At 47.2% G+C, this 144179-nt stretch overlaps 3 protein-coding genes across 3 annotated transcripts in view; 1 reads left to right on the forward strand and 2 right to left on the reverse strand.

Annotated features, from left to right (window-relative positions):
* The window catches only part of ARL6IP5 (ADP ribosylation factor like GTPase 6 interacting protein 5), a 10089-nt gene extending 7698 nt beyond the window's left edge, over positions 1-2391 (forward strand). Inside the window, exons 2-3 of the mRNA XM_058812726.1 lie at positions 111-328; positions 647-2391. Of these exons, the coding sequence (XP_058668709.1) occupies positions 111-328; positions 647-819 (391 nt within the window). The 3' untranslated portion in view covers positions 820-2391. The remainder of the gene's footprint in view (positions 1-110; positions 329-646) is intronic.
* A 1956-nt stretch (positions 2392-4347) lies between these two features.
* On the reverse strand, positions 4348-10663 carry LMOD3 (leiomodin 3). Its single transcript, XM_058813007.1, has 3 exons — positions 10252-10663; positions 7027-8424; positions 4348-4898 (listed from the first exon to the last, which is right to left on the reverse strand). The coding sequence occupies exons 1-3, from the start codon at positions 10546-10548 to the stop codon at positions 4872-4874; spliced, it is 1722 nt and encodes a 573-aa protein (XP_058668990.1). The 5' UTR covers positions 10549-10663; the 3' UTR covers positions 4348-4871.
* Positions 10664-20266: 9603 nt separating this feature from the next.
* On the reverse strand, positions 20267-90395 carry FRMD4B (FERM domain containing 4B). The gene is made up of 23 exons (XM_058812842.1): positions 90231-90395; positions 79958-80023; positions 79177-79271; positions 77253-77345; positions 74122-74206; positions 62039-62095; positions 61100-61122; positions 47645-47728; positions 46396-46461; positions 45280-45337; positions 44299-44385; positions 34472-34548; positions 33949-34087; positions 33315-33456; positions 33052-33185; positions 32837-32956; positions 31381-31609; positions 28733-28789; positions 27147-27294; positions 25546-25671; positions 23652-24457; positions 22953-23085; positions 20267-21973 (listed from the first exon to the last, which is right to left on the reverse strand). Exons 2-23 carry the CDS (start codon positions 80021-80023, stop codon positions 21853-21855), a joined length of 2946 nt encoding a protein of 981 aa, XP_058668825.1. The 5' UTR covers positions 90231-90395; the 3' UTR covers positions 20267-21852.
* Positions 90396-144179: the final 53784 nt, after the last annotated feature.

Consider the following 144179-nt stretch of genomic DNA (forward strand, 5'->3'; position numbering starts at 1 on the left):
GCTTTACCTCCCTGGCAACATTACCACTGAGCAGGCTGATCCTCTATGGACACACAAGTCATGAAGGTGCTGAAACTGAACTCTTTGGTTGTTGTTCCTCTTCTGTCCAGGTTTCTGAGTCCCCTGAACATGCTCATTGGTGGCACTGTGGTGGTGCTGGTGTTCCTGGGCTTTGTGTGGATGTCACATAACAAGGATGTGCTCCGCAAGCTGAAGAAGCAGTACCCAACCACGTTTGTCCTGGCCATCATGCTGTCTAGCTACTTCCTGATCTCCTACCTGGGAGATGTCATGGTGTTCATGTTTGGGATCACGCTTCCTCTCCTCTGTGAGTATTTGTTCTCTTCCCTGGGGGGCTGGAGATGTGTGACTTGAGCTTTCTCAACCAAGTCTGCAGAGTCTAAGTCAGCTGTTAACTTTGCTATCTGTGTTTAAGTGGTCCCAAAGCAGAACTGGGGGAGGGGACACAAAGCAGCACAAGCCATCTTTGATGTTATTATTAAATGGATACCTGTGGTTACTTCAGCAGTCATTGATACATCATCATCTTCCAGTGATGTCACAGTGCTGGGACATGTCTTAATTGCTGCAAGAACTATTCATTCCTTGGGCATTAGCAATTAATGAGGGTGTTTTTGTCATGCAGTGATGTTTGTCCATGCTTCCCTGAGGCTCAGGAACATACAGAACAAGCTGCAGAACAAGATGGAGGGGATAGGCTTGAAGAAGACCCCGATGGGCTTCATTCTGGATGCTCTAGAACAGCAAGAGGATAGTATCAACAAACTGGCTGACTACATATCTAAAGTGAAGGAGTAAGCAGCTGCAACGTGGCATTTCTGCCTGTTGCAGGAGTGTAGTTGCTATTTACTATTGTTCAAGCTTGCTTTCAGTTTATGTACAAAACAGGAAATGCATGTGGTACAGGTTAATAGTTGCAGGATACAGGTATTCCAAGGTCTTCAGGGCTCCTCTAAGAACATACAAACAGCAACTTCTTTTCTATTGTATAGCAAAATGTTCTGGTGTTTACACAAATACATACTAACTTAACCATGTTTGCTTGTCTCTTCTTCTGGGGGTAGAGGAGGAAGAGGTAGAAACCTATGGAATGCAGTCTCTCAAACTGACTTGTAGCAAATTGGTCTATTAAAGCAACATCCCTTTGATCTCAGTTCTAAAATATTGCAGTTTAGCCAGGTCATGCTGGGTAGCACCTTTGAGGCTGGTGATGCTCAGATGAGCTGGAATGTATTGCAGGCAGGTATCTCTTGCATCCTCCAAATCCCTCCCTCGGGTGCTCTGAATTACAGAGGCCACATTACCTTAATCCAGCTTAACTGGATGTGGTAAAACTCTGCAGTGCTTGTACAGTCTGGGTTCCTGTCCTCACCTCACAGCCCTCCTTTAGCAGCCCTGAAAAAATCCAAATAGCTGTAAGCATGAAGAATATACACGGCACTGCCTGCCAGTCCCAGTAACATTTACCTTCAGGCTCTCCAAAATCCTCATCCATAGAGCTGCTCCCCTCTGTAGGAGAGCCAAACTTCCCTGTGTACCAGCTAAACCCTGGCCAAGCATGGGAGAAAAAGAGATAGGTTGGATGAGCTGAGTTCCTACCCCATGGATGTTTTTAAATACTGCTACTTTAGGACTTACCTGCTTTAGTCTGCACAAGCTGTTTGTAGATGGAGGTGTATGTGTGTTCTTGAGCGTGGGTCATCTTTTTCTTTCTTCTCACCCAGAATGCAAAGATACAGGTCAAACATGCATCTGTTGACTCTGTACTTCCAACGCTCCTCAAAGGAATAAACTGGATTTCAGGTTTACAAGTACAAGCAATAAATGTCAAGATAAAATTTTTGAAAACCCATTCAAATTCATGAAGATATTTGCCTGTTAAAACTCCTGATGTTGAAAGCAGTGTGGGGGATTCTTTTATATATACACAATTTAACTGCCAGCTCTGATGGAATCATCTTGATAACAGGAGCTTACCAACAACAGGGGGGGAAAGTTGTCCAGGTGAGACTCCATTTCAAATATTCTTGGCTTTCTCTTTTCTAACCAAGTAATTAATTTAACAAAAAAGCAAGGATGCTTGAAGTTGAAGCTTTTATGTAACTTGCCATGCTGTTTTCATAGTGAACTGTGTAGAACTCTGAACATGTCATTCCATTTAAGTGTTAAGGTGATCAGTATTTATCAAAAATGTCTGTATATTCCAGCTGAAGAGTCGATGGCCTGTTCCTCACTTGTAGCGCATGGTCTTTGTTTTCAAAAACTGTTTCCACACCTAAAGAACATAGTAGCCTATGACTTCATCATTACAGTAGCATTTTAAAAACTGCACAGTTATGAAGAAAAATAAATTCTAATGGTTGGAAACTCGACCTTGTGCCTGTGTCTGTGGCTGGGGTGGTGGGAGATCTGCTGTCACCCCGTGGCTCATGCCACAAGCCCGTGCTGGGGATTAAGCTGCTGGCTCTGTGCTCTGTGTCAGCTTTTTGAGCCCAGGGGACCTCTGAGCTGAAATATTCCAGCCTTGCTCTTGCATCCTTAAGACAGCTGCTCTACAGAGGTGGAATACTTACTGTATTTCTTCATGCAGCTTTGGTCTCTTACATAACTCCACTCTACTTAACTGGGATTTCAATTCCTGTTAATTACCTGAGAGGGATTTTTGCCTCTAGGATTACTGAGAGCTGTGCCCAGAGCAGTACTGGTACCAGCTCTGCTGCAGTCAAGCTAATGGTGTGATGTCTGTGTGTGCCTCCCTCCTGCTGTGATCACTGAGAGGCTGCTCAGTGGGAGAACGTGGATCAGAGCAGAGTTTCACAGCTCATGCTCTATCCACCCTGGAAACTCATGTTTGGCAGCTTCTGGGTGTAGCAGTAATTGGTACCTGGCAGCTTCAACTGGAGATTGTAAAGCACTATATTACAGCTTTCCTGGGCAGTTACCTGGTGCATTTGTCACCTGCTGCTGTGCTCTGTGCAAAGCCTTGGTTGGAAGTACCAAGCTTCTTCCTTTCCTGCTCTTCACCTTTACAAAAAGAAAGGGCTGCAATGAAAATTTCTCTCTCTTTCTCTCCTTCCTTTCTTTCTTCCTTCCTTTCTTTCTTCCTTCCTTTCTTTCTTCCTTCCTTTCTTTCTTTCTTTCTTTCTTTCTTTCTTTCTTTCTTTCTTTCTTTCTTTCTTTCTTTCTTTCTTTCTTTCTTTCTTTCTTTCTTTCTTTCTTTCTTTCTTTCTTTCTTTCTTTCTCTCTTTCTCTCTTTCTCTCTTTCTCTCTTTCTCTCTTTCTCTCTTTCTCTCTTTCTCTCTCTTTCTCTCTCTTTCTCTCTCTTTCTCTCTCTTTCTTTCTTTCTTTCTTTTCTTTCTCTTCCCTGCTATATGATGCTTTAAAGCTATTTGCTCTCTCTTGGGCAATACAGAAATCAGCTTTCCCAAGTTTACAAGCAGAAGCAGAGCTGAGAAGGAGCTTTACAGGTCTGGAAGGTGGAGATTGGAAAGAGACCTGGTGATAGGTACCAAAAGGAGAAGAACAAGTAAAAATTTGAACAAGTGACAGCAGAGACTACCTTGGATTTAAGAGGTCTTGGACATTGCTGATACTACGGGACTATTAAAATAAAAGGGGGAGCAGGGAAGGACTGGGATTTAGCTGCCAGGGGAAGGTTGCTAAGAGTTACCACTCAGAGATGAACTCACCTGAAGGAAATCCTGCCAGGAGCTACAAAGCTGTGCCTTTGGATCAAGCAGCCCCAGGAAGGTAGATTTTAGCACAGGGAAAGCCTTTGTTCTTTCCCTGTGCCTTTTAGCTTTAGAAAACAAAATAGCCCCTAAAACAATTGGTCTCTTTCACAAGAATGTGACTTACCTGTAGCTGCTGTACAAGAAAGGCAGCAGAAGAACTTAATGTGATCATAAAGAGGGAGGAAAAAAAAATATCACAAAAATATTAAGGAAAAATTGAGTTGTGTATATACAGGTTTTACCCCTTCAAATCCAGCCCTGCCAGGATGTGACACACTATTCACACATCATACTAGGAGGAATTAGGTGTTTCTTAAACCCCTGGAATAGTGGTGAGGCTCATCCTCCTGCCACAAACAGTGTGGAGAGAGACCTAAAATGGCATTTCAGTGCTCTCCAAGGTGGCTGCAATTAAGGATTACAGTAAGACCATGGTGAATCACAGGGAATGAACATCACAGTTCTCAAAGCAGAGCATGGCATCATCTTTTAAATGCTGATCAGGTAAATATCCACTAGACATTGTTCTGAAATAGAGGGAGCTTGGAAGGTGTTTGTTGTACCAGAGCAATTGTTCTGTGAGTGCTTTTTAGCAATGGAAGTGCTGCACACTTCTTACAGAGAGAGCTTTATTTCATTTCTGTTTCCTTAGCCTAAAAAATGAAGCTGTATACATAGAAACCAAATACATTTCTCATGGACAAGAGAGTAATAAAGTAGCATGTGTGTGAAAAGAAAGATAAGATAAAGCACAGCGTGTTCCTGCAGAATCTGGCAGCAGAAGGACAACGTGGAAGCAAAATAGTTTGCTGACAAACTAGAAAGACAAGGTTATTGATGCCTCTGAGAAAATACTCCCACAACAATCTGAAGCCTCAGATCCACTTGGCAGACAGAAGGCAGCAGGATTGTTTGATACCTGATGGAAACACTTAGCAGTGACTTTTCCCATGCCAGCCGTTTTCAGCACACTCACACAAGTGTGTATCACAGGCTTTGTTCCCAAAGAGTTGAATACACCACCTGGCTTCTGCAGAAAACATCTGCTGAAACAGTTGTAAGCAAAATTTGAGTAGTCCTTATTCCAAGTTGTTTTCTTCAGGTCAGTCTGGTCTCTCACTCCAGCTGCTTTGGCAACGGCACCTGGACAAGGACAAGAAGTATTAGGAGGAGGAAATTTCTCAGCCTTATTTACCAGGCCAGTTTAGTCCAATACAAACCCCCAGAAACTAAAATATAACAGCTGGGAACTCTAGGAGCTCTAATTGGGAGCTCTCTTTTGTTTAGAATGCCCCAATTGATGTTTGCAATGCTTAAGGTCCAGGAAATCAGTTTGAAGGCCTTGAGTCTCACCACAGAGAGAACAAACACTCAACTCAGCTCAAGCAGCAAAACTCTATCTTAGAAATGAAGCTGAGGGAATTGAGGCAAAAAGGAATTACCAAGATCATGGAGGATGGGGAGAAAACACTCTAATGCCCCAAATCCAAGCCAAGTGGTCTGATGACAGAGGCCAAAAAAGAATCAACCCAAAAATCCCCAAACACTCCACCAAAACAAACCACCCCAAGCCCCCAGTATGTGTCCATAGTTTGATCTTTCCATGGGCTGGGATAGCAATTGTTATCTGGCATATTTAGGATGCACCATGAATTGATCTCTCTATCTTTATCCCCACAGCTGTCATGGATAAAATCCTCCTGATCATTTTGGGGGAATGGCTGGGGTTCAGTACCACCCCTGGCACATGGCAGCACCCAGGTTTCTCAACCATTGCTGTGTAAAACAAGGGCTGTGCCTGTCAGAGAATGAGCTCCATGGTCCCCCAGCCTCCTGAGAGCTGGGCAGGCAGCAGCTCCCACGGCCATGAAGGACCAGCCTGCTGTCACCAGCACAATCTGTGAGCTGTCCTCAAGCAGGTCATCTTGTCTGGGATGTGGAACCAAAATGCAAACCCTAGACTGGCCCAGAAAGGCCAGAAATGCCCTGGGGAGAGGCCTTGGCTGCAGCCAAGTTGGAGTGGCCAGCAGAAACTCAGAACCCCAAACCTTGCCTACAGGACAGAATGTTCAGGGTAATCCTGGACCAGAATCTGAGGTCACTGCAGAACCTGCACCTGCCAAAATTATCAGGACAGACTGCTCTGTCTGGAATTACTGAGGAAATAATTATTTCTTTGTAGGTATAAATGGAAGAAAAATTAGGACCGCTATATTAAAATGTCAATATTGAAAGAAATTATAATTACAAAATACTTGACTATTTTTAACTACAAGGGATTTTCTGTCCTCTTCCTCAAGCCTTGGCAGCACAAAGAGGCATCAAGCTACAAATACATCAGCCAGCTTTTAAGATTTCTTGAATCAATGCAAGGGAATGTAACAGGTCAGGAGAACAAGAGCTTAAATCTGGTGGCCAGCATTTTGAGAAGAAGCCCATGAATTTGGTACCCAAGTGAGACCATACCCAAGAGGCAGTTTTCAGTTTTGGACTGGCATTCTAAAGTCAGGATGATCTTGATATCACTTGAGTTGACTACTGAGCCAATTTTCAGAGGTGAAGTTTTACTAGAAAACAAATATAAAATCCCCTACAGTACCACTACTTTCTTCCCACAACCTTGTTCCATCTTCCCTGCTGGTGGACCTAATTTCTTTTTTCCTGTTAGCACTAGAATTTTGTGATTTATCTACATAAGGACAGACAGAAGAATGAGCAGCAAAGGATCAGTAAAATAATATACTCCTTGTTACTGGGTGAGGCAGGCAGGAGCAGGGCTGCAGAGTGAGTCCAGGCTGGATTTCAGTGTGTGCCAAGTGCTCTCTTGTGTAAAGTGAGAGCTAAGGAAAAACAAAGCTATTGAAGAGAGAAACATGGGGTTTGTGGGGGACTGATGTGAAAAATAATGCCTGTTGTACTCCTGAAATAACAGTCCCATAATACCATGGGTCTGTCATAACTAATACACTATTAGGAGCATAGAAAAGTTGAGTTTCTGTGGGTTTGTTCACCTCCTTAGTGAATTTCCTTTCTTTTACCCTGTGGACGCAGCCAGGGATGCACAAGGCTGAGTTCCCTGCACAAGCCATACCTCAGTGCTGCTGTGAAACAACCACCTGCACACCAGGAGTGGCAGCCTGACACAAAAAGGTGACAATGCCACGTGCAGGTGCATTTGCCAGCCCTGCCAAAGCCCAGCATTTCCAGCCAGGTCTCAGAGCACAGCAGGTGAGTGCCTTTTCCCCCCTCGGAGGCACCACTCTGCACGTACCGGCCTGAGATAGGCGACGTTGCTCTGGCGGATGTCGTTGAGGAGCTGATCTCTGGGGGTTATTTCCACCAGGGGAGGAGGTCTTCTCCTGGGAACTGGTTTGAGTGTTTTGATGACGTCCTTGAGGTTGGTTTTCTCAGCAGGCTCCACGTACTCTGGCACGGGGGGTTTGCGCTGGGTCTTCTTCAGCTTCACCACTTTGAAGCTGATGGGCTTCTCCCTGCACGGCTGCTCGGGTGCTGGTGGCCTCGTGTTTTCCTGCCTTTTGTTCAGTGACACAGCTGCAGGGACGGGGGGTTTGGGGGCTTGTGGGGGCTCCTGCATCCTCAGTTGGGACAGCGGTACCCCCAGCATCTCCCACATCCCAGGAGGCAACCCAAGTCCATTCTCCAGCATGGCTATCAACTCCTTCTGCTCCTTCATCTGCTGCTGCCTTTGCCCCTCCTGCCTCTTTTGCCTCTGCTTGTCCAGGTTCCTGCTGAGCAGGTTGGTCACCACCATCCTGGGCCCCGGCAGCTCGAAGTGATAGCCCATTTTGAGGAGGGTGTTGTTGGCTTTCAGCAGCCTGGCAATCTCCATCTCTGCCTGGTGGCCCAGCAGGCCGCGCTGGTTGTGGAAGCGGAGCTCGGTCAGCGTCTCGTTGTACTGCAGGCAGCGCATGATGGCCACGATGCCCTTGCCAGAGATGAAGTTGGAGTCAATGTTCAGGGTGGTGATGCTCCTGTTCTCCCTCAGCATGTTGGCCAGCGCGAACGCCACGTTGTCGTCAGCCCCCACGTTGGCCAGGCTGAACGTTTTTATGTTCTTGTTCTTTTTCATGGCGTTGACAAAATCGATCAGCATTTCCTTGGGGACGTTTTCTATGTTGTTCAGGTTGAGCTCCTTCACGTCTGGATTGTTTTTTCGGACTTTCTCCAAACTGTCTTCTAAATTGGTTTGATTTCCTGAGGGCCTGGCACTTATCTTCATGAAGCTGGTATCCAGCGCTAACTTCTGGGGGATGTTCAATTTCGATATTTTCTTTTCATTTTCCTTGGGCTTGTCTTTGATTTCTCCTGGTTCTGTAACTGGCTTCTGGCTTATCTGGTTGATGTGACTGTTCTCATTGGTGTAATTCTCCTTTGTTTCCAATTCAGTCTCATTTTCTTCTTCCTCTTCTTCTTCTTCCTCATCATCATCTTCCTCTTCTTCCTCCTCCTCTGCGTCTTCTTTCTCATCCTCCTCCACCACTCTCTCCTTATCACTTCTATCTGTCTTTGAGTCCCCAGGTTGTGTTCTTGACTCGGACACGTGCTCATTTTGGTAATGTCTCTCTTTTCCCTCTGTTCCTGGCATCCTCCCTCCAGCCACCTCTCCACCGCTGCCGGCCTCTCCTTCCATCTCCTCCGCAGCACTTCTCTGAGGACGACAAAACCTCACAGCTGAAATAGTTGCAAAACATCTTTGCTACAATAACTTTCTGCTCAAATAAACATAGAGCAGCTGGATTTAGATCCCTCTATGCCCATACAATAGAGAATAATCCTTAAAAGTGTCACTGCTGGAAATTCAGGCCGCACCAGCTTGCTTGGGAACACTGGAACAACTTGTTCCTAAAGAAGCTGCAAACCAGTTTCTCATCTTTGCCTACTAAATTAAGTCCTAACAATTAAATCCTGAACATATTTAATGATATGTTAAGATAGTCTTTGAACCCTTCTGGGGGTTGAGAGTTTCTGATCCAAAGTCTCTTTTTGGATTTAGTGTAATCTTTATAATTTCTTTGACAAGAAAGATTCCTTTGTATGCCACAAAGCACTGGACATCGGTGTGACCCCCTGATGGTTTGCTCAGCCCAAGGAGGAGTGAAGAGGGCACATTGTGACCACTGTGGAATCATCAGAATCATCGGCACAAGGGACAACAGGGCCACCTGCCCTGGCAGTCCCAGAGCATCACACCTAAGGCAGCACCTCACTGAAGACAAAACATTAGCTCAGTTTGGAGTCCAGAGATAAGAATGCAGCCCCTGCACAAAGCAGCTGCAGGGCAGTGAGGCTTCTGCCATCCAAATAAATTAGCTGCAAACATCTACCAATTCTAGAGACACTCCTTGCTGAGATTTTTCTTTGTCAAGCATCTTTTTGCAAGTGGTTCCTCCATCACAGAGAAATGCTAATAAAGCACTAATAAAATCAAGCTATTTCCCTGAGATTTTCTCTCTTCAGGCAGGACAGTGCCATGGCTTGGGCTGAGCCCAAAGTCAGACAAAATGGTCCCAGTCACTTCTGCCCTTGGGGCTGTGGTGGTGAATGGGTTTGGGATGGGGATTGATGGACCAGCTGTGAATGCAGCAGCCAGGTCCACACCCAGGTTTCAGATTTAACCTCTGAAGTGTTTACAAAATTGTTTCTTTGAGCATAAGAGTGCAGGAGAAAAAATCCCACAGATTTCCCCTGGTCTCCAAAGGCAGCCCATGAAACCTGCCTTGGGAAGTCTGGGATGTGCCACACTGGTGAGCATTAGCAAACCGCTGATATTTAAAACAAAAATAAAATAAATCAGTCACCTCAAATTCACTTCCAGTGAACTTCACATTCAAGTATGGATGTGTTTCATCTGGCCAAGTTTCAATTCTATTAACCTATTTTTAAGTGTAGCCCTCATCCTGAAAGATATCTAAGTATGACCTTAACTTCATTTAAAAGTCATGGGGATAGTCAAATAAATTTAAGCATTGTATTGAGTATGGTTGAACTAGTTCAAGAGTTTGCATGCTTGGTTGTTAATGTTTCACCCTGTTAAAATACAGTGGTTTGGGATTTTTCTCCAGTACATAATTAAATTCTGTCAATTAATAATTTAATTTGTATGATTAATATAATCTTCCACGGAAAAGCAACATGGTGTTCTTCCATATGCAAAATCAAACTAATTAGAGTTACATCCTCCAAAACTGATCTTGTGACAGTTTCTCAGTGATTTGCTTTACTCTAATCAGAATTAGGATTTTTTTTTCTGTTAAAAAGCTTAAGTAAATATTTGGGAAAAACAATTAAAAAATTACTAACCCTGACATCAGTCCAAGCTGGATTCTATCACTGATGAGGCTTTCAGGATTAATCTACATTCGTTTGTACTCTGCCTTACGTAAGGGACAGAAGCAGAGGCAGGTTAAGGTATTAAAGCTACAAAACAGATCCCACTGCTGATGCATAATAAATATTTGTGATTTCTGCTTGTTACCTCAGAGGGCAGGAGGGTGACAGGAACTCTCTCATCCTCGAGCATGCGTCTGGATGCCTTCTGCCAGTACAGGTAATCGACCAGGGACCTGTGGTCGAAGCTGCCCGTGGGGGGTTTCTCTGTCTGATCCCTCTGTATCATTCCAGTCGGGATTTCAGGGTCTGGGGCCATGACTTCCATCTCACTCTGCAGCTCCTTCAGCTCCTCAGGGGACAGGTTAGCCAGGATTTCATCTTCATCAATGTCCTCGGGACGCACATCTTCGTCGGAGTTCTGGCCAAGTTCAGACATGTTCATTCTCCCCTCCTTCCTCTAACACTTTTTAAACCTAAAGAGAAAGATAAATTTCAAAGGATTTTCTTTTTTATCCCCCTCACTAGCAGTAGTTATCTGGTTAAAATGAGCAGTTCATGTTTTGGTCCTGAGCTGTGGCAGCTCCTGGGCTCAGTGTGGGACACAGCCCGTGCAGCTGAGTCTATATTAAGCTGCGCTTGGCTGGATAAAGAGAATTTATAGCGATGCTCCATTTTCAGCAACCTGTCAGCTGTGCAAACCCTTCTGACATTTCAGTGCAGCTGGTGCGTCCCCCACGGAGGGAGGCAGGAGACAGACATGTTCCAGAGGATTCCTGGGACACTGCACTGCTCAGGGCGGAATCACCAGAGCAGGATGAAGGGACATCAGCGGCACCTGTGAGATGTGCAGGTGAAATCTGGCCTCTGGGAAGAATCAGCAAGGTTTCTGTGTCCATAACATCTCCAATCTATCTCAAAAGGACCGGAGACCACAGGCCCTGCACTGCCTTAGGCCAGGTCTAAGCCCTGGCTGTCACAGGGGGTTTGGTGAGAGTGCAGCCACCCTCAGCTGGTGACCTCTCCCAGAACTCACATCCTGGTCTGGGGAAACTCCTCCAAGGTGGAAAAAGGAGGGTAGAGCTGGTACAACATGCCCCTTGTGCCTGGGGACAGAGGTCCATGCAAGGACAGGCACCAAACCCTTGGAGCAGGCTGAGTGCTCCCAGGGCAGCGTTTCCCATGGCACATCCCCGCTCCCAGCCAGGGGCAATGCCACTGCCTGCTTCTCAACTGGCCTGGCCTGGCCCTGCCATGAACATCATTTGCACCATCAACTCTTCTTGGCTGACAGCTCATCTCCAGATCATCCTTCTCCTACTTTTTTACCTTTTTTTTTTTCAGAATTAATATGCAGCCACAAAGATTTACTGTTATATTTGTAGACCTGATGTAGCACCCTAAAATCCTTTTTTTCTTAGGTGTCCATTTCATCCAAGTGCCTCCTTCTTTCTTCAGAATACTTTATAGACAGCTAAATTCCCACAGCAAACCTCCAGCATCACCATGTGCATGGTTTCTTTGTAAGAGTAGAGTAGCAAGGGTGGTTCATTTTGCTACTCACAGTTTGGGCCATTCATTGGATTAGGAAGATTTCTTATAATTTCAAATTTTCTTTGCAGGGGTATGAAATCAAATCCTCACCTTGCAAATGCAGCTTCCACAGGAGCAAAACCATGGGGGAGAGGCTCTGAAACCATGCCCTGCCAATTTTTAAACCATATTTCTCATCACAGTCTCAGCCATGCTCTGCTGGAGTCTGCCAGCAGCAAAATAGGCTCTGCATGATGATGGTGTCTCTTTGCTGTGTTTTGTAACATGAAACATGGAGCTCTAAGCCCTGTTCACCTATATTAAAAGTCCATTATCCAAAGGTCCTCATTTCATTCATGCTGTTACACAGCAGGGAAGAGGGCAAAATTTTGGGAACTGCATAAGTGGCAAAGGAAAAGATAATAAATGTTTCTCACTTAAACAAGCCAAGAATGCAATGGCTCCATTTGCCCCTTTAGTATTTCAGGGACGTCCTTATCCTTGTTTTATTTTATGCAGTGGCAAGCACAACAACAGACCCACACATCAATCTATCTGCTCCAGCAGCTCTAACCCCCAGTGATTGCTGCCCATAGTAGAACCCATAAATGGTTTCCTGGTGTTCTCAAATAAATCAGTGCTCCTCAGCAGCCTGCATGCTGCTCCCCCAAACCATGCAGTTTGGGCCCCAGAAGGTGTCTGTTCAGTGCTTGCTGCTCACTTGCTGATTTCTTGCCTGTAAATAAAGCCCCATGCCACCTGCTTGGGTTTCCATGATCTTCAGCCAGGCCATCTTGGGCCATGGTCTTATCAGATCATCCAAGTTAAGCAGGGTCAAACCCATGAATTCCTCTTGAGAAGGAAAACAGGGGTACTGAGAACACTATCAGGTGTTTGGAAACCACTTTTTCTCTTAAGCAGAAATATATCACTTGTCAATACCACCATTAGGAAACTCTAGACTGGGAATGATGCCTTCCCCATCAGATGCAGAGCAAGGGGCTGCCTGGTGACACCTCTCCTGGTGACATGGGTGCTAATCCTACAGATTTCCAAGGTGGGTATCATATTTTGCCTACTTTAGGTCTCTCCTCCATAAATTATGTTTCCAGGATGTACTTCCTTTCTTAACACACTGCTTAGTGTTTTGGTGTTCTGGTAACAGCACATTAGAGGAACAAACAACACCCTGGAGGTGAGGACACGCTCACAGTGGGTCTAAAACACTTTTCCAAGTCTAAACTCCCATCTCCTTCCCAAAAACATTTGTTGGTGCTCCCCTCGGAGCTTTCCAAAACAATCACACATTTCTCAACCTTCATTAAGACAGGAAAGCCACTTCCACTGGTGACACTTGCTATTTCCACACCAATTTGACACTTGTTCAGGAATCCCTGGACTAACAAACTGCTGCACTGCTACCAGAGGGCAGAGCTGTGCTGAGCCAGAGCTGCACTCAAAGCCCCAGCAGAAGACAAGAGAAGGAAAACAGGGGTGCTGAGAACATTATCAGGTGTTTGAAAACCACTTGTGATTGTGCAACAATCACAGAGCAATTCCTACAGGTAATAGCAGCTCAAAACTCACACTAAGCACGTACCCAACAAGCATTAAACAAAAGCACTTCAGACAAAGGATGAGGTCTGCCCTGGGTAATGAACCATTCTTCCTCACTGCTCACCGTTTGTAAGGCGGTACTCACATATGGATGAATTCTGGAATGAAACCAGCAGCCTCTGCTGCAGGATTGCTTCACATCATTGATTTTTTCCCTCATTTAAACATTCTCTTCAAAAATTTCAACCTATCCCTCATGAGAGCCAAAAAGTTGTTCTTATCTTGAATATCAGCAAGGCCTGATTGCTGTGTCACCCCTTGACAGGAGACAGCCCATGTTTCAAGTGCCTAAAACTGTTCTATTTTTAAGGTAATTGATGCTTGCCACATGCTGTGGCCAAATATTGGAGAGCAATTTCTATAATGTTGGCTTTCATTTTTTTTTTTTGTTATAAATCCCCCCACATTCACTCCCCTCTATTACCAATCCATGGCATTTCCAAGTGCCCCTGGAAGGAGTCAGGAATGTGCCCATGTAACATAACCTTGCAATACCTTTGATAAACTCTTAGGCTGATGGGAGAGTCTAAAATTGACAATCAGTAGCATACAGCAAGCATGCCCAGCAATGCAGTGTAACCCAATACAGGGATTATAAAGGGTCACATGGTGGGGTCTGAACAATAACAACCACTGAGCAATGGGAGCAGTCATAGAGAGACACCCTGTGGGAAAAAAAATCACCCACCACACCTCCAAACTCTTCCAGATATAAATATATCAGATTAAGTTTGCGGCTTAAATAGAGTAAGGACACCTGACTTTGGAGGTATTTGCCCAAGTTGTTTGACAGGGAGCTGCAAAGGCAAACCCTGTGAGAAGCAGCAGGCACAGCAGGCTGGGTCAGGGCAGGAGGGGGCAGAGGGATGGGGATCTGAGCCCTCCACTGCTGCCCCAGCTCAACCAACCCCATGTCACTGTGCTGAGATCCCTCATCATCTCCCATGATCTGTCCCATCATCACTGTGTGGATGCCTTGTGATTTCCTCTGCCTCTAGAGAAACAAGCAGAGCTGCATCTCCTGTTTCAGTGGGACCTGGATGCTTCTAATTTGCCTCCCCCCCAAAAAAAAAAGAGCTTGGTGATTTATTTATTTATTTGAGTTTCCATTTTTAGAGAAATCTGAGAGCAGCTACAGTACCTGTGCAGTAGGAAACAACCTCTGTCATCATCCACCTTCTTGATTACAGCAAAAGAAAACATCAACAAGTGTAGGGAGAAAAGGGGAGCATGGAGAAGGCTTTGGTCATGACAGAAATCAAGGACAGAACATTTCAGCCTGGGACAGGGCACTGACCACCCACAGTGGCCTGCCCAAAGCAATCCTGTAGGGAAATGCATTGGTAAGTCACACGTGTATGCCTAGGTTTGTATCAAAAAGGGTTAAATAATCAGCAAATGGATTTCTAAATAATTTCAACTCTTTAAAGCCATTAAAAAATATCAAAATCCCCCTGGTTTTGGGGTAGCAGACAGCCCCACATATGACTGTTGACCCTGAGATTTTGCTGGTGGGGGTCTGGAGATGACACAAAAGGCAACCGAGCTGCTCCTGGCAGTCTGGGCTGACCCAGGACAAACCTTTGCCCCATTCAGAGCCAAAACCTGTCCCAAATCTGACCCCCAAAGACTGACTTTCTGTGCTTGCTTGCCACTGAACAGCACCACACCTCCCCTGCCATCTCCCTGATCTTTTTTACTGACCACAGTCTGAAGAGGCTGGAGTACAGCCAGGGGGGCTGCTCTGCACCATGTCCTGTTACACAGAGCACTTCTGTGGCTACAGGAGAGAGTTTCTGCTCCCAGATATCACTCATAGCACAAACATGGGCAAAATGCTGAAACGCTGAGCACTGGTTTCTGCTCACTTGCTGTTCTCCTTTCCCAGCTTGTTATTTATGTGACCTTGGTGAAGCTCTTGTAAATACCTGAATGTTTTCATCCCTGGATAGTGGTTTGTTACCTCCTCTTCCCAAAGCACAGTGCTACCAGCTGCCAAAAGGAGGAGAAAACCAGCCTGTGGTGAATAAAACCAGGTCTGTGAGAGACCATGAGTAATTTTGTTATTTTATGGGGAGCAGGCAATTCATGGTGTTTGTTACCTGACCACGACTTCAGGGACTGAGCTATGGCTCTACCTGGGGCTTCTCACCCATGGGCAAACCCAGAAGGTGCCCTGAGCTGGCCCAGAGTGGCTTTGCCTGCTTTGGGACAGAGCTGAGGCTGTTATGGGGACACTGAGCCCTGCACAGGGAGTGCCTGGGGCAGCACTGGCTCCTGTGTGATGGGCACAGCTGGGCTGGGCACGAGGCACACACGGCGCTGAACCTCACACTGCCCATGGGCACCGCACAGGGCATTCACCCAAATGTTTACTGCTATTAACACAGGGCTTGCCATTCCAAATCTTTGTGCAAAACAGGCTCAGAGATTCACATTGGCATCAGAAACGCGAGCTCAGACCTTGAGACAAGATATTAATCTCCCTGAGAAGTGTGTGAGAACCTGTCTGTGACAGCATGTGCAATTCAGCAATTATTTACTGCTTACTCTACCTTTATTCTCACAATTTATCTGCGCTCTGGGTTTGCAGGGCAAAAAAATACCACAAAAACCCAAAACCTAGGAATTACAAAAGCCTCATGCTAAAAGCAGTGGCTAGAATTAAATGTTAAAATATACCCTCTCTTTTAGGCCAAATCTCTATTTTCACTCTCAGTGTTGCCTGGCAGCACTATTAAATCAGAACTGCAATAATACAATGTTAAGGATTCTTCACAAGCAACAACAAAACCTTTGCAAGGAGCAATCACCTCCACATTTATATGAAACACTGAATTCAGCATAAGCAGATCAGATGAGAAACAGAGTCATCTGTTACAGACACGTTTTCATAAAAATATTTTCTTTAGGATTTTCCTTTCTGGGAAGCTGAGGCTTCAGAAAAAGAATGCAAACAATGGTTATCTGCTGCTGTGGAATGCAACAGGTGCATCTGTGATTGGCCCATGTTGGATGTGTGTAATTAATGGCCAATCAAAGACCGAGCTCTCTCTGGGACAGAGTTGGAGAGAGCTCCTTTGTTTTTCCTTCTTTTCTATTCTTAGCTTAGCTAGCCTTCTGAGAACTTTTCCTTCGATTTCTTTTAGTATAGTTATAATGTAGTATATATATCATAAAATAATAAATCAAGCCTTCTGAACATGAGGTCAACATTCTCGCCTCTCTTCATCCTGCAACCCTTGTGACCACCGCCACAATCATCCTAGGAAACAATGTCACCCTTCACTCTGAAATAGGGTGTATCTTTCTTTTACAGCATCCAAACCTATCACAGCCCCACACCTCGTGTCCTCCTGCCACCAAAACGTGCCCACAGGCAGGGATGCTGCAAAGGCCACGTGGGCACCTCGTCCTGCACGCACGGGGCACGTCCTGCCCTAACCTCAGGCTGCAGCAGGTGCAAGGATTTCTTCTAGAGTTACTCCAGCTGAGCCCTGGCTGGCTGCAAACTCCATCTGCAGCTCTTTGGTGGCACTCTAATGATGAAACAGAAGCTGAGACTCCTCCCTGCTGTGCTGAACAGGGCAGGAGGTGCCCAGGGAGGCAGAGCACATCCCTCTGCAGCCAAGCACCTGCTGAAGGATTTATGGTGGTGCCCTTCATCACAGGGGACAGGCAGGGATAACTAAGGTGGATGGATGGCAAGGAGCTGCTGCTTCTCAGGAGTCTTGCTTCTGTGTCATTGGAACCCTGACCTTTGTGCCGTGTGTCCTCCTGGGCCACCAGCACTGATCACAACTCACACTGCCCCTTTTCCAAGCAGGAAATGTCACCTCAGACTTCATGTGCTCCAGCAGAGCACAGGATAAAAAACTTTGATGGTAAATCCTGCCCTGGGAGAGACTTCACTGAGAGAGATTTCACTACTCAGTAGGTGAGTGTGACAGGGGTCACAGGGGTTTTCAGGATGAGGGAAGAGATGGAGATCTGATTCCCTATTTCAGAAGGCTTGATTTATTATTTTATTACATAATATATTACATTAAAACTATACTAAAAAGAATAGAAGGAAAAGTTTCATCTCAGAAAGCTAGCTAAGCTAAGAATAGAAAAGAATAAATAATAAAGGTTTGTGTCTCGGACAGAGAGTCCAAGCTAACTGGGCTGTGGTTGGCCATTAATTGTAAACATCTAAGCTGGGCCAATCACAGATGCACCTGTTGCATTCCACAGCAGCAGATAATCAATGTTTACATTTTGTTGCTGAAGCTTCTCAGCCGGAAAAATCCTACTGAAAGGATTTTCATGAAAAGATGTCTGTGACAGGTGAGTCCCTGCTGTAGCTGACACTGTCAGTTTTAAACCTTAAAAATGTATTAAATACGACAGAAAAGTACAAAGGAGATGGAAGAACAGTGTAGAATGCAGAAACTTTCCTAGGAGTAGTGTGAACATATCCAGACAGTGTCAGGCAAGCACTGGGAACTTCTCCCCAGGCTCAAGAGCTCTCCTGCAATGATCCCAAAGCCCAGAAGATGGAGCAAACCTTCAGTGTTTACAGGATTTCCTACACACGTTTTGGGACGGGCTGGGTCATGGTGGAGGCCTCTCACCCACCCAGGAGTTACAAACATTGCTGCTGCATTCTTCACTCTTCAGCTGAGCAAGTCCAAGATCATAAAGGAGAAGTCAGCAGAAACCTGCAAGAGTCACATACTGACTTTGGCCAAAAAGCTTCACATAAGTATAGTCAGGTGAATTTTAAAGATTAGTGGTGTTAAAAGATTTTTCTGTGTTGGAGCAGGGGCTCCTGGCTCAGCCCCATCCCTCCTGGTCCCTGCACTGGAGGAATGTCCAGCACCAGCCTCCCACAGGGCTCTGGTAACTCCCATCAGTGCTTGTCCTCCCTTATCTCAGTGGTTTTGTTCAAAACAGCAGAGAAGAAGCAGACAGTAATTAAAAATATCAGGCATGGCTTGTTTTAGCTCAGTGCCCAAATTCCTTTTTAAGGATTCCTGGCAAGGACTGGGTCTTCTTTTTAACTCAAAGCACTCCAAACCACTCCACTACACACAGATTTCAGTGGGGTTTTATTTCCCCTCCACACTCCCATCAGCAGCATCTACCTTCTGAAGAGAAAGATGTTTGTAAAATCAAACCCTGTGGTTTGGTGTTTTACCTTGTTCACCTCTTGGCTTTGTTCTGATATTACCAAATAACAATTTCCAGATATTTCTTCATACTGGAAGGGTGAGGGAGGATTCTAGAGGAGCACAAGAGGCAGGACTGCTCCTCTCTCCATCTCTGCTGTCAGGCACTAGATGTCCTCAGTTATCCTGGAGAGGCAGGCTGTGGTTAAACAGCTACACAGAGATGAGATAGGAATTCAAACAAAGCACGGGCAATTTGTATTTCAGCTGTGAACAAATAAGATCATGATTACAAGTATGTCTTTATGACCTCCTCAGCTGCAGTTGTTTCTGTGAACAGTTGTACATCTGCATCAAAAGATCACTCCAGAAATGCAACAAAGCAAGCTGGGAATCTGCAAAAGGCAAAGTTAAAGGTCCTGGGGAACAACTGGGTGCAGCAGCAGCTCCCCTGATAGGCAGGAGATGCCACAGAGACATCGTGGTCTCCCTTTCCCTCCCTGTGCCACCCAAAACTGACCCTGAGCAACACCTGAGAAAAGTTGGATATTCTAATTCTCTTCTTCTGGGCCTCCTTCTTCACTTTGTATTTTCACCCTTCATAGAAGTTCCTAAAAACAAAACCCTTGAAGAGCCAGGCATGTGGGGAATGACGAGAGGGGCTTGAGAGCCACAGCTCCACCACCCCTGCTCCATTTCCAGCTCCTCTGCTCGGCTCTTGCTAACTGGAAACTGCAACCAGGCTCTGACCTCAACCCAAACCCACCTCAAATCCCCATTTTCTCAACAACTGCACCCAAAATCACCCTGGTGCTGTCCCAGCAAGCCAGGCTGAGTGCCAGGGCTGTGCCAACACGGATGTGTTGGGCTGAGCTGAATCCTGAATGCTGTCAGAAAAGCCAACACAGAACTCTGTGGGTGCAGCATTAAAACAAAGGATTGCAAACAAAGCTTTAAACGGGGAACAAGCCTTGTTACACATCTCATTTCCTTTTTGCAGGAAAAGCTTTGATAGTGCTGATTCCATGAGCTCTGGGTAAGGAACTGGAGACTTGGGACCACTCAGCTTCCTGCTCAAAGCACTGGTGGTTTGCAGCAGCAGGGAGCAGTCAGGGCATGAAGAACTTGCCAGCAGACAAACCTCAAATGCTGCTTGGAGAAATGCAAAAGTACGGTGCCATGGGGGTAATTTTAATGGGCACACATGCAGGTTTTTTTAAACACCCATTTCCACCAGCAACCTGGAAAAAAGAATGAAATTCAGTGGTGGTTGTGAAATTTATGGACACATAAAAAAGTAGGGAATGACAGCTCAGAAGAGAGGAGACTAAAACTGAATAACCTTAGCTACTGGGTGCCCAGGCTGCAGAAGCAGCTGTACATCTGAAACCCAAGTCACTTTTACAGACAGGGGGTGTCTCAGGGGGCACAAACTCCAAACAGGACCCAGCAGGTGAGCAACACAAACCCTAAAAGCCACGTTCCAAATGGGAAAGGCTGTGACAATTCCTAAGTGCAAGGACAGATGAGCAAGAAGCATTTTCAACAACACAAGGACACCTCTGTGTCTGTATCACTGGAGGGATGGTGAGAGAGCCCAGCTTGGCTCCCTCAGTACAGCTGATGGAGAAGCAGAAATCCTGACCTGATATTCTGATGTTTTGGGATCTCTGACCTGCCTGGGGCCAACCTTCCTTCAGATGAGACCACTGACCCTCTACAGCCCAGCCAACACCACAGGCCAAAAGAAATCAGACCACAATGATTTACTTCAAAGCCCTGCAGTATCACACACTGCACATTCCCAAGCACTCAAGGAGAAACAGGAGGAATGCTGAAGTGGTTTTGGTAGCACACTTTTCAGTTTATTGACCTATACAAAATAATAGGTCTAAAAAATTCAGGAGTAGTAAAAGAATAAGCAAAAAGAGCTCTCACATTTCTAGAAGGCTATACAAATATGCAAAACCAAGGAAATAAGTTATTTTTTATTTTGTTTTTGTTTGTTTAATTTCAAATTGCGACTCTAATAATACAAACAACTAAGTACCAGCTTAACAAGTGTGTCCTTCTGTATATATTACATGCTCTGGAATACTGGTAAAAAATGTCAAAAAAGTTTATCAGAAACCTTTCTATTCACAATATGAACAAGGAGTAACTAATCTTCTGTATAAAAGAACAAAAGAGCACCATTTCTGGAATCCTGAAGCACAGTACAGCTGAGAAACGAGAGAGATTTTACCATATGCAGACGAGTCATCAGGAATCAGGCAGGATAACCCCGTGCCAGTTTGCTCCTGCAGATGGATGACCTGAGGTAGGTTTATCCCTCTTAAATCCAGACTGCAGCCATGTGTTTTTTTCCTACACAAATGGTTCTGTGAAAAGGCTGTTCTGCCACTCTGACTCTGCAACGCACCTGGAAGTTCAGGTGACTCCTGGTACAATCCTAATGCCCCTCATTTTAAGGCACCCACTTGGCTGTTTGTGTTTGCATCCACCTTAGAACACTGGCCACTGCTACCAAATTGTCCCTGGGGCTCCCCACTGTGGATCCTTGACCCACTGTGGCACAGAAACGTGTCACTGTCACTGCTGAACAGGGGTCACCGTGCAGCCACAGTGAAAATTTGCCTACTCCTCCACACACTGAGGCTGTACCATGGAAAGGTCATTAAATGGGCCATAATTAATTATGTTTTATCATGGAAAAGAGAATTCAAAGTTCACTGCTTCTGCTTCCAAATCCACAACTAGCTATTAGTTTTACACGATGTATGCATCAGCACATTTTTTTTCTTTCCAGAACTTGCTTGTGGTGCTAACAAACACTCTTAACAACACCCCAAAAACTAGACAGACTCATTCAAACCTCCATAATACAAAAACTCCAGCCTTCCTTCAAGTAATGTTCCAATACTGATTCAGTCACCCTTTGCCTCACTCACACACACAGATCTATCCTTCATAAGCCTATGAAACCTCTTCCAGGTCCTCATAAGCCATGGCAGAATAAATTTTCATTTTTTCTTCTTCTTTCAGACATCAGACTTGTGCTCTTATAATTCCTGGTTTTTCCATAAGAGTCTCCTTTTCACATTTTTTTTTTTTCTCTGAGGTTTGCCTTCAACACCTTCCAATCTTCCCAAAAAGTGCTTGCTAAATATAAATACTTCAACCAAGTGCTGCAGCTGCTCATAGATGAACTGTGGCTTGCCCTGGGCTGTACGGATTCACAAAGAGACGCCATTCCTGGTAAGACTTTGTCAGTTTGCTACAGTCCCTCTGAACGCTGAATTCCACCTTTCCCAGCAGGACAAACAGCCTCTGCTTCCTCTTTTTGCTCCTTTTGCAAAGTTCCGCCCGAGGCCGGGTGCGGCGTTCTGTGCAAGGCACGCAGGGGTAGGAGGGAGGGAGGGAGTGAGTGAGGGGCTGCACGGGGGCTACACCAGCGTCCCGGGCTTGGAGTCCTCGTGCCAGAACAGCCTCTGCTCGCTGCTGGGCAGCTCTGCCTCCAGGCCATCCTCCTCGTCCCCTCCCAGCTGGCTCGGCTCCACGCAGGTCCTGCAACACAGACACGGCACCAGCGTCAGCTGAGGGCCCTCCCCACGCACCTCCCTTGGGCTCAGAGTGATGCTGGTTATTTGGAGTTTGCCTCCAAGCACAAACCCATTTTTGTGCTGTAATCATTAAAGTTGTGTGCAAAGCAATCCCAGCTGCTCCAAACTGTCATAGTATCACAGACTGGTTTGGCTTGGAGGGATTTTAAAGCTCACCTTGTTCCGACATCCCTGCCCTGGGCAGGGACACCTTCCACTACACCACATTGCTCCAAGCCCCATCCAACCTGGCCCTGAGCTCTGTCAAGGCTGTTGGGTGTACTGATTGCTTGTTTGCCATGATCACATTAAAGTAGAAAATAAAGCAGATGAACAATCAGACAAGTGATTAAGAATGTGGAAAATTAATAGCTAATGAACCTCATTTAGATAAAGCTGCTAATACAAGCAGAATTTTCAAAGCTCAATTATGAGAAATTAAAAAATTAGTAGAAACAGTATTTTTAAACACTGTTGCCATAGATATTTTAATCACTTCAGTAAAACAGCCCATAGCACTTAGCTTAGGAAAAAAAAGGATCTAGCAGCAGCTTTTATGTATTCCCTTACACTTTCATTTATTTTAAAACAAACAGAATTAAAAATTCAGTATTTTCACACAAGTCGGTCTGGCAGCAAGCACAAACTGCAACCCACAAAGCAGGAGGCACACGTGGGGCACTTATTACACTGAGCATAAGTGCATTTCAATGTGATGGCATTTGTGGGGGCAGAGCCATTCCCCAGGGCAGGAGCTTTCTGTCCTCACAGCCAAGTGCTCTGCAGTGGGGGGGGGACACATCCAAACAGAAAACTGCCCTCACAACACCAATTTTCTAAATACCCTTCATCCAGGCTCTTTGAAATCAAGCTGATTTGCTCAGATTTAAGAGCCAGTGACATGCAGGAGGAAGGGTAGGAAAATCTTCATGTATTCCACTCACCTGCTCTGCAAAGGAAGGTTGCCATAAACATTCCCATAACAGCTGGCGTAGGAGGAATGAGACAACGTGTCGTAGTCTGAAAGTCCCAGTGCAAGGGGGGTTCTCCAGTTCCCAGCAGTGTTTGTAGAAGATGCTGTAATTAAAAAAAGGATTACAACAAATTATACCTTTCTTAGAACAAATTACACCTTTCTTCAGCTAAATCAGCTGAGGCAAACAAGACAATTCTCATCAGCAATCTCTATGGGGTTTTGCAGGACACAGGCAGACAATGCAAACACAAAATATGATTTACAAGACCTGTAAAGGTGGTATTCTGGAGCTCTTAAAGTGCTTGCTGACACATTCAGTGATGCTCACTGGGCTTTATTTTGGAAGCCATCACAGCCACTGCATTTACATGGCATGAAGCTTTGTACACTGCTTCTAGTTGCTAAAAATACCTGTCTGAAACTCAAATGCTCTTTGTCCTTCTCTGGGTTACTGTGCTTGCACAAAGAGCAAAAGGCTGATTTACCCTTAGGAGAAGATAACAAGCATGACTTTCCTTCCAAGAACAGAACAAGATCCTAGTTGGCTCCTCATCCACCTTTCAGGACAGAGCTCTGCTGACTCCACTGAGGCAGTGACAGGGGGGCAGAGCTGACAGCACTGCAGGGACTCACAAAACCACTGGGCACAGATGAAATCAGACATTACCCGAAGAGAAAGACGACACCCGACTGCTGGGCGAGCACGGCGTCTGCAGAGCAGCAAAGCCCAAACTCCTCTGAGATCCTCGGTCAGACTCAAAGCCCGCCTGCAGGCCGTGACCCTGCTCCTTCTGGCTGGAGGCACGCTGGTACCAGCCCCGCAGATGCTCTGCTACTAAGGCCTTGTGAATGTTTTTGGTTATGTGCTCCGTTTTAGCCACCTGCTTCCTGGGGAGCCTGAGGGTGGCATAGGGGTTGTGTGGGACTCTGTCCACCTCGTCCTCGTGGTAGGAGCGGAATTCCCGGTACCGCTCGTAGCCGTAGTGCGCGGAGGAGCGGTACGAGGGGTTCACGCTGTACTGCCCCTCCGTGTCACTCTCATAAACGTACCCCCCGTTGTAATAAACGTCAGGCTCAGTGTAAGGGGAGTACCCAGGAATGTAGTAATTAGAGGAAGGCTGCTCCTGGCTTTTGTGGAAGACAGCGCTGCGGGCGTCCTTGTGCGCCAGGTTCGGCATGCTCCCCGAACTCGCGGCGGAAATGTTGTGTTTCTTGGAGCGCCTCCGGCCCCTGGTCCTGTTGTCGAGGGTCTGGGTGGTGTAATAGGGGTTGGGAGTGGGTGTCACGCAGTAATACTCTGCACTGGACTGGCTGGTGTAGGATGATCCGTCGTCCAGGATCTCTGTGCTGCTGCTCCGCTGCGACTTGCAGAGGGAGAAGGCCGGCTTGTCAGCAGGAGCCTCGGACAGCAGGTGGGTCTGGGACTCCAGGCTCCCGCTGCGCTGCCGGCAGTGGCGTGGGGAAACATCTGGCCTACAGCAATGCAGATGTTGGCTGGTTAAAGGCAAGTCTCACACAAATAAACACACAGAGCATGCAAGGACAGGTCAGCTGCCTCCCCAGCCCAAGCACAGCACAAATCCAGCCTTATGTTTCCACACAGAGTATTTGCAACGCACAGGCATCAGTTTGGCTGAATTTTGTATTGGCTGCAACAGCAGGAGATCTGCCTTATAATAATCTGTCAGGCTGAGCAAGGTTAATCTGTGACAGGGACACACTGAGCTAAGGTCACAAACACACATTTGGTAATGATTTACAGGAGGGCTCCCTCAATCACCTGCAATCTACTGCAGTTGATGTGCTCCATGGAGCTGTTCTAGCTCATAAAGTGTCCAAATGCCATGGATACACACAGCCAACACTGATGATGGGAGCTGTCTGAATCCCAGAAACTCTGCTTGCAAACAGAGAACTCTCCATCAGTAAACATCATGTAAACATCTGAACTCTCCATCTCCATTCCTTTCCGAAAGGAAAAGCCTACACAGGTAATGAGCTTGGACCAGAACATGGGAAGATGGGTTTCCTTTTGATCTGTCTCTGCAAGGCTGCATTACCCCATCAAACAAACCCTGAGCTAACTATTTAAGATTCTCAGCATCTCTCCTTCTCCACTGTGAATTGGCTTCCCACAGTCATATCTCTAACATTCTGAAAGCAGTGGGAATCCTTACACTGGGTACAGCTGCTAGCACCAGATCTGACGTGATCACACATAACATGATCACACAATCACCTGCAAACCTACTGCTCTTGATGTACTCCAGGGAGCTGTTCTAGCTCATAAAGTGCTCAAATCCCATAAATTTGGGATGGACACACAGCTGACACTAATGATGAGGGAGCTGTCCGAATGCCAGTAACTCAGCTTGTAAACAGAGAACTCTCCATCAGGCCTCACATGAATTATGTCAGCCCTGACAATGCACCTGCTGAAACACTGATACCCCGCCGTGGCAAAACCGCCCAGCCATCAACCCTCTGCCCTCTTAACACCATTTGCTTTCACTCCCGCGCCTCCCCAGCCAGGTGTGGCACCCAAATCAGGGGTCTCTTACTGCAGGTGGCTGCTGCTGTATGCGTTTCGGGTGAGCACGGGGGTGGTGGGCATGCTCCTGCCGCCCTGCGGCGGCGCCGGCCGCTCCAGCGCGCGGAACGGGCTGCTGTGCGTCGAGAGTGTGTCCCTGCAGCAAAGGGGACACACACAGTGAGGTTAAACATCCCCCAAAAGTCACAGCACACCCACTACGGCTGCTGTGCTTCGAGAGCGTGTCCCTGCAGCAAAGGGGACACACACACTGGGGTTAAACATCTCCCAAAAGTCACAGCACACCCACTACGGGCACCTGAAGTCTCGGAGAAGCAAAAGGAAGGGTGGAATGTCACCCTGATTTTTTTAAGATTTTCTAAGCCTTCTGATGTTTACGTTCTTGTAACGAACTTTCTCACACACTTTCTGTAAATAGCTCATTGTTTTGCATTCTTTTATGGAGGAGAAATTTGATGGACTGTTGGTGGCATTGTCACCTCCAATTCGCTGTCACTTGTTGAAAACTGTAAATGTTGGAGTCAGAAAGTAAACTTCCCTTTTTCTTCACCTTGAGAGCAGTGGTGTGTGTGCTTATGTTCTTTTGTGTCCTATAGTGACAGTGGAACAAACGTAAGTGGATGTGCGAGAAAGAGTTGGTAAACAGGAAGGAAAATTCAATCCCTTCCTGTGGTTAAAGGGAGGTGTTCACAGGATCAGCAGCAGGACAAGCTGCTGCCAAAGGACAGAACCATAGAGGAGAGACAGAGCAGGTGACAGAGAAGCAAACAAATCAGGCTTTCAAATGAAGCACATGGGTACTTATAGCTATAATTTGACTTCTGAACTTCATGCAGGAGTGTTCCGCTAGTCTTGAGGGACAGATGAGGGAAAAAGCAAGACATGGCATTGCTCAAAACTCTAAAACATTTTAAAGTGTGTCTTTAACAGCCTGTTCACCCAAGAGAGTCCAAGAAATCTCAGGGTCAGTGAGAATCCCTACACTGGGTACAGCTGCTAGCACCAGACATGATCACACAATCACCTGCAAACCTACTGCTCTTGATGTGCTCCAGGGAGCTGTTCTAGCTCATAAAGTGCTCAAATCCCATAGATTTGGGATGGAGACACAGCTGACACTAATGATGGAAGCTGTCTGAATGCCAGTAACTCTGCTTGTAAACAGAGAATTCTCTATCAGGCCTCACATGAATGATGTCTGCTCTGATAATGTACCTGCTGAAACACTGACACCATCAGGAGGGATGTGTAGGGTTTGGTGCTGCCTGAATCCACTAAGCACAGTCATCAGGAAAGTGACAAGTTGTTAAATGAACACTGAAAAAAAACCCAGAAACTGACACAAAGAATGACAGCATGAGAACTACTTAAATGCAGCCCTTGGTATTATATTTCTCACCCATCTCAAACCTCCTCACAAAAATTATAGTACTCTTTGGTATGAGATACTGTGTCAACTGCTCATACACACTTTTGTTCCTAGCCAGGAAATTCAGCTCCCATCTCCAAACCCTGTAATCCCAGAAGAGCAAGGAGCAGTGGGCTCTGCTGGGATGCTCAGCAGGGACGTGGCAGCAGGTGCAGAGCGCAGCAGCAGTGGGATTTGCCTACCTGCAGTGTCTGCTTTCCAAGAGCTGCTCGTTTATGGATGACTTCCTGAGGTGAATTCTCTCCACGCCAAGGGACTTTGGTGGGGGAAGCCTTGGAGAAAGCTGTGCAGAGCTGGGTCTCTGTGCTGCTGCAGGAAGTGATTCACTGACTGTTGGAAAGGAATAGGCACTTTGTTAGAGCAAAATCCCTGATATTTGTGCCCTGTGTGCAAATCTGTGGCCCCTAAGGAGAAGCACTTTGCAGTACAGAGACAATGACAGGAGCTGTGGGTCTAGAAGAGATTTCCTGCTTGCACTGAGCTCTCTCCACACACACAGGACATTGTGGAGGCTCCTACAGATCCCAGCAGCACTGGGACTACACCCAGCTTGGGGCTGTGCCAGATCACAGAAGGGGAAAACATCTGCTTGCAGAGCAATCCTTCCCAGAGCCAAGCAGACAAGCTCAGCCTCTGCAAAGGCCAGTTCCTCTCCCTCACCTTCCAGCTCTTGAAAATGACATTTTAAGAATTAGTTTTGAAACACAACCTGAAAGAGACTGACTTCAAAAGCGACTGAATGAGCAAAGGGAACTGACAGACACATTTGGCTGAAGGCAATTGGGAAGATGCTGGTTTGATCCTTGTTCTCACTTTGCTTAGGGCACAGCCAGGTCCCGACAGAGCCAACAGGAAACTCCAACTAATACATATAAATGCAGGACCAGCATCACAGAGAACACCTTCACAAGCCTGGCTCCACTTCTACTTGTACAAGCAGGAATCAGGTGTAAATTCATTTTATGGCACCACCTGGTTTGTACAAGTCTAAATCTGGGACAAAGTGAGATCAGAATCAGGCCCAAACCGAAAAGTGAGTAATAATTGAGATAATGTTTGTCCCCAAATGATGATTATCCAGTTTAAGGGAGAGGCAGGCCAAGTCCTTTCCACCTTGTGGAACAGGGTGTGAGTGTGTCTGTGGGTGTGTGTGTGAAATGAGTAAGCTGAGCAAACACCAACCCATGCAAGATGCAAGCTCACCAGGGAGCAGATAAACGTAAATAGAGCGTTAGTATCTGTGACTATTGCACCTTTCTCTAAGTTTTATGGTGGCTGTGAGGGCAGAAGGGTTGGGCTAATTCTCCCAATTTGTAAGTCCTTCAGTTCTAGGCCAGGCCCTAGGGACAACGGATTGGACACTCACAGTGTCCTCAGCTTGCAGGTTGGTCATGTTAAAACCAACTTCCTTCTCTGAAGATGACTCAGGCCAGCTCACAGAGCAGAACCCTTCAGAAACTAACCCATTAGGAGGAAGGACATTCCTGAGTAGCTATTTTTTCCTCTGCTATAAAGTAATTTATCATCAAAAGCCGCCAAAATTAGAGAATAATATAATGACTTTTACTGGAAGGGACCTTGAGGCTCATCTCATTCCAACTCCCTGCCATGGCCAGGGAAATCTTCCTCTAAAATGCTTTGCTCAAAGCCCTGTCCAGCCTGGCCTTGAACACTTCCAGGGATAGGACATGCTAAAGGACATTAAGTCAAAGAAATATCTCTGAATGGATAAACTTATTGGGAAAAAAAAAAAGGATAAGCACCATACCATCATCATAGGTGGTTGTGTCTGACAGGGAGCTGCTCTCAGATGGAATTATGTCATCTGTGAATAAAAACAAACACTTTAAGCACAAAAGAGCCAACATCAACTTACAAATATCTTAATACAGTTTATTTTCTAGAGTTTCAGAGCCAGCTGATACTTGTAACACTGCAATCCTTATTCTTTAGCCTAAAGACAGTCCTGGTGCATCATCACTCTGTGTGTTCACTGCAGTTAAGCAAGCGACCCAGGTAATTATCAAAGGAGAATTTTTTTTTTCTTTTTTTAATCTGCAGCAGGAATCAGGCCAAGATTTACAAAGGTGTTTTCCACCCCACTTCCAACAGATCTCACAGGGTGTTTTGGTGCTTCAGTAGGAGTCAGGAGCCTACACAGACATGCAGATCTTGGCTGTTAGCAGCTAATCTCCTCTAGGTACACCTGAAACCCCACCAGGTAGGTACAAAAAAGCCTTTTAAAATTTGGCACGCACTTTTGAGTGTTTCATCAGCACACAGATCCTGTTTCAATTAAACTAAGATCAATCCAGAGTAGTTCCACTGATTTCTATCAAGGTATTGCAAATTCCAGCAACACAGAAAACAGGAACTGTTCCATGGGCGTACTAATTTTTTGGGGTTTTTAAATTTTGTTGTTTATTCACAGCACTTGACTGTACCTGTCTCACCTTGATGCTACACAATGAGAAGCAGCCTGTCCTCACTCACGTTTGGGGCAGACCACCAGCAGCAGAGAAATGAGGCTGAACCCATAATTAACCCATGGACAGCTCAAGCCCTAGGCTGTTCCTGGCAAAATATGGCACTGGTGGGGTAAAAAACCTCCATGAATCTTCAAGCATGGGAGAAAGGAAGCAATTAAAAACGAGAGTGGCAGCCACTTTGTGCATGACACCTGCCTGTGCCCCCAGTGCAATGTGCACTGCTGCTGCTGTCACAGCTTGCTGCCAGCAAAGCTCTGGCTACAAGAATGCAGCAAAGAGAGCAGCTGTTCAAAAACAGCAAAAACCAGCACTGGCCCCTGCCCTGGGGGGACTTGTCAGACCACCGAGGATGGGCTGCAGCTCTGCTTGCAACCTGACACTGGGAAACAGCTCCAGGGCAGCTGATTAATGTGGGTTTGACCACAGGGTGGTAAAACGTGGAACCGGGGCCAGAGTGGGGAGGAACAAAGCCTGCTGAGGGAAAGAAAAAAGCCAGCCTAAAGCTACAGGGCTGGGTTCGGTGGGGTGTGCAGTGCTGACATACTCAGATATGGTGACATATCTGAATTGAAATCCCAGGTCTGTGAAACTCCCTGCAAAGGAGGAAGAAAGTCTGGGCTAGAGAGGGAGGAAAGGGAAGAGAAAGTGGAACACGGAAAGCAGTCCAGTATGTCCTTCACCTCCTATCCCTTGGGGCTGGAAACAGCTATGGTTTGGTTCAATAAATCAGTGGGACTGTTTAACATATTACTTGCAACAAGTAATTCCCTGAACTCACAGACTCGAGTGACTCATCACTGCTCAGCCTCCTGAAACCCAGACCTGCAGCTCGAGAGCACTGCTGGAGATGGTGACAAGGTTACACACAAAATCAGTTATTGAGCAGGGCACAGCTCTGCTCCAGGTAAACAAACACACTGCAGGCTGGGAGCCTGGCACTGGAAGGGAATGCAGTGCTTATTGCTGGCTTGGACAACAGAGAAAAACACTGCCAACAACAACAGTGGCACCCAACAACAACAATGGATGGATGGATGGATCTCTGCTCACCAGCCTTCCTGGTCATTGCCACACACCAGGTGCCCAGGAAATACAGGACCTTCCACAATCACTATCCACACTGGTGAGCAAGGGACTGGAAAAACAGATGTCTCCCTCCCCTCTGTCAATCAGGAACAAGCTGGGCCACATTAAATGCTGATCATCAGCCTTTCAGAATAATCATTTGTGATGATGGATAGCCCAGTGATGCTGTGGTGTGTCAGGGGTAAGGATCCAAAACTCCTTCAACTGGCTTGGATACCAACAGGTTTGCACACATTATCAACAAAGCAGCAAGAATCTCACTTCCCTTAGGAGAAACACACTAAGACAGGGGCCAGGAGTATCTGCTTTTGCTGTGCTCATCAGTGGCAACTGGGTTTAGTAAAAAAATCTGTTTGCTACTAATTGCATTCATAAACTCCTGAAGTTTTCTGGGAAAGGAGGAATTTTGAATCGAGAAGCAATGTCCTCCATCCTGCAGAGAACCCTGCCTGCTCTGGTTCTGCTGGAACTGCAGCACCACAGGAGGGATGGGAGAGATGTTCCGTGTGGCAGCTCAGATGTACAACTACACTCATCACAACAGGAACTCGGGCATCAGAAAAGCTTCACCCAAGGTGCTGCTGGAGCCTTTCTGTGCACAGCACCTTCAGCCCATACCTGCTGCTGGAACATGCCTTGCTCCTAAAGCTGCGGCTACTCTGCCCCCAGCCTACACCAGTGCACTGAGTCTATCAGATGCAGCAGCTTCATCTCCTTTTTCTTATTTAACTGCCTTGGAGAAGATAAAAACCATACAGGAAAAACGTACACAAAGTTTCTAAGTAAGCCAAATTGCTCTTTTCCCCTCCTGTTTGCATCAGAACATGGGGAATTCTCTCACCTGGTAGAGCCAGAGTTGATTTCTGGGTTGGTTTTTTGCCACACTTGATTCTATATTCATTTATGGAGTTTTCTATCTCTTGCAGCTTTTTTACAGCATCAGCATACTCTTGCTTTCTTTTCTTCTTCACGTTTTTGCAGAGGTCTGGCTCACTGGCAAGTTTCTTTGCAGCTTCCACCAGCTTTTGGTGTATGATAAAATTGCTCTCCAAGTCCTGCAAAGTAGGATCCTGCAAATTCATGAAAGAGGTTATTTGCTTGTACTCCAGAGAGAAATTACCAATGAAAGCCATTAATATAAAGATCTATTTTTGTGGTGATTAAGTGAAATTCTGAGCACAAAATGCAGAAATACCAAAGTTCATACACAAGACAATCTCAGCATATGAAAGTCTGAGATCTTATTTCTGAGTAGAGTACAATTTTGAGATCTCTTGGGCAAGGTCCAAAGTTCTGAAGCCCAGGTGACATAACACATACTCTTATATTCAGGTTTAGGCTGCTAAACCTCCTGCTATGAGTCCAACCCTGAAAACATCACTCAAAATCTCTCCCTACTTCAGAGAACATAAAAATGGAAATTGGTATCACCATACCTACGTAAGAGGGAGTTTCAGGCTTTAATTAATTGTTTGTAAACTACTTTGAGAAGCTCAGATGAAAGGCACTGCAGAAGTGCTAAGTAACAGGTTATTAAATCTGGTCAGCAGGATTTTGGTTTAATAGCATTTAAGCAGTCCACAAAACCACTTTGCTGCAGACAAGGAGCACATCAGCCCTGAGAGGCAGGGCAGTGAGTTTCTGGTGAAAGACAGATGCCAAGTGCCCAACACCTACTTATTTGGCTGATACAGCTTGTTAACAAATGTCACAAGGAATGAGGGGGAATGGAGTGTGTCCAGAAACTGCAAACATCTGAATTACCCTATCACTCGAGTCAGTCCCTGCCAGCAAAGTTCATTTTAGCCTCTTGAGCAATGCAGGGAGGTTTTACTCAGGTGGAATCTTCATTAAGCCACAGATAAAACTCCGCCTCCTGTCACCTGTCACAGAACTATGCTCACAGATGATTTTGCAAGGGGGACAGAGCACACCCTTGCCATGTTCTGGGTTCAAACACCATCCCAACATGACACAAATCAACGCTCCAGAAAAGCCACGGGCTGCCAAATGGCATTATGCACCTGATCTTCTCTAATTAGCAGCAAAACATCCATTAAAACTCATGCAGGGATTCAGCTTGGGTGAACTTCAGGCCTTTAGCAACAGCCAATTTCCCGCTCAGTTCAACGCGTGGCTGAAAAACGCCAGAACCCACCAAAATTTCCCACTCCACACAAACAACTGCCCCAGCTGCCTCCCCTTAAAGCCCCAGGGAAGAGCTGGATGATGTCCAAGGGCTTTGGGCCCTGGTGTGGGCAGCCCAGCCCTGTGTGCACGCGAGGTGCCGCGCTCACCTCCTCGCTGGGGAGCAGGTTGTCGTCCAGCTTGAACGCGGTGCCCACGCGCCTCCTCACCTGGGGAGGCTCCTCCCCTGCCCCCAGGGGATACTCCTTGGGCATCTTCCCCGTCAGCTCCTGGTGGGGAACAACACACAGGGCTCCAGGTGAGGCCCAGGGGGAGAAAAGGGCTCCCACCGGCCCGAGCCCAGGGTGGGGTGCAGCTCTCTCACCGCCTCGCGCAGGCAGATTTTCTTCAGCTCCTCAACCTTCTGAAGCAGTTTCTCCTGAAGGAGTTTCTCTTTCTTCTTTAGTTCCATAATTTTCTCCTTCTTTTGTTCTTCACTGACCTCTGAGTCCTGAGAGCCTGGAGAACACATTCTGTTATCAGAGGATTTCCAGGTAAAGGCCATTTTAATTGGCTGGTAGTCTCATTTCCCTTTTTACAAACAAGCCCCATTAAACCTGGCTGCTTCACATTTATGGGCAGTATTACCTGATGAGATCAAACTGCCATTGCTGGCCATGATAAGCTGGTTCTTGGCCTCCAAGGTCACCAGCTTTGACACCTTTGGAGTTCCCATCTCTGTCAGATCCATGGCGATATCATCCAAACTTCTGGCTGATGGAATTTTTGCCTGAAGGAGTAAAAAAAAAAACCCCAACAGCCTCATTGAGTTACCTCTAATTAACTTCAGAACACATCACAGAAGATGACATTTCACACATCATCTCCCACAAAATTAAGGGCTAAAGCAACAGCATCACACAGGTGCTTGTGGTATTTAAGGTCTGCTTGGCATTCCCTTCCCCTCTCCCCAAAAACCTGAACCATCTCCCAGCTCAAAATCTCTGCAGCTTTCAAAACAAACACAGGAAAGGAGACAAAAGAAAAGGCAGATTAGACACCCAGCAGACATGGGAATTCCCTCTTCCATGATTACACTTCCACAGGCCTTAACTGCAGGCAGGCTAAAATGGACTGAATACCAATACCAGCACTAAGAAACTGCTCAGAAAGCTGACAAACACAATCTGCAGTTTTTCTCTGGAGAGTAGTTCACCCGTGGAAAAACACATGCTGAAAGGTGTTGAAACGCATGCTTGCAGTAAAATGCCTCATAACTTACTTTGCTTTGCTTCCTGTCCAAGTAAAACTGGTGCTGACTGATTGCCATCACCCAGATGGACTTGATCAGGGAAGTGTTTGCATACCAGGTCTGCACCACCAGCCCACTCTGACCAAAGGTCCTTCTTGACACTGAAATCCTGAGGAGGTGAAAAAAAATGCCATTTCAAGACAGGTCTTTGAGGTTTAAAGTCCACAATGCCTCTCTCTTAACCAGGTGAGGCTCAGCCTTTATTTTAGGGAAGCAAAAACCTCAGATTTCCTTCATCCCATCACCCAGTGCTGCCATGACAAACAGTCCTCCCCCTGCTCCAAGAACTCCCTGAATGGACACAGAGGGAATCTGAGAGGACACCCAGAGCTGTGTCAGCCCCAGTCTGCCCCACCAAAAACTGGATCAGGATCAATCCCAAATCCCAGAGGAAACTCAGGGGTCAGCTCTGAGGCACCACCCACCCCATCCACCAACAGGTGACGATGGTGGGCAAAGATGAACCCCCATGGCAGAACCTGCTCAGCCTCACCTGCGGGGATCGTGCACCTCCACAGCAAACTTCTTCTCACGGAAATACAGATTTTCCAGCTGCTTCCATTGAAATAGCTGCGAGAATTGGGAGAGAGAAGCAGAACACGGTCACTAAATCTCCAAACCTCTCACCCCAAGGTGATATCATTTCAGCAAATTACAACTCCTGTGTATCCTCAGCTGTGGCATGGACTGAGCAGTAACTACATTCATAACATCAATTAAAAGAAGCACATAAGTATAGGATGCCCCCTCAGTAATTTCACACTCTTACAGACAATGTGTTGCAAATTGAGGATTCTGCCAGTGACAACATGTGCCTCCATCAATAGCACATTTAATTTCACTGCTAGAAGTTCCCAGAGATCTTGGCAGGGCAGCTCAAGTAATTTTCTCTCTGATTAAACGCAAAAATCTCTTTACAAAGTAATTGTATAGACAACTATGGTCTAGTTCCCTAGTCAGAACATCCCCAGGGAATGGCAGCAGCTTGGAAAAACCAAAATTTTTTTATTGTGAAGACATTGTGTGAGACATCCAGCGTGACATTTTGGAGCAGAGGTACAGCACGTACAGAACAACAGCAGCTACAGGAGGAAGCCACCCCCAACACATCCTCCTGCTAGAAACCCACGTATTTCCTGCAAAGTGCCAGCTGTGAGAAGAGATGAAAGTCAGTTGGGGCTTGGCAGCTGCACCCGTGGGATCAGAATTTCATCTGAATTTGCTCTCCTTTAGCAGGAGCAGCATCAGCCCTGCTGATCCCCCTGGGGATGGATGAGCCACCAGGGGCTGCATCTTCCCAGCCCAGCCTCGCAGGTTTGGGCAGCAGCACCCTCTCCAGCAGTGCCAGGGTGCCTGGATGTGCACGGCGTGTCCCCAGGGATACCCCCCTGACCAAGGAGGGCACGCAGGTGCAGCAGCATGACGGAGTTTACATCAGCTGCTCACACGGAGATACCGGGGGTGCTTCCACCCAGCTGGGCAGGCAGGGACAGGGTTAATGAGAGATCAGCCCTGGACACCAGGGATCCAGCCAAGGCCCTCACAGCAGCTCCCTCCTTCCCCCACTGGAGCTTTTCCAAAGCCTCCAAGGGTGCAGCCGCCACACCAGAAACCCCCAGGACACACAACATCCCCGCTGGCCTTGCCAAAACCTGACATTCCATGCTACCTCCCACTACAGAAACACTTCAGGTTTTGTAAAAAACGACATATTAGGCTGTGATGCATCTGAAACATTTATAACACCATGAAACATAGCCCAGCACATTTGATCTCAGGGGAAAAGTGGCACTTTCGGCAGCCTTTCGCTCTGTTTAATTAAAACTTTCCTAGGAATACAACTGACTATTAGAACCTGCCACAGAAAAAGCGAAGCCGAGTGGAAATGCAATTTACTAGAATTAGTAAGTTATTTTCTCAACGGTTGTGAAAGTTTCCCTCTGCTGCTTAAATAAGTTTATGTTTGTCTCACAGCCCTCCTGCCCAGCCACAGCGCTGTCAGAAACGCCTCTTTACAACTCCGCGTGAACTTTGAAAATAAATACATTTACAAAAACGCGAGAGGAAACAACCTGAGCAGTCTGCCAGGACATTGAGCAACAGGTGCCCGTGGGTGCCGACCCCAGCTGGGATCCCGGCACAGCTCTGGCTGTTCCCCGCACTCACCTGGCCACATGAAAATAAATACATTTACACAAACGCGAAAGGAAACAACCCAAGCAGTGTGACAGGACATTGAGCAATTGGTGCCCGTGGATGCTGATCCCGGCCGGGATCCTGGCACTGCCCCCTGCGTCCCGCACTCACCTGCCCGCATGAAAATAAATACATTTACAAAAAGGAGAGAGGAAACAACCCAAGCAGTCTGCCAGGACATTGAGCAACAGGTGCCCAGCAGAGATCGATCCCAGGTGGATGCTCCAGCAGAGATCGATCCCAGCCGGGATCCTGGCACTGCTCCCCTGTCCCGCACTCACCTGCCCGCATGAAAATAAATACATTTACAAAAACGCCAAAGGAAACAACCCAGACAGTGTGACAGGACCTTGAGCAATAGGTGCCCGTGGGTGTTCCAGCAGTGATCCCGGCCGGGATCCTGACACAGCCCCGGCTGTTCCCCATGTCCCGCACTCACCCGCTCGCGTGAAAATAAATACATTTACAAAAACGCCAAAGGAAACAACCCAGGCAGCGTGTCAGGACATGGAGCGATAGGTGCCCGTGGGCGCCGATCCCAGCCGGATCCCGGCACGGCCCCGGCTGCTCCCGTGCCCCGCACTCACCTGCCCGCAGCCCCGATCCCGATCGCGGCTCCCCGGCCCCGCCGGGCAGTGCCAGGGCTGGCATGGGCAGGGTACAGCCGTGCTGTCTGTCTGTCCGTCCGTCCGTCCCGCCGCTGTGCTGCGGCAGCCTCGCCTCCCAGTGCTGACACACGCCTGACATCACCGCCCACCCGCGCCGCGCCGCGCCGCCCACACCCCGCTGCTCCCCAGATCCAGGGAAAAAAACCCAACAGCGAGCGAACAACGAGGATTCCAGCGAGGGGCTGCACCCCTGGGAGCCCTCCCCAGGTTCCTGTGAGCCCCAGGGCCGTGGGGGCTGCCCGGGGGCCCCGCGGAGCCGCGTCCTGCCCCGCCAGCCCTGACTCACACCCAGGGCAGCAGCAGGTTCCACCAGCAGCATCATCCCGGCCGCCGCTCCCACGCCCGTAAAAACCATGGGCGTGCTTCAAACATGACCTCTGCAGGAAAAACTGCCTCTTATCGTGGCGGGGGATGATTCCCCGTCCCCTTTTTATCACTTCCTTTGGGGTTTTCCCCCCTCTCCGGATGCGCTCGGCGTTCCAAAGGGTTGCGGGAAAACGGAGTACCTGTCCCAAGGTGAGGAGGGGCGCGTTTGGCAGCAGGGCAAAATGCAGCAGCCCCAGCCCCTGGAGCAGCCTCCTGCCTGGCAGAGGGACGGACAGAGGGACACGGGGGTCTGTGCTAATCTGACACCAGGATCACTTCCAGTGCCGAGGAAAAAAAAAAAAAAAAAAAGCGTTTGCATTTTTAAGAAAACCTGCATGGAACTGCCTCAGGATGTGGGCAGAGCTTTGCTCCATTTCCTCCCCACCCTGTGAGATCCATCCCAGCCCAAAAGGAGCTGACGGGCGCCCCAAGCATCCACTGCTGGGTACATTCAGCACAAAGACATCTCTGCCTCCTTGCACTAAGTTTGGGATAAACCCCCTCTGCTGCTCCCATCACATCCCACAGATGCGAATTGTACCCAAGACACATCTTTGCTCTTGAGGACTGAAAAAGTGCCCTGTCCTCAGACTATCTCACTTAAGAACTAAGCTCCTTAGCTATCACCTCGTCTATCAAACCCTCCTAACTCAGGTCCTTGTAAAAAAAGGCTGGTGATTAAATGAACGGCTTCAGAGTAAGTTGTGAGCCAGTAATATTTATACAGATGCAAATAAAATAATCCCGAATGAAAGTATTACACTTTCCTGCCTAGCACACTTAGATTCATGAAAGGCAAGAGGGAAAAAACGGACTCAGTACAAATAAGGACAAAGCAATAAAGTAATAAACTTTCTTCAACTGAAATTTTTCTAACTCGTGGTCAAAAGGCAACACTCAGGAAACCGTCAGTGCTCCAGAGATATCCTGTTCCCTTCATATACTCTCTACCCTGTACAGACATGTTCCTAAATAATTCCTAATTTCAATCTTACCTAAACTAAATGCATATTTAAAGACAAAAGAGTGGTAAAAAAAAAAAATCTGGAAATCTGGAACTGGTTTTTGAGGGCTGGAAGAACAATTAGGAATAATTAAAATGTTTTTGTGGAAGTTTTGCAATGTATGTTCCCTTTAACCAGATGATTACGTCCACCTGAGCTAATTAATGTTTTCTTAATAGCCTTCCCATCCATGTAGGTTGTCAGATCCTTAAATGCTCCTGAAAACTACTGAGCATCCCAAGGGCTGCCTGTCTGACTCTGAGTAAAACTTGGCCTGGTCAAGGCTGTTTTTCTGATTTTTTTTTTTTTTTGGTAGAAGGCAGAGTGCAGCTCTGATCACATCTCATTACCCAGGCACCTCTGTGCACCAGCCAGACTCCTACCACCCACCCAGCCCACGAGTTTAGGCTTCCCTGTATTTCTGCTGGGATTCAATTGCAGATACCAGGGAGCACTGAACAAAAAGGAATCGCCGTCCTTCCTGCACAAAAAGAACCATAATAGTTAAGGCAGCCCAAGGAGACATGGCTAAGTGCTGAAACACCTTAAAAGCTGCAGCTGGTTTTTCACCTGGCTGATCTGGTATTCAGTTTTGAATAAAATGCAGGTTTGTCCTGGCCTGACAGCAGGAGCAAACTGGCTCAGAAAAACGGCCCTGTCGGGATTGCAGGAGCTGCCAGAAACCCTGCCCAAGGAGCTGCTCAGGCTCCTGGCTCAGTATGGCTGTGAGCCTGATGGATTTTGTTTAAAAAACAATATTTTAGTATTTTTTACAAGGTTTCTTTTTGCACCGAGGTGTAAATGTGGAGAGCAGCTCAGTGCAGGGGCTGTGTGGCCACAAGCTGCTGCACCAGCCCACTGTGCCAGAACTGTTCCCAAGGTTAGTGACAAATTCTGACCAGGAGCTAAATGACCCAAATCTCAGGTTTTCCACCCACAGGGTCTTAGGTTAAGGCCAGCATGAAGTGCAAGCCATGGCACAGTGTTTGCAGCAGCCTTTCCCTCGGGAAGCACTTCCAAAGCACCTCGTGGTACGTGCAGTGCCCAGCAAGCAGCACCTCAGGAACTGGCTGGGAACAGCAATCTGCAGACAAATCTGGCAATTCAGAGCAAGGAAACATAAAAAGATTTCTACCCACAAGAATGCACCCCGCCCGAGGAGGGAAATTACCACCCTGGCAGCACAGGCTGTGCTTCAGCCCCTCCGCTGCTCTCAGCTGCCTGGCACCCTGCCTTCAGCTGGAATCCTGGGTCCCACTGCTGCTCTGCCTGCCCGTGGAGAGAGGCACCTGAGCAGATGGCAGCAGAGCCAGACTGCCCCACCTGCAGCAGCTTCTGAGGGAAGGAGGCAGACACAGCTCCCACCTGTGCCAGCACAACCCGGCAGAGCTCACCTGCAGGCATACTTCATCCCTTAAACGTTAAACCAGTCCTCTAAAAGCCTTTTCAATCATGTATCTTTCTAATACCTTAAGATGCTTTTGTGCCTGGTCCTCTCTAGCACTGGCCTCGTAAGACTGAGAGATGTCTCAACATCAAAATACCCCCAAACATTTGTGTTTTGCAGCAGGTGACGTTCAAGCAGGTGACGTTTTTGCACATCTGGAAAGATCTGAATTTCAGAGCAGCCTCATAAAACCTCTGTGGTTTTTTTTTTTAAGTAATTATGTGAGCTTAGTATCTTCTATCTAAATCAATGGCTTGGTGAGAAATAAACACCATAAAAGAAATCTCTGCCTAATTAGAGCTGCCTGCTGAGAAGGCTGTTCCAATGCTGCTGTGTTCTGAACTATTCAGCAAAGCAGGACAGCAAATTTACATGAAGTAAATGTTCCGCAAGGGAAAATTTTCAGCATCAACTCTTCGCATATGTTGATTTAAGAAAGAAGTATCATAATACTTCCTCCTCAGAACTCAGGAACAATGCATCCCAACAAAGAGAAAGTAATGAAAAAGTGTCAGGATGCTTGCAAGGATTAACAAAGAGCTCCTGGACAAACTCAGTCACCAAAAGACCCCCAAAGAGGGTGGGAGAAATAAAGAGAAATTGTCTGAGCAGCCAGGGGTCTGGTTTGGAAAGCTAAAGCCCTGAAAGTATTAAATCCAGCCAGGGATATTGTGAAGGTGATGAGGCACTGGCACAGGATCCCTGGGAGTGTCCAAGGCCAGGCTGGATGGGGCTTGGAGCACCCTGGGACAGTGGAAGGTGTCCCTGCCATGGCAGGGGGGTTGAAATGAGATGATCTTTCAGGTTCTCCAGCCCACACCATCCTGTGATAAACAAACCCCATCATTTCAAAACGAGTACATTCTAATAAAAACACTTCTGAAAACACAATGCAGTCAAGACATCAAGCAGCAGAAATTATATTCTTGGACATCTGAAACAATGCCACAGCAAGATTAGTTCTTCTCTTCAGATAACAGAGTTAATTTATCACGAGGGAGTTGCCCACAGAAACACAATGAAGTGGGAGAACAAGTCAGAGAGCCAGCAAGCTGCCTTCTCCAGCCCTCAGAGGATCCTCACATATTGGCTGAACGCAGAATAAACTCCACTCATGCCTTAATACACCCTCCATTGACAAGACTTACATTGTTTATCTCACCAGTGAGAAGAATGGGGTGGAGATAAAGGGAGATCTATTCTGGCTTGAAATGACAAACCAAGTCCTGGGACCTGTTTTATACTTTTCCTAATTGATTCAGAGGATGCTGGGGACAGGATCTTGGCATGCCACCTCACAGCAAGCAGAGGCACTTCTCCAAGCAGGAGGTGACTCTCAATATTAACTGCAACTGAATGAGAATATGTTTGCAAAGCAGCAGGACTGCAGAGCTAATCCCAGGTCTGAGCTCAAATCTGAACAAGGGTTGCCAAATCCAGTCTGTTTTAATGCCCTGTGAGACTTCAGGATGATAATCAAGTGAGCTCAGTATAACCTCCAGCCAGCGTGGAGCCATTGCTTTTATCTACAAAGACAATTTTCATCAATGACACAGAAAATAATTCTCCCTTTTCAGTCTGTTACAGAGCTGGAGCCCAGTGCTTCCCTCAGTGCCTCAGCTGGCACTCCTGGGCGATGGGGAACACTTGGGCTTTTCTAGAACCTGCTCCCAAAGCAACACAACCTCCCAGGAGTGACTTGGAGCAACAAAACTCCCTTGTCCAAACCATCTCAGGTCAGCCAGCAGAATATTAATAGCTGGAGCCAAACCTCCCCAGCCAGCCCTGCACAGACAGACAGACAGACAGACAGCCAGGGCAGGTTCTCCAGGTCCGGCCCCGAGTCACACACTGGGCTCCCCTCAGCCCTGGCTGATAGGGATCTGGGGATTGCTTCACCCAGGCCTCTCCTGCAAGCTCCTTCCTGCGAGGAGCTCTCAGCCTTGGACTCCATGCACTGGTGTTGATCCAATAACAAAACCTCGGGATAACCACTGCGCTCCAAGGCTCGGATTTAGGTGTCTTGGCCTGAAGACCTACTTGGATAAAGCCTAAAGATTTCACTTTTTTTAAGAGGGTGGTTATGTTTCTTTGGATTTAACTGAGCCTCCATTAATGGGTGCAACTAATGTAGATTTTATTTCTATTATTAATAGTAAAATTTTATTCTAAATATGGACTTGGCTCTTGCAGGATGCCTGTGATTCTGTGGTGGAGCAAACACACCTGAGAGCACTGCAGAAAAGACAGGGAGCTGAATAAATCCCCCTGGTGTGAATTCACTGCAGCACAGGCATCAATTCCTGTTAAAAGCTTCCCATCCAAAATGCTGCAGCTTTCCCACCACAACCAGTGTCAGAGGGGTTTGCACACTCAGAGATCCCCCATAGCTTTAAAATTCAGGAAGGCCAATTTGGTTTTCATTAGACTTGGACTCAGCCTTTCCATCTCTATTTATCTATCAGCTGCATGTATATTTAAACATCACCAAAAGGAAAAGCGGAGCACAATGAGGATGCTCTTTCCCAGATGGCTGGGGATAAACACAACAGCAGTTTTGATCCATGGCATAAACAGCTGGATAACACCAGCACACGGCAGTTGTGAGTTTGGCTCCGTTCCCAAAAAGCAAGGCAAGGAAATTCTGCTAAATCCAGCAAAACTAGCACTGCTGCTCCAAAAGACAGGAATAGTTCACATGCCTATTCCCCTCCTGCCTGCTGCTCCAGAGAGACTCCTGGGAGATTGAGGCAAGCTGTCCATGCTCTTCTCTCTCTGAATTAAATTCTGATACATTCATAAATATGAACAAACAACAACACTGATTAAAAGGAATTTCTGCTTGCTGCATCACAGGCAGCTGGGCTGTAGCTACACTGAAATAAGCAGCAGTATCTCAGCATTTTAACTCCAAACCCAAGTCCAGGTGTGGGTGCCCCTTTAGACCTGAAGTCTGCTTTTCCTCCCAAAAGTGATCTGATTCTAGTCACTTACCTAAAGTGCTCTTTGTATTTCAAACTCTGAAACATTTTTCATGTAAAGAAACTGTTTGTATATTTACCCACTTATTAAAGGCAACCATGGCTCAGGACAAGCTGTGGCTTACATCATTTTTGTCCCTTTGCACTGACACCAGGAAAATCCTTAAGGACACTACAGCCATATCCATCCCCACAGTTTCAATGAGCTTACTGTAATTAAACCTTCCACCTGCATTTAGGCTCCTCTCTCTCCCCTTTAAATCTCTATGCTCTGTGGTATAATTATAATTTCAGTGAAGCCAACAACTATTCTCATTTCCATTGTCATGCTTCCACTGCAGAGATGACCTCCGGTTTTTATTTTATTTTTCTTAAGCACAACTCCTGCTGCATTCAAAGGCAACGCCTCGTAACTAACTGTAGCAGGGTGTGACTTGGTATCTGGGCCCTGCTGACCTTAAAAAATTTTCTTAATCTGCCTGGTTGATGTTGTAAACTGAAATCCCACAAGCATAAGAAATGCTTGGCGAAGCAATGCTTTCAGCCAGGCAGGCTCCATTTTCTTGGAGAGCACTGCTGGTCACAGCTGGACATCTTGGCTGCAGAATGAACTTTTCCTGGCTGGAAAATCTTATGGGTGTTGCCTAAAATCAGGGAAGTGCTTAAGGGCAAGAGGACCTCCGTGATGCTCTCCTTTGACATTCAATAGCTTCATCAAGTTGATTTGATTTACAGAGGGTTCCTCCTGTGTCTTTTAGTGCAGGCATGGGAAGAGACACCTGGGATAAAATTCTGTATTTTACTAAACAAAGCAAAGGAAGGACATGAGAGCTCAGCCTTGGACACACAGGTACATAAATACACCCAAAGAAACCAAGTCATAGCCTGCTCTGGAAAAAGACAAGATCAAGTTGGAAGCTTGAAGAGGGGGATTACTCTTTAACAAGGAAGTTTTGTTAAGCTGTGCTTTTTGGCACCAATACACTAAACAATATCATTTTGCAAATGTAAAAATTCCCTGGCAGGGAGCACAGCTTCATGTGAACTCCTGCCCAGATCATTCCTGGGGAGAGAACAGCCAACTCCCAGGTCTCCATCCCCTCATGGCTTAGATGTTTCAGTGAAGACACTCTGGGAAGCAGTGGGTTGGAAAAGGAGAAGAATGAACTCCAGTACTTGGCATTTATTCTCAATTTCCCCTTAGAATTTATGGAAGCACACACTTCAACAAACCTTCAATTTCACACATTTCCTCTTGTATTCTGCCTCTATCAGTGGAGCCTTTTATGTTCCATGCACAAAAAAAAAAAAACCACACCTACAAAAGTGAAGTGAAAACATTGCCCGAGCACAAGGCCTTGCAGAAACACAACTGCCTCATATTTCTGTAGTTATCCCTGGGGGCTGCCAAAATCCCCATCCTGAGACCACCAAACTCAAGACACACAAGCCAAAGCTCCCAAAGGGAGTTTCCACTATCTAGGAGAGGCAGAGATTTACTGCCTCAGTGCCAGCAGAACTCTCCTTCTGCCTCCAGCCTTTGGTCTTTTGCCCACCACTCTAATAAGCAACAGCTTAAAAGAGTAAATCCTGACATGCAACACCACACCATGTTCCCCCCACAAAAAAAAAAAAATCAGATACAGAAAAAAACTTACTTTTCTGGGCTTAACTTTGTCTTGTAAGTCGTACTGGCCGATTCCTTTGTAACTTATTCCAAGCCACCACGGGATTCCTTGTTTATCCTGAAAAATGGGATGTCTGCGTCAACCAAGAGCTACTTAAGAATGAGGCAATTCCAGGATTAGAGCCCTTTTCACTCTGTGACAAGCACAAGTAGGTACAGAGCAAGGATTTTTCTGGCAAACAAATTGAGGTGAAGTGGATTGCTGGGGTGAAGGTGGAAACTTTCTCCCAGAGGCACAAACCCAGGTGGTGGCTGAGCAACGTGGGCAGAAAAGCAAGAGTGCTGCTGGAACAACAGGGTGTCACTGCTGGAGGAGTGGCTGTGAAGGGGAGGGACAGGGGACAGAGAAAACTGTGGCCAGTGACTGCCAATACCACTAAATTCAGGCATGGGCAGCCACAGGAGGAGACACCAGCACAGAACAGCAGCTTCTCAGGTACCACAGTCATGGCCATGACTCAAAAGCAAGGAGACATCATCTCTGCTGAGCTCTTCTGCACAAAGCACTCTGGCCCCGGCTCTGCTCTACAAGTGGGAATAAATGGTGCATTTCCATCACTCTCCAAAAGTATTTCTCAGCATCTCCCCACTCCAAGCAAGCACCTCTAATCACCTGCCACTTAGGAGGAGTCCTCTCCACATTCTATTTTTCTAATCTTGATTAATGTCTCTGGGGAAACTATTAGCTGCTTCAAGTCTAGAAGTGATATCCAGTTTAATTAAGATGATAGGAATTTAGCTGCTGATAGGATTACATAAAGGTTTTACAAAGATTCCTTTCTGCTGTCTGGAAACAATTTTTAAAGTACATTGAATGGGGAAAAATTACAGAGGTTGAAAAATGTGGGGTTCCATACTGATAGAAGGGCACTGAATCATGCAACTGCTCCTTTAGGAATGCAATCCCTCATAATAAGCTCAGCAATCACATTATCTGTAGTCAGTTACTGACCTTTACTCCATAGTAATGAACTCCATATGTTGGCAAAGCTTCTACCACTTTCATGTACCTGCAGACAGATTTATAGCATATCAGATTATTTTCTCTGGAGGAAGTAATATCTATTAACATATTTTTTTCACACATACATCCAGGACACGTCATTTATCATCTGCATATTTTGAAGGCCTTAATAGCTGAAGGCCCATATTTTCAGAAAAAAAACTTAGCATCTTGGCTTGGGGAAAGATGGGGTATTTTGGCCCAGCTAAAGCAAAAGGAAAATTTCTCATACAACAGAAAATTTCATCTTTTATCAGAAGGTCATAGAACTGAAAGCAAAAATTCTGAAGTGAATATGTGAGCCTTTTGGGAAATGTTGGCAGTAAAGACCTGCCTATAATTATTCCATTATGAAGCTCTGGTTACAAAGGACAGGTTCCAAATGAATACGTTTATGCCATTGTACAACTGTTTCATGAGGCAATTCAGAAAACCACTGAACAGACCATTTTTCCCTTGTTTCTACTGAAAAAAAGACCACAAATTACTGAGACAGATTTACAGGCATTGAGGCACGTGAGAAAAACTGCAAGGAGTCTGCACTGTGCAGTCATGGCCATCATCTCAAACATCTCATAACACATCCTACTGCATCTGCTGGTGGGAGGAACATTAAATATTAATGGTAAATGAAAAATAAAATTCCACAGGCTCAGTGGGCAGCTTGGAAGACCTTGATGTTTTGAAAGCCAAATTCTGAACACTTCAGAGTTTCTTACAGGACTTGGGGTAATATGCACCCTTAAGAGTTTGGAGTGAAAATTAATTGATGGCAGGCAAGGTATGGAGAAGAGTCTTCCAATAAAGTAAGATCCAAATAATTTCTTTTGTCTTTGAGGTACCCAAATGACTACACAAATGCTGAACTGCAAGCCTGTGAAATGTGAGACTTCAAATAATTCCACTTTGCAATGTAACACAATAAAAAGAGAATCTGGCAGATACAAACGACATCATTTGCAGGCAATAATGACCCAAAGAGTCTGCCTTGCCACTTCTCAACCAAAAAAGAACAGGAGAAAAGTAAAAATATCATCTTCACAAATTAACAAGTGTCATACTCACTGAACAATGGCTTGTCCTCTGGTCAGACCTTTAATTTGTGTATAATGCTCAATTACTCTGTCCTCACTGCAAACCAAGCACAAAACCCAATTTAGAGGCTCAGTGACTTTGTTCATGTGCCGAAGCTCAGCCACCTGCTCAGCACGCAGGGAAGGGTCCCCCTGCCCATTTCTTGCTCTGGTTTACGTTCTGGTTTTTGCAGATTTCTTTCCCACCCTTCATTGGGCAGCGTGGAGCTGCCTGGCTGGTCCCCACCATCACATCCTGCCTTCCAGACTCATTAACAAACCATTTCAGATCAGCCTGTTCTGCTGCAGATGCTGCTGCAGAAGAATGGTGATAATTGTGGAAATTCATCTTAATGTTCTAAAGGACCCAAACTTCAAAGCCTGGTTAATGCTCCATATGCAAGACAGAAGTTCAACCAGAGCTGTTTTCATTCCTGTCTATTTTCTCCCCCTGACATTTCATAGGTGAAAAAAAACCACACATTTGTCAGCAATGACCTTTTTGCATTTTTCCCTGTTACATATTTCAACATTTTTGTTTCGGAGGAATGTGAAATAAAATATGCATTTCTGTGTCAAGACACTTGAAAGCAAAGAAAAACCCAGCAGTATACATTCAGAGACAAACAAATAATAAGCAAGCATGGTACACTTGAAAATCCATCACATACACATCAAGCCTAAAAAACCAAAACAAACGAGGAGGTTGAATTTGCACAAAGGGCATAAATTCCAAGGAAACAATATCACTGATTCATCCTAAATGCTGTGTTCCTTCTACAGCAAATTCAAGCCCCAGAACTGGAACTGTCTTTCTCTTTCCAGCCTTTCTAGATTATTTTCTTCCCCTGTCCTGTCCAGAGGAGCTGGGTGGGCAGCTGGCAGCCAGCAAAGGTCACCCACCACAAAGGCTCCACTGTGTGACAGATGGAAACTGAGGTGCTCTCTGCAAACCCAGGCCTGGCTGGAGTTCAGAATTCATCTCCTTCTACTGCAGGGTCCCCACATACTCTGATCCAGCAGTTTCTGACGCAGCAATTTAATTTGAGCAAACTTTCAAGGAGGAATTTCCACCAGATCTTGCATAATTTATAATCTTCTAAAAACTGGAAATGCTTGAACATGAGCAATCAGCTCCATGTCCCGGGCTGAAAACTTTTAGAGGAGTTTGCAGACTGCTTAAAAGTGATCTTCTTGTTATCATTCATAGCAATGATTTACATTTTAAATTAACAGCTCACCAGTAAGCAAGTGATGGATGCTCCTGCAGTGTCTTGGTAGGAAAGACAGGCAGTGTCTTCAAGTCTTTTCTGGCGTTCTCATCACTGAAAAAGCAAAAACGGCCCAGAGTCAGTGCTAGTGAATCAGAGATGGACTCATCAGTTTGGGCAGAAGGAAGGGCTGCATTTGCTGCTCACAAACGTGGAGTGCAGCCCCATGTCAGGCTGTCATAGCAACGTAACTCGAGATGTCCTCTCACATGACAGTGATGGATATGGTGTCATGCTCATTATACACACACGTGGTGCTCAGGCCACCACCGTATCAATATTTATTCTGCACACCCTCACTCTATTTGCTGAGTGCAGAATGAGCCCTGAAACAGCTGCAGGAGAGCCCAAAAGTAAGGCTTGCAGTGCTAAGCTTTGCTCTGCCTTCAACAATTTATTTCATGAAGCAGTGTGGTATTTGTTAAATCAGAGAAGTTTAACAGTGATCTGATTCAAAACAAAGGGTTTCAGTTCATACATTTTCAGTGAAAATAGTTCTCCTGGACTGGCATTGTACAGAAAGTTCAAATATTCTGGACTCTAGGCCCAACCTGAAATGAAATACAGGGGGGCTGAAGTATGTGAATGCAATTTGTCACAACGAAACCCCGGTAGAATATTTAAAACCTATTTACAGTCATCAGTAAAATGGTTCATATTTTCTCCTCACACGGTCCATTAGTTAATCAGCTGAAACCTGCACACCCCATCTGGGCAGGATTTCTGCATGCCTTCAGCACCAGCAAGCACCAACACGACTTTTCTATGCAAAGAATGCACCAGCCCCGTCCACCAGCATCTGCCTCAACTTTGCCCAGGCTTTCCTTGAAGGTGTTTTTCTGCTCCCAACCTCTCTTGTCATCAGACTGAACTGTCAGAGTTTCCACCAGAGCTACGTCCCCCTTTGCCATGGGCACTGAGGATGGAGCTCTGCACATGGAGCAACCCTCCCTTGCAGGACTCCATCTCCCAGATGCCACATGGAAAACGCAGAAGATGAAAGGTTTTTTCGTTTTGTTTTTTTCCTCGGGAGCACAGGCTAATGGCTCTGTGCAAGGCTCTTCCCCAGCCCTGACAATGAGCCTCAGCCCTGAGTAAGGGGAACCACCTCTGGGGACAAGGGAGCACTTCAATCAGCAGCCTATTTGTTCTTCAGCGTCTTTGATGAGGCTGCCAAGAAGGGGTCAATTAGCACCGAGGAGTGCTGCTTGCTGCACTCTTCTGCCAGGAATATCCATTTTTCTTTGCGAGCTGGCCAGCGCCCAAGCGCCACAAACGAGGACAGCTGGGTAGAAAATCAGGATCTCTCCTTCCAGCACTCAAATGCAGGCAATGCTCACAAAGGCTGAGTTTTATTCACCCCTTGCAGGCCTATTTTGATGGGATCAAAAGGCTGCAGGACATCTTGGCTTGCAAAGGTAGATTACCAGGGGTTTGTAGGGTCACATGGAATTGCAGATGTAGAGCATGCTCTTCTGAGGCCCCAGAAACCAGAGCAAAGAATAAAATAAACAACCCCCCCCCCCCCAAAAAAAAAAAAAAAAAAACCAAAAAAACTGAAAACCAACCAAACAAGAAAACCTGAAAAACATACACCAAAAAAACCCACAAAAAGCCAAAAAACCAACCCACAACCCAAAAAGCCCCAAAACAAAAAAGAGCAACAAAAAAAATACAACATGGCCTGAACTCCCTCATAAAGCTAGATGGATGGCTTGGCTCTCCAAGGTCCTGTCCAACTTCAATCATGGATTCACAGGATAATTGATAATTATGATACTTAAACCACAATTTTCCTCCTATTTTTAAACCTGATTTATCTCTGCAATGGCTGCTCCAGCAGGCAGAGTTGGCAGGGAACTACAGTGAAGGAGGAGAGAGGTTTTGGAAGGCAGTACTAACAAAATAGCTAATTTTTGCCAAACAAAAGGGCTGTTTCTGTAAATGTCAATTCTCAGCCCCGTATTCATAATCAGAGGTTTAACGGGTGGTCATTAAACCCTTATTTAGTAACCTGGTTTTAAGGGCTGAGGAAATAAGGAGGCTGATGCTGGGGAGCCAGGGCAGAGCAGGGGACAGCTGACACCCAGCTGTCACCACTACACACGGGTGGAGAGGCCCCAAACTCTCCTTCCCCAGCCATCACAGAGCCAGGAGCCTCCCCATCACTGAGAAATGCCACAAATCCTGGCAGCTGCATCTCCCATGCTCTGAAATGCCACCTTCTGCACCACTTGCAGCCTCCAACAGCACTACTTGCATTCCTGTTGGGTTTTTGGGCCCCTCACCTCTCTGTTTGGTTTTTGGGCCTCCTGACTATCTAAATCTGGCTAAGTAGCAACTTTATCCTCATCAATGCCAAAAGGAGGGTGCTAGTTAAGCCCGAGTGATGAGTAGCAGCTCATCAATACGAAAATGTCTACCACTGAATTTAAATTTTGAGGGCCAGCCAGCAGAGCTGGCTCCAAGCAGGGCCTGTGGGCTCTGACCTGGGGGGGCAAGCAGTGATCAAAGGGCTGTCACCACGTCTGTGCCATGACAGGGGGCACATCCCTGCAGCACTGACCCAGAACACGGTCAGCAGGCAGAGCCCACGGGGCTGGGACAGCTCACAGCAGAGCTGGGCCTCCTCTCTTCTTCTGCCAACCTACAAACCCATCCAATTTCTCGCAATAACACTGATTTTATGAGGCAAATTTGGCTCCTGGGACTTGTCTTCCTCACAGGACCCAACCTCACACCCTGAGGTTCAGACACCATCCTATCCACAAGCACTGAGGGAAGTCCATCCAAATGGACTTATAAGGGCTGAAACTCGCTCTGAGAAGCAACATGATTTTTTTTTCTCCCTGCATAATTGTAGGATCAAGCATGAAACAATCCTAGAAAAATGTGAAAGACCTGGGAGAGACAGGGCACAGCTCCTTGCAGGCTGGATGCCTTCAGACAGTGCAGGCTGGCACGCAGCAGCCTGGATCTGCTGACTGCACGCCCCAGGATTAGGGATGATTCACGGCTTCAGGGATAATGAAAGCCTCAAATGGTCCTCCCCCTCCTTCAGAGAGTCCATTATCACTTGATCTGCACCAAGCAAGTCTCCCCTTGACCTTCAGGATCACTTTCCCAAGCCCTCTGAGCGCCAGCTGTTCCCCAGAGGTGACAACTCCCGATAGGAGGAGCGGCGCTTTGAATGATGGCCTGTTCCTGTTTGGTTTCACAAGGACCACGAGATGATAGAGCAATCCCAGGGCAGACAGCCCCGGCTCCAGATGTCCCACCATCCCCATTATCTGCCAGCCCAACACCCAGGGCTGTATCTGGCACGTCCATGGTGGGTTCCCACCAGGAGGAGGACGTGGAGGTCGGGACAGGGAGGCCCAACTTGCATTTAATCTGACCCCTGCACCAGAGGGGGTTTCTGGACTGGCGGTTTTTGGCATAATTTCAATATATAAACTGCCCAGAGTCAGTGGGACTGAACATTTTTTGGCAAAAGGTTTGTTTATTCCCCAGGAGGAGAATATAGGAAACTCTCAACTCAAGTATTTTTCCACTATAGAGAAGAATTAAACAAAGGCAGCAGACAGACCCTTTCCTTCCTATTCCACCCTCTAAACAGGAGTTTTCTCTCTGGCAGATACAAAGCAGAACTTGAATCAATCTGGGCAATGCAAATGGAAATAATGAAAATCTGCATCAGAGCCTACTCACACTGAACCTCAACTTGCACTCCTGGTACTGCCCATAATTAATTCTCTGTCCCAACATGATCAAACATTGGGCAAGATGCTGTCCCCAGCATGCCCTGCTCGTCAGTGCTAGCTCTATGGAGAGGGAGCTTGACTCTAAAACAGCCAGGTAATATGATTAAAAATATTTAATATATTTAAATATTTAATATAAAAATATTTAACCATGTACCATACTATCAACAGGACTTCCCACTTGAAACTCCAGCAGCAAAACAGGACCAATCTCAGGAGCTTCCTACACCCTGCTGATGTTACAGTGAGATTTTTGGCATCTTGCTAAAACCCCCACCAGAAATCCATGAAGGAACCAAGCCAGACCATCGTGGCATGCTCTGCCTAGAGCACATTACTGAAAATTAAAAAAGAGTTACACATTTATGCCCCCAGAAAGTGCATCTTGACAGCCTGTAATGGAATGATACAACACTCCCTGCCAGGCAGAGATTTACAGAACTGTGCTAATTAGGACCATTTGTCAATGGGTTTCCCTGCACCCACTGTCAAAAACCAGCTTATGCCCCTTGCTAAAGCAGGTAAGAGCTTAGATGGAGTAAGATGTGGCTAATGAGAGTAACAAAACGTGAAGAGCAAGCAACACACCCAGCAGCAACAGCCATATATGGGACTGCAGCATAGAAGCTTATCAGCCCACAGATTCTTTGTAAATATTAACAACTCGATGAGGACAGGACTTCAGACAACTCTTAACTGACTAAAGCAAGGGCAGGCGTGCCTGAATTGTGTTTATAACACGTTATAAGGTACAAATTTATCACTAGGGAAAGTGCACTGTATAGCAACTTTATTCTTGGAGTTCGTTGACCTCACACAAGTAACTCCCAGGTTCTCCTAAATGTCATTATCTTAAGTTCAGTTAATTCTTGAAATGAATTTTAGGCATAGCACAGGTAGAATTTAGAGTGGCCTTGCCTTTAGGAAATGTCAATCAGCCTCTCAAAATTAACCTGAAAGTAATTTCACGGACACCGAAATATCAGCAAATTTGAGAATTACGTACGAGATTCAGGGAAATGTGCAGCTGCACAGCAAAAGTATGATATACTATTATCCTACATCATGAAGATGATTCAAAGCATTTCCATTAGGACTTATCACCTCACTCTCTTCAAGATTTTCACAGCTAGCAAAATAAATACTCCAAAACAGCACAAAATTAGAGCAGATGCTTGAAAGCTTGACAATCAAGGGTTTCAGAGGGTCAGATTATTCATTTGATGTCAGTAACAGCCCTATTTCTTTAGAAGGACCACCAAATTCCTTTGCACCAAATTGTACAAGAACATCCTGCGCTGCTGCCCACACCCCAGCCTAGTCCTAAGTGACGTTCTCAAGTGATCTAGTGACTTTCTCAGGGTCCTAGTGACTTTCTCAGCTTGGTGCAGACTCAGGGAAACATGACCAAGGTTTCCAAGGTTCTCCCATTCTTTACACTCAAGAGATGAGAACCAACAACATGGGACCATTCCTTTGTAGCTGGGCTGCTTCAGCAACAGGTGCCTCCTCTGTAGGCTTTGGGTTTGTTGTAAAATAAAGAGCAAGACAACCCCAGGCTGCTCTGCCCTTGGAGGGACCACAAGAAACAGGTGTGAGGAGCAAGCAGTGAGGCAGTGGAGGGGAAAACATGAGCAGGGTTAAAAGTGCAGGAGAAAAAAGGCAGGAGAGGTGCAGGGAGACACGATGGATTGAGCAGCTTTTGAGCATGCCAGAGCAGCAGGATCTTGGCAGCGGGATTTTGAAATGCGCTCTCCGACAAATCCTCTTTTGTGACAAATGCCAGACGTTTCCCATCATTTCCCACCTTTCAGTTCATGGTCTGCTGGCCCACTCTAGAAAGTTATTTTTCTATTGAGGGGAGCCCAGGATGTGGAAAGGCCATGAACAAGGGGCTGATGTTGGTACAGGACTGCAGAGCCTGACCTTCCAGAGCCTGGCTGGGGCAGGGAGCAGAGGCTGCACTTGAGCAGCAGATAGCAGCCGCCTGCTCAGAGAGGTATTTGAAGGGGCATTTAAGAGCCCTCCAGCCCCATCTGTGAGAAGGGCCCTGATAAGCAGTGCACAGGGCTTTTTCAACCCCAGCTTGTTGGACATTTAGGCTGTGCTGCGGGTTCCCACCTTGTGCAGCTGCAACAGCTTTGGTTTCACAGCTCAAGGAGGAGCTGCACCAAACACAAAGCGTGGCTGGGACTGGATGACCATTCCCCATACTTGGAGCAGAGCCTTGGGCTCCCAGGCCTGACCTTGAGCTCCAGTCCTGTTTCCTGAGACAAATTTCTCTGCTTCCCAAGCACTGCCCAACTCCTGGGCAGAGCGGCAGCACCTGCTGATCTGCAGGGGTTTGGTGACTCTATACATTGGCTTTTGGAAGATGGGCCAGGGGCACCAAGGAAAATGCAACATTTCTCCCATCAGTTGTGAGCACACACCTCTCCATATGAGGACGTGGTGAGCAGGAACATGAGCTGCAACCAGAGCCACCTTGCCAGGTGAGACAATGCCACAACTTCCACTTTGCAGACAAGGGTGCCAAGGAAGCAGCTCTTTATGGCTAGAGAAAATCTGTGATCTGCAGCTGCCCTAAATCCTCAGGTCTTCTTTTGCAGCTCTTGATCTGAAACATGAATATTCTGAAGACAAACCCATTTGGTCCTTGGACCAACCACCTACAATGGGTGGTGGATCCCATCCCACAGACCTGCTATGAAATATCCACATTTAAAGAGCTGCTTGCTCTTTAAACATCACCCTTAGCAGTCCTCCCCTAACAGACCAGACAAAAGCAGCATGGCTCAGCTTTACCTGAGGATTTACTGCCAAGCAAAAATGGATATTCACAGCTGATACAAAGCTTGAAGGACCCAAGCCCTTCCTCACAAAGCAGACTGTTATTTCTAACATTTACACTTTCTTCCTGCTCACACAAAGGTCAGCTTAGCCATATTAGCTGTGGGTTTTTAGCGTGTCTGAGCACAGTAGCAAAGTTTAAAGCTTGTTATCACAGCCCGGCTGATACATGGAGATACATGGAACCACAAGAAAAATAAAGTGTCCAAATAATGATAAAGACCTGACAAATCTGCAAAAGCAAAAAAAAGCTGACGTTGAAAAGCTGTCGCTCCATTTCCTCAAAGCACAAAACACACCTCATGCCACCATGGGAAGGAAAAGCAAAAGATTTATTTCTGCTTTTCTACAGTGAGGATGTTGTTAGGATTCAGACCAGAGCCCAAACTCCTGCTCACAGCTGAGGGTGCAAGACTGGAAAAAAAATCCCTGTAGGCCTCACAAAGTTTTTCAGCTATTAGACAAAATGGATGTGAAATGTGATTTTTCAGCATGAAATGTTATTTTTACAATAGGAAAGGCCATGTGTTTTAATATTGAATCTGTACTTAAGGGAATTTCTAGGACAAGGGAAAAGCATCTTTTACCTATGGCTGTGGATGTCATGATGCTGCCCCATGTGACAGCTTCTCCCCTGCAGGGGGGACAAGCTGGGGGATGCTGAATTTCCTTGCACCTTGCTTGCCTTGTCTCTCATCTGTTTTGCAGGCAGAGCACACACAAAAGACCTCTCTAGGTAGCTGGACTGTACCCACTCTAGCTCTGCTCTCTGAGTTAGAAATAATTAAAAAAAAAAAAAAGAAAAAAAACCAAAGAAAAGAAAGTACTGTGGAGAGACTATTAAAGAGGACAAAACACAGTAACCCCTTTTCTGCCCCTCTGGAAACTGTGCAAACGTCACACATATGAAATCTAAAAATCACTGTTCCTTACCAAACTGCCATAATTATGTGTGAATATTAAGAATTAAATTGCTATATACAAGTAGTAAATCCCATGAGATCAGGTTATTAAATTACTGCAAACATCCTTTTTTCCCCCTCTTCATCTAATCCTTTTTGCTCACTTCCACCCACAGTGCTTCCACCTAATTAATCTGCTCCATAATAAGCATTCTATACGAATTCCCTGAGAGTCCTCACAGAACTGCTTTAAAATAGGAAATTGTAAAAAACCATTACAATGACATCACTGCAGACTGCATATGCTTTAGTCTGCCTTGAACTGATGAATCTACAAGTAGCACCAGTGGAAAAAAACCCTGTTGCTATGAAAAGTCTACACAAGAAATGGCATCTTAAGTACTTTTTCTTTGTATTTGCACCTGGTTTGCATGAAAAATAAAACTCTAGGAGAAAACAATGTTTTCATTTCATAATTAATTAATTCAATTCAAATTCAGTGTTCAGGGAGATGGAGCTCAGCAGTTCCCTGCCTGGCTCCCCTCAGCACCTGTTCCTCATGGCAGACCTGCACGGGTTCACTAAGGAAAGCAAAATTTTCACCCTGCTAGAGAAAAATTACTGTAGTCTTCAACCAGCTTTCTTTGAAAAGGGTATAAAATTCAATTAGGCTCTTGGGAAAGTGGGTATCTGATACCTGTCAGCAGGGTGAGCATCATCATTATATGAAATAGATATGAAACATGACTTTTCCTAAACGTGCTTATTTACTACATTGGTTCATCAGATGCTCCCAAATAAAGCAAAATAAATAATCAACCCCCTCAACTAACAGGCTCTGAGTAAGCAGATCTTTGCTCATCTTGTCCTGAATCAGCTGTTTATTGAGAAAGAGGGAGCTGAGGAAAGCACACAGCTGGGTTTGACCAAGAGAGAGTTAATGGTTCAGAGCCAGTGCCTCAGCAGGTATTTAAAGAAAAAGTGCTGGGAGTCACAGCTGAAAGGCAAAGCACACAATGAGTCACTTGGCAAACAAGGGCCAGGAGCACAAGGGGCACAAGGCAGCGCCAGGGCTGAGCACTGATTTACAGCCAGGCAGACACAGCCTGCAGAAAGGCTCAGGGTATCAGTGCACGGGCGTTTAAAAAGTGCATTTGCATGGAAAAGAACATCAAAAACTGAACTGCAGTGCTGCTACAGGCACCAGATGGGTGTTCTGAGAGTGAATCCTCTGGTGACCCACCAGCTCTTTTGTATCAGCCACTGACAAAGGTGTGAGGAAATGGCTGGGCTGAAGCAGGATCCAGACCATGCTCTGGCCAGATGAGATGGGCCCTGGTAACTCATCCCCAAACTTGTCCTCCTGCTCCAACCCCAGTCCTGGGTGTGGCCACACCTGGAATCTTGGTCACATAAACCTGGCAAAACTCCCAGAAACAGGCTGGACAAGCCACCTCCAACAGACCTCAGGTGTGTCCTGTTCCCGAGGGTACCTTCCTTAATCTTGGGGTTAGCGGTAGAGTGAGCAGGTGCTTTGCTATCAGGCAATTATTAACTTCTTTCCAATAGCTGTTTTCTAGCACTGCCCATGTTATCTTTCCCACATACTTTTCCACCAAGAGATCTTCCAGTTTGCCGGGCAAATTATTCAGCTCCCCAACAAAACAGTACCCAAAAATCCCACTCTGAGCACTCTTAATTAAAAGCAAATTGTTAATACCACTTTCTGCACCTAGATCAAGAACTTCACTTTTTTTCCATGCAGGATTTTAAAATTCGGGACTCTCTGAACCAATTACTCCATAGCCTCAGTTGCAGGGCTATCTCTCACCCAAACTTTTCCCTTTTCCAAACTCCTTTATCACCCCCAGAACGATAAACCCCGGTGCCTCGCACATGTCAGCTATCAGGAATTCACTATTTTGTCTGTGTTATGTTATACCAGTCGGGAGTTATCTGTGCAGCCCACAGGCCAGAATCAAAAACCAATGTGTCAGCTATTTAAAGAAAATAGAAGCCCTCCTCCAGCAATTTAATTAACTTCCAGGGAGCAGGGCTGGATTTCAGTCCTGGAAATTGTACTGGGGAAAATACAGTCCAAGATTACCAGTCAGAAAATAAACTTCTTTTTTTTTTCCCCAAGTTGCTTTCCTTATATAGTCCCTGTAGCTAATCTGATTTTGATAAACATTTTTCCAGTGCTAAGACAGCATTTAGGACTTCTCAGTTATAAACTGTCTCTCTCATCAAGCTACAAGGGAAAATAAAAGCATATAATATTTTACAGGATTTTTGAGGGCAGATGCTTAATTTGTAAACTAAATACAGCTAAATTATTTATTTCCCAAGGAGGCCAAGCTTTATATGTTGTATATCTACAAGATGAATAATTAACAGACTGCCAAAACATTGTCTCTTTAAAATTCAAAAAGAATTCCTAAAATAAACAGAATATGTATGTTTTCCCCCCAAAACTGAGCCATGCCAGAAGCTGCAATTTGAATCACATTATCTTTCTAAAACCTTTACATAGAGTTTAAAACACAAGATTTTAAAAAACCAGGCCTGCAGATTTTTCTGTTTCATTTGCAAACAGGAGAGTGGAGAAACGCAATTAACTCACGCAGAGTTTCAAAACTCCAATCAATGACTAATGCTTGCTTGGGGTTCCTCTTGCAGGAGGAGCTGGGTAAAAAGTGCTGGGAACTCAGCTGAAACACACGAGCAGTCAACTGGAAGCCGTGCATGAGTCGTGAAAAGCAAACATGAGCCAGCGTTACATCCTTCCTCTTGAGCAAAGCGTGCTCAGCGCTGCTCAGGGAGGCAGAGGGGCAGGAATCTGCAGCATCTCAGCCCTGCAGGACTGTCCTGCAGCCCCTCGTGGGGACAGCAGAGCTGCAGGACTGTCCTGCTCTGCCCAGGGCAGCCCTGACACCATCCCAGTTAGGGGAAGAGGGATAACTCACTGAGCATCCCTGTGACATCCTCTTCATCACACACAGCAGGGAATTATCTTGGCTGGGATCACCAGCTGGGTAAACAGGAAAAGGAAATGGGTACATGGTGGCCTGCTGCCACTTCTGCTCTTCATTCCTCCTGTGTCCCCAAGCCAGTCGTGGCTGCCTTTGAGAATCCAGAGTTGTCCAAACCAGGACATGCTGGGGGTGCAATTTTGAAGCATGTACTTTAGTTTTATAAAGATGTCTTCAAAACCGGGGTTCTCTCAAAGTGGGATTTGGGTGGTTCATCTTACATAAAGTCTCTTCCCAAATTATAAACATGTCTTCAAAACCAGGGTCCTCTCAAAGTGGAATGTGGGTCTACCATCTTACATAAAGTCTCTCCCCAAATAATAAAGCATGAAATCTTTAAGATCTCTTCCAACCCAAACTATTCCATGATTCTGTGAAACTCCTGTCCTGTAAGAGCCCAGCTCAGGACCTTGGGGTCCTGCAAAGCACCTGCAAGGACCAAACCCCAAAGTCCCTGCTATTCCCATGCTGCCAGTTCTACCAGACTGTGAAGCCCCTCCAGAGTGACCTTGGTAGGTGCAGAAATCGAAAGTTTTTTACTTTCTCCAAGCGCCCACGTGTCAGGTTTGCTCACTGAAAAGAAACAGATTTCCAAGGAATGTGCTCACCCACTCAGCATGGGGCAGGGGAGGGTGTTTCCCAGCAGGCTGCTGCTCCCTGCCATCAGGGTGTTATCTGGGAATTTGAGCAGAGGATTGGGAAAGAGGTTCCTGTAGAACCACGGGAGAGAAACACAGCAGTGTTTGGGCCCTGGTACGGAGCTGACATCAGGGGAATGCCACATGGTGACCCCACCACAGGATGTGTCCCCATGGAAAAGCTGCCTAGGGGATGTGTGTGAAAAAAATCAGACAGGAAGAGATCCCCAGCATTGCCTGGACTGGCCCAACCCTCACTTCCACAGAGCTAATCTCCAGGACTCCAGGCAATTCCTGTATTTGCCGGCATTCATTCAGCACTAATCCAGCACCAGAAAAATCAACCTGCGCGTTCTCACGGAGGTGGTGCAAGAGCCACATTCCAGAAGGTGATTCAAAGCAGAATGTCCAAATGACAGCAGGCAGAGAACACTCTAAACTCAAGGCAGTGCACAGGGACGCAGTGTGCGCAGCACAGCAAGCTGTGCAGCAGAGGCCAGTCCTTCGGTATCCTCGCTAAGATATGCTGGTAATTAAGGCAGTGCTTTATCAGCACTGGCCCAAAGGACCACTTGTGATATGTGACATGGAATTCCTTCACTCCTGGTGTGCTCACTGGGCCTGGGACAGCTGGCTGTGCTCATTTGCCACGGGGGCATAACATATGTTCAGTTTAACAGAGGGAACAATTGCTGCAGCTATTTCTATGCAACTCTTAGGGGAAGAGCTGCATTTGGAAATCACTCTTGTAGCAGAGTGCTCTTCCCTACAATTTTCTTTAAATACTTCTGAAGGTAACCACGGGCAATCCACTCCTTGCAACATGTCCCTGGAAAACAGCCACAGCCACAGTTCCTGGACTTGTGAAGCCATACTTACAAACCTATTTATGGCAAATGATAAGGAGGCTGTGTTAGGTTTAAACCACATAAGGGAGCTTTTCACCACCAAGGTGGTTTTTAACGTTAACCCCTGTTCCTGAGAATCAAGAAAATTGTGCCACCAGTTGCTACAGCTGAACAAGTTACTTATTGTGGAGTCAGCAGTGATTTTCTGGTTATCTGCACCTAACTGAGCTAAACTTAGGGCGTCCCTGTGGAGATCAGGCAAGATAAGGGGTCTTTCTAGAGAAAAACGCAGCATATTGCAGGTGTAAGCAGTACACTGGGGGTCACAGAGCAGGTCTGCAGCATGAACAGGAACAGAAATGGCCTGCACAGCCAGCCCACCCAGGTGACCAAAAACACCTTTCTGTCCCTGCAGGTGTGACAGCATGCCAACAAACAGGAGGAGGAGGTTTGATGGACTTCACAGAGCGTGTCCTCTGGCAAAGAACAGACAGCCCTTTGAAGGGAAGGGGTCTGGGGATTGGCACTGGCATTTACTTGACAACTGCCCCCTCGAGGGAAAGCAGAGCCACTCAGGCAGTCAAACGTGACTTGCTCCCTGCATTTGGGTCTGTACTGAGCCCTCTCCAAAGCTCTTGTAGCAAAAGCGTAAAACACACCTCTCCCCACACATGGAAACTCAGCAAGCAGTAAAATATTAACGTGACCAAAGCCAATCTTCTGGATCTCTATTTGCTCAGCGAGCTGTTTCTAATGGAAGGTCTTTCCCCGTGGCTCCAGCAGGTCCAGGTGACCCCACCTGCTCCCCTCTGCCCCTTATCACAATCAGAGCTGGGTAAGCAGCACCTCCAAGGGGAAGGCAGGCCTGATGATGAAGCTTTAAACAGAGCAAGGGGGGTGCACATCAGCCAGAACACAAGTGTTGGGTCAAGTGTGGGGAGGGAGAGGCCCCCGGGCAGCTGCAGGAGAACACGGCTCATTGATCCCAGGGCAGCTGATGGCTCAGGGCTGTGGGCAAGGTCACCCACAGGGACCCAAACACAGGCCAGCAGAAGCGCAGGCAATGGTTTGCTTGGCCAAAGCTTGGCAAAGCAGAGGTTTTCCCAGCAGGGAGGTGTGGGAGCTTCCCCTTCTCCCACTGTGGCACCCACACTCGGGAGGGGAGCACAGCGTGGTGGCCTCAAACGCTGTTTTGACTCAGAGCTTGCTCACAAAAGGCATTACTCACCCTGCAGACTCAGATTTTATCCAGCCCAGCAGCACATTTCACTTTCTTCAGGCACTGCTCGCAGCTGGACTTTACCCCCATTCGTGATTGTTTGCAGTACAATGCCAACACAGAAAAACACATCCATCAAGCACACCAGTATTAGAAAGGAAAACGTTATTACCTGGAATAGTCCCCTTTAGCTTCCTACAATTGAAAAACAGTGACAGAATTAAAACACGATCTCTTCAAAGCCCTCGGTTTTCCCAGCATTGTTCCCTTCCCCACTCCCACAGCTCTGCAGGCAGATCCTGACCCCCACCACACTCCCTGCATGTGCTCAGGAGCTGGACTTAGCCCCTCGTGCTCCCAGCTGCAGACAATCCACCCACGGCACAAATAAAACTGCTTCCAAAACGGGGATGAGTTTCACATTGCAAATCAAATGCCGCTTTTAGTGCACAAGAAGTGAAATACAATTCTCCCTCCTCTCCCATCCAGGCTAAGGTTGGCTGTACAGCCAGGTCAGCACTTGGGAGGAATTGTGCTCACTCGAGATGAAAACAACTGTTCAGGCAGATCAAGCTGCTGCTGCAGCTTTGCTGTGGCACTTTGTCAGTGACAATGCAATGGGGAAAAACCCCAATTTTTTACAGGCAGAATTTTATTTCATAGAAAGTGGTAAAAAACTGGAATTTAAGTCTCATTAGAGCAAAACTAGATTAATGAAAGGGAAAACTGACACTGTATATTTTAACATAACAGAGGGATCAAAACCATATGTTTGGAAAAGAAGATTCACAGGCATAACACAGCTGATTGAGCTACAATATTTACACTTTTCTTCCCAGATCTCTGGAATGCATTTAAACTACGGTTAAGTGATAAAATGAATGGAAACCTGCCCAGATAAACGACTTCCCTCGATTAGCTTTTACTCTTTCCATTTAAAACTCCTCAAACAAACATTTCAAAAAAAACCTCCTGCGTGTTCCAGCTTTTTCTGAGCTCCCTAGCCGCGGAGACCACAAACAAGCCAGCGGGGGCTCGGTACGGAGCGGGGAGGGAAAAACTCCGGGAAGGGAATAAACTGAGCCAAACCCAGCCGGGGGGAAACACTCACCTGGAGCACCAGGGCGGCCAACTTGAACACGGTCTCGCTGTCCACCTCGATGTGTCCCTGTGCGGAGAGAGCGGAGCGTGAGCGGGCGGCAGCGACGGAGGGAGGGCAGGGAAGGGAAGGGGCTCGGCGGAGGCGGCGCTGCCGGAGCGGCGCTCCCGCCCCGCGTCCCCGCTGCCACCGACACACGCACAGAGCCCGTGCTCACAGCCCAGCCCCAGCCCTGCCCTCGGTACGAACGCGGCTGCTGCTGCTGCATTGCACGGGATGCTGCCCCGTGGTGCTGCTGCATTGCACGGGACGCTGCCCCGTGGTGCTGCTGCATTGCACGGGATGCTGCCCCGTGGTGCTGCTGCATTGCACGGGACGCTGCCCCGTGGTGCTGCTGCATTGCACGGGATGCTGCCCCGTGGTGCTGCTGCATTTCGCGGGACGCTGCCCCGTGGTGCTGCTGCATTGCACGGGACGCTGCCCCGTGGTGCTGCTGCATTTCGCGGGATGCTGCCCCGTGGTGCTGCTGCATTTCGCGGCATGCTGCCCCGTGGTGCTGCTGCATTTCGCGGCATGCTGCCCCGTGCCCGCACGCTGCCAGCCCCAACCTGCCGTGCAGCACCCCAAGGATGTTAACGCACACCCCATCCTCATGGGGAGGGTCACAGCATCACGGACTGGCCGTCATACACTGCAATCTATGGAATTACAGACTGGCTGGGTTTGGGACCTTAACAACCATCTCACCCCGAGCCCCCTGCCCTGGGCAGGGACATCTTCTGTTAGCGTTCAAAAACACATAATCACGGGGGATTATATGCGGTGCTTTTCATTAAAGTGCTCTAGGAATCGGGGTATTACCCAAATCTGATTCCGACCATACATCCGAAATGATCATGTTTTTATAGTCTATCGTTATATAAATTTCACGTTAATTATTAAACTTATATTGTTTTATTGTATACATAAATTTAGCCCCTCTCTGAATTTCCAACATAGTTTCTCATTATTCTTCTTATGGTTATATAATAATTATATTTAATTACTAAACAATCATCACATCTAACAATTATATAATTTATCATACTGCTTATGCAGGTGCAGTTGATCTGGGAAAGCACAAAGCCTAACATTTTAGATTCTATCTAACTTTTTCCAGGGCTCCACTATCACTTCCACTAGACCAGGTCGCTCCATCCCTGCCAAGTGTTGCGATTCCGCTGTTATCCCTGGGGTAGCTTGGTCCATTGATCAATTGGATTGGGTCTGGATGCTGTTAGCATGCTGAGGGGTTGCTCTCAGTCTAGAGGTGTGGTCTAATTTTTGGAGGTTTTATTTTGCTCCAAGGTCACCCCAACCAAAAAATGCAGAGCAGTGGCTTATGTGTCAGTGAACCCGGTGGGCGAGTATGTGTTTTAAGGTGGTTGCTGGTTTTGAAGTTCCACTTGCAGGGATGGGGCACGGCAGATACACGGTTGGATGGCACCCAGGAGCACCTATCAGCTCCACAAACAGCAGTATTTGACAAGATCTAAACCCCTGACACCATCTGCAAGAAAAGTATTTATTTCCCAGCTCACTTCTGTGCTCTCCACTCATTTGCATGCATCTATCCACTGGGATATAGCCCTGTCCCAGCCAAGAGAAAACCAAAGAACTACATCCATCTCTCCGTAAAGAGTTTTACTGCTTACAGTTTTAAGGCCTTTCCTTGTTAGCTGTGATTGTGGTACACAGGCCCCTGGTGCTAAACCAGCCATACTGATTAATCACAAGGACAGCATCACTGAGTCCTTTGTCCTGCTCAGTCTGCATCCCACAGCTTTCCTTTCTTCCAACTCCACTGGAGCTCTAGAGCAATGTTCAGAAAAACTGCATGGATCCATGGATCCCATGATGAAAATGTGTGCCTGAAGCCCACCCCAAAACCAGCCCTGTCCTAACAGCACTGTGTACTCAGAAACTCCACAGGTGCCTAAGCATCAAAAATACACAAGGATCCTTTTTTTTTCTCCTGCTTACAAGCTTAAGTACAAACTTTCCACGTTAGTTTCTTACCAGGAAAACCCCTGGCCTTGGTTGTACTCAGGGACCAGCAGTGACACTGGAAGAGCAAAGGAGATGCACTGACAGTGGCACTCTTTACTCCTCCTGCACCTTGCAAACAGTGGGCAAAGCACAAACCTGAGCCTATGGAGCAGCCCAGGAGCACAGATTTTTCTTAGTGACCTTCTGCAAATGCAGACAGTGGACATGATGCCTGCCTCATGTCACTGAGATCCCAGCACACCCTTAGCCCCCAGGATCTGTTGGCTGAATGAGGAGACAAAGCAGACCAAAAGCTGAAACAATGCCAAAACCAGGGCAGCAGCAAAACCTAGAGAATCACATACAGATACAGGGAAATGACATCTCAAAATATATTAGGGCACATCTGGAGCTGAGCTAATTTACCCCAGCTGCAGGTCTGGCCCACAGAGACTAAATTCAAAAGCTGAACAAACAAATAATTCAATTTTCATGGAAAGGAAGTGTTTTTGCCAGCTTTGTCAATAAAACATTCCAGCAGCAGCACTCCCCCAGGCCTCTCTGACAGGCAGACCAGGAGGAATTTCCCCTTCCCAACAGGTGTGGCACCAGCTATGCAGGAGAAGCCCCCAAAGCATTCCCAGACATATTTTATTAGAAGAAGAGGAGGGGCACATCAGAAGTTCAGAGAAAAAAACCAGCTTGAAGTGCATCCTTCCTTCAGATCTCTTTCATGTTGGTGCTTAAGAAAAGAGGCAAGATTGCAGCCCAAAAACTCCTCATGTAGGTGCAATTTTAAGGCACTTTGTTACTTCCAGGTCTGTATCAGGTTAGTCTTTGTCATGCACATCTGAGCTGGCTTTCTGAAAGCTTAAATTGCATCTGGCAAGCAACCTCTGATGCCAGCTGTGGTGGTGAGAGGATTACAGGAGATCAGGTCACCCCAGCACCATGGTGCCCTTCACCAGCACACAAAGAACTCAGATATGAGAAAATGCCATCACAGGGAACTTCAGCTCAGCAGGAAAGGTGAGATCTGGCTCAGCAAAGCTGCCCTGGATCACAAAATCAGGGAAAACAGGGGCAGAAGGGGCTTTAAAAGCTCACCAAGAGCATTGCCCTGCCCCAAGGCAGAGTCAGCTACATGGGGCTCGTTGCCTTTTAAGCCTACAAGAAACTCAAGGAGATTTAACTCTCCAAAGCCCTCTTGATTTACTGCTGGCTCCCAGATAAGCTCAGAGCACTCAGAGCTGCTGCAGCAGAGTCTCTGCTGACCCACAGCAGGAGCTGCTGCTGGCCTCACAGGGGTGTTTGGGACTTCATAACCAAGCACCTCCTCACTTCTCATCTTCACAGCACCTCACAGCCATTAACTAATTAGCAAGAATAATTATGAGGCTGCTTTTCTGTGTTTATTTGCTTTTTCCTAGATACTGGCCTTAGGAAACTGGTCATTTCACTGGCTGCCATGGCATGGCCACAAGTGTTAACAGTGATTCCACAAACCACTTTATTCAGGGTTTTAGGAGACCAAAGAGAGCACGAAGGGGGACTGGCTTATCCAGGTGAGGAGGTTTCAATTTGCTATCAGAGTGAGGGATTTGCTGTGCCAGTGCTCTCAGTTTCAAATTTGCTTAGAAGCTGTAAAGAGTGAAGAGGTAAGAGAGTCCTCTTGAAGATGTTCTTGACCAAGCAAAGGGGACAAACAGATCACCCCAGGGGCAGGGCTGCCATCATTCTCTCCAGCTGCCGCAAACCTCACAGCCCAAGTTACTGCCCACACAGTAACAGTGGAAGGAGACTGAGGCCACTCTAAGCAAGGCTCAGGAGAAAAAAAAAAACAAAAAAACCAACCAACCAACATTAAGAACAACCCACCCTTTAAAGGGATTAAAGATCACAGAAAAGGTGCAGGGAAGTGAGGGGACTGCCCCGAAGTGCTGCAGTAGCTAAGCAGCAGAGCAAGGATTTGAAGCCAAGGATGCCAAAGCCCAGCTCAGCCTGTGTTTGACAGACTAATGCTCTCCAAGTGACAGTGTCCTGGGCAATTCCCTCTGAGCCTGCAAGTACTTTTTCATCACAATGTAACATTATTTGCCATCTGGCTCACCAATTGGCCATTGCTGTAATGTAATCCAGGTCTGCCCTAGGCTGTCATGGAGTTTGGACAGCCCTTGGCTTGACACAAATCCAGACAGTGATATGTGCTGCTCTGAAGTGCAGGATCATGACTCTTCTCACTCAGGCAATATTTTGATTTTATAATCATCCTTCAGCCTGGAGGTTGGCAGATAGGGGTTTCTCTCTTAGTATTGCTTTATCAGCAAGGTCATATTTCAAAAATAGATGAGGAAAATGACTGTAAGAAGATTAATTTTTATTGCCTGCCATTGCCAGGGTAATTCCAGCAGAGACTTCAGTGGGCAAGTGAGGGGGCCCTGAGAGCCAGGGCAGCCAGGGCTCCCACAGCCACATGTTGAAGATGAAGATTTTCCTAAATTTATCCAAGTGGGAACAAGGTCAGCAGCACGAGGTTAAGCAGATGTATGTCATTCAGATAATAGAATCTGACTCTTCTACATTTGAGATGTAAATGAGTTGAAACAGACTGGTGACTGCAGCCCCAGGGAGGGGATGAAACTGATATTTTTCAATTAGAGTCTGCACAGGGGCTGATCATTTTAACCAGTGAGACAGATTCAGCCAGGAGACCACTGGCTTATCTGAACACTGAACTTGGTCCAGCGGATTCAGGTGCTGGCTTTTGTCATCCTGATAAACATCAGAGCAATAAAAGGCTGCAGCAGGTGTCCAAACTGGTTGGCAATTACGGTAGAGCAGGAGTGGGTCACTATCTCAGCATCTGGTTAAGAACAACTCAACCTTCAGTGCCCATGGGCAGAATTCAGCCCCCAGTTCAGATAAGAGCTCTTGCTACACAGACATAGACTTAGAATGTGATAAAAATCACAAGCTTGGTCATGAATAGAGCACTGAACCCTCATTAGACACAGCAACAACACTAGAATTTACTGCCATAGAGATACAAGTCTGAAATCCTGATGAAAACTCAGATCAAGAGTGATGATAGTCAGATGAGCATTAACTGTGTTAAGCAAATCTTTAGGCTGTCAACTCAGATTAAAGCAGATTTAAAAAAATAAGCACACACAGGAACTGTCGTGTTTAACTCTTTAGAGCAAGAAGTGGAAATGGACATGGTTTGTTCAAACCACATGTAACCTCCAGAGGTTAAAGTCTGACAACAAAATCATTTCACCTGCAGATCTGAGAGCTGAGATACCAACACACTTGTTCCCTCAAACTAATTCCTTAAAAATTTGTGTTAGCCAAAGACACCCCCAAAAATGCACACACCATGACTGAATAGCCTCAAGACAGCCACAAGACTGAATATAATTACCAGTGATTACCGAAAGGTGCTTTAAAAAAAGCTGAAAGAAGGGTGCAATTAGCAGAGGGAAAGAAAGGACCCAAACCGAGGCAGGCAATTATCTGGGTGTGGAGCCAGCACAAGTGAACAAAGCAGTCCCAGCACCCCATGCCCTGATCCAGCAGTGAGGTGATTCCCACCAGGGATGCAGAATCCCTGCTCTGTGTGCTGAGATTGGCTGGCACGGCCCAGCAGGGCAGAAAGCTGAGCAGCTTTTCAGCGTTTTTAAGGCTTTTTTGTGCCAGGCTGGGGAGGGCAGTGGGTGTTGGCCACAACCTGTTCCACCACACAGGCTGTGCAGGAGGAACTGGGTCAGGCAGATCCTGCCGCTCACCCTGCCTGTGCTGGGCAATTAATTACTGCACAGAGACAAACACATGGATAACTCCAGCTTCCAACTACCTGTCCCAATTACCAGCACTCACACCTACACCTGAGCCCTGGTGCTGTCACCTGCTGTTCTCACTGCCCTGCAGGGCACGGGGGGCACCATCCCATCCCTCCTGCAGCAGCTGCTCCAGGCTTGGCAGAGCACCTGAGCTGGGACTCTGCTCCAAGGACACAAACCGAGCTGGGAAAAAGCACAGCAAAGCAAGTGTCAGCCTCCAGCACCTCAGGGAGGTAAAGCAAAGCACAAAAGCAGCAGAATACGAGCTGCTAGAGGAGCAAATGGCACTCTGCTCCTCCTGACCTTCCTGGGAGAAACACTGCGGATTTCCACTTGTGCTGCATTTCCCCCATGGGCCTTGCAGCCTGGGTGGCTCAGAAGGCCTCACAGCTGCTCCACAGAATTGAGATGGTCCATGATGGGTTCTGTTTCACGTATGGAGCCCCACAGCCCCTCACACCAAGCACAGGCTGAGACCAAGCACAGCTCAGTGCAGGTGCAGAGGCTGATGCAGCTCCTCCCTGGCCATTCCTGCTGCTTCCCACCTCAGGGGCTGAGGCCAACCCAGCTCAAAAATAAAAGCTGTTAGTGGTGAGAGACAGGTTCAGGTTTCCCTGTTACACCCTTTATTTTGCTGTCTCTGCCAGCCACTCTCATTCATTTCCTTCTGCCTTTTTTGTGCCTCATCAACACTTAGGTGAAACTCCAGGGACAGGAGCAGCTACTCCAGGACTCACCTGCACTGTGCAACAGGAACACATCGACTTTCTTATTAATACAAGAGTAAAAGCAGAGAATGGGGAAAGGCCTGAAGACTTCCCTGGTTTGCAAACCAGGGCACATAGCAAGTGTCATTAGCCTTAACATATAATCACAGCCTTTTGCTTTGCTACCCCACCATCACGGGGAGATATCAACACACACAACAACAGAACTGGCTGAGCTGTCACAGCACCTTTGCTCTGTGGCCAGGACATCAAAGGTGCAGGACTCTCCATGGCAATTAACCCAGTTGTTAGTCCCAGGAGGAGGTGAGTACATCCAGAGATGTGAGGAGCAGAACTCTGGCTGCAAATCAATTGAATTTTCATATGCAATGGGGCCAGCCCAGCTGGGACACAACCTGCACCTCCCCAGGAGCCCCACAGGTCCCTGGGGCACCCTTTACAGCAGGACTTGGATTGACCTCAGCACTCTCAGGAGGCCCTGGACTGTCCCCACACCATGGCCAAAGCCACCAGCACAGCCCCAGGTGAGGTCTGGGGGTACAATGGGGGCCCCATGGAGATCTGCCAAACTGCATCAGAGTGGGGTCCTATCACATTTTATTCACAGGCTCCGTCCTCCTCACTTGCTGACATGAAGGCTGGGCCATGGAGGTGGCTGCCACGGCAGAATCCACAGGATAGAACAGCCCTGGAGGAGGAAAAAGCCAAGTGCTCCTGCTGAACCTCAACCTGGGCTTCACATGTGCTGCCTCTGGGAGCAGAACAGCCAACTCAGGCAAGAGACAGAGGCTGTTTAATGGCCTTGGCTAGGATCAGACTACACACTGTTACAGGGCTACACGGGAACGTTCCCCTCTCCCTGGAGGACGGGGAGAACTAGGAAATATCCATTATAAAACTTTCGAGAGCTCTCTGATATATGACCACTGTGCTCCCCAGGAGCTGGGAACCAGCCAGACTTTATGCTCACACCAGGGGTCTGTTTCAACAGCTCTTCTTGGTAAGCACTGGTCCCCAGGCTGCCAAGTGCTCACAAGCATTGCTGTTCATGGAGCGAGCACAGACTCCCCTGAAAACTTACATTTCCTTTAACTTTTCCCTTTTTTAAAGCAATTCTTACAAGTCCTTGAAACAAATGGGAATTTAAATAAACCCCCCAACACCCAGAGATACAGAGGAAATGGGGAACACAGCCAACTTGACCAAGATCTTAACTTTACAGAACATATTTTAAGGCCTGGCAAAGACTCAACCACACGACTGCAGAGCTATATGGAGGTTAGCCCTAATGCATAATAAACTTGACAGTGCTTTGCTAGCCAAGCAGGGTGTTATTTTTCCAAACTTGGCTGTTTCAAAAGAAGAAAAGACTAATTTATCTTTCCAACTTTATCACCAGCATGTGCGTGACTAGCTCTGACCCACCTCCCTGCAAGCACCCCAGCTATGGTCATGGGCTGTGCAATAACACACTGAACACTTCACATTTACAGAGCTCCCTGTGCAAACACAGCCATTCCAGATACCCACTGCACCAGGCTGCCCTCTCCTGAATTCCAGCAGGTTTCAGACAGCTATAAATCTTAACTCAGCTTCTTGAAGTCAATGGTGGGTGAGAAGGCTTTTAAAGTGAAGTTGTCACCACTGGAGGTTCTCAGGCAGCGACACTCAAAGCCTTGGAAAAGAGAGGCCAGATGTACACAAAGCAACTGCAGCCTTTGCATTCTCCCAGAATACATGTGGATAAATGAGTTTTTAACCAAGTGACTGGAAAGCACTTGAGCAGACCTGGATATATAATTACCACCAGCTCCCACCTCGGTGGTCCAAGCTGTTCCTGGCAATGGGTGCGAGTTCTCCAAGCTCCAGGAGCGTGGATGCTGCAGAGCAGGAGCCAGCCAGCTGCTGGGACCACACAGCACTGAGAGGGACCAGACCAAGGGGAAAACGGGCAGCTTGGCATGGCAGAGGGCAGGGTGAGAGCTCTGGCAGCATTTGCTGTCTCAGCTGGATGCCAAGGTCTGTGCAGTGAGGGGGCACCAAGTTTAGCAGCACATGCTGTGCTCTGTTCACATGCAAAGGGGGCTTCACAAAAGTTAAAATGAGGTCTCAGCCCTCTTGTGCCTCAGGCAAAGGGGTCTCCCCCAGCTCCCCACAGGCAGAGGAGACTGCACAGAGAGCAGCACAGGTCACAGAGGATGCACAAACCTGGCACGTGCCAGCAAAGGTCCCAGAGGCACAAAGCAGCTTTGACAGTAGAGGAGCACAGAGGTGGGGGAGTGGGTGGGGAGTAGAAAGAAATACATTTTTGGCAGCTGAGATTTCATTGTCTGTCTTGTCCCTTCCTTGCCAGAATGTCTACAGAGATTGCAAAACGCACAAGGCCCAGATTCCTCCGAGTCCTGGCAGGGTGAAGCAGTACCTGATTTCAGAAAGAAGCAGAGAGACTTGCAAGAAGGAATGTGGGGTTGAAAGGTGAGGAAGAGAATCATGGCTGTGCACTGCAGAACACCAAGCAAGCCTTCACCCTTTTCAGAGCTGCCACGCAGGTTTTGATTTCATTATTTATTACTCATGATCATATTTTGTAATATATTATGTAACTAAGAATATAAAATGGTATAGTGTTTACCCTAAGTTTTTATTCAGCTGTTACAAGACACCCAGCACACACTGCCCAGCAGCTCCAACCTGACCCCAGAGGTGCTGGACTTCCTTAGGAGGATTCCATTCTCTTTGATTAGAAACAGCCCCTTACAGGATTTCACACACAGACATCTCAAAGAACACTGTAAATACATTTCTAGTGCAGCCTCTGTACTTTGTTAGCCAAGGATAAATCCCCTGCACAGGAAGGGCTGGCACAGCGCTTTGCCATTGTGCTGGCTGTGTCTGGCTCTCCTGGTGTGCCCACGTGCCAGCAGGAGCACGGGCACCCCATGGCACACACAGGGCAGCATCACCCCCTCCCTGCTCACAAAAACATCCCTGCCCCCTGAAGACAAGGGAGCACAGGTGCCCACACTCTGCTGTGCTGTCAACACGTGCCAGTGCTCAGGAATGTCACAAGAGCACTCAAGCATCAGGCATTTGCACCACCCTGGATTTGGGTTTCCCCTATGGGGAAAAGCTGCAGCGAAAACTTTGCAAACACCTTTGTGAAAGCAAAGAAACACGACTGACTTTGAAGCAATCTCATCCACACAGGGCTCAGCACAGCCCAGGTGTTGCAGCATCTATCCCAAACCACATTCCTGGCCCACACAGAGCACAGGCTTCCTGCAGAGATCCAGGTTAGGATATTGCCCTGGCAGGGCATCCTCTGGCACTGCCTGGGCACATGGGCTGGGTGTGAGCTGCTGCTTTTCACACACTGGGGGTTCCTCACTCCAAGAATACAACAAGAAAAGGAATGGGAAAAAAAGGGAAAATCAAAAAGCCAAGCTGAGGCAGGCTAACCTCCTGGAGCTGGATTAAGGACTGAGCAGTGCCAGGGAACATTCCTGGCTGTCATCATTGAGCATCAGCCACTTCCCTCACGGAGCTGGGGATGCTCCTATTCAGACACCCCTGGCTCCTTCCCTGCCCCACAAAGGAGCCAGCAGCACCAGGGGAGAGCACAGGCTGTGGGAGCACATCTGAGGGGCCTCTGTGCATCCTCCTGCCCCATCCCAGGGCTCAGGATGAAGGCTGGACCCACGTGCCCTTCAAGACTGCCTGGGACTGACCCGAAGTTTGTCACGTAGAACAGAATATTTTCACAGGAGTTAATTGGAAGGTTAAAAGCTGCTTGGGAGTAGAGGAACTGGCTCCTGCTGGAGGAGCCAGAGGCTTGAGCTGGGCTGTGAAACTGCACAGAGAGGGCTGCAGCAGAGCCAGGCATCCCCAGCTCTCCCTGTGTGCTGAATCACCCGGAGCTGCACAGAGATCTCCTCTCAGGAGGAAGGGATGCTCCTCATCCCTCTGCTGCCCACAGAAACTGGACACAACAGATACCTCCTGTTTCTGGCAGTTTTGCCTGCAGGAACAGGGATGCCACACTCTGGGTGGCTACAATTAGAGCACACACTTTGCAAACCATAGGGAAAAATAAAAGAGCCAGCCTGCCTTCAAATTTCTTTTTTTATGCTTCTCTTCACCCTTGCTTTCTGATGTGTCTTATACCTACACATAAACACATATACTGGCACCCAAATGTGTTAATATTGGATAGGGTTTGTTTCAACAGCAGTGGCATTTACCACATTCCATCCCAAAACCAGACCCATTTTCCAATTCCAAAATTATTTGTTAAGCTGCTCCAGTTAAGGAGCAATTTAAGGATGGCTACAAGCTGCCAAGACCCTTCATTTTAAGTGGCAGATATATCAAATGGAGATTTGCTTTTTAATAACCATAACCAGTGAGGCCCCAAGTTCTTTGAGCATCTTTCAAACTTCAGCATGTTGTAAAAATGCACCAAATTTCCTTCACTCCTCCAGAAAGCAATTCCTGTACAAAGCACTTACAGCTCTGCCATCACCACTTTCAGGTTTCTGTATTCTTTCATAAAACAATGAACACTGCATCCTGAATAAGAATCCTCCAAAATCTGAAGCATGTTGAAGGTGAAAGCTTTGGCTGGCTACACTGAGCTCCACCACCTAGGATTGTGTCCCAAGGAAAGGTTGTAAGAACCAAGTGACCCTCTCAGACTGATTGAACCACGAGTGAAAACAAAAGGCACCAGAGTTTGACATTAACTGGAAAATCCCAGAAGCATGAGAGTAAAGTTCACAGAACTGCAGCTGCGTGTAGGGGCATGGCAAAGTTGGCTGTCACACCACTCTTATTTCAGAGAAAGATGCACCTGCAGCAAATCAACCTTATTCTTTAGATTTTCATTACCACATCCTGATGTGCCTTTTAAAAACATGTATTTTACCAATCTGAATATTTTAAGAAAACAGTGGAAGCTTTTCAACCAGAAAGTAAATACAGAAAATATTCAAACAACTGGTTGTGATTGCTACTTTATAGGATTTGCTATTACTATTTACTGTTACTTTACTATCTCACTGAATTAAGGCAGGAAATAAAGGAATTAGGGACCAAATCCACAACACAGGACCTTCCTCACAGGCCTTTTCTTCTTAAGAGAAGTTTGATTAAAGGTCAGTAAAGAGACACTTGCACTGAGTGTTTGCTATGCAGACTGCAGGAGGATGCTGAGCAGAGCCTACCTGGGAAGTTACAGCCCAGATTTCAAGAAGCTTAAAAGCTTTTGAGTATTTCAGACTCATTGCAGAGCACTGAGCACACAGCAGGGCTGGAACCATCATCAGCCTCATTCATGTGCACGAAACATCAGCTTTCAAGGCAAGGAGGGAGTCAACATGCTGAGATCTTAATACTTCAATTAGCTCTAGAAATCAGACACAGCTCCTACCAAGTTCTCAGGACGGAGCATGTGGCAAAGCAATAGAAGAAAAATGCACAAAAATGCTCCAAGTCTTACCTGGTGTACACAGGACTTGGCATTCAGAAAAAACAGCTCCACCGTAGTTTTGTCCTTGAGAAAGGAAATGCTTTCAATGTAGAACCTGAAAATTAAAAAAAGAACCAAAAACCATGAGTGACTCACTTGAATAGGTTTCATCTTCCTCCCAAGTCATTTTATTTCCTCAGTGTTTTGTTCTCCAGCAATAAAATAGCACAGAGGAACTACGAGCTACTGCACTTAATTTCCTGCCTTTTAGGAGGGAGCAAGCAGAAAATCACAGCCTGACAGCACACAGGGACTCCTGGTTCAACAGATCCCAGATATCTGATGACTTTTCAAATTAGATGAAAACTCTGAATGCTACAGGAGCAAAGCCCATCTCTCCTCTGCAGGGAAAGTCACAGCAGTGGAAAAGCCACTCCAGACATGGTGGGGAAGTTGGTCCAGCACTCTGCTGGAGGACAGGGGTTGGAGCAGAGATGTTTGTAAGAACCCCTAACTTCACTCCAGCTCCCACTAAATGCCAGGCAGGAGACACAACTTTCTCCCAGCCAAGCAAACACCTGGCCCACCAGTGCCTCAGCAATGCAGATCACCCAGGGCTTCCCCATGTCCTGTCCGGGGGGCAGGGGGCTGGGTGACCCACACAGGGCAACCAGAGCCAGACCAACCTCTCCCTAGGCTGCTCCTGAGGCTCCTGACAAGCTCCTCAAGCTCCATCCCCTGAATTTTGACCGATGATCATGGCATGGATGGTTTGTAGGACACTTGAACAAGCAGCACAGAGCCCGTGCTAGGCAGCAGGGAAGCTGGGACCTGCCACAGGTGTCAGGAATGCTTGCACTGTTTATGCTGTGACTTCAGGAAAGTGATGCATTAAATGGTAATTGCTTTAATATTTCACATTCCTGCAGCGTGTCCCATTGAATTAATTTTAAAGTACTCTCCAGAATGCCTCTGCAGATGATTTACCCATTTCACAGGCATGCAGCCTGGCCAAGGGGCAGCCCCAGACATCTGAAAAGCTGTTCAACATTTCCATGACTCACCTTTCCCCATGAACTCTATGAACCACAGGTATTTCAACCTTCTCTTGATCTCACCTGATATTTTTTTTTTCCCCCAACAGCTTTGCTAAATTTTACTTTAAACACCCTTGAGTGTTTCTCTTCAGAAATGCAGAGCAGAGGGCAGGACCCACACTCTTCCTCCCTTCCCATCCTCCTGCCAGACCAGCCCTTCCCAGAGTGGACCTTCCTCAGCCTGCTGCAGCCTTCCCTGCACCCTGAAGTGATTTTCCTCAGCTGATGACCTCATTTGCACTTCCACTTTCTTTCAGCCAGGCTCAGGAGCAGGACAGCTCTGGCTCTGAAGAGAGGCAGCTCCCAGTCACTCCTGCACAAAGCAGGAAGCTGTGGGATCTGTGGATTTAGGGTGAGGGCATGGGGGGCACTGCCCCAATCCCAGCTCCATTTCCTCTGTGGTACAAGCTGCACCTTCTCATCACCCCAGGACAGATAAGGATGTTCAGGGCATGGCAGGCACATTTGGGAGCACCATAAAGGGCAAATTCTGCTTCTACTTCCAGTGCTGTCAGTACCCTTGAAACTAAAATGACATTTCTGAAAGTCCTCAATCTGCATCACAGAGCCCTTCAGCTGAGTGTGCCATCCAAAAACCTCTGACTGGATTGACTTTATGCCAGCTGGCAATAATTAAAATCTCAAAGGATTATCATGTTTCCTTATTGAACAGCAAATTTCAGGGATGAGGTGAAGAAAAACCAGCAATCTGGAGATTCCTCCATTTCCAGTAATGCAACTGGAAACTGCAGGTTTTGAAGTGGCATTTCTGCTGGAATACCTATTTTCCATGGATCAGGCAGTTTCTGCAGTGCTATTTATTTCTGTGTCTTATTCCTCCTGCTCTGCATCTCACTGCCCGCCTCCTTGGGTACCTGTTTTGGATCTCATGACCCCAGAGTAAGTCAGGCTTAAAATTCCTTTCTGAATATTGATCTTTCTAAGCCCACTCCTCACACATTAACTCCTGCCCAAGTTTCTGCACACCCTGTCCTGCTGAGAGCCCTCTTGCAACAGAGAGGGCCAAAATGAGCAAAGAGCATAAATTCCAACCAAAAGAATGCTCAAGTTATAATAGGATTGCCTTCAGAACTTTCTTGGGCAGCCACAGGTTTTGGCCTCCCAGATCCTGATCATTGCAAACACAGTGAAGAGCCCATCACCCCTTTTAATAAATGGAGCTTTTTCTTTCTGCAAAGTGTGGAAGAGGAGCTCTGGACACCATCACACCCCAGCACGTATTCAGGCAGAACAAAGTGCCACTTGTTTGTCCCATTCCCTGGTGACAGTGGGGGACACGGGGAGGCACCAGCGCCAACTGACCCAGCTACACGAGAGGCTCTGCTTTGGAAGTGCTTCAAATAATTAAGCACACCAGGCATAAATTTACCCAGATCTGAAAAGCAAATGAGGTCAGTCTGCTCTCACGTTCCCTCACAGACTGCAAGGAAAACAAAGACTCCAACAATATTAAGAATATGATGCTTGAGCTCTTCTGCCAACTCTGTTTCATAGGATGTGGATTTTTTTCAGGCCCTTAACCAGCAGAGCTTTGCCAGCAACAGCCCTAAAGTAATGCAATTACATTGGCCAAAATCATCATTTTGCCAGGGATTTTATTCTTTCCTGGGGCCTGGCTAAGCTGTGAGCAAAACAGCCATCAGCAATCCCTTTAAAATACACACAGCCCTTAAGTAAACAGAAAGAAAAAAGTAAGTTAAATTGTTTGAATAAAGCGTATTGAAATTTAGCACACTCAAAGACACGTCAGGCAAAGAAGATACTTTAAAAAATGAGGTTTTAAATAAAAAACAAAACCCAAACCCACCCTAGGAATCACGTCCTAATAAGAGTTTAAAAAGTATCAGGTTCCAACCTACTTTATTTCACAGTTACATACAAAAGAGAGCAGCACTTAGCCAGGCCCTAATCTCTTCTAAAAATAACACATTGCTTTGACATTTATTTCCTTTATCAAATCTGTAATCAGCTCCTTTAAACAAAACCCCCTGGTGACAAATAAACCCAAGTGGTGATGTTTGCTTGGTGGAAACAATTACTCACCTAACGGCAAAGTACAAAGTAGCTGGGCCTGGTTTCTTGGGCAAGTCATGGTCCAGGACACGGTGATCCAGCTGCAGCCAGACACTTTGACCTCTGTGCAAACAGGTTGGGGAGAGGGTTAAAAACTGCGATGGAAAACACAGAAATTGGTTCTTTTCAGTGCCCCCAATTGGTCCAAGTGTTACTTTAAAAAGTTCAAGCCTCAGCCCCAAGGCAGGCAAACACTTCATGGAATAATTTCCTTTTTTTTTGTTTTTCCTAACCCTTAACCCTGCAAGGCTGAGCCATGGGTGCCCTCCAGAGGCCAACACTCCCTCCAAGCACCCAGCCCTGTGCACACACACCAAGGCAGGCCCTGGAACCCCACTGCAGTTTCTGGGGAATCCAGCAGCTTTCAGATAATCCCCCGGCAGCACTTTAAACCTCACCAAGACTCGGTGCCAGCAACCAAAAATATCCAGAAGGATTTCATGGCAGCTCTTCTGGGGCAAAAAAACAAGCCAAGTACAAACAGTATGCTCAAGGGATTTACAGAAGAGCTGGGGGTAATATTTTCCAGCAAGTGAAAGGACAAAAATATTCCAGGGATAGCCCAAGATGTGAGTGGCTGGTAAAAAATAACAGAGGGCTGGGGTCAGGGCCCCAGAGGGAGCAGCTCCACGAGCTCCAGGGTGTCCCACATGGGATGGGCATCAGCAGGGTGGCCCCAAACACGGCTCTGAGGGGATCTGTAGGTGGAGGCTTCCATCCAGGGCTGCATAGAAAGTGGGGATGGAGAGCAACAGGAAGCAATGTTATGTCACGGACATATTTTCATAAAAATCCTTTCTTTAGGATTTTTCTTCTGAGAAGCTGTGGCCTCAGCAACAAAGTGTAAACAACGGTTACTTGCTGCTGTGGAATGCAACAGGTGCATCTGTGATTGGCCTCCTGTAGATGTTTGGATTTACTGACCACTCACAGCAAGGCTGAGTCTCGCTCTCTGCTGAGACACAGACCTTTGTTATTCATTCTTTTCTATCCTATTCTTAGCTAGCCTTCTGAAAATTTTTCCTTCTATTTCTTTTTAGTATAGTCATAATGTTATATATATATCGTAAAATAATAAATCAAGCCTTCTGAACATAAAGTTAACATTCTTGTCTCTCTCTTCATCCTGCCACCCTTGTGACCACTGTCACAATGTTCTTCCCATTAGACAAGAGGTTTATTTAGGGGCTGTTGTAGTGCACAGCTCCACGTCCCCACTGCCCTGAGCACCTCTGCTCCAGCTTTTTGGGGGAGCTGAAGGTAACTCCACTAGAGACACTGCCAGCAGATGTGGGGAAGCATTTCAGTGCCCTGCTGAGAGATGAGCACCAGGTGAGACTGCAGGTAATGAACCCATCTGACTCTGGGTTAATGCCAAGGAACACATCTCCCACAGCATCACAGCCAGGCTCAGAGAGAGCAAAATGGTCCCTGGGCAGGACTGACCTCACAGCTCACTCTGCTCGGGAAATTTGGGGTTAAAAGGCTCAATGATATATTTGAGATTCAGGTGCAAAGCAATTCATTTTGGAAATAAATGCAAAACCTTTTCATTGTTACTAAAAGTGCAGAGGAAGAAAGCTGAGGGTGTTCACATGGGAAATAGGAAATTATCCCTGAATCCGTTTTTTCACTGTGTGAGACAAATATGAAATGTGAAATCATCAGGAAAATATTTTACAAGGATTCTCTGGTTTGGGCCCAGAAGATATTTTCCAAATATTTTCTATTTTGTGCCTTCCCCTCTCCCCAGCCAAGCAGCACAAGGACAAAGTAGGAAACTCTTTCTTCTTTGAAAGAAAAAGAAATTTTTCTATCATGCCAAGCTGCCACAGTATCAGAGGATTTACACTGCAATAATGACACAGCTGTTTAAATAAACAAACACACTCACGTGTCATCAATAAATGTTATCCCAAAATACTCCTTTTCTTTCAGGTTGAAGTGTGAGGCCACCAGATCCAGCAACTCCCGAGACAAAAGTTTGGGCTGTTGAAAGAATAAAATCAATTTTATTCATTTCAGTCCAGGCTTTTAATAAAAAATGATATTTTTTTTTCTGTACAAATACTGACACTTAAGTACACATGGCCATGCTAAACCCCTGTTGTACAAGTGAATACAGAAGTGATGTACCAGACTCAGGGTGTCTCAGCGGAGCTGTGTGGGATGTGTGGAGCATGGAGAGGCAATTCTGTGCTTAATCCATGACATTAAGCTGAAGGGCACAGACTGAGTGCTGCTTTCCTCTTGCTGGGGGAGAAGGCAGCATCCAGGCTTTCCTGCACTTAGGGCAGGAAGGATTTTGCAATTAAGAAAACATTGTGTAGTGGAGGATCTCGTGCTTTGAGTTCTGTTATGGGAAAAAAAACATCCTCAAAACCACAGAGTTTTCTTCCCATCTAAATGACAAAAAAAAACCCCAGCACAAGGGGTATGTTTAATGTCCTGTGTGAATTTTGGTGAAAGCAAAAAGTGAATGCAGAACTGATGGCAGGGGAAATCCTTCAGCCAATCCAAGTGTCAGGAGAAGCACACATTGCCTCAGCACACCTATTCCATTCTGTGAGTTATTCTAGAATGACTTGTCTTCAGCCCTCACTTCAGCCCCCAAAAGAAGACAGGCAGAGAAGCCTGGCCCTGGCTGCCAGGGCCCAAAAGAGCGAGGTCAGTACCTGAACCAGCAGCTCCAAGTTCCTGTCATCGAGGAGATGCACCTGGCAGTGCCGGCCCTCGGTCATCTGCAAAGACAGCAGCACAGCCTGTCAGCAAGGACAGCATTCCTGCTTGCACCAGAGCATGGGAGCCTTGGGGACAAGGGCAGGGTGAAGCCAGTGTCTGATTTTGATGGATAAGGGAATTGACTGTGTACCAGAGCCGAGTCCTGCTCCAAGGACTCCATCTGGGAGCTGCCTCAGCACTGGCAGTTCCTGTCAACCCCACGCTGGAATTAAGGGTGCTTAGCAGCACTCAGGATCAGATTTAAAAAAAACATACATGCTGTGAGAATTAAATGTGAGGATGAACCAGGCTGGCCAGTGCCACAGCCTTGGGCTTTTGCTCTGGTGAGGAGATGACAGGGACTCAAGAAACCCAGATCCATCCAAACCTCCCTGCAGATGGGTCAGCCCAGGTCTGGTCCATTGACCTGTCTGTAGAACAGATGGAGTAACATTTTCACTTGAGCAGCTACTGAAAGTCATCACCTCCATGGGATTCTTACACAGGAGCTGCACACATCAAGAAGGTGCTTGAACTGCATCACTAAGAATGGGGTGATGCTATATCTGAGCCACCTCTTTCATGTCACATTTATCTCCTGCAAACTAAGTCTCTTCCTCTCTTTAGCAGACAAGCAATTCAGAAATAGCTGCCCATTATGCCCTTTTAGCATCTGCCCTTTGAAATCTAATACATTTCAATGAAAGCTTTTACATTATTTAATATCTGTTCTAATTCTGGGCCTTTCAGCAGCTCCAGTGAGGACCAGCTTTGCGACACTCTCCGGGCAAGAGCTGGTGAAGGAAACCTGGCTTTCATATTTGTTCTCCCAGCCTCAAAGTAGCTCATTTTCCTGACAGCACACCATAAATTGTGAGCTGTGAGCAGAGGCCGGGGGTGTTTGCTTAGACAGAGGCTCCCAGAGGAATTAAACAGCAGCATGCAATGGTTTCCCCTTTCACATCCCTCTGGCTCTGCAGGGACAGGGACAAGGACAGGGCTGAGCTGTGGTGCTATCAGCCCCTCTCATCACCTCCTGCCCCTGTGCACGCTGCAGAGACTTAAAAATAAACACAATTTCTGTGTGATCACAGTGGGGCCGCAGAGAGCTCGCAGCTCTGCCCCCGTTTGCACAGCCAGGGCTGCCCGGACACGGCCACCTCTGCCACCAGCCAGCCTCTGCCCCCAGCTCCCACAGCAACAAAGCTCCATTGTCCCACTCACTGAGCTCCTTTGGACCACAAGGCGAGAGGGAGTGCCCTCCTGAGGAGCTCTGCAGGCAGGTCAGAGAGGAGCATCTGCAGGCACAACTCCCTGAAGTGGTCTGGAAAATTGGGCAGCAGCAACTTTGGGCACTGCTGAGCATCACACCGCCCATAAAACAGCAACACTGGTACAAGGACTGCTTGCAGAGCGAGTCTAGAGGACAGAAATCCCTTCTTTTCCCTGTATTGCTGCTGCAATCATGAACCTGTGCAGAAGTGCCAGGTGAGCAGTGACACACGGCAAGCAGCAGCTCAGAGCACAGGGCTGCTCCAGCCCAGAGCCAGCAGTGATCCCACAGCTGCATCCCCCTGCAGAGCATCATCCCCAGGCCCAAGGCACACCTCCAGCAATCCATCCCTCAGTTCTGGAAGCAGAGCTGAAGCACCCCAACTCCAGCTTGCAGCAGGCTCCCTGAGATTTCCCTGCTGCCCAAACACAGCACCCTTAAACCCATCATGATCCACTCCCAGCTCCATTTGTTCCCCAGAGCTGAAGGGCTGCCAGGGCAGGCTCATAACTAAGTTGCCCATTACCATCAATTAATCATTTCATCAGCACACCCTTCAAGGTGCAGCAGATTTCTGGCTCTGACACACTGTTACCAATCTGCCCCTGTTGGGAAGCGTCAGATCCAATGCTGTTTTTAAATAATTCCCCATCTGTTGCTCTCAGATAGCACGAGGGTTGCCATAATTTAATTGTGAGCTGCTTCAGTTTTCACCCAGTATAATCACATCAATCACTTCTGACTGTTTTAATTGCCTCAGTTGTCTGTTGTTAAGTAAAAAAGGTTTCTGTTAGAGCAAACACGTCCACAAAGCCTCATGCTGAGGAGAAAGAAAGGTATCTGGAAGGATTAAAATATAAAAAAAATACCAAGCATCATCTGTGCTTCAATTCAGCTATCCAAGGTAACTGCAAAGCACCTTAAAAGTAAATAAAACTCATAACAGCCCTGAAAGTAGGCAAGATATAATTATCCCTGATTTTATTGATGAGGACAACATAAGGAAACAGTTTAGAAGTCTCATTTACAAATATACACACCGACAACATTTAAAACCTGAGGCACCAGCAATCTTTGCTCAGAAATCACACATCCACTTCCCAGAGTGGTGGGAAGCTCAGTGAAGAGGCTGCAGAAGATGCCGAGGTGCCCATGACAAAGCACTGTGAAATGCCTTTGCTGTGACAAACCTGGATCCACAGCACTCTGTGGCCACGGGCTCGTGTCACCCCAGGAACAGCTGGGGACATAATCACAAAGCCACAGCGATGTCCAGAGCCATGAAATGCCTGTGGCTGTAGCTCTGAGAAGAGCTGCTTGCACCCCTCTGCCCCCCCAGCCCATTCCTGAACACCTGAGGGCCACATTGCCGCTAAGACACCTCCTCCAGCCAGGATGAGACACAGGGATACTCACTGTGTGCCACCACAGCCTGCTCCAGGAGCACACATCTGCTGCTGTGACCATCAGCTCTGCATCTGCAGGCTCCAATCCCCAACCAAAGCCTGGACTGAGCCCTTCTCCTCCTGCACCCTGGTTCCTGCAGCTGGGCAGGAGCTCACTCCAATATCCCCACCCCATTCCTGGTGGGGCAGAGAGCACAGCACTTGGCTCACCCTGTCCTTGCACTCAGAGGGAAATCACTCCAAATTACCACCACAGGGGAGCACAAGCCCGTCCCACAGCAGGAATGTCGCCCACCAGAGAGGTCATCTCCAGGAGACAGCTCTCTCCTCACATCCAGCTGCCTCCTTGTGCACACAGGGCTCTGAGCTACAGGGCAGCACTCATTCCACAACCCTTTTCTGTACAGGAGGTAAAACCAAAAAGCTTTGGAAGCTGTGGCAGCTGCAAGCTCACCCCACAGGCTCTGGAGTGTCAATCCCCAGGTGTGACATGACTGAGGCACAGCAATGCCCCAGCACTGTCACAGGTACCAATAACCTGGTCCCAATCCTCCTGCATGGAGAAAAGCTGGAGAACTTCTTGAAGAGGCTTCCATCACTTTCATCCATGGATTTTGGCCAGGGAAAGGTGCCCCCAGCTCAGCAGCTGGAGACACTGAGCTCCTGGAGCCACAGCAGCAAAGCATTCCTTTTTAACTCCCCCAGTGACACTGGGGTGATTTTTTAGATTTATTCCCCACAGCACATCTGCTTGCAGGTCTGTTTCCTCAGGCTGTGGGAAGGGAATTGTGCTGTGTCCCAATCCCAGGGCACCAAGATCCTCAAAAACCCAAAGCCCTGGACCCCTTACTAATGTATTTTCTTTCATCTTTAATTCAGGACACCCAGCTAATCTGAACAATATAATTGATTTTCTCTATGTGCTGGACCAATCCATAAGGAGACGAGCACAGCTGTCTGCCTCAGTCAAGAGCTGCTGTGAACAGTCTTGAGATATTTATACACACACACATCTGTTTTCAGCTTATTCTCATTGATTTGGCATTGTCTGTACAAATGAACAATTTTTGCAACGTGCCCCCAAATTGGTCATCTTAGCAGTTATTTTTAAAAGCCTGCTAATATTTGAGCTATTATCCAGTAAAAGAAGTAGCAACATAAAATTCATGAAGCATCTCTGTGTCTCATCTCATTCCCAACAGGAAATTAGGAGAGAGACATTACACAGCCCTATTTTTGGCAAAACCATACTGAGAGACTGGGAAACAACAAAAATCCAGCATTCCAAATTCACTTGTATTCTCTGTACACAAGTAAGCAGCAAAACTTCAAAAACTGAGAGGACTGAAAGGAGAAACACGCTTTCCACTGTAGAAATACAGTTACACCAAAAAACTGCAGCTCTCCTAATTTACAGGCTGTCAGCAAGAATCTGATTCACCCAAATCTTCAGTAAAAAAGGCAGATAATGAAGGGAAACAAACAATTCTCAAAATATTCATGTGTGGAAATTAAAGCATATGGTGAGACTGTAGCTCTACATAGAAAATTAGCATTATCATAAAGGTTTCATTAGCTGGGAGGAAACAACATGTTGCCTTCCCTTTTTGTCACAAAAAAAAAAGACAAATTCTCCACCTAAAATCAAAGCAGATTTTCCAGAACATGCATCCTTTAAAAAGAAAATCAGCAGAGAAGGCAGAGAATAAAAACCCCTACTTCTTGGCTACTCAGACAAATTCCCTACAATATCCTAAGCCTGACTGGTTATTTGGGAAAACAGCACATGCAGGATATTTATGCTATTTCTCTTGGACAGAAACATCCTCCTTATGCAAAGCTGGTTGTTACATTCAATATTTTTAGACATCCATGTGTGTCATCCCGTTAGGGAAAAAATAAGAAAAAGAGTAATTAGACAGGGTGTAAACAGGAAATCTCAAAAAAACACCCTTAAGCCAAAAAAAAAACAAAACAAAACCAAAGCTGTCAGAATAACACATCTCCTGAAGGGAAGCTCAAGAATGGAGAATTTTGAAGGGTCTGGGGTCAGGAGCAAACCCCAATGTGCTGTATTCCCTCCAGGTCAGATTTCTCCCTCCCAGAACGGGGCAAGTTACAAAAGAATTTACTTGGCCTATGGACACTGACTTCTATTTTTAAGCCTTTTTTGTTTTAAGGTCTAGAGAAAGAAAATAAAGGAAAAAAAAAAAGAAAAGGAGCCAACAAGATCCAAAGCCTACAAACTTTCTGGCCAAAGAAGAGAGGATTACACATAAGCTGCACATAATTAAGACAAAACTGGGAGCTGAGGCTCAGAGCCCTCTCCTGCAGCCACCTAAATACTCATCAGCAGAGCTTTAAACCACCCACATCCAGCAAGGCTTCACACTCTAATGCTCTGAATTCCATGAGAAGTATTTTGGACTCTCCCCCCAGTTCTCCTCTTTCCTTTCTCCCAGTATAAACCCCTTTGTACAGGCCTGGGTGCTCCTGGAAACATCCCAGGTGACACCAGGGATTCGGTCCCAGGTGCACTGAACTGTGCATGTTATTTCCATGAGCTCCTGGCAGGGTAACTGTGTGAAATTAGACTTCACTGGCAGATGGATAGCTCCAAAAGAAGGAAAAAATCACCTGTGCTGATGCATCCAGTGATGAGAGAGAGAAAGGGGAATCATTTTCACTACATAAATGGGCAGCACACAGCCTTAAACCCAGAGTTGGAAGAGTGAGAAATTGGACTGTGGCACATGATTAACACATAGATTATAAAAACTGGCTCATTTATTCCTGAAACAGGCACAGCACAGTGGCTCAGGCAGTCAGAGCACTGGAGAAAATAATACAGCTAACAAAAAGCAGAATTCCCTCTCTCACAAGGCAATGCTGTCCCTTTGCACAGTGACTTCACAAAGCCTCCCAAAATGCCTCCATCCTGCTTTTGGCACTGGCACAGAGGCAGCAGCTCTGCTTTCCAGGTGCACTAAAGAACCAGCCTGGATCTTTAAAGGATATACCATGTCCAAATCCCTGCCTGAGCTGCACTTTACCACCCATTAAAGCATCACCAGTAATTTCTTGTAAAGGTTCTGTTTTTATAATCCAAACTTCTCTTCTGTAACTCATAAGCCTGTAAGAGATTTCAAAGCTTAATACTGAAGCCCCCACACTTCAGATTTTCATTGGCATTTGAGGTGGGTTTTTCCTTTGGTTCTGAAGGCATTTGGGATCAGCTCCTCAGATCAGCACTGCTTCACTGACTTTGGTACAACCAGCCAGCTGATGTCTGGCCCTGAACGTGCACAGCCTGATCAAAATGTGAAATCACACGCAAGAATGTCTTGCCATAAGGAGCTGCCCCAGCCAGGCACATCTCAGGAAAATAAAAACCTTTGCCTGTCCTTCTGGAAGGAAGGGGCCTGCTTGCAGCTGAGGGGAAGAGGGAAAAAGTTATAATAGTTGGAATGACCTCAGAGTTTCCTGGTGTGTCTGTGGGGAGAGCAAAGCTTCATCGTGTTCCAGCACTTGGAGTCACTCAGAGCTGGAAGGAGTAAGCAGGAAAAAAACAGACACAAGTTTGGGGCTACACCAGCATTGCTGTGGAAGCTTTTTAATCAATCTGCACAGATCTCCCAAAACACCCTGATGCACACTCTGGGGAGCCTGTCTGCCCCGACCAGTGTGGGTGCCACCACTCAGTGTCCCACGGTGGGAGATGAAACTGATGGATGAGGATTGGAAATGCTCCACTCTGCCACGAGTGAAGATGTGAGGGAGGGAAGCACTGCCCCAAGCCACTGGCACATCCCACCCCACTGTGCCTCTCCAGCAGCCTCAGATCAGAGCAGAGCCCCTCTGGACTCACTGACAGCTCCTGCAGTGCCCAGTGGGGCAGCTCTGGCTCCCAAACTCCAGTTTCCCCAGTCTCTGCTCCCACCAGCCAGTGTGGCAGCCACAACACCACAGTCTGGCTCACACAGACACAACAAACCTGCACTGATCCCTTCCAGGGCAGGGGCAGAGCTCCCACCAGCTTTATGGGGGCAGACCATGTCTCCAGACATACTGCCTCTCCTTCCTAATCTCCAAGCCATAAAGAAGCCTTTGGCTGGAGTTCTGTCTCCAGTGTAGTCAATTAATTTTGCCATTAATTTTAGTAGGGTCAGGGTTTTGCCTTAAATCGTTTGTTATCTCAGCATTAACCTTTAACAGAAGCCACTATCTGCCTAATGCTCAATAGCCAGTGATGCTGCACAGTGGCTGGCTGCATCTTTCATCCTCTGTGCTCTGGCAAACCCTCCTGTAGGACCAACCAGGTGACTCCAGGTGCCATCCCCCATCCCTCCCAAGGGTCCCAGAGGCCACCTGGGCTCTGCACACTCATCAGATGTTTACCCACAGCACTCAGGGACTGTGCAGAGCCATTCCCAGGCCTCAGGATATTCTCTTTCCCAGCACCAGCCAGGCAGGGACAGACACTTATAACTGCATGACAGGCACAGAAATGTTTTAAGATGAGACAGGCTGGAGAAAAAAGTGCAAGCTTTGCACTTTGGAGCCCCTTTGATGATGGTCTACATGGAAATGTTGGCTGTGCTGCAGTTTGGCAATGAGCTGGAGATAAAGCAGTGCCTGGAACAGAGAGGCTGCCTGGGTTGCATGGCACCTTCCTAAAATAGCCATGAGAGCTGGAGATAGGATGAAAAAACTGGCTCCTGCAGAGCATCAAGTGACTTTCATGTAAGCCCCACCAGCTGAGCCAGTGACAAGTCTGGCACAGGAACAGCCCAAGTGCTCTCCCTCACTGCAGGACTGGGGCTCTGCAGGGCCACGTGCCAACAGACTTTCCATGCAACCCTCCTTTCCCCATTTATTCTATTATTCCTCATGGCAGGGGATGGCAGATCTAAGGGACTCTTTGATTCACTGCATTGATGTCTTGTACAGGGTGACAGGCACGGCCTCTTGGGGTTATTAGAAAGATCCCACTCACCAGAGCAGGTCATGGGGCTCTACATCTCATGAGTATGCTGTAATAAGACCCCAAAAAACTGAGCAAAACCAAAGAACAGCGATAAATTAAAATCCAGGAAACCAATTAATTCAATCTTCCTCAAAATAATAAATCCAGCAACCCAGCCAGGAGTTAAAGCCCTTTGCCAAGAGCAAAATATAAACAGCAGAATTGCAGCTTTATGCTCCCAACCAGGAGTGTGCAGTGTGAAAAACTCACCCCCCTCCTATTCATGAGGAAATCTTGCAGTGTGGCTGCCTTTCCTGATGGCTTTTTCCTGTTCTTGCCTTTGCTCCATCCCACATGGAGGTGCAGGGGCTGCTCACTGTGCACCAGCACAGGATGAAAGCACTGAAGTGCAGGAGGTAGAGGCAAGAACTGCTGCTAAAGTCTGTCTCTGCAGACTCTCCAGCTGCCAAGCAGTGCCCAGGCAGCATTTCACCTATCCTGGCACTGCTCAAGGCCACAGGATCTCCCTGGCAGTGTTATCCCAGATGCTGAGTCCCTCTGACAGAGGGGAGAGGTTTGCTATCCTCTGAAGGATCAGCACCTTTACTGCAGGAGCATGCTCTTTAAAGGTGTCTCAAGCTGAAAACTGAACAGGTCATGTCATTCCAGAGGTGCTGACGGACCATTCTTGCCACTTTGAGTGTATTTAAAACAACAGTGAGAAAAGAAGAGGCAGGCAACTCTACACTAATGCTACTAAAAAAAAAAAAAACTATCTGGAAAATTAATAGGAAACAATCAGTAGAAATCTCAAGTCAATGAAATCCAACATCTGCTTTCCTTGGCAGCACACGGGCAGTAAATTGGTGTCTGCTGGAGACACACTCAGCAGCAGCGCTGAGACACTGCAGGCAGGTCATTACTGCACACAGTCCGCTGGGGTGCTTTGTTCCAGTGCAATCTCCTGGGAATTCAGGGGAAAAAGGTCTCCTGTGGGATCAGAGTGCTTTCCTGCTGCTACCTGACACAACAAATGCTGCCCATGAAGGAGCAGCACCCCCTGTCCCTGAATGAGCAGTGCCCACAGAGGGCAGAAGCGGCCACCTGCCCTCCTGTGCCCTGTCCTGACCTCTGCTCCTCAGCCAGGACGCAAAGCAGTTAAGCTCCAGCTTCTTTGCTTAAGTCTCCACAACAGGAATCTCAGGGTTTATTCTGTGCAGAGCTTCTGGTAACTCCTGAGTTTCACCTCACCCCAGAAGCCATCCCTGACCCACAGAACAAACTCAGCTTTGCCTGTTACAGAAGATGAAAAAATACCCTTAGAGAAGAGTAGTTTCACATCCCTGGAGCCCCACACCCTGTGCTTGATGCCTTTTTGCCTCTCCCCAGCCCTGAAGCTCTCCCCATTTCTGATGGCTTTTCACAGGATGCTCCTCTGTCCCCTGCTCACCCCTGAGTTGGGTTTTTGAGGGAAGGCTCCCAAAGCAGGAGACACATGCAGAGCAAGCACTGATCAAATAACTACCATCCCCTCCAGGCACCATCTCATCCTCCAAAGTCATCTGGAATCTCTTCTTCCCTGCACCCAGCATTTTCCCCTTGGACTTTTCCAGCCACTCATGCTTGGCAACAGCCCCTCAGGAACCCATATGCCAGCCTTGGACTGACATCAGCTAAGAGGGAGATGAAAAATAATTTAAGAAGAAGGCTAAAGCACAAGTCCTTTAAATCTGCAACTCTTTAAAAAAAATTGCAGAGAGCAAATAATTAAAGCAAGAGAAGTCACAGTAGTGGGAATGGGCTGGGGCAGGCAGTGAGCAGCGTTTCTGTGGAGGCAAGGAGCCAACACTGCCAGTGCCAGCAGCTTGCCAGGCACTCAGGGGGCTGATCCAGATGGTTCCACATTTCACTTTTAAAGCAAAACAAGTGCCTTGGATCAAAGGCTCTTTCTCAGCAGCCGTTACCCCCAGCTCTGTGTGCACTGCTGCACCTCCAGGCCACTCTTCCCAGGGGTTTTTCAGGGGGTGAGAGAGGAGGGGACCTCATGAGGAGATATTTAACAGTTGAATTCTGAAAGGAGTTACTGTACCAGGCACCGACCGCCTTGTCTCATGAATCCATGCTTTGTTCGGGTTAAATCACATCTCAGGGCAGCCCATAAGGGTAATCTCTGCAAAGAGGTTTCTCTCTAGCCAGAAGTTAGAGATCTCTGCTCCAGCTGCAGCAAAGTTACCAGAATCCAGCTTGGATTTAGCTGAAGTAGCCAAGGCAGCATTTCCAACAAAGGCAGGAAAAAGCAGCTGTAAATGCAGGGATAAACAAGCAGCCCCTTATCTCCTCAATGGAGTGCAAAAGACGCAAAGAGATTTTTATGGACTGATCCTCCAAGGCAAAGAGAAGAGCAAGCAGAAAGGTTTCAACCCACCCCATCCCAAACTTTCTCTGCTCCGTGCTGCTTCCTGGCTCTCTGGGGCTCCCAGCTCTGAGCTCTGCACGATGTTTAACCCAGGACACACTGCAGGAGCACTAAATAACGTTATCTGTCACTGCTAAGCATCAGAAATTAAAATACAGCCTCTTACCTCCACATTGCACAGCCTGCTGGTTTAAATGGACTGGAGAAACCCAAGGAGTATCCCCAGCATGCATGCATGCACTAAGCCTTCATGTTTTCTGTGCATGTGAGCTGGGGGCAGAAGGGAGACACGATCCCAGGCTCCTTCCGTTGCCATACAGTCTGAAGGAAGTGACCTTAGCGTTTGTGCTTTGATTATACTCAGAAACAAAAGCCCTTCCAGAGTGAGTCAGGGGACACAAGGGGTTGAAATGGGATTGTTAAAAATGGGAAAGCATTACAATTGTGGGCCGGCTGGTTTTGGGTTTTTTTTTTTCCCTGTCTGTGATATTAACCCCTTTATTATAAAACAAAACTGAATGAACAAGCAGGAGTTAGTGAGCAAAGGCACAGCACAGGTGGCAGTCCTGGGGCAGGGAGACACCTCAGTGTGGGATCACGGTCCCTGTGTCACAGAGTGCCCCATGCTGGCAGCTCTGTGCTTGTTGGGAATTGCCATCACCCCTCCAGCTCCTCCACCCCACACACTCCTATCCGGGGTCAGGAGGGGCCTTTGTGTTAAAACTTGGCACTAAAACTTCAATCCACCCCCAGTCTGAACCCCTTGGAGCAAGGCTGAGCCCTGTGGCAGCATCTGAAGGGATACAGAGACAACCAGAGCTTTCCGCTCAGCACAGCCACCCTCACCCCATCCATCAACTGATACCTGCACTGTGCCTCCCTGCATCAGACACCCCCAGGCACAGCATTGCACTGGGCTGCCCAAACTGCCCCCCAAAGCACAGCTCTGCTGCTCTGAGCTGGCTGCTGCACTCTGGGGAGGGAACTCAGAGCAACATGCTCTCATGTCCAACCGAGAGCACGGACATCATGGCTGCGATGGCCTTGTCACAGCCTTGGCCATCGCTGTGAACCTGCTCCTGCTCCACAGGAGTGCACTTGGCTGCTTGCAGAGGAGTAAATCACCTGCCTGCTGTTCTCTGTGTGCCAAACACTGAGCTCTGCTTTGACTGCCTGATTGCTTCCCCACTGGCACACCAACCCAGCAGGCTGCACAAACTGTGGTACTGGGTCAGGCACAGCACAGGTGTCACACAAAAACAGCTCTCCTCAAAGACAACTCAAAGAAGTGACGCTGCTTTCACTGAAAATGGGAAAAACAGAACAACAACGAGCTGTGCACCCAACTCCAGGAAGCTGCACCGTCCAGAGTTCCAAGCTGACCTTCAGGCAGAGGTACAGAACAGGCAGACAGTCTCAAATTTACACATGCAGTTACTTCAAAAATCTGAATGCTCTTACTCAGTTATTTATGCTCTCAACTGAGCAGTCAGAGGACAAACTATGAAGACTCTCCTAGCCCACTTTTAAAAATGCAGGGATCTATTTAATTTTTTTTTTCTACTAAAGTTCAACACCTGGAACAAACTACCTTGCTTTTCCCAGAATGAAAACGGGTCAAACTTTGGACAGCAACACCTCAGATGTGGCTCCCTCTTCTCAGAGGTCCTAAAGCCCCTTGGCCAAGCTGAAGTGCCCCAAACAGGAGGCTCTGTGCCCAGTGTTTGAGGCCAAGAACAGGTTCCATGAAGCTGCAGAGCACTGTGTAGGGACAGAGCCTTCCCAACAATGCTGGGAGAGCATTCCCTCACATTCTCCCTAAATAACATCAATCCAGACACCTCCAGGGGCAGCTACCCCAGACACTGGGATGCAGAGAGGTGCCAGAGGTGTCTCACCCTCCTTGTTTAATTCAGAAGAACCAGCTTTGATCAAATATCCACCCCTTCAATAGCTGCAGACAAAAGAGTTGTCTTTTTTCCCAAAGTTACTTTGTAAAAGCCAACATTCTCATAGTCATGAGACTACAAAAGCTTTCCACCCTGTGCTCAATATCACAGGTTTCATGAAAAAACCATAAGCTGGCCCCACATCAGGCAGGAGGGTGCCAGGTCAGGCCCAGCCAGCTGGTCCAGACTGCACCAGCAACCTTAGAGACAGTTTTGGGAAGGGATTTCAGAGCAACCAGCTTGCATCTGTTTTCAAAACAGACTCCAAAGCCCCAAAAATAAGATGGAAAATAGACAGTGAGTCATGTTTCCTTAGAGACATGATGTGAAGGTTACCTGGGTGGTGCCAGCTCCTGCCCTGCTGGGATAACCACAATGACAGGAATAGCTGGAGGAGGGAGAGCTCAGACCCTGAGAGGATCCATGCCTTCCAAACATACACAGAGCAGGGCTGCATAATTCAGCTGCACAGAGAACTTATTTTAACTGAGAAAAATGAGAGTTTAAAAGAAATACAGCACACCTGTAAGAGGTAGGAAGCTGTTGGGAGTTGAGCATAGGGAAATTCTGAGGCGCGAATGAGCTGGGTTTGGGGACAGCAGGGCCACAACCCTTCAGTGAAGGGTGACCCTACAGGGAATGAAGCGCACACCCCAGCCCCCTCAGCAAGGTGAACAGATGCACTGAGCTTGATATGGGAGAGGAATTACTGCCACTTTCACTATGGCTTAACAAACACCAGCCTGCTCAAAAGCTCACACCCGCTGTCCAGAAACCACTGGGCCAAGCAAAGGTGGAGCCAGGATGCTCAGGAAGCAGCACAGCACCAGCAGTCCCAAACAGAAACACCACAGTCTTAATTCTAGCATTGTCTGGACTGTCAAAGAAGACTTTTAATGGCTAAATCCAGCACATTCAAACTTTTCTCAGCTTTTTGGTGACACTTGTTCTCCCCATCTCCTTCCCCAACACAGCACTGCTGCACATTTAAATGAGTGACAGATCAATTAGTGGGGAAAAGTGTACATGTGTATTTGTGTGTGGGAGGGTATTTAAGCTAATATATTCCAGCACTGATAGCTTTATCCTCTTTGCAGTCTCTGAGAATGAACTGGCCTCCATCTGTACAGAAGATTAGTAGAATCACTAATCACTAATTATGACTCAGAGGTTTTAAGAGCAACGCAAACTGTACAAGGGGTGGCCTGATTTTCAGAAAATGAGGGGACAAAGATAGCACAGTGTTATTTTAAGCACATGGACAGTCCATCCAAGATCACAAAGTGCTGCCAGCTAAAGGGGTGACAGAGACACAACCACACAGGAGGATGAAAATGAAGCTTGGAAAAACCAGCACGTGCCTGGAATACTTTTAAATTTACCTTTCCATACAGTTTGTGTCCAGTCAGAGCAAGCTGGCCTGCCTCTCTGCAAGAGCCAGAATGGAGATTTATCCAGGCAAGCCCATACAGTGACACCTTTGTGCAGGAGCTGCTGCCTCTGGGAAGCGGCGCCAGCAACATTCAAAATCCAACGTTCTCTGCGAGCTGCGTCACGTCCAGGGGGAAAATATTTACACAGGCCCAAGTGGTGTGTGAATAGAAGGCACTGTTTGAAACTGGCACCATCACACCCCGAAGGAAATGAGATGGAGCTCACAGTCTGGTTGTGAAGTTTGTCAGCGAGGGAAGAGGGAGAATCCATAAAAAAAAATGATATTTTTGTTTGAATCAGCTCTCTCGAACAGAAAACGCTGTATCATGAGCTCAGATGGAAATTGATCTGGCAGAGAGCTCTGGAAAGCTGCTGTTGGAAGTGTGCAGAGCCAAGTTTAACTCTAAGCTGTCAGGAGGCAGTGCCCCAAGGTCCCAGCCATGGGGGCACCTCCCCATGGCAGCTTTGGGCATGATGGAGTTTCAGCAGGTGACACAGGAGCAGCACCACTGCATTAGACCAGACCCCTTCCAAAAGAAAAACAGCTGGATGGATGAAAGCAGCCAGAGCAAAGCTTTCCCAGGGTAACCAGTAATCCCCAGCGCACAAGCTGAAATCTTTGAAGGAACACAGACACATATTCAGTGTCCTCTAACAAGGTTTTCAAGCTCCCTTTGAAAAGCCCTGACCTGTAAGAACACCTTGAGATGCTTCTGCTGAGCATCACTCCTGGGGTCTGTGTGGTGTGGAACAAAGTCCTGCCCTGACAGCACAGCCCCAGCTCTGTGCTCTCCCTCACCACTCCAGCACTGCTTTTCATCATTGTGAAAAGAGAAAGGAAAAAAGGCACCTCAGTTTGTTGTCAGCACTTTTCATAGTGGAAAGTTAAGGTGTGGCAGCAGAGGAAGCATGGTGCTCACTATCCAAACCAACTACGTTAGCACTGGAGGAAACACAAGGCAGCCACTTCCTCTCCCACCCCAGGTGCCATGGGCCAGACACACGGACAAAGCTGATTTCTTGTGCTTCATCAGCAACATTTTTCACTTCATGCAGAGGAAATGACCTTTCAGAGGTTAAAAAGCACTTTGTCCAAAAGACCCGTGTGAAAAGTTTACACTGTTATGCCATAATTTATCAGCTAATTACCAGTGCAATTGGTAATTTCAGTTACTCCTAAACTGCTTCATGAGATGCTCCCATATCAATCCAGCAGATCAATCTCAACCTGCCATTGTATTCTGCAGGGAGTTTGGGAACACTTTTCCCAATTTTTTACCACTTTGTGTGGAGCAGACTGACTGACACACATTCAACCCTGACCCTAAACCTTTCACTTGACCAGTTTTTATTTTTTAAGAGTTGGCTGCATCATTAAATAGACTTTGATGCCATGTCCCATTCCTGCTTAACCCCACTGAGGAATCCCTGTGCTGTGGGATGTACTGGTGGCAACTGGCATTGATATCTCAGAGGAAAACTTTGTGTCAGTACCCCAAGGAAAATGAGGCCAGTGGTAATGTAGGTAACTAAACACAGGATAAATGTTGATTCTAGAAGTCTTTGGCCTTGCAGCTGCTTATTGACCTCATTTATATAAAAATTTCACTTTGTTTTACTGCCCTATAATTAAATCTAAGACAGGTGGCCTATAAACCCAGCACATGGAGGGTCCTGCAGAAAGCTTTCTCTGGGAATAGCATCAGGACACCCAGAAATGCCATGTTGTCCCATCTCGGGCATCAGGAGGGGCTCTGGGAAGACCCCCCCAAAGCCACAGCACTATGTGCCAGAGCTCCACATCAAAATACAGCCCTCAGTCCTTTCTCTGGTAGGAAATGGGAACCCTTCAGTAAAGGTTTCTATGCCAAATTCTCCTCCAGGAATTTTCCCTAACGGCCCCAATAATTCATACTGACTTGCTGCTGTTAGAAAAACAACCTGTGCCAGCTTTTCCATCAGCTGTCTCTGCAAATCTGTTATTTCTAGGACAGGCTTTAAATGCTCCCTGCCATGGACAAGATAATGTTCCCTGGCACAGAAGCCAAGGGCTCAAGAATCAACTCTCACACTGTGCAGCCTCTTCCCTCCTGAGGGTTTGGGGTTATTTCAGAGTGAAACGGGAAACCCCAGCAGTGCTTTGGCTCACAGCCTCCTCCAGATGAATGGGCTCTGGGCAAGCAGGACATCCCTTCTGACAGATGATGGGGAGCATCCTGGAGCAAGGATCAGCTTGGGGAAGTGCCTGGGCTGGGGTGAAGTTGCTGTGCCCAGGTGAGACAACAGGTAAAGCCTTGGAAAAGGTTTCCCACATCCACATGCCAGAAACACAAAGGCCAAGGAGAAGGTGACTGACAAAGGCTGGTTTGTGCTTGCTGGGGTGGGTTTTAGTTGTGCTTAAAGCTGCTAAGGGAGGTAAGGGCTTTATGCTGGCAGAGAGGATTGGAGCCTGCCCCGTGACCACCTCTGCACCTGCCAGCTCCCAAACACAGCTGGGACCCTGCTCAGACACACAGAGGTGTTTGGGGCTTCTCTGTGCTGCAGCTCGAGCTCAGCTCGCCCACCAGGCTACCAAATATTTCATATTTTAAAAAGACTAAAAATCCCCCTCACCACAATAACACACGTGCCACCCCAAGGAGAAGGAATCCTGTTTGCTTTCCTTTCTCCACAAAGATGTACTGGTGATGAAATAGAGACTTACTGGCAGCATCCAACCCACACAAAAACAGCCACTGGCCCACAAAATGTGACCCCCAAATACTGATCAAGCAAACTGGGGCTTCCAGGGCTGACCAGCAGCACAAGTGCCTGTCACCTCACCTCACCCTGCTCATCCCTTGCATGCAGCTCAGTGCTCTGAGTTCTGCCTGGTGTCCTGGTCTGTCACATCATGCACAGTCCAGGGAACCCTCAGAGAGGGGAAAAGCCCACGTGTAACCACAAAAACCTCTATATGATACCCATGGCATTTTTCACATCTGAGATATGAATGCAAAGGAGCCACACAAATGTGAGTGTTCTCCATGAAGCCAAGGTGGGAAATGTTAAGCACCTGTCCAGGAGTTAATTTTAATAAGAACACAGAGCAAAAAGGTGCTTTCATGGTGCTGCAATAACTACAGGACTTCTAGGGAAAAATCTGAGATGACAAACAGCATCCCTGGCAGGAAGGAGTGCTGCTATACCCTTTCCACAAAGAACAGGGGAACAGAGGAAAACAAGGATCTGTGATAATGATGGGACACAAAATCTCACACCCAAAATTAGAGTCCTGTTCCACAGACTGCAACATCCACTTCCTCAGAGAAACAGCCCCACGGAGTGCTCTGCACTGCTGCTGCTCCTCCACTGAGCCTGAGGTAAAGAAAAGTAACCCAGGGTGGCTCAGAGTGCCTCCCTGTAAGCAGGGGCCACTGCCTCTAGCTGTTTCCATAGCTTGAAGTGCTTAAAAAATTAAGAAAACCAATGTGATTCCTGCAAGGCTCTGATATCTGAGCAGCTGGGTGACCCTTAGCACTGTGTGCTCAGTCCTGCACTCACTGGACTCAGCCAGAGGCTTGAGCAGCTGAGAGCCAAGACCAGCACAAAAGGCAAAGTGTTACACAACCCAGCAAGGAAGGGCTGCAGGGCTTTCCTTCAGCCATCTCACTTTAACACACCCCAAATTGCCGCTGGCAAATTCCTGATGTTAAAATGTGAGCGTTGCTCTGCTCCTGCCAGGTTTCACCTCCCAGGGAGGGCTCTCAGAGCAGCAGGTGAGGAGCAACAGGTCCCTGCCTGTTCCCAACAGGACAAGCTGTGGGCAGAGGGGAAGGGCACTCCCTGTCCACTTCCCTGGCTCAAGGTTGAGAGAAGAATCATTTTCATACCCCCAATCTCCTCTTTTCCCCCATTTTCACATCACCACTTTCAGACACTGGCACAATGTCAGTGATGCTTTTCATAAAGAAAAGAGAAGACAAAGCAGCCACCAGGACACAGTAAGTTTGGGCAGAGAGATACAGCTACACTGTGTATGGAAAAAAATCTCTTTTCACCTCAAGCCAGCCATCAGAGTACGATGAAGAGGCTGAATACAGCTGTTGTCTGAGCTGGTCCTCACTGAGTCTTTATCCCAGCCCTGGAGGGATGGGGTTTTACCTCCATGGGGATGCAGTGGGGAGGGAAGGCAGTCTAGGCTGCATGCTCTGTATGTGAATGGACCTGAAAATAACACCCACACAGCACAGGTGCAGCTGGATTTTACTTAGAGGGGAATAATAGAGTCAGGGCTGCATCCCACCACATCCCTACAGGTCAGTAAAAGTGGGCAAAGGATGAGCAATGACACCTTTACTTCTGTATTCCCTAACTAATCATGATCCATATATGGATCCATATCCACAGTGACACCTGTGTCAGACACACCCCACAGTGTTTCCATGCATGATCTGCCCAAGGTACATCCAAGCACTGGTACATTTACCACTGCAAAGCTGCTCTCCCACTCCTGAGCCCTCCCTAAAGCTAAATACCAGCAGATCACCTTAGGATTAAACAGGCACAGATGTCCTCTTAGCATGAGGACTTTCCCATGGAAGTTGCGTCCCGGTGGCTCTGGAGAGCTGTTTGCTATGAGCTGTGCCACTCTCTGTATTGCAACACACCCAGGAGGGGGGAGAAGCTGCTCTGGAACATTCACCCTGGTGTAGCAAACACACACAGTGAGGCTGAGAGCAGGCAGGCAGCACAAGTTCACATGCGAGACAGAAATACAGACACACAGAAATAAATAATGCCAGCAAAAACAGACTGGAGAAGGAGTGACACCACCCTCACTGCAACTGGACACCACAGTCACTGCAAGCACAGGGCTGTGTTTAAGGGCAGCCCCCTAATTGCCATTCCAGGACCCACTGCATCCCCCCCGAGCAGCAATCCCTCTGTTCCAGGACCCACTGCATCCCCCCCGAGCAGCAATCGCTCTGTTCCAGGACCCACTGCATCCCTCCCCAAGCAGCAATCCCTCTGTTCCAGGACCCACTGCATCCCTCCCAAGCAGCAATCCCTCTGCCATGCACAGAACTATCACGTTACAAGCTGCCGCTATTCAGTGACACAAGCACAGCAAGAAAAGCCACAGCCAGGCTCTCCCATGGGAGAGGGCACAGGCAGAGAGGAGCTCCCGGAGCTCTGCCCCAAAATCCCGAGGGCACGGATGGTGACAGCAGCAAGAGGGGCTCCCAGGGCGCGTTATATGGGGGGGCAGCTGGCCAACACACCTGTGGATTGACTGACAAAACACACTTGGCACAGAAAGCATCCCCCCAACCCCCGAACGCCAGCACTTGCAGAGCAACACCGGGACCAGCTCAGAGGCAGTTCGGGACCCTCCAAGCACCTTCCCAGCGCCGCCTCATGGATCCTCACCCCATCGGAGAGAGAACACGCACGGGGGCAGGTGCCGGGATGCTGCTGCGAGGAAAAGCCGGGACGCGGAGCTGGATATATATCGATTTTTACCTGGTAGACATCGCGGAGGCCGCACCAGGCTCGCAGCGCCTGGCGTGCCGCCCGCAGCCGGGCCGAGTAGCAGCGGCGCAGCGCGGCCACGGTGACGGTCCAGAGCAGGCGGCCGCCGCTGAACAGCACATCCTCCACGCCGCACATCAGCACCGGAGCCATGGGCTGCGCGCCGCTCACACGCCTGGCATGAGGCTGCTGCCCGGCTTTATGCTGCCGCTCAGAGCCGGGGCCGAGCCTTCAAACAAACTCCTCTTTCACGGCGCTTCCTGGGCAGATTCCCGGGCATGCCCCGGCTCCTGACGCCCAGCCAGCGGCTGCAGTAGCTCGGCGCGACCAGCAGCTCACACAGCAGCCTTGTCCTCGGCAGCTTATATAAAGCTCCGTTAAGCTCCGCTAGCTAGCACTGTGTTTCCTAATTAAATGTTAACCCTTTTGCCATATGCCCCGACAGGGAGCCCGTTTAGATGCTGCGGGAGGAGAGGAGGGCGCGGAGCGCTGCCGCACTCCGGTGAGCTGGGCAGGCGCTGCACACACGAATCCCGAGCTGTCTGCCTCCAACACCTCATTATCCGCTATACAGGGAACAAAGCTGTCATCGTCTTCTCGCGGCGCAGCCCGTGCTCAAATTATACAGCAGAAATCCCACTTGGAAAAGGCACTTCGGGAAACCAGCAAGCGCAGGGAAGCAGGGAGGGGTAGGAGGGGAGGGTGGCGAATCGGTCCTGCAGAAATAGAATCGCTTGGGAGAGACCTTAAAGTTCATATTGTCCCCAACCTCCTGCTACCATGGGCAGGGACACATTCCACTAGATCAGGTTACTCAGAGCCCCATCCAAGCTGGCTTTGAACACAACTTGTGCCAGTGCCTCGCAGTAAAACAGATGCACCAACTTCTCCTCCAGCTCCGACAGCACAGAGCCATCCCTCTGTTCAACACTTGCCCCTTGGCTGTTGCATCATATGGGGAAAACACCCCAAACGTGCTGAAGAGATGATTAAACTCTACTCTTCACCTAACTCCATTAACACAGCATGAGAAAAACAAAGCTGGGCATTGTAGCCGAGCTCCTCACAACAGCCCGCAGCAAATAAACACTGCAATAATCACCCTCGAGAGACTCCAGCCTTGCCCCGAGCCAGTTTGAAACTAAACAGCACCCTGCCCTCCTGGGGTTAAAGTGTTAAAGCTCCCAAACCTTCCATTTGAGCACTTTTCCCTATTACAAGCTAAGGGAAGGTGGAAGACAAAAGATGATTAATCTTTTTAAACCCCTCCTCAAAGGATTTGACACTTTCTAAGCTTTTTTGGGACAGAAGCCACCATCAGCACCTTGTTAAGAAACGATTCAAGGAGCGGATTTTTGGCTAAAATCATCAGCAAGGCTGACCTGTAAGAGCGAACTCTTGTGCTGTGCAACGAATGGAAAGGGGCAGAACAGGCGGCACACGGGCTGGGTGGGAGAGCTAAATCCCACCAAACCTCCCCAAAGGGCACTGCCTGCCTGTCCTGAATGCCCTCAGGGAGGAACACACCTGTGTGCCCACAGCACAGTTCGTGAGGCATTCACAAACCCCCCTTCATCCCTTATTCATCAGCCTGCTCCCAACTGCAGGAGCTCGCACACGGTGAGCGCTGCCGTGGCAGCTGGGTGATGTAATTCTGCAGGCAGATGCCTGCCTGCGTGTCTGAGACAGGCTTTGGACCTGTGTCTCCGAGATCTCGCTCTTCCCTTTCATGCACGGCACAGTGAAAGCAGCCCTGGTGCTTTTGGTGCTGATATCCCCCGGCTGTGCTGTTGCCAGGTGGTTTTGGTCACTCCAAGCCTTGCTTTCCTATGGGGAAAACAGCAACCACATTTCAAATGGGTAAAGCTGCTGCAAAGTGAGTCCCGAGCACAGGAGGATATGGCTGCTTGTAACAAGAGATAAGCAGATTTGGGCTCTACATTGAAATCTAGCATCCATATTCCCACTCCATGGGTTTTACCATCCCCTGGAATTACTTAGAGCCTGTAACCACAAAAAAACAACTTCCTCCTCCTCCTGTGCTGCCCACCACTGTGTTTAGACGATTTTGACAGTAATCCACAGGTACTGAACAGAAAAGGTTTGCCTCTTCCACTGGGAGGGAGTGGTGACAAACATGCATGGGGTTACTCCAATAACCCGAGCCGGCAGCAGGGAATTGCTGTTCCCTCCCAGAACACTGCTCTGGAGAGGAATCAGCCAGGAAAATCTCCAATAGCATCCGCTCACTGCGGTCAAGTCATACCCAAATTTAAACACAGATAAAAAAAAAGATTGAGTTTTCAAGTGCCATTTCTGAAAGAAAAGAAAAGGATCTTTGTAGCTAAAGAAACAGTGCAGGGAACTGTCCTGTGCCAGGAAAATCCAACCAGCCCACCAGGAAAAGTTTACGTGGTTTTGTGCTGTGCCTGCTGCCCTCAGTGCCTTTTTGTTTTGCCTTTTTCCCCCATTACCTAACTAGATTGAAAAATAAGGATGATGACTTTCTCTTTCAACAGAGCACAGCAGATTTGTGCTAGGTTTTTTGGTTTTGGGTTTCTTTGATTATTTGTTTTTTTTCAATAGCTCTGTGATCCATGGTATCTTTACACTTAAATTACATTTCTACACAGTTTTCTTTATGCTTCACAAGCTCCTATGAGCCTGAGCAATGGCCTCAGATGCTCCATCTCAGAGGGCAGAGCCAGAGGTACTCAGGCCTTCTGTCCTCAGTGCTCCCAGCTGCTTTTCCCATCACCTTGTGCAGGCTTTATGCTCCTACAGCAAACTTACAGCTCCATGGGTTTGCTGGAGCAAGGCAAGAATCTTCTCTCCACCCTGATTCAGGGCACATGGACTTCAAGTACAGTCTCACGAACAGAAACTTCACCCATTTTTTCATCCCTAGGTGATAAAACAAGTAAGAATTAAGTCCCACCTGGAGTTCACCTTCCCAGCTGACCCAAGAACAGGAGTGCACTGTCCCTTGAACCTGGGCAGTGTTAAACACACACAGAAATAAAAAGCAAAAGAAGTTTGTGATGCAAAGAGCGGCTAAATGCAATTTAGGATCATTTGGGTGGAGTTATATGCAGCTGATGAATTATCCATTCACATCAGTCTGAGTCTTTTATTGACTTCCACTCTAAGAACCTGACTGCATGCGGGTTAGTTTGAAATTCCTAAATAATACCCAGGCTCCTTAGAGTCAGAACAGAAAACAACATTCAGCAAGGGAAAGGCAGCAGGATAAATACCCAGGTGGTTTCCAAAGGCTGTACCATCCAGATTTCTATTCTGTGAGGGGAAGGAGGGGGAGAGAGCTCTCAGAAAATGTCTTTGTAGATCCATGTACCACTGTCAGGGGAGCACAGGAGACAGCTACTGCAGATCTGTTTGATGTGCACTCATATGAACAACACAGCACTCACTGCTGATAAGGAATGAGCCTACACAACAGTGATCTAAGGAGAATGTCACTTGAAAAGGCAACAGAAAACTTGATGTGTGGCAGACTCATGCATATCCTCACATTATTGACTGCAGATCCAGAATAATGAGTAATAAAAAGAACAAAGGTTTGCTACCAACATAATAGGAAAAGATGATCCCAAGTGGATTCTCATGCTTCCTTGCATGTTATCTTCTATGCCAAAATTAATGGAATGAGGCTTAGCTGAATTGCTGCTCCTCTTTTCAAAGTTGCTCATATGAAGTTCAGAATAAAGATGAATAAAGAATTCATCTGCCTGTGAGGCCAGAGGACAAGAGCATCAATCTGCTTTTAAATCTACAATGCAGTATTGCTCCTATACAGGACTTTTGATTAGGCATACAGGAAAGGACACACACACACAAAGTCCCTGGTGACAGCAAATGAAATTAAAGCTTTGATCATTCTCAGTCTCTGAACCTTCCATAAAAGAAGGTGCATTATTGTGCAGATGCATAAAATGTCTAATAATTCTGCAGGCTCACAGATGTCTGTCCTGACCAGAGCTTGCAAACATGCTCTAATCCATACTCTGCACTCATATTGATTACCCCTGATTGCAGCCAATATTTGTAACATTCTGTAGAGTGAGCAGTAAACTTCAGGGAACACAAAAATAAACCCACAAGGAGCCCTCACAAAGTTATGAGAGACAATTCTGGTTCATGGCACACACCACTACTGACATTTGCTGTTACCTGCACTCCAAGGGCTACAGCCCTGAAGCCCTGAGCCCACCCAGGACAATGAGAAGCATCACTGAGATTTGTGCTAGAACCCCAAAACCTCCTTGTCCTCTGAATTGCCACCAGGAACCAGCTGCAGCCCCACTTCATCCTGCTTCACCCAGACACGCTTCTCCTTTCTGTACAAATCTTTGTGCAAATCTGCATGAAAATCTTCCCATTTTGCTCAAGTTAGAAGCCAACAGCACACAATTGCACTGCCTTTAAAAATAAACTTAAGCACTGCTCAAAGGTGCTGTTTTGTAGGCGGTTTTGTGAGCATGAACAACAGGATTACTTGGGAATTAGGACTTTCAGACAATGCTGAAGGCTGTATATCCCCTACAACTTTATTTTTTAAATTCCTGTCATGAACCAAGGCTGTCAAGCTGTGAGCATTAATGCAATTAATCCCAAATAAAGATGAAGCGACTTTTCAAAAATCGGTTTTGCTACACTCTGGCCCTTAATTACCAACTTAAATATAAAGTGAAATGCAGACACTGGGCATGCTCTCTTTGATGTTCTAACCTCTCAGTACATAAGATGCTTAAGCAGCAGCACCAGTGCACAGGATAAATCTGTAATCCAGCCTGCCCTGCTCGAGAGCTTCTGATGGAAGATTCAACTTCTGGTAAAAGTGTTTGCAAACCAATTTTGTTCCTTGAGACTATAAAAAAGAATTAATCACAATGTGCCTCTAACTAACCTACTTAATCCTTCACATTGCGCAAATCTGGAGACCTCTCAGAAATAAACTCTACACTTCCACAAAGATTTATCCACTCCCATTCACATAATCAAAATTTAATTTAGCAAGAATGAAAGGGCCACGCTAGTCTTCTTTAAAGCAAACAACAGCATCCAGTGTAGCTATTTCTTTATCAGGTTCTACACCAGGAATTTCAATTCCCAGCTTTTGCCCACTGAACTGCACCTGTGTCAAGTGCCTGATGTAGCTGAAAGCCACAACTACACCCAAAATAATGCACAGCTCCAGAGGGAGGCTGATGCCTACGTGGATGAGGCACAGCCTCTAATAAGCTTATTTAACAGCAGCCTTACATATTTCTAAAGGAGGTGCTGCTGCTTTCCCTCCTCTCACAGAGCCTGGGCTGCACTATATTGCTCTACACTAATAATATAAACACAACACCGTGATGAACACATCTTTAAAGATGAACAGCCACTGTGCCAGAAACACAAATTTCCTGCAGTCTGGATTCCACAGTAAACTAATTAGCACTTCACATCAGAAACGAAGTGCCACAGTCTTTTAACTTCATAAATGATTAAGCAGCTGCTGTCTGATTCCTCAAACAGCAAATTTCATACCTGCCATACCCAGAAGTACAAAATCAGGTCAGGTTCAAAACAAGCAGCAGATGCTCCAGTTTCACGAGTCAGGGTTTATCACCTTGCACTGCCACGCTATCACCAGCAGAACAACACCACCCAGTTCCCAGATCACAAACCCAGTTCCTCCATGCCCTGTGGCCAGTGCAGCAGGGCTGTAATTCAGCACAGCTCCACTGGCTTCAGTGAAACCTCACGTGTCCAAACCCCATCAGGTGGGGATGCTCGAGGAGGCTATGTGACATCTGGCAGCAGGACTTCAATGCAGGTCACTATTAACATGTAGCTACACACAAATTGTATTCAAATGTTTGTAAACTTAAATTTTTATAATTTAAATTTTTAAGGTGGGAGAACTTTACAGCCTCAAAGTCAGTTTGTAACATAAAGATTCCTAGCAGGGAGAAACACCAGACCTGTGGGGAAAGAAGGGTGAGGAAATGGGAGAGAAGAGTTTGATCTCCAGCTGAAAGAGGGTTTGTCTCTATCAAACACAACAAAGCATCCAATATAGAATGCTTTCTAAATACAGGTTTCTGCCCTCTCTCAGGTGCATGGTGATGGCCAGCACAGCAGATGGGGACCAGCAGGGAGGCTGACACCTACCCAGCCACCAGCAGCACCATCTGCACCCCTGTGGGCACAGAGACCAGCCCAGGGACACAGCTCAGGATGTGACACTGCCCTCCCTGCTCCAGGATGGGGCAGGACGCTGGAAAACCACCCTCCTGTTCTTGTGGGAAGGGCTTCCTTCTCAAGGAAAGCTCCCTCAGGAGGGCACAGTCATCACCAGTGACATGGGAAACCATCCTGCTCTTGGTTCTGCTCCCAGGTCACATCTGGAGGAAACCAGAGATCAAATGGCACAGGGTGGAACCGTGGAGCATCCTCAGAGCTGCAGAGGTTGGCACCACCAACAGAGAGGGCTTCACCCAGAAGCCTCCCTGAGGAAACGATTCAGCCCAGCAGCCCCTGTGAGAGGCAGGACACCCCAACACCCAGCTCAGGGCTGTCCTGATGGGAAACATCCAGGGGAAGTGACAGCACAGAGGGGAGAGACTCTGGCTGCCTTTGCAAGCTGGGGCAGGAAAAGCAATTCCTCTCCAAGCTGCTGATTTCACCCACCTGAAGGTGCTGATCTCACCTCAGTGCTCCCTAACTAGGTCCCAGCCCAGCAGCAGGTCACTCTCACCGCCATGCAGGCTGTGCTGTGCCTCCTGCCCCAATACCAGCCCTCAGAGATGGTCCCCAAGCCTGAGAAGGAACAAAGAGCCTCCAAAGAGGGACTGAGACCCTGCAGAGCAAAGGGCAAGTGACCCTTTGAAAACAAATTATACCCCATGAAAATAAATTACACCCTATGACAATAAATTATAGAAAGAGACAGAACACCCTCTGCACCTCCAATCTCAGTGGTCTTGTACCTCTACCTCCCTCAGACTGGCAGTGGGGAGTAATAAAGTGCACAAAATACTTCCAGCATCCTAGTTTTGGAGGCAAAACTGTAACATCTGCTGTGCACTCACACACCATGCTGACAAAATTCCACCTCCTGTGCCCAATTACTCAGGTGAGTCATTCCAGTCCCTTCACCTCCCAGCAGCTGGAGCAGGGCCAGGTCCCTCTCTCTCTGTGGCTGGGCACTCCCCTGCCCATCACCTCACTGGAGCCATGAGGTGCTTCAGGGTCTTATCAGAGACCTGGCAGGTCCCAAGTCTTCCAGGCAGGTGACACATCCAGCCCCACAGGTTTGTCCCTGGCTGCAGGAGGGGCTCCTCCCCAGCTCTGGTCACTCAGGTGGACACTGTGCTCCCCAAAGGTGCCACACCTGCCCAGATTCCCCCAGGCACCACCATGGATGCTGCCACTGCCCTGATAATGTCCCAGACAAACATGGGGCAGCAGCGTCTCCCTCATTTTGGGCATTAAAGGCAGCTTGGAGAAGCCAGCTAATTACTGCTGGGTGAAGCATTTCACAGGAGATGGGAGCACGTGAGGAGCGTGGAAAGCCAGGGCTGCCCCAGCTTTAGGATGATTTTATAGCCTCGTTAATCTGTGGCAAATGGGGCAGAATTAGTACATAAATAATTACTGGACAGAGATCTACAGCTCTGTAAGAGGAAGCATAAATGAGATAGTAAAGTTTCAGCATTCTGCATGATATATATGGACAAAGACAAAAATAAGAGCCCAAACCTACCAGCTTCCTGACAAGAATCTCTTAAAGAGTGAGAATAAGTGATATCTAACTCTCATAATTATATCCTCAGTGCATTCATTCTCTTAGCATGAGTAACTCAGGATGCTGTAGCCTCCAGAAAAATCATGACTCAGAGCAATGCTCTGCCCTTGATTAGGCTTTATGGGTCATGCCCAGCCCAGGGAAGCTGCACCCAGGAAAGGACTTACCCTTCCCTAGGTAGCAGATGACAGAGCTCAGATCACTGCACTCCATCAAACACGAACCAAGACAACATCTTGGAGGTCTTTCTGCTTCTTCATTCCATCCCCAGTTCCAGGCCACAAACCCAGCAGAGCAGGATTCACTCCTGTGGCCATTCAGCATCTGGCACAGCAGAGCACCAGTGCTGATACCATCAAAATCCTCATTTAAAGCAGCCCATCCTCAGGGCTGCTGGCTGGCAGGGATGAGGGCAGCAGCACAGGTGATGCTGTCCCAGGGCCACCAGCACCCACTTTGTTACCCTGATTTTTTAAGATTTTCTAAGCCTTCTGATGCTGACATTCTTGTAGCGAATGTTCTCACACACTTTCTGTAAATAGCTCATTGTTTTGCATTCCTTTATGGAAGAGGAGAAATTTGATGGACTGTTGGTTTGACCAGTGTCATTGGAGAGGTGGCACTGTCACCCTCCAATCCACTGTCACTTCTAGAAAACCATAAATGTTGGAGTCAGAAAATAAACTCCCCTTTTTTCTTCACCTCGAGAACAGCGGTGTGCGCTTGTGTTCTTTTGTGTCCTACAGTGACATCCACTCCACCTCCCCCAGGGCCCAGCCCCAACACTCCAGCACACCCAAGAGAATGGTCCTGGGGACGTTTTCATCTGGGATTTGATCCTGCACAACCTGAAGTGAACAAATCTTGCTGCACCTGCTGTAGGTGAGCTCAGTTCAGATCCTTTGAGGCAGAGCTGTGCATTTTCCCAGCCAGGGGAGAACCACTGACCAAGGGAAAGAGAGAGCACTTGTTAATAGAAGAGGCAAAAATAAATTAGTGCTGTAAGTCCATATAATGAATTGCCAACACTTTTGGTGCTGTGGACTGATGTTTTCTGTGAGCACAGGTCTGCTGCAATCGCACTTCCAGAGCTAGGAAACACAAAAACACCATTTCACAATGTCTCATCTGTTGCTACAACAATTAGCGCCTCATTTTATTAACAAAGTACCTGTTAAAGTGCTCATTTGCCAGCTCTGGACAAATAAATGGGCAATAACCATCTAAAATTTGAAAGGAGGCAGGTTGGGATGTCTTGTTGTTAGACCAGATGAGCTGTGGTGTAAGGCATCTCCTGAAGGTGAGCCTGGCTGAATTTGGCTGTGGAGAAGGAAACAAGCGGAGCAGCTCGTGGCATTTTCCCAAATCGGGGTCACTGTGTGGCTGTGGGGTGCAAGGAGCAGCTGGTCCAAAGGAGAAGGAGAAAGAGCAGCCATTGAAAGGATGCTTTCATCCTCACAAGGCATCCAAAACAAACAAGCAGCACGCCATGGGCTCCATCCAAAGCCCATTGAGAGCAGTGGAAAGCCTCCAGATGCCCTCAATAGGCTCCTGGGGAGGCTGGGCATGCCTTGGGAGCCCCATGAGCTGCCCCACCAACAAACACAGTGACCCCAGTGGGGACTCCTCACCTCCTGCAGCTCCTCCTGCCACTGCTGCTCTGTTCTCCTCAGCCCCAGCAGGCACTCTGCAGTCAACAGCTATTCAAGCCACACAAGCTATTCAAGCCACCCTTATATTAAATACACTTATTTAATACAAGTATAAATTAAATATACTTATATAAAAATAAATTTTTTCTATGCAGTCCCAGGAACTCATACAGGCATGAACCTACTGCTGATGTAGCTGTTGTCAACAAAATCTGCATTAAAAACCTGAATTCTGCTTCTGGAGCCACCACACAGCTCAGTCCCTCTCAGCTGCCACCCTCATGTTTGCCCAGGAGTTTTCAGGAGTTGGACAAAAACCTGCACTGATGCTCCAGAAATTCCAAGTTCTCACCAAGAGAGGTCAAGTTTAGACTGAGCAAACCTCCTTTGAAAGCCTCGAGTCCTGATGCAATTTTCCCTCTTTTTTATGAAGGAATCCCCAAGAGAAAGGCCTGACGCCAGCAGCGCTATCAGACGCTGCGGGGTGGGAGCAGTGACGTGGGGAAATGTCAGAAACACAAACAATGAGAGAGGAAGAGGGAGGGAAAGGCTGAGGGCACAGCTGGGGTGGCCGCGGGGGCAGTGGCAGCCCACGGAGGTCAGCAGGAGTGGGCATGGAGCCCTGTCCCTGCTAGGTGGGGTTCACCCACACCTCATACCCTTTCCACAAGCCCCACCAGACACAGGGGGCACAGCAACTCTCCCCTTGCCAGCACATCTGTCCCCACAGCTGGTGGCCATGGCCAAAACCTCAGGAAAAACTGTGGGTTTTTTTGTTTGTTTTTTTTTTTTTTTTTTACTTAGCCCAGCACTTGTGGAGGGTGAGGACGAGGATACAGAGGCAGGGATGTCACCTCAGCCCACAGCTCAGTCACTCATTTTGTGGCTAACTGGGGAGAGGCAATGGTAAAGCCCATTCTCCCATTCTGCCAAAGGACCGTTGATAAAACAGGCTGTTAAAACTCAATCTACTTCAGACCCAGTGTTTTCTTCTAGTTTTTAACTCCTTTTAGCTTTTCCCTCCTCATCACCTTGGCAAAAAGGGAAGCACAGCAGACTTGCTGTGAGGGGGCTTTAGCCCAGCCAGGCTTCCCACAGCTCCCTAATTTCTCTTTGGCCATCCTGCAACAGCATGAACTCCCCAATGGGGGTCAATCTGACACCATCCATACACTTTTGAAGCTATTCCTGCTATAATGGGCACAAATGAGAATTCTGCATTTGTTAACAATTATCCCAGGCAATAACTTCAGTTCCTCCCTCACTTCCAATGGAAACAATGCAGACTGGGGACTGAGTAGTACCTGTTGGCAGAGAAATTTTTAAATTAATGGAAAAGAGGGGCTAAAATGGCTTCCTAAAGAAGAATTCTTTTCTTCCTAAAAGAATAAATCCCATTGCTTCCCTCTCCCTGCCCCCTTAGGATGTAAAGCAGACTTGAAAACTGCCCTTGTCATTATCGGAGCTGTGATTCAATCAGCTTCTCACGGCCCTAATTAGCGGCTATTTGTTTTCATGGGTGTGATTCCTCACTTGCCAAGACTGCAGAATTATAACGAATTTTCCCCTTCCTCCTTGGAGAGGACATGAGACCTTAGCCAAGGAAAAAGGAAGCCATTTGGAGCAGGAAGAGGATGCTTGGAGGTAGAGCTGGGGTGCTTACATTACGCCCGGTCAGAGGATCAAACTGACTTTTTTTTTAAAAGCCTGCTGTTCTCATTCACATTAACGGGCAGAATTGTAGCACAAAGGGCCCTTGGCCTGCCTGTCTGAGCAGGTCCTGGAGGATGCTCCCAGAAACTCAGTTCCATCCTGTGCATGTGGATTGAGGGGGACAGGAACATCCAGCCCAGGGAAACCAGAGCACCTGGTCCTCTTCTACATCAGGAGGAAGAACTTCCAGCTGCTTCTGGCTGGACCCTCTACACCCACTTTCATTCCCTCCTCCCCATGTACCTGTTCCTCAAGGCAGGCAGGAGCTTTTGGGTGGGAACAGCCCCAGCACTGGGGTTTTGGAGGGCAAAGAAAGCACAGCTGAAGGCTGAAAGGGGCTCCAATGTCCCACAGGCTGCCTGCAGAGACAGTAACACTGCTCCTGAGGAGCACAGGTAGAGGGGACTGTCCCCCCATCACAGCCCTGTCCTTCCCACCCTCCCCAGGCACCCAGTGGCCTTGGCAGGGACATGGGAATGGACATCTGTTCCCTTCTGCACAGAACTAACTCATGGCTAGAATTCACACAGGAAGGGAAAATAAATTCTGGGCTTCAAAACCAAATTTGGCTGGTGCTACATTTTCAAATCCTCAGGGAGTTAAAAAAAAAAATAATATAGAAAGGGTTACACTGAACATCCTTTCCCCCTTCCCCTGCTGCTGAATGTTAAATCAAATTATGCCTCCCCCCACCAAGAACACAGCAGCCACGGGACTGCAACTCCTGTTTCTGCCTTGCTGAGTGATGCACTGGCTCCACAGCAGGTAAAATTGTAGCACAGCACCATCTGTTTCCCAATCTGCTTGCTGCCAGCTTCCATGGCAGGGATTCACTCCCTCAGCCCTCCCCGGGCAGAGCATCTGTCACAAGAGAAAGGGATCTGTCACCTCCCCACCGGGGACACAACCCACTGAAAGGTGGGGACAGAACATTTATTTTCTGTCACACAGCACAGGCCCACAGTGCCAGCTCCAGTGAATAGCCCTTGATGATGCTACACATCCTTAACACATTGCAGGGGAAGGCACATTTTCCAGCTGTTGGTGCCTTGTGCCAGAGCACATTCAGATCAGCAGTTTCTCTTCTAAATATTCCGGGGGTTGCTGCAAATTTTCCACTATGATTAAGGAGGAGGAGAAAAGCAGCCAACAGTTCCACATCTTTAGACTGAAATTCAAGGGACTGGTACACAAGTGCTTGTGGGAGCCTCAGATGTCAGTCAGGCAGCTGCCAGTCTCTTGTGTGAATGGTTTCAGATCTCAAACAGTGACCAAAGCCCAGCACAGAGCTGACCCCAAGGGTGCCATCCCCATGGGGAGCTCAGGGGGTGCCAGGCGCCAGTGCTGGGGTGCAGAGCCCATCTGCAGCTCCCTTGAGCTGCTGCTGGACAGACTGACAGTACAGAGCAGAGCCCTCACTCCAACTGGCCCCAAATCGCTGCTGTTCTGCTGCAGAGCAGCTGGTGGGGCTCTGTGCTCAGCTGGAGCAGCACGGAGTGTTGTGGGGCTGTGAGCCTCCATCCCCTCAAAGCCACGGGCAACATCATGGCCAGCTGAGCCACCAGGCAGCCCAGCCTCAGGAACCACACCAGGAGCAGCTCTGCCGTGAGCAACACCCAAAATAAACCTGGGAGAACCCTCTGGATACCCTTCATGCTCTGTCCCTTCTGCCCCAAGCTCCAGGAGGCACCTCCACTGACCACATCCCCCCAACTCCTATGCTGGTAACAGCCCCCCAGGTTCAATTAACATCAGCTCAAAGTTGCTCCCACCTGAGCCTCAGCAGTCAGTCAGGCACCTCCTGGAAGGGAAAGCTGCTTGCACTCCTCACGCTCTGCCACACGCCATAAAACTCCTGGATCCGTGTGCTGATGCTCCTCTCAGTGTCCCCACCTTGTCCTGGCCGTCCTGCACAGTTTCCCCCGGTGGCTGCAGCTGGCCGGAGCTGCTGGGCACACAGCAGGGCACCGAGCTGTGGCTGCAGGCTGGGCAATTCCTGCAGCACCTCCCAGGGCAGGCGGGACAGCAGGGAGAGCGCCTGTCAGCACACAAAGCAGGGAGCAAACTGGTTCAGCCTGTTGCTGCTGCCTCTGCTCAGGGCCAGCTCGGCACGGGAGGGGTGCAGGTCATGTGTTCACTCCTGCCCCAGCTTGGGAAAAAAAAAAAAAACAAACCCAAAAATCAAGTGGTTTCGTAGGATTTAAGGCTTTCACCTAATTGTGTTCAAAGAGGTTATTTGATGACTGAAATAAGGGCAAAACAAGACCTAGAATTTCAATGCCAAAGTTGTGGCAAAACAAAGCCTTTCTCCTCCCAGATTTTGTTTTACATATAAGCACCTCCTCTTCTACAGCCCTAATTTTACTGTTCAGTCAGGAATGGGGAGTCTTGTTCCCACTTCTCTTCCCTCCTGCCCCATCAATGTCACAGGCTGTAAGAAATCCAGACAATGGCATCACTTTACAAACAACCTGCCCTCATCTCCCATGGAAGGAAAAGAGAGGATCCACCAATGCTTCAAAAAGGTCCAGCTGATCTGGAAGTACAACCTGTTATATTCTCCTGACACCTTGAATATCTCACCTCCCGTGGTTGCAGGTTTCAGCAGCGGCTTTGTTGCCTTAGGGATGCACCACACAAATGCACCAGAACAGCTCTGAGCCAGCAGAGAGCCAAGGCAAAGGCTGGTTCCAGCCAAGCCAGGCTGGCACAGGAGCCACTGGCCCACCTGTGCCTGGGGGACTCTCCCTTGATGCCATCAGAGACACAATCTCACTTCAGTTCCTCAAGAGAGCCCAATGAGCTCAGACCTTGGGATGCTTTTTCCTCATTTCTCCCAATAAAATGACTTTCTGGGGAGAAGTCACTGGACACCTCATCCTTCACCACTGCAGCACTGTTAGTGCCTGTGCTTTGCTGCATTTCAGCCCTCTAACAGAGACCTTTTTGGGGAGAGACTGACCTGCTTCACTGTGCATCCCAGAGGTGTGTGCAAAATCAGCACCCCCAAAGGAGCCACTGCCCTGCCTGCAGCATCCAGAATGCTCCACTTGGAGATTCTGACATTCAGGATTTAAAGCATCTGTGCTTCTGGCCTGTTGCTGGACTGCTCTGCTGGGAGAAACCTGATCAGTTTATCCTCACAGTTCTCCATCCTCAGTTTTATACACCCTGTACAGATTTCATCCTTTTCATTTCTTCACTATTGTTGCAGTGTCTTTATGAGACACTACAAGGCAGAACATCTATTCTCCCTTGCAAAAACCTCATGCATCCTAAATGGAACCATTTTTGCAGATTTTTACCCACAGTCACACAGAGCAAGCTCCATGTCCCAGCCTGTAACAGCAGACAGAAAACACCAGGGACACAGCCGAGAGCCCCTGGCACCCAGAGCACAGCCCCATGGTGACACTCCTGTGTCCCCCAGCCCAGCAGCCACTCCTGCTGCACAGCCCAATGCAAACCCCTCCTTGCTTGGCATCTTTCAGGTTCACCTCTGCATAATCCTCCCCTCCATTAGGCTAATGAATGAAATGTTTCCAAGGAGCAGAAACACACTCGTTACCAAATTACAAGAGTCAGGCTGGAGCAGATCCTTTAAACAAACACATCCTGACTAAGCTCTTCTAGCCCTGTTTGCCCAATCTCCCTCCTGCAGCCCTTGGGTATCCCCAAAAAGCAGCAGCAGGACCGGTCTCTCCATGGCCCAGGGCGCTGGTGAGGGTTTCAAGGCTGCCTTTATGCAAGGAATCTGTCCAGTTCCCCTGCTGGGCTCCCCTCCTGCATCCACACACCTGCTCTTAGAGAGGGCAGCTCCAGCATCAAAACCACCCAGCCCTGCCAAAACCTCCTGCTCTCCCTGGCTTTTCTCCTCAGCAGCTGCAGCGTGCATGGATCACAGTTTTGGGGGCCCTTACACATAAACCTCAAGCCTAGGGGAGCTTCCCACATTTCTTGGGGAGTCCCAACCCCAAGGACTCCAGGATTGCCAACCTCACCTCAAAAACTGCATTTTTAATCCCAGTGATCACAATGACGATGGTGGCAGGACTGCACTCCCCCCACATCACAATTACTACAATATACAAACAGACAGAGAAATACAGGATAAAAAAAGCCCATCCTGAGGTATTTCAGCCCTATGGACACAAAGCAAAAAAAAAAAAAGCCCATCCCGAGGTATTTCAGCCCTATGGACACGAAGCAAAGCCTTTCCCAGTGGTGTGGCTGGCACAGAGGGATGCCAGCACACTGAGAGGAAGAGGGGGCTCCCAGCACAGGGCACACACTGCCCCAGCTGTCCAAAGCCTCCCAAAAGTTTATTAAATTTTACTATATGGATACCACGACCCCACAGATGCCTTGCACCCCCTGCAGTGGTGATGCTCTTGAGGAAAATCGAATTTTCCCCTCTCATTTAACACCCACTAATGGGCTGAGAGCAGATTGCCACCGGGAAGGCAGAGCAGGACCAGGCTGAGGTTCCAGGGATGGATCAAAACCCCGGGGATGCCACAGATGGAGAGCAGGATGGCTGGGCAGGGATCTCTGCATTCATTCATTTATTTATTCCTGCTGGGCAGCGCCTCACTAGAGGGCAGCCAGCACCAAACCTCTGCAGCTCCCAGAGCTCAGCACGAAGGCACTGAGCGACTTCAGGAGGGACAGTGGGGTGAGGGAGGAATAAATATATTTTATTTATAATAAATACTGAGGGCCAGTTAATAAAATAGTTTATTAACTGTTAATAAAATACTTTATTAACTGTTCTGTGCCTGTGGTGTGGCTCTGACAGGCACTCTCAGAGGCACATCCCTTGCTCCCAGTGCCCTCACTCCTCAAATCCCCTCACCAGCTCCAACATCAAATCCAGCTTTTGATGGTTTTCCCCATGAAAGTGCATTTAATATTTACTGGACAATTCAGGTTTTTCAACAGAACCTCTAAATTTATCTCCACAATACCAGGAGAGGCAGAGAGTTATTTGGCTACGTACAGAGGGGAAACACAAATTCAGGAAGAATCCCAGCAATTCACACACACACCAAAAAAAAAAAAAACCAAAAAACCCAAAAAACAACAACAAAAAAAGAAAACCAACAGCAAAACCCCCAAACAACAAAAAAACCCCCAAAAATCCCAAAAAGAACAACAAAATCCCAAAAAACAACAACAAAAACCCCCAAAAACCAACAAAAAACCCAAACAAAAAACCAAACATAAAAAAAAAAAACCTAGGCCCTAATTTTGTTTTATATACCAAACAAATATAAATCAATGAATCAACAGCAGCACAGCAAAGTTCCCCTTTCCCATGGGAATACCCAGGACCTCACCAGCTGAATTCCTTCATGCCAGAAACAGAGAGATCAAACCCCAGTGCTGGGAGAGCTCTGCATTTTGGGTATTTACAGTAAATGTTCACCATGGTGTAATTGCCTTTGTATGGCAACAATACCTCGTCCTAGTAGGAAATATCACGGGAATAGGATTTAAGGCAGATAGTGTCAGTTCTCACCAGGATTTCAAAACCTCCACTGGGACTGATTTGCTTAGAACAACAGTTAAACAGATCAGATATTCCCAGGGGACCCTTTGTGATCAGCAATCTGAGCCAAAACTTCCTGGAGCCTTCCCAGGCTGGGTCAGCCCCTCCAGTGCCAACATTTGGTTCTGAGGGGCCAGAACCCAGCACAGACCCCTGGATGACCCCATCTCAGCGGGGCCTGCCCTTCAGTCACTTCTGCTCCACCTTTTAACCAACCAAATTCAGTTTTATTACAGATAAAAGTCTTCAAAAAATGATCTCTCTCAGAAGAAAATTGGTCTCGGACTAGAAAGGAACATAATTTAAGATACACTGCCAAAAAGAACATTGTTTTTTAAGAAGAGGATAATTTTCCTCCTTGTGAATTGCTCTCAGCACTTCAAGGCCATCATGGTCCCAATTCCATACCCTGATCCCAAATGCCTCCTTGCTTTAAGGAATGAAACAAACCATATCCAAGAATTCCCCTGTGAGAAATCAGCCTTGCCCATAGCCAGCACGTAATTAATGTTTTCCTGCTCTGTGTATTCTAAGAGCACCCTGGCAAGCTGGAATTTGTTTCATACACATTTTTTCCAGTCTGTCCCTTAATCCACCTGAACTCCAAGCAAGATGACAGCACAGAGGTCACCCTGCACTCTGTTACTGGAAAGTGAGCCACTATGGGAAAGGATCTGCAGGGCAGCACATGAAGTCACTGCCTGAGACACCTGCAGCAGCTTAGAAACTTGGACAGAACGAAGAATTAGCCCTTCTCCAGGATTGCTGAATATTATTATTACTCCTTTCCTTGAACAGGGATTTTCACTTATGGACTCTTATGTATACACCAGAAATGAGAAAGCAAGATGGCTTGTATTAAAGACCATCCTAGGGCTTTACAAGCCATACTTACATGCCAAAACCTCATATTGTATTTATTTTTTTATTTTATTCTCCAAGTCCAGTAATTTAGCAGCACATATTGATTTTGAAAGACTAGGCAAAGCTCAATGAGCAGGATGCAGGGGCAGCCAGGAGTAACTGCTAAGCCAGAGAAAGACTTAAAAGAATAGGAAAAAAAATATTATCACTTAATCAAAAAAGATTAAAGAAAGCCCACATTCCCCCCTGTTTGAATGGCAAACTTCCCATCAGATTAAAGAGACCACTTAAAACCAGAATGTCTTCCATCAGAAGACTGGGTACAAAAGGAAACCAGCTCATATGGTCCAGAGGCTCAAATATTCTTTCAGATTATTCTAAAAAGAAAAATGTATAGAAAAAATATATGATCATATTTTCTTTTTCATCAACTAAATAATTTTCTGCTGCAGCTCAGGCTCAGGGTGTCCTTTAAGGTGAATTTTAGATTATCCATGTTCTGGCAAAGCTCCCGCCTTCCCAAAAGTGAGCGGCAGCACAGGGTTAGGGAAAACCTCCCCACAGCACAAGGGGCCCCTCCTCTCCTTGAACAGAACTGTGTTCTACATTCTAAACCAGGAGAAAAAGCAACAGTGTATGGGGAACAGGATTAGTGTTCAAAATTAATTAACGGATAATGCCCCAACAAATGAGTTCCATCCCAGTTTATTCCCTCCACCCCAGAGGGAGAACATCCTCCTTATCAGAGCAGCAGAGAAAGTGAGGACAAGCCTAATAAAAAGACAAGCTGTACTTGTGAGAGTTGTTGTTTTTAACTAATTCTCCCTGTTTTGTTCCATGTTCCTTTAATTAAAGAGCTGAGATTGTGGTGAGAGCCCAATCTTGCCCCAGCACTGATCTGCAGTGCCCCACAAGGCAATGAGGGGCTTGGTTCCAGCTGCTGAGCCCAATTTCTCAAGAGGCTGTTTGGATACACAGCACACATGACCTGGGCCATATCACCCAGGAGAGGAAGAATCCCTGTCCCTGGGATTGCTCTGTGTGCCAGGGGTGTTACATTCTCCAGGTGATGCCTTCTAACCAGGCACCTGTGCAGCAGTGGGGAGGTTGGCAGCTCTTCATTTCTTCTGATCTGTGACATCTCCAGGGGTACAGGTTGGCTGATTTGGTAGGGGCATTTTTTTGGGGGGTTTTGGTAGGGGCGTTTTGAAAGAAATTTTCTGATATTTTTCCATCCAGAAGCACTCTAACCAAAGCACTGGTTAGCATCTGTTGTAGTTAAATAAAACTCAGGCTGTACTAAAGATTAGATCTAGCAGAGACTCAGCAAGAGAAGCTGTTCCTAAAAACCCATCAGACACAGCCAGGACAGGATTGTGAGAAGATGGCAGCAGAGTCCCTCATCCTCCATATCTACCCAATGATGGGCCAGTTTGCAGGTACCACATCCAAACTCACAATTACCGGGACAAAAGGAAGGAAAGCATTTTGAGGGGAGAGCAGAGGTTCAGCTGGCAGCACACTCCAGACCCAGGCTCCCCACAGCATCAGGCACTTCAGGATTAGAGGCACTTTTCCCTCCAAACACGAATCCAACAATTTCACTTCATGCCTGCATCAGCCAAATCAACCCCCAATGCAATCCCACAGGGTTCCTCGTGCTTGTGGTTTTCCAAGGAGCAGGGCTGGTGAATCTCCAGCCCTGAGAGCCTGCAGGACCCTCTGCAGCACTGAGCAAGAGTCAGGGGCACCTTGCTGGAGAAATGACCCAGTGCTAAGGGGTCTCAGGTTAAAAACTTCTGTCTCCAGTTTGGGTTCTGGTAAATGATGTTCTCAGGCAATAATCACTAATTCTGCAAGAGGAGACCTCGCTGACAACAGCACTGAGTCATCCCCTGGACATATCAGCCCCCAATGCCTTCCACTCCCCCTTGCAGGATTTGATTCAAAACAGTCCCATCTGTTTTCAAAGCTTCTTATCTGTTTGCTTTAGCCTGCAGCTCACAGGTTTGCTCTTTTCCCCTCTCCTTAGGGAACGGCCACGTCCCAGCATGGGCAGCACAGAGGGATGAATGGATGTGGCCTCTGTAATCACTACTCTGAGTGCTCCCTGCACCCTGAACCACACTGCTGAGCCACTCTCTGCAAGGGTTGTCCTTCACAGCTGCAGCTGAATTCAGCCTGGAAAACATCTATTCCCTTCACCACCTATGAAAGTTTATTTTCCTTTAGTCTAACCACAACACATAATGCAACCTAGAAGAAAAACACAAGCAAAAACAATTGGACATGTTTTAAATGCCCATTAAGTTGCAAATATTAAAAAAATAAAGCCAGCTGTTGGTTCTGCTAATTTTCTGGGACAGGTATGGTAAAATAAAAGATCTTGGAGGAATGCATTCAAAGCTTAAGCTGAAAGGGAAGGTGGCAGGGGAAGGAACCCCCTCCAGCAGTTAATTACTCAACCATATCACAAATGCAAATGTGGACAATCCTGCTAAACAGGCTCAAAGCAATTGAATCTCGTAGTGAAGTTCACTGAAACTACAGGAATTTGCCCTGGAAACCTTCCTTCAAGTACCCATGTCTGCACTTAGAGATCATAGGAGGCATCTAATAGATAAAATTATCGACCTTTGGAAAGCTCACTTTAAGCTGCCTACAGGGAATCACATAATTATGGGATGAGAGATAAAGCTTTGTCTGGGATAAGACAGCATAAAGCAGTGAGAAATGCATTATACCAGTTATCATCATCTGGGCTCCTTTCCATCTGCCTTCTGAGGTTCCTGTTTCCAGCATCTCCTCAGCTGCCCTGAGAGTCACACACCAACCAAAGGGAGAGCAGCTACTGCAGTATCAACACTCCAGGAGTCTGGACTTGAAGATTTAAGAAAAGAAATCTCAAGCAAAGGGCCAGAACCCTTTAAGAGCTACAAACATCATGGAAGTCCTCATTCCCCATCATCTGTGATCTCTCATTCTGGGATTACCAGGAAGGGCTGGAGTTGCAACAGCATCTAAAAACACCATGGGCAGACAGTAAGGGAGCAGAAACCCTCATTGTTAGGGCACAGAACAACCACTAAATGACAGGGGTTAGGGTAAAAGCTTCCTCCAAGGACTGGCTCGCCCACAGTTGTTCAGAATCAAGATGCAACTGTCAGCTGGCTCCTGTCCCTTGAAATTACTTCCATCTGCCTTCACCCAGCCAAGCTCCTGGTACAAACAAAGCCCTCAGAACCAAACATGCTCTCCCTCCACACCCCACTGTGCATTCCATTGTGGGGAGAGCAGATCCCATGCTGACCTGCAGCTCTGCAGACAAGCTTCAACACTGCTGGCCTGGCTTCTTTTGGGAGAGACTGGGGGCAGCTGTCTCCCAAGAGAATCTTTCTTGTTGCAGGGGAACAGGCAGAGGCTGGTGGCTCCCTGTGTCCTACCACCTTCACCAAGAGACAAAAGGATATAACCCACAGCAAAATTTGCAGCAAAGCCACCAGCACCTAGCAAAGAACCAGGTTTCTTCCATGTTGGACCTGCTTCCATCCCATCCCATCTTCTATCATCCCCTGGGAGAGGGGAGCTTTGCCCACAAGGCCTCCCAATGCAGCCCCAGGACTTGCTGGCTGTTTTGAAGCACTCAACAGCCAGATTCAGAAGAGTAAAATCCATTCTGCTCTAGGATGGCAGTGCTGGACTTGACATGCATTGGGCTGAACACAGTGATATTCACTGCTTCAATGCAGAGTACCACATTAAACTTGATAGATTTTGCCATCTGCTCACAGACCTCACTCTTTTATTATAAAGGAAGTGAAGCACAGACCTGGCTGCACACAAAAAGCCAGTTCCAGAGCTTGGAGCACAGCTACATCCCAGCCTCACCCAGAGCTGCATCCCCCCTACCAAACAGTCCACTGCACGGTCCTTAAGCATGTAAAATAAATAAACCCTGCAGTAATCCTTCTTTTGCCTCTTTTTGTTTTGGTTTTGTTTTGTTACTGTATGCTCCAGTTGCTGTTGGAAAGCAATTTCTGATTCAGGCTCTAGGTCCATTTAACAATTCAACTAATAATTGTATTTTATTTCTCAGACTATTAGCATGTAATGGAGCAGCAGCAGCCTTGGCTCCTGCAGTCTGGGAAGAGAGAGAATTTGTGCCAAGGGCTAAGTGCATTGCCTTGGGTCAGCTGGTCCCTCCAAATCCCAGAGTACATTATCTTGGGAGTGGGAATTCACCCCACTCTGCTCCCAGCAGGAACTGGAGTCTCCAGCTGCTTTTCAAGAGATGAAGAAATATCATATTTCCTAGTACCTTCTCCCCTTCTGTTCTCCTCCCAAATAATAGAAAGCTGCTTAAATGAGATGTGCACACTCACAGAACAAGTTAATTAATGGTCTCAGCCTGAATTGGTGAAACCAGCATGCCTTGAGCAGTGATTTAGCACTTCAACACCGCTGCCAGACTTTCACCTTCCAAGCAGTCTTTAATCCCCCACATGAACATTTAGCTCCCTGCTGAGGGGCCTCTTCCAGAACCAGCTCTTGGGAAGCCTGTTCTCAAGACAGCAGCATCCCAGTTCCCACTGAGCTCAGGAGCTGCAGAGGGAGCTGGCATTGCAGGGGGATGAACATCTGCAACATCTGCCCAGCCCACAGCAACTGGCAGGAGAGCATGCACGAGATGAGCTCAGACCAGCAAAGAGCCTCAAAGTTAAAAGTAAAATTCCTTCCTGCTGAATGAAACCTAGTCTGATTCTGCTTCATCCTGCCAGCATCTTCTCCTGCAAGATGTATTTTCTTGTATGATAGAAGAGAGCAAAGAGAGAAGGAAACGTTTCTAGGATGCTGTGTTTATGCAGCACGCTCAGGTTCTGGTTTGCAGCAATCACTGTACCCAAGACCTGCTGCACACACTGGAGCAGACTGGGACTGCTCTGAAGCCCCAGCCAGGGTCAGTGACAGCCAGGGAGAGCATCATTTCTGCCTGGGACAGGCTCCAGAGAGCAGAGGTGACAAGGACAGAGAGGTCTGAGCTGTGCACCAGTCTCAGGTCTCCCTCCCGCACAGGCTGAGACCAGGCTGAGCTTGTAGGCAGCAGGCAAAGAGAAAATCAAGGAACTGGTGAAGTCCTCATCCCTGGAAATGCTCAGAAAACATGTGGGTGTGGTGCTTAGGGATGAGGTTCAGTGCTGGAGCAGCAGTGCTGGGACAATGGTGGGACTCAATGGTCTAGAGGGCTTTTCCAGCCTCAGTGATTCTGAGATCAGACTCAGGGAGGAGAATGGAGCACAGCCAGGTCCTGCTCAGCCCACCAAGGGGAGAGCACCTTCCCCTCTTGCACAAGACGTGTCTGAGCCCTGAAGATGCAGAAAGAGGTGGGGAAGATGAAAACCAGGGCTCTCCCACCCACCCAGCCCCAGTGTTTCTCCAGGAAGGGCAGAGCAGGCACCATCCTGCTCTCTGCCCATCCTTGCTGGGACACAGCCAGGGGACATGGGGACAGCAAAGCCCGAAGAGCATTTTGTCACCTCTGAGCAAAGCCAGCCAGGGAGGCAGGCACGTACAGAAACCTGCTCCTGCACTCCCCAGTTCTTATCCAATTGTGACATAATTCTTTCCTTCCCCTGAAGGATTAAAGCAACAAAGAGGGAGCACAAAGGCAGAGGTGGGAGGACTGCAGCAGCATGAGGGAGATGAGAAACCAGGGGCTCCTGCCTTTGATGTTTGGATGATCACATCATTGCAATTACTGTGTCAAGGGCTCTGCAGTGTCACTGGTAAATAAATCATCCAGGAAAATGAAATGGGCAGGGAGAGCTTGCACCACTAGTTACAGCAGCAAAAAATGAGAGCAGAGAAGTCAAAGCATTTCAAACAGAGGAAAAACCCCACAATGCTAGCAAAACAAAGTAACATTTCACTTATGAAGTTCATTTCTTCATTCTTATTATTTCTAATAAGAAATAATTATTTCTTATTTTCTATAAGAAAATATTTATTGTTTTGATATAATTATTTCAATTCTAGAAAAAATTATTTCTATAACAAATATAAAATCACTCTAGGTGCCTGTACAGGAAAGATAGAGACTTTAGATTCATCTACTGTTCTTTGGGAAATGAAACCATTATTTAATCATGTGTAGTCTTATTACAGACACAGAGAGGATAAAGAACTCATTTGTATTGAACAAGAAAGAATTTGGCACTTGATACCTGTCCTGATATAGCATTAAAAGCTACGTAATACACTAATTATTCTCCTTCAGCACAAAAAACACCTAAGTTCTTTATTCCCCTGCCCTGCTGTCACAGTGAGGTGATTTATGCCACACCACAGTAACACTTAATCTCACACCTCACTCTATTTCAGGAATGAGCCAAAGTAAAATTCCATCCCAAGCACCCGATGCTCAGTTGATTTGAGTTCCCTGCTGTGGCTGATGCTCATTTCCCAGATGAGCCAACAGATCCATACAAAGATGTTTCCTCAAGATCACTGGAGCAGGCAGAGCTTCCACCCACCCTGAGCCACAGCTCCTGAGAGAAACTCCCCAACCCCCTGAGCAAATGGAGCACTGCAAACATCACTGAGAACGGATGGGATGGAGCAGGGGGCAAAGCCTCATTGACACCGACATTCAGCCATTCTCTTTCCTCTCATTCAGGCTCTCCAGGCTCAGCCAAGTCCAGCTCCTTCTGAGTTTGCCCTCAGCTGCCTCACCCTGCCCTCCATGCTCTCCCAGCCCAGAGGAGCAGCTCCAGAAATGCTTTCCAAATGCCTGGTTTGCAATTCAGAACATCCCTAAACTGTTCCACCAGCTCAGTATTTGCCTGTAATCCCCCTTGGATCTCAAGTGTTTAAACAGTATTACTTACAAGATTTAACTCAAAGATAATTAATTCAGTTCTGTGATTTTTGGCTTCATTTTGATTTTAGGGCACCAAAAGGAAACCTTTGCTTGAATCAAAGCACTTAAAAATCTGACAAACTGATTTACAGCCCTGAAGAGAACTTTTTTTTTTTAAATACAAATTGTTTCCACTTTTACCCATCCTCATTTTTGTTTAAACCCACCTACAATGGTGGGAGCACAGATTCTACAATCACACGCCTAACTGCTGTATCATGTTTATTTTAATCAGAGCCCATCCCATTCCAGCTGCAAGTATTTAACGCCCAGAGCTGGAGTGGGAGAGCAAATTAAAATGGAAAAGCAGCAGAAGTGATGGCACCCCCCAGCATGAGCAAGCACAGCCCATGGCACTGCTCTGCAGGGCAGGGGATGCACAGCACAGGAGGGAATGGCTGCTGACTTACACAGGGCAGGGCTGGATGGGATATTGAGGAGAAATCCTTCCCTGTGAGGGCAGTGAGGCCCTGGAGCAGCCTGGGATAGTGGAAGGTATCCCTGCCCATTGGAACCAGATGATCTCTATGTCCCTTCCAAGCCAAACCATTCCGTAACCACAAACCCACTATTTATTGGCTGAATTTGTGCGAACAACACACAACAGAAACGGTTCCCTTTCGTTTGAATTTGCCAATGGAGCTTCTGATCATTGAAGCCATGCTTTGCTGTCTCCAGCAGTATCAGTGAAATGCTCCAAGGCAATCTTTACCTCTTTACCTACTGCCAGGTTGAAGCACCTACGGCTGCAGCCTCAACCTCCTCCACTCCCCTGCTGCCCTTTCACATGAAACCTGACACTCAAATGACATCTAAAGGGTCTCAACCTGACACTCAAATGACATCTAAAGGGTCTCAAACTGCCCTTCAGCAAGAGCACCAGCTAACACCACTCCTTCCCCACAAAGACTGTTTAAAATTGCTGCACCTCTAATTTCTCAGACAGATGCAGCAGCAGAGTTGTGAGTCTTCCCACCCACACGACCCCGTGTAATAGAATGCTCCTAAAAAGTAATTTATCCTCAGAAAAGAGTCAGGTAAAGCTTGCCTGACAGAAGCCTTATTGCTTTTAAACTCAACACCAGTTACATTTTCACAGCTATAAGACAACATGATTTCATCTCAGTAATAGATTACAGACTACTTTACAAACAATCAGTGAATCCTCACAGATCAAGCTACAACAAGATAATGATCCATTCAAGTCTAAAAGAGTAAAACATACCTGACACAGGCAAAGGGAGGGTGTTTCAGATTACTCCTGGAAGCAATGGGTGGGAAGTTACTCACAGATTTCTCCAGTTCTTAAGATGTAACACAAACCAAGCCCCTGACAAACTTTACAGGGTGACCACACTGCACTGAGGCTGTGTCACACCAACTGAGAGCAGCTCAGCCTGAGGACCAGCACAGCAGAAAAAGCATCCCAGCTGGAAAACACATTAAAAGCTCCAAAACCCTGCAAATGGCCTTGATCAGTTTCCCCCAATGGGACTGCTTTTGCAGCAAAAAATAGATTCATTATTTATAGCAGAAAAGAAGGTGGCTGACTGCAGCTGAGGATGCCACTTTGGATTTAGCAGATATCCTGATATGGTGCGTTATGTAAACAACACCTACACACATGAGGCTCCTTCACCACAGTAAGAAGTTTTCCCTGTTTTTTGTAAGGAACAAAAGCTTCTCCCTTTTAATTTCAATGGAATCAGATTCTGAACTAAGTTTGATGGGTGACAGCCAACTTTGGTCCCCTCCATCTGAAGTTCTACACACTCCCCTGTCTGGTCACTTTGCAGTCAGTGACCATGACTTGAATTTTTCACACTGTGGTAGCCAAAGTCCTCAATTTGCACTCCCACACCATTTACAGTCAAGGGACACAAATTCAGAGCACACACTGTGAGAAGGGGCTGCCTGAAGTAGGGCTTTGTTGAATAGTTTAAGAAAACTGGGGACTTTAACCTCTCTAGGACTTGACACAGAGTTCAAGCTGCTTATTTGCCACTAGCAGGCACCAAGCCTTGGCAGCTGCCCTGCCTGGTATTTTTTAACACATTCTTTGCTGGGTGACCAAAAGCAATTCCCCCATCCCCAGGGATGCCTGACCTGATGCTGCTGCACTTCCACCAACACAGCTCAAAGGCTTTGCAAAGCTTGTAAAGTAAAGGCACAGGAAAAAGAGAGAGCATGAAATAAATTCAAATGTAGGTTTAATTTCTTGGTTTTAACTGTATGCCACAATTAGGGTAACACAAATAGAACTGCAGTACAATGCTCCCGTGAGCAGTCTTTGGGAAGGGGATGCTCTGAGTGCAATCTCCATTTTCTGTCCTGAGAGGGACAGAAATCAAACCAGGTACTGTGCACAGCCAGATAACTGCATTCAGGCTCAACACTTCCTTCCAAACATGTTAAATGTTTGCCCCAGTGAGAAATATAGCATATGAATTCAACACAGTGCTTATCCCATTCCTCTGCCAGAGGAAAAGAACCCAGAAAAGAGCTCACTACCTGTATTGCTTTTATGCATCACTGTCAGCAATTGCATGGTGAGACAAAGTCCTTTCAAAAGAGAAAAAATCCAAATGTCTATTTTGGGAGATTCTCATCCATCACATAGCATTAGAGATACTCAAGTGACTCTGGCTTTATGTGATTTAACATGGAGATTTACACCCCACCCCACCTCCTTATTTTACAGTCTTTGGTGGCATTATGCTCTGAGGATCAGTAGCTCCAAGTTGGGCTTCTATTTAAAACCATCTTTACTGCAGGAAATTTTGTTACATGACCTTTTTTTAAAAAATATGTTTTTGGGGAGAAAAGGTATCAGATGACTTGCTGACTTAGGAGACCTGCAGATTCAAAGAGCAAAAGAAATCCTGCTGGTTAGACTCCGAAAAAGGTAGCCTCTTAAAGTTTAAAAATACAGAACATCAAATTGCAGAGATAAAAGAATAGATTAAATTAAAATATTAAAAATCCACATCTACTGGCAAAGGAACAGGGGGAAAATGACAAGCTTGACACATAATAGCAAAAAGTTGGAGATTCTTCCTTTTAGCTTTCGTGGGTAGCATACACACACATAATTACTCAGATTTTCCCCTGGGAACCCCAAATTTATGCCTGGTCTGTACCAGAGGACAACACAGCTGTGACAGAGAACAGACCTGTAATTACACCTCTGTTGTGCCATCAACAAGCCCAGCACTCACAAACACATCCCCAGGGACAGGGATCTCTGCAGACACAGCTGAAAGCTCATGTACCTCCTATTGCAGCCTCACCTTCCCATGCAATTCATTCTGGGCTTGGTTATTAGATGCCCACAAGCACCTATTAAATAGTCAAGAAACCCTGGCAGAGCAAATCCCAGCCCTGCTGTCAGACAGGTCCCATAACCCAGGAACAAAGAGCGAGGCTGCGCTCGCTCCCCGCGCTCCTCTGAAGCATGCAGGGATCAGGAGCAGGGATCCTGCAGGAAAAGGGACTTACAGGGATCCAGGAGCAGGGATGCTGCAGGAGAAGGCACTTGCTGTTGTCATCTTATTGCAAAAGTTCCATACCTTCTCAGTGATTTCTCACAGTCAGCTCCTCACAGCACTGACTCCTTCCTCACAGCTCAGCCAACAAACTCCAACTCTCTCCTCACCCAGCTAACCCACACTTTTGTAGCACCCTTGTTATTGGACACAGCTGTGGCCTGTTAAGGGCAGACCTGTTCCTAATCTTTGGTGATTGGCACAGCTGCAACTCCTCAGGTGTCAGACTGCCTTCTGCACTACCTTTGTTTTCTTACATTCTATCCCTCCACACTGAGCCATGCCAGGATCCAGGAGCAGGGATCCTGCAGGAAATGGCACTTCCTGAGCTGTTGTTATCTTGTTGCAAAAGTCCCATACCTTCTCGGTGATTTCTCACGGGCAGTTCCTCACAGCACTGACTCCTTCACAGCACAACCAACAAACTCCAACTCTCTCCTCACCCAGCTAACCCACACTTTTGTAGCACTCTGCTTCTAATTGGATACAGCTGTGGCCTGTTAAGAGCAGGGCTGTTCCTAATCTTTGGTGATTGGCACAGCTGCAACTCCTCAGGTGTGAGATTACCTTCTGCACTACCTTTGTTTTCTTACATTCTATCCCTCCACACTGAGCCATGCAGGGATCCTGCAGGAAATGGCACTTGCATGTATCAGGAGCAGGGATCCTGTAGGAAATGGCACTTGCTGGGATCCAGGAGCAGGGATCCTGCTGGAAATGGCACTTGCTGGCTTGGTGGCACACTGTCACTCTAGTGGCACTTGTTCCCCACTGTGTACAAAGTGTGGAGCTGTTGTTGTGGTGGGAGATGCAGCACCCATGGCAGTGCCTTTTCAACAAGGGATGTTTAAGGGATAGCCCAGGCAAACCAGTCCTCCTGAGATCTCTTTGGAAGGGAAAACAAAAACCCACCCCTTTGGAATCAGGCAGGAAAGCAGCACTGCCACAGGGAGCTGGAGAGCAGGGCCAGCAGCAGGTGAATGTCACAAACTGCCCAGAGCAGGGGGATTCCCACTGTCCCTCTGTGGGAGCTCTGTGGGAGCAGGAGTGGCCAGCACCTGGTGCCTGGCAAGTTGCTCACCCACCTGGGCCAGGCACTCACCCCCAGGGAAAAGGGACTGTCCTGAAATGTTAAATCCCCAGGGCAGAGTGCCACAGACATCACAAGACACCATAAAAACAAGAAATACAATCTGTATTTTCCACAGCACCATCATATTCCTCATTTCCTGCCACAGTGACCTATCTGTGCAGGCAAAGATCCCCCCACTACCAACAAATCAGAGCAGTAATGAGCTTTCTGTCCAAAAACCCCATCTAGCCACTCAACAAACACCCAGCTGCAACATTTCTCTGCTGCTTCTATTCCTTACCCTATCCTAAATGAAGGAAAAGAGTATAAAATGCTTTTCTGGATATGCCCTGCAATATGCACAGACACTGCTCCTGGGCCAAGATGTCACTGCTGTTCATATCCACTGACATGGGCAGCACATGTGCCACAAACATCCTCATAAAACAAAAGCCTTTTGGGAAAACCAGTGCTTGCTGCTCCTGCCTGCCAGCAGAATATATCTTACATACCCGTGCTGGTTGCCACTGCATGGCTATAAAGTTTCACATCCTGTAAATGCACAGCTAGACATGAAAATATCAACTCACTTTGTGTGTCTTCTCACTCCTCCCTTTCCAGCCAGTGCCAGCACCATGGTAATTCAAACACTCTGACTTGGGATTCCTTCCTGGCAAGTGCCCACATTAAATTTAAATAAAGCTGGCTTGGCCTCAGGCCAGCCTACAGAAGGTGGGTTTTCCTTTGTCTCAGAAATGTAGGAAGCAAAACAGCCATAAAGAGAGCCAGAGACCACATCATGATGAGGATGAGGAGGCTGCAGGGGGAGAAGGGAGAAGGATTAATCTGAAAACACCTTGTGACAGTTTCCAAAACAGAGAGCCTTAAACAAGGAGGGGAAAGTTGGCTTGAGAGCAAAGATTGTGTGCAGCAAGTGAAATAAATAGTAAGATTTCCAGAGAGTGGATCACTGCAGAGCAGCAGAGCCATTAAGGCATCTGTATCCCCAGAGCTGCACTCGCCATGCCCAGCAGCACCAGGATAATGTGGCTGTAACTCAGAGAAGCATCAGCAAACAGCATTTTCCTCTCCCTGTATAATTTAGCAAAGGCACAGACTGCTCTGTCATATTTCTCCTCCCTCAAAGCAGCAGCATTGCTTGTTCTGGGCTTATTTTGGTGTTGTTTTGGATTTTTTTTTTTTTCCTTTAAGAGAGATCTCTGGATGAAGCAACCTTTTTATTTAAATAGTAGCCCAGGTTCATTGGTTCAGAGCAACCCTGAAAGCCAGATAGCTCTGAAGAGTGTCAGATTTCAGAGACAGCTTGAATGAGAACACCTTGGCACACATCCCTGCACAACAGCATCGATGTGCCTTGGGAATTAATAAACCATTGAACACTACCAGGAATTCAGTGGTCAATTTTCAGAAATGCAGGGACAACAGAAGATGACAGGCTCCCTACACACAAGGCTGTGCCACCAGCACAACCACAAAAGGAGCTGGATTTATGGGGATTCCTGGAGAGCAGCTGTGCAGTTATCCCTGCACACCCATGTGAGCTGGGCCCCTTCACCTGGGACACACCAACAGCAGAAAAGAGAAATTGCTTTTAAAGTGAGGCAGGGAGAGATACTGTTAGAAAGTTCAGGTTTAATCCTGGCTCAGGGCCTACATTTACACCCCTTTTGGAAGGGGAGGGCTCAGATCAGTGGGTCTGCGGCTACAGAGCAGCACTGGGCAAGTACCTGCCTGTCAGCTCCCCACAGCCACGGGGATTCCTCCTCCTCCTCCATCTCCTCTGCTATTTGCATTCATTTCAAGCAGCACCAATTCACCCAAACCTCCTGCTTTACCACACTCTGCTCTGGGAGCTGCACCCATCCCAAGGCCACCTTCTCCCAGGCCAGGTAAGAGCTGCCAGCACCTCAGGAGTGCTGGGATCCCCCAGGAGCAGCAAGCCAAGGCTTGCCTGCCAGCTCAGAGCCATGGAGGAGGCCGTGTGCCCAAAATCCTGGAAACACCTCCAGGATTAGCTCCCATCTAATCCTCAGCAAGCAGGAGAGCTGCAGGAGCGAGCGCTGGCAATGCCCATGTGGGCAGCCCAGGCTTTCACCCACACACAGAAACAGGTTTTTACCCAGAAACATGTTGGGAATTTAGCTGACTAGAGACTGGAAAAGTACAAGACCGTGGCTGAACCATCTGGTGTCCTGGTCTCCTTCCTTCGACAGAAACACCCTTCAGAACAAGGGGCAGAAGTTGTGTGCACTGCATGCATCCCATACACAGCCAGCTTGATGGTAGCACTTTTTCTTCTTTACTTGGACTTAAGATCCACCTTTCTGCCCAGCTGTTGTTTTAAACCAGACCCTCCCTGCTCACAACATAAAACCCAAATAACCTGCACAGCAAAAACGAGAAGGTACCCAAGGCTGTTTTCCAGAAGTGGAGCCTCAAACCCTTCCACAGAAAGGCAGCTGCTTTCTGGGCAGGCATCCCAAATGAGCTCTCATGCAAAGAGCTCCCCTTCCCTCCTGTGCATGCACCAATTTCATCTTTATTTCATCCTTCTGTCCTGTCTTTCACAGACAGGAATCCAAGTGCAAGATAAGAATGCCCTGGCAGGGATATTGCCTGCTTTAGTTATTCTATAGCTCTGTGAGCCAACTTGGGCTTTGTTTCCTAAGCAATGACAGAGTATTCAAATTATGCTGATTAAAACTATTCAGTCAAGACATCATGCCTTTAGAAATACTGTTTGGTTTATGTTACAGCTATTTTTTTCTCCCTCCCTGAATTCAGCAATTCAGATTCTTCCTCCAGCAAGCCAAACACACAGATGATTAAATTCTTGCACCTCCAAAGCATAAAGGCATGACAATATTTGGCATTTCCCAGAGCAAGGTCTGGATAAATTGGAGTTTTACCAGGACTCAAAGCCACTTGGATACTTTGGACACAAGCCAGTTTCTAACGAAGATGAGAAAAAAACTTCTTGGGAAAAACCATCCCAACACACAGAGAACTTTTGAAAACCAGCTCATGAAGGAGCTGGTGCTGCCAGGAGATGGGTATTAAACAACACAATTTATTCAGATAATGTCTACAGGCTTCACTGGAGACTTTACATTTTGCATAAAGCTTTCATCACCTTCACAGGGGCAAAGCTGAAAGGGCATTTAACACAAGAATTTCATGGTAGTGAACAGCAGCACAGGGGCACTAAATCACAAACATCACAAAGCTGTTAACCCTCTCAGGCAATTGCACCCAGTTAAAGGTGCTCGTTACTCTCATTCAAATAACCCCTGTGGTTTTACTGTCTGGGAAGGGCAGTACCTTGCTTTGGGACAGCAATTCCTTGGGAAGGAGTTTGCTTGGTTCTGTCCCACAGGTAAAGCCACCCAGATCCTTCTCAGCACGGGATCTTGGCTCTTCCACACTTGCCCTCCAGCCACCCCACTCCTGTTCCCAGCGAGCTGCTGGATTATATGCACTAATATACACCACAAATGCCCTGGTGGCAGCGTGCTCACCCCTCTGAGCAGCAGCTGAGGGGACACATTTAATCTACAGTCCTGGAGCAGGGACTGAAGCACAGCACAGCCCAGGCTGAGGGAAAGCCCCATTTGGGTTCTCCAGCACCAACAGAACCATCTGTCAAGGCTTTATCTTGGGAACAAAGTCAATTTAGTCCCAAACTAAAATTATCCACTGCTTTGTAACAGTTTCCCATTTTCTATCACCCAACTAGCTGTTAATAAGGGATGTGCATCAATCCAGGACACAAGTCATTTAAAATATTTATAATATTTATAATGGAGTAACTGGCCTGGGACCTGTACAACCATGACAGGCACATCCTGCCTGCACCAGAGCCTCTGACCAGCTTGGAGGGTGTCGAAGACATCTTTTTATGAAAATCCTTTCCTTAGGATTTTTTTCCTATTGAGAAGCTGAGAGGCCTCAGGAACAAATGTAAACAATGGTTATCTGCTGCTGTGGAATGCAACAGGCGCATCTGTGATTGGTCTGTTGTGGTTGTTTGGCCAATGACAGTCACCTGGCTTGGACAGAGTCTGGGACAGCTGCCTTTGTTATTCATTCTATTCTATCCTTAGCTTAACTACCCCTTCTGAGAAACCTTTTCTTCTATTCTTTTAGTATAGTTTTAATGCAATATATATAATAAAATAATAAATCAAGCCTTCTGAAACATAGAGTCAAATCCTCATCTCTTCCCTCATCCAAAGACCCCTGTGAAAACTGTCACAGAGGGGATTCCTGGAGACCACAGGAGAAAAGCCCAACAGGAGCAGGGCAAAGAGCTTCTGGAGATGTTTTGACAACAGCTGAGAACCACCACACTCTTGTTTTACCTTTAACAAGTTTCTCTGAGTCAGCTCCCTCCCGTCAGCCTGCAGCAATCCTCACAGCTTTTTTTCCTTAAACACAGCATTCCCTATAGGCTGGAGCTAATTTATGGCAATTCATTAGGCTGTTCTAACTCGGGCAACAACAATTCATGCTGTAACTTTCTCAAATGAATTCCTCTCAAAAACACCACCCCACCCTGGCAAAAAGTTAATTAAGGATCCTTTTACCTGCTCTCTGAAGATCACAGGGCAGATGCTGTCAGACAGGTTTGCTTTCTGTTATTACCAATTTCAGCAGCAATTCACCTCTCCTAATCCCATTCTGAGTATCAGGCACTCACACAGACATTAAAATGAAATAAAGAGGATTACTGTAACCACCCAGGTAGCAGCATGGGTTGGGACAGAGCTTGCAAGGCACAACTGAATGTGTGGGGATGAGTTGCCCTCCCTAAAATCTGGGGGATGTGCTGTTCCTCGGAAGCCCTCCTGGACTTCCAAATATTTGCTTGAGGTTTCCTTTAAATGCAGACTTTCCTGGAGGAATGGTGAGCATGCAGAGCACATTCCTCTGCTAAGTGTCTTCTTCAAAACTGGGGTAAATACCAGCAGCACATTCCTGCCCAGCTCACACAAACAGTTTGGATTCTCATGTCTGCAAGCACAGCTATGGCCTTGCTGCTGGTTTCCACCAAAAGCAGAGACACAACTGATTTTGTGCTCTGTTAATCAATAGCATTAATCTCCCCCAGTGAACACATTTATCCCAGTAAATGGTTGCTCTAAACTGTATTATTTAGACAAAAGGGGAGTTGTAGACATGCCAGAAGGTTCTTACAGGTAAAAAAAGTGTCCTGCATGAAAAACAGCAATGATTTGTGGTAATGAAGCCATTGCTAATGTTATATTAGTGTCACATTAGTCCTGAGAATCTACTGGAGAGTGGTAAATTTGAATTTAATTAAATTTTTCTTCCTGTCTTTCCCCATCCTCCCGTTGGACATGGGTGTCACAGCTGCAGAGAAATTGCTGGGTTGAAATAATTGCCTAGTGAAAAGGCAAATGCAAAACTTTCAAAACCCTTTGTCCTTGAGAAGGGCACAAAGCAATTCCAAATCCCTTGGAATCCTTCCTTCCTTCCACCAGGGTAAGGTGCTATGCCTTACCCAACATCCTGCTTAGGCACAAACAAAAAAAAACAACAAAAAAACCAGTTTTAATCAAAAGAAAGTCACCATATCCCAGAAGCTGACACATGGACACCGTTACAAATACAAATATATTTCTTACAGCCCAAGACAGTCATAGGACAGAGATGCTAATGTTGAGGAACTGCATCAAAACTACAAAAAGTCCCCCCTTGGATCCTGTCAGTGTGGCTGGGCCAAGATTCATCTGCCTCAAAGCCTCTGCTCTGCCCCACTGGTTTTTCAAGCCAAAACCATGGGTTTCCTTCAGGCCATCCTGGGGCCTGGCAGGGATTTTTATCTATGAATCCCCCAGCACAGCATCCCCAAAGCTGGCTTGGAACTCTTCCTCATCTCTCAGTGCCATCACTCCTCCTCACCTGGAGCAAGGAGCTCTCCTGCCTGCAGCTTTGCCCCATCCAACTTCTGTCATGGGTTTTCTGCACTGCCCTGTGCAAACCCCTCTTTCTTTGATGTTCATGTGCAGCCCCAGCCTGTGCTGTGAAGAGCCCCTCAACTCAGAACTGCAGCCCTTAAATTCATTTACTGAGTTACTACACAAGCAACAAGAACCTGCTCACATAAGAAACCATAAAACCAAGGGAACATTTCAAGCAGATCTTTTCAACTCCTCAAAAAGATGTTGCTTTGTTTTTAATTTTCCATGATTTTGCTCCATATGCACAAATGTCTTTCATATTCCATGCAGAATTAACCTCTCAATTTAAAGTCACAAGCCTTGGGGACCACCTCTCACATTCCACAATCCAAGGTAAGGCTTGCAAACTTGAAGAATTTATCAGGATTAAAAAAACTACCCCAGGATTAAGATGAGCTCATTCCAAAGGCCTTTCCTTCTTTTTCTGGGGAGTAAATGATGCTATGATAACCAGCATCAGGACTGACCCTGAGAGCTCCAGCACCCAGACAAAACTCAGCAAGAGCCAGTGCTGTCAGAGACTGAATGGGACATGAAAAATCTCCCCAGCCTGAGGTGATGGGCACTGCTGCTGAAAGCAAATTTTCTACCTGTTCTAGCCCCAGAGAAAGAAAAGAGACTCTACACACAGGTGTTATCATTCATCTACTACCAGCTTCCTCATCAGACACCACCCTCCTCCTCCTCCTCCCAAACCTTTCATTCTTCTCCAAAAGCATTATCAGCTGCTTTGGGCAGAGCAGAGCCTGGAGTGTTATCAGACATCTTTGTCTCTACAACAGGAATTTCCACTCCTGGCTGCTCTGGGAGGTGCAGCAGCCCTGAACCCCCTCCCCAGGCTTGGGAGAGGCGCTGTGGTTGGATGGCCCCAGGGCACAGGACTGGGAACTGCTGGGTGGGACTGGAGCTGGAGATGAAGCCAGGCTGAGACCCCCCTGCCCTCCATCCAGAGCTCTCACACAGCACAAACCTGGACCACAAACCCTGCAGGAGCACAAACCTGCAGCACAGACCCTGCAGGAGCACAAACCTGCAGCACAGACCCTGCAGGAGCACAAACCTGCAGCACAGACCCTGCAGGAGCACAAACCTGCAGCACAGACCCTGCAGGAGCACAAACCTGCAGCACAGACCCTGCAGGAGCACAAACCTGCAGCACAAACCTGCAGCACAGACCCTGCAGGAGCACAAACCTGCAGCACAGACCCTGCACCTCCTGGGGCTCAGCACTGCTCTCACATGGTGCCCAGAGTGGGGCTTTTACCCCTGACAACTCTTGCAGAGGGAGGTGACAGGCACGAGTGATAAATAGCCAGGAAAATCCATTTTAACCTAAGTTTAACCATTTTATCATCCTGGCACCCTGGTGAAGCAGCACCGACAGCCCTTTAGCACCAAATACAGCACAAGCACACCTGGGTGTAAAACAGACCCTATGCCCTGCTGTCCTGTAGGATGCTCAGAGGAAACAAATATCACATTTTCCCCTTATTCTCTCTAGCTAATTGTGTAAAATAATCTATTTGACTATTTCTTTCTTTCAGTAGGGTGAACAGGCTGCTGCAGGAACATCCCCCCAGCACAGGCAGTGGCACCTCCAGCAGATGCTCTGTTGGACCCACCAGGGATTCCAAATGGAGTTCACACCTTGGGCTCCATCTCCTCCTCCTGATTCAAGACTAATCCTCTGAGAAAGGAACCAGGATCTGCATTTTTGCAAATACTTCATTGGCCATTTCCTTTTGACTTCTGGCAATTCTGCACAGCCCCACTCTGCAGCCTGAGGATACAAACCCATGTGGGTAAAGGGGAGCTCATACCCAAAACCGGGGGGTGTGAGGGCCAGACTCCAGTGCTCTGCAGCTGGGCAGGTGTGGGGACAGCACAGCTGGGTCACACTGTAGTTTCTGACCTTCCTCCCACCTCCCTGCTGTGCACTGAGGGCACTTACCTGCTCCACCACTGAGTAAAGTATGCCCCTGTTGTTTAAGATTAGCTGTTACAATACACCTGGCTAGGCCAACACACCTCAGTTCATCAGGGACTCGAAGCATCCAAGATTTAAAAGGCTGGACTGCAACTCAGAAATTACTGACCCGTTTAAAATTAAAAAAAAAAAAAAAAAGAAAATTAAATGCAACTTCTGGCACCTGAAAGCAGAGGTTTGAGCCTGCAGCCTTCATAAAGTACATTTCTGGAAGACTCATCATGCAGGAGTTGTGTTGGAAAACTCTCAGGAGCCCAGTCCCAGGCTGCAGCCTCATCTCTCCCTGCAGCTCCCACAGCTGAAGGAACAGAGCACATCTCCCAAGCTCATCCTCCTGTTTCTGCACAAGAAAGGGCAAGGAATCACATCTTTCTTTGCTGATACAAAGAGCCATGAAGCAAACACCTCTCTTCTCCCCAAGCCTGCAGCAGGACTGCATCCTCTCAGCACAGCAATGGCCCAATGGCCAGACTGCAATCTCAGGTTATCCTTCACTCACCTGGACTCCCTGGGTGATTCCTAAGGGTGCAGAGCCAGGCACTTCATTCCCTGCAGCATTTCCACCCTGCTGCTCCCCACTGAACACTGCCTGCTTTGCTCCCTGCTCTCCCCAGCTCAGTCCCACCCATGCCTCTTCTCACTCCACTGGCTTTTATTGTGTTTTTTTCTTTTTTTTTTTTTTTTTCCTTCCACCGCAATTTATTTTAGGAGGCACCACCAGCATGCAAAAACAAAACCAAACAAGCAGAGCTGTGCAGAGGAAGTGGCAGACACACAGTCTGGCACACAGCACAGCCTGCCACGCTCCGCTCCAACAGCAGAGCTGGAGACAACAACTGCTACAGCAAGCTGGAGCCTGACTCCTGGTGCCACTGCCATCCCACACAGCCCTGCTGGAGAGGACAGCAGAGATGACACACTCAGATCTATCTGAATAAACATTTGTGTCTCAGCTGCTGCACAGCCCAGTTCGAGTACGATGGAGGAGTTTGGAGGAGCAGGGAAAGGGATTCCTCAGGCAGGGAGAAGAGGTGTAGCTTGCCCCAACAGGCATGTGATGCTCTGACAGGGTGCAACTACTGAAAGACAAGATGTTAATGCACTGCTAACAGAACTTTCTGTCATTAAGCATCAAAGGTGCTCGCACTGGGTTAAAAAAAACAGAGGTTCAGGCTGAGAATGAGGAGGTTAAAATTAGTCTAAACATCAGCTCCCCTGTGTTTAAAGTGGAAAGAACCAAGCTGCAGCCAAGTTAACTCCAGACAGCAAGAAACATTCAAAGTACTCTAAGACAGAGTTAAAGATGGATTTATACACAGACAGCAAAGACCCTTCTCCTCCCTTCCAAACCCACCACACACCCACATGGCTTTGATCCACATCCTCCCTTGACTAGGGGTGGACAATCAAACCTCCATCCCTAAAGACCACTCCTGATGCATCCAAAACCAGCACTGCTGAGTGTGGTACTAAAGCAGGGGTCACTAAAACCTTTAAGGTGAGCAAGGGATGCACAGGAGAAGCAAGCTCCTGTATGACCCCAGTAACCCCAGCATGCCCACACCCCTGCTCTCCTCCCACCCTGCACTGTCAGGCTGCCTTGATGAAGCCCATGGTGTCCTCTCCTGCCCCAGTGACAATCAGGGATCATCTAAGGGATAAACACACCAGAGTCAAGGCTTGTTCAGTTTATCAGGTTCATGCATTACCTACAGCAACAGCTGGCCAAGTTTCCTGGTGTCTCCTGAATGCCCCAAACTAACACAACATAATCACACCTCAACTTCATTTCACCCTCTGATGCATGGAAACCCTTCATTAGATGACTCCTCTCTCATTTCCAGCAGATACTCACAGTGATTTTCTTGTGAGTGCAATGAAGGCAAAAGCACAGCAAAGGAGTTCTGCTGCTGCCAAGAGAGGCAGGCTCAGGGTCAGCACTGGGAAACACTGACAGATAAGCACATAACTCACTGCCAGATAATGCATCAGCCTCCAGGCTGCCAAGCACACACCTCCTTGGAGCTTCCCATTTCTGCCTCCCATGTAAGAAAATCAGGTGGGGCTGGAGAAGGGCTTAGGAAAGGTTACTGCTCCAAACTTTCTCTTCTGCACAACAGTACAGACCATTAAATCAGAAAAAGATGCAGCTGATTTTCACAGTGCTTGAAACAACAGCAGAGTTAGAAGAAATTCTGTTGCCTTGATTTAAAAAAAAAATTTTTGGAAGCGAGGAGGATGAACCAAGTCCAGGCATTCAGAATCTGCATTAGCTACACAATACACACACGTCCCTCCAACCCACCAACAAGGATGCTCACAATCAATGCCAGTTGTGCTTGAGCTGCTAAAATGTTAGATTCTGTGAGCTCTCTGCTAAGCTTTTTTGACAGCGGAGGAGAAACAAGCAACTTGAAACACTAGGTCTATTTTACCATAAAATTGAGGAATATGGTCCCCATTAGAAGGATTCCTACTGCAGCACATCCCTGTTCCCACGCTTCTCAGTTCTGCTCCATGTGCAGCTATCCTGTGTGGTGTAGTCATGTTACTGAGAAAGTTTATTAAGATTTTGGCCATTTAAAATTTGCTTTTAGCCAGGCCCTGCTGTCAGGCAGCATTCCTGCAAACAAAGACACTTCCTTGGTATTATGCACAAGAGGGAACTCGGTGTCTGGGGAGGTAAGTATGCTTAAATTGCTGGATCTGCAGTCCAGAGGGGTTTGCAGTTTGTTTTCTAAACGAGGAGCAGAAGTCTAAACTAAGACAGAGTAGGGATTAAGTGTGAGAAGAAAGCAAGAAGCTCTCTCCATGCACTAGAGACAGCCTGGAGATCCTCCTAAGCTCCAGACACACATTTTTCCATCATTATCACCTTCAGAAACAAACACCACGATAGAGCATGTCAGTGTTTAATCTTAAAACATGCACACCCCTACTTTTTTTCTCCCCCTCTTTTGAGATATAAGACATTTTACCTTTACAAGAACTGCTTTCTTCCCTGGTTGGACTCAGCCCCTTGCACAACAGCTGCCAGATGTGTCCATCTGCTTTCCACAACATCCAAGCAGGACTGTGAAGATGGATGCAGGACCTGTGTTCCCATAACCTACACATTCAGCACTGCAATGCCTCCAGAGCAATTCTGTCACACAAAACCCCTCAGTGTGCTGTGGTCCCAGCCCAAGGCTGCATTTCAGAGGGCAGCCTCCTTCTGTGCCATGCCCAGCCCATAACAATGACTCTGCCTGGCTATTGTATTTGCAGGGAAATGTCTCAATGAAGGCAGGAATGATGTACCTGATTCCATGTTCTCAGAAGGCTAATTTATTACTTTATAATACTATATTATATTAAAGAGTCTTATATTAAAAATATTATTATATTAAAATACTATATTATATTATTTAGGCTCTAAACACAGAAAAGATACTTAGTGCTAAAAAGATAACAATGAAAACTCATTAATTTTTCCAGAGTCTTGACACAGCCTGATTGGCCAATGAGTCAAAACAATTCACACCAGAATCCAATGAAACAATCACCTGTGGGCAAACAATCTCTGAACACATTCCACATGAGCAAAACACAGGAGAAGCAAATGAAATAAGAATTGCTTTCCTTTTCTCTGAGGCTTCTCAGGAAGAAAATCCTGGGCAAAGGGATTTTTTCAGAGAATGTGAATGCTACACCTAGCTGCTCTCCTCTCCTTTCCTCCTGTTTGTTTGTCTAGACCCTTCTCCATCTTTCCAGCCTGAGTTTTCCTCCTGTTCCAAAGCATCCTATCACTATAGCTATCATCCTTACATTAAACCCAAGCACAGAGTGCAATGATCATGACCAGGCAAAATTATTCCACAGGTTCTGACTACAAAGCAACAACTTCTGCTGTTGTGTTCTGTGTGCTGTGTTGTGTTCTCAGGTCCAAGGCAGGCTGACTACAGTGAAAACACTCTCCCATAATATCCACAGACTATTTTCATTACTTTCAGGCTTCTTTCTAACCTAGACAAAGTGGTCTCTGTCCCCAAATACTTCTAATGCCTCTCCAAGTGCTTCTAGACTGGCTGGGAAAGAAGGGAAAGGATGTCCAACTTCTGCTGATCTGTTTAACATACTAGTTAAAAATAATTGAATATTCCAGGCATCTGTTCCCTAATCTTATCCTTCACTTCAAAGAGAGGAAAAATCAGCCAAATCACTTATTCATAAAGCTGGAACACCTGGCAAATGGTATTTCAGTAAAACTGCAATTTCATATCTCTAAAAGCACATTAAATACAGTATTCCAGTGAGGTACTTCCTTAAAACTCCAGGCCAAATTCTGGCTTTAAGATTCTTATTGACTTCATGAGGGTGAAGATTTTGTCAGTTTTGCATCTTTTGTTGCTTGATTCTCCATAGGAATTTTCAGGACTGAAAGCCTTGAAAGCAATCTCTTTCTTGGGAAGTTCTTTGCAGACAGAAACGTTCTATGAGATCTTTTATTTTGACACCACACAGCAATAATAACCAAGACCACGCAGAAAAAAGTGTCTGTGTAGGTGCTTTGTTTCTGCTCTCAAGTACACTGGATTTGTTTCCAATGCAACACAAGGTAAATGGATTTGTGTCTAAACCATCTCTCCCCTACACTGGGATCTGAAAAAAATAAAGGATTAATTGTATGAAAGAGATTTATATACAGGGAGATTAACCAGCCTATGGAACTCTCTTTCAAAGGAACTAAAGACAGCTCAGGCATTAGCATGAGAAAAACTGTAGGGCTACATTTCTTACATATATTAAAGGGTTTTACATGCCCATCTCCCACTGGGAAGCCACAGCCACACAGCAGGGCCTGCCCAGGCTGTGACCACTGGCACCGATCACTGCTGATCAATAACAGCAATAATTGATCACCTGCAACCTCCAAGGCCAACAAGTAACAGCTGAAATTATTATTTTGGCTCAATAACTCCACCACACCAGCTCAACACATACCTAAAGGGTCTGAACAAGTTCAGCTTCAAACTTGAGGAGTGTAGCAGTGATCAATCCTGTCCTGGAGGAGGAATAAAGGGCCTGGCTGGTTCAGACCTTCATACATTTGAGTTCTGGGGCATCTTGGCAAACACTCTGGGACAATAGTTTTTATAACAGCTTGTTAAATTGACAGATAACCCCAGCAGAACTGTATTTTCTTCTACCCCTTCAGCATCCCCCTTCTGCACTGAAATTTTGACAACTGCAGAAAATCTGTAGTTCCTGTCAGCTCTACATACAGCTGACCTACTGAGAGTTTAGGCTCTCAGCAAAAAGGCCATCACATGAAACAATTTCCTTTCCTGGCACTGCCCTGTAAACAGTCTGCACAGAAAACAAAGGACCAAAATTACAGTTTGCATGTATTCAACATGCACTCTATGTTTTTCAAAAATTACTAGAATTCTGAAGGAATTATGGTTTAAATGTTTGTTGTGTTGCTTTAAATAGCCAAAGAAAACAAAAATCCCTCCTTTCTCTAACCTATATCATTTAAGCACAGAACTGTTAACCATTGCTGAAAGCACTGATGCATTATGACTTGGGGCAAGAGGAAAGCTTAATGCTTTGAAATGGCTGCAACCAAACAATGGCAGCTTTGCCCCTGGGCTTTCAACATTACATTGGAGGCAAATTGCTCAGCCTGTTCAAAAAATAAGATATGCAGCTCCAAACTGGCCAAGGAATTGTTCCTACAACCAAGCACTGTCACACATTGTCACTACTGGTGACACACACAAGATAAGGATGAAAAGGATGTCCAGTGACCTATTTCCTGCCCTGACTCTTGACTGAGTCATTCTCAGCAAATAGTTTTAAGTATTGCCCAATCTTGCAGCATATGGCATGTGCTGGTTTATCTGAAGCCTGATTACAAATGTCAAGGTGCCAAGCCCAAGCCTCCCATCAGGGATCCTCCTTGTGATGATATGGTGGTCTAAAAACCTTGATCTTCCTTTATCTCCCTTGCAGTGGGGTGTGCTCTGCAGCTGTTCTCAGCTGCTCAGAAACCCTTAAATCAAAATACAGCTGCTTTATGAAAGCTGTTGTCTGCAGGCAACTCTTCACAGTCACTCTGCAATCAGTTTCCATGTTAAGCACTAAAACTGTTCCACTGTGATAATCCAGTTTGAAATAAACACTACAGGAGTCAAAACACAGTATTAGCCCCTTAGAGAATTTGCTATTTTGTTCTTTATGTTTTGGTATATAATCCAAGAGGAAAGGTCTGAAGTGTGATTTAACCACATGGTTCTCACAGCAAACAAACTCAAGAAGAGCTGTAACTTCTGTTGTCACACAACAAAACACACAATGCCTTTCCTTCTCCTTGGAAGGGGTGACAAAGCTGGCTCCTGTCCTGGTGTGCCACTCCTCTGGGCTGGCTGTGCCACCCAGCCCAGACCTCAGACAGAGCCTGGTGCTGCTCCTGAGCTGGACCTGCCCCTGGAACCAGCACAGAGTGTGGAAGGGGCTCTGGGCAGCACCAGCATTGTCCAGGAGCCAAGGGAGCAGGAAGGATCTCAGCCCCTCTCACCATGGAACTGGACAGCCTCCAACCACTAACTCACATATATTCCCAATAGGTATGAAAATCTACACGGAAAAGCCCAAAAATTAGTGGCCTGAGCATGATCTCATTGTTAAGTCAGATGAATAAGTCAACATCCCCTTCAGCTTTGTTCCTCTAGATGTGTAAGCCTGGCCAGGCTTACACAAAGTGGTGCCACCCTCCTGGGGATGCCACCTGACAACCTCAGGACACAGAAATCACTTAACACAAATCATAGCTCCAGAAATCATTTAACACAAATCATAGCTCCAGAAGTCACTTAACACAAATCATAGCTCCTCTCCTACTGGTTTTCCCAGGTTGGCCTGTGCAACACCACATCTAAATAGAAGTATTCTCTGAACCCTGGATTGAGCAGCTCTGCACTACAGCTAGGGCACTCTGCTGTCCCAGGCTCAGTGATCACCAAGCCCATGGTGCCCAGTCCCAGAAGGCACAGGAGTGCAGGTGCTAATTCAGAGCTGCCTTCTGTGCCCAAAAATCACACATCAGCCCACTCTGGGGAGTACAAGCAAGGTTGACTTGGTTTCCAAACAGCCACGACTCCCCCCTCCCTTTTTGCTACTCTTCATATTCCTGTAACTGCTGTAACACAGCATCCTGGGAGGGGAAAAAAAGCAAACAAAAGACATTATAGCCAATTTGTATGGAAAATCAATTAAGTTCAGACATCTCATTAACCTTCTAACCTGCTTATCCCCCAGCTTTAATTTACACTACTGCTTGCAAATGGATTTGACACATTGGCCCACCACTTCCCTGGGAAGGTGCAACAGGCACGAACAGAGTTCTTGGATCCCAGAATGCTCCATTTATCCAGGTCCTTCCCTCCCTCCTCCCTGCCATTCACTCAATGCTGAAAAGCACTGGAGGAAGAAAATAGGATACAGAAAATATGCAAGAGCCCTTTCAGAATCATGTGAGCCCTGCAGTGGGCCTCCTTTTTTACCTTCTGTTGCTTTAATTACCAGAAACTACGAGCAGAATTGCCTGAACCAAGAACACCCAGCCATGGCCACATCAGCAGAGTCCCACAGGGGTGGCAAAGCCACACTCACAGGAGTCTCCCCACACCACACTTCACTTCCACACTGTCACAAGACTGAGCCAGATAACACACATTGAAAAACCACTCATAGGTGGAGTTCTGGTTTTTTATGTTATAGCACTAAGTCTAGGAAAGAGCCCTGATTTCTGTAGCTGAGATGCATTTACAACCTTCACTCTGAGGATCTCTACAGCAATTTCATCTCACTGCCCAGAAAACACCCAGCTCCAGAGAGCACAACCCCAGCACTCCCAAAGGAAAATGGTCACCTGCATCTCAGACCTCAGTAATTCATTCACTCCTGTCGTGTTTTCATGATTATGGAATTCCAGGGCTTGTTAACACACTGAAAGGTTTCTGTACAATCTCTTTGGACTATGACATGCATATTTCTAATGGGCTGAGGAGCAAACTTAACAAGGGTTTTTACATGTTCAGTACAGCAAAATCA

Source organism: Ammospiza caudacuta, chromosome 12 (genome assembly GCF_027887145.1).
Source record: "Ammospiza caudacuta isolate bAmmCau1 chromosome 12, bAmmCau1.pri, whole genome shotgun sequence".
Taxonomy (NCBI): domain Eukaryota; kingdom Metazoa; phylum Chordata; class Aves; order Passeriformes; family Passerellidae; genus Ammospiza; species Ammospiza caudacuta.

What these genes read in the sequence shown, in the direction of transcription:
- FRMD4B (XM_058812842.1), bottom strand. Translation starts at nt 80,023, where the DNA reads ATGACCGAGGGCCGGCACTGCCAGGTGCATCTCCTCGATGACAGGAAC. An exon ending in AGAGGACAAGCCATTGTTCA is followed by an intron (nt 45,338 to 46,395) that starts GTGAGTATGACA and finishes ATCTGTCTGCAG; the next exon opens with GTACATGAAAGTGGTAGAAG. An exon ending in TTGGAAAGCAGACACTGCAG is followed by an intron (nt 25,672 to 27,146) that starts GTAGGCAAATCC and finishes CCTTTGCTGCAG; the next exon opens with GGACACACTCTCGACGCACA.
- LMOD3 (XM_058813007.1), bottom strand. Translation starts at nt 10,548, where the DNA reads ATGAACATGTCTGAACTTGGCCAGAACTCCGACGAAGATGTGCGTCCC. An exon ending in TCACCCTCCTGCCCTCTGAG is followed by an intron (nt 8,425 to 10,251) that starts GTAACAAGCAGA and finishes TGTCGTCCTCAG; the next exon opens with AGAAGTGCTGCGGAGGAGAT. An exon ending in ACGTCGCCTATCTCAGGCCG is followed by an intron (nt 4,899 to 7,026) that starts GTACGTGCAGAG and finishes GTCCTTGTCCAG; the next exon opens with GTGCCGTTGCCAAAGCAGCT.